Source organism: Limanda limanda, chromosome 3, assembly GCF_963576545.1.
Source record: "Limanda limanda chromosome 3, fLimLim1.1, whole genome shotgun sequence".
NCBI lineage: Eukaryota > Metazoa > Chordata > Actinopteri > Pleuronectiformes > Pleuronectidae > Limanda > Limanda limanda.
The window spans coordinates 13,550,953-13,695,131 of record NC_083638.1 but is presented as its reverse complement, the minus strand read 5'-3'; the positions used below and the strand labels follow the sequence as shown (position 1 = coordinate 13,695,131).

Below are 144,179 nucleotides of genomic sequence, written 5' to 3'. Positions count from 1 at the left end.
GATAAAGACTGACCTTTGTGGAAATGTGTCACCTCTTGGGCTCTTTGGTTTTATTTTTGGTGCCTTTATGGGTTAAATAAATCATTTTATTGGGTCCCGTGTAGCAGCTGGTGTTCTCACATGTTAGCTCTGCTGTTGGTAATAATAGAAATAGTCTTGTTGCGTGTTGTCTGCTTCTGGGAAACATCCTGGACACTGGTTGTGGGGCCCACCGCTGCACACACACCCAGGCATGTTTGTTGTTAACAGAACCATAGCTGTGTATTTCCATGTCCTGGTTCCGAGAAACAAAATCCAATGTGGGTGTGGGTGATGTTGCCACTGTTTCAGCCACCCACACAGCTGTGGACAGCTGCTAGGACACGGTGTCCCTCCGTCTCCAACCAGAGGCCACGCACCGGCTTTTTCCACGACTCCCAAGTGTTGTATTGAGGCTTTATAGCTCTACATTCACATACATGCGAGTGTAAGCTTTACCATGCCATAACAATCTGCCCTCTTTGTACTCTGTCAGCAGCTCAGACTGTACTTTTTTTTTCTCTCTCTCTCTCTCTCTCTCCGAAGCTGCTTTTATTCACAGAGCACGTCTCCTGATTTCGCTGTGATCACCTGTGTTATAGTAATCGAGCACGGATCCTTTGATGCCCCCCCCCCCCCCCCCCCGAACCAACAGCTGAAATGATGATTATATACCATGTCTGCTCACAAAGAGACAGCGAGAAAGTTCACGTTTTGTTCGGAAAAGCTTCCCCTTTGATTTTTCCATTTCAAAGTCTGGTATCATACAAATATGCCGGGCAGAGATTATGCCCCCCCGCCCCCCCCCCAAACATGCTGCTCTCATCTCTGAGAATGGAGTGTATCCATAATAACTTGCACATGTCCCACTTTTGTCTTTGCGGTTTTCATTTGGCTATAAATTGAAGGTAGACACTTCTTTCGTCTGTGCCTCTTCGGGGTGATGTGTAAGACAGGTTTAAATGGATGTAATTTCACTTTGAAGTAATTGTGTGACTCATTAAATGGTGCCAGTTTGCATGTACGTTGTTGGTGGTTTCTGGAGCGGTGCGCTAGGGCCCTCGGAGTCACCGTGCTCCAGGTTCCTCGGCTTCATAAAAAGGAGAAGGACATCTGGCAGCCATTCTGGTGAGACAGCGAGTGCCAACATTAACACATTAGGCCAGGGACCAAATGCTCTCAACCCCTAGTCGAACACGGAGCGCATGACAACCAAAATCGAAACCTTTCGCTGAGCTTCACCATTTGCACTTCATTCTGCGTGGTGTTGCCGCGAAAGATTTCCCTTCCCCAACGCCAGCGCCCTCCGTAGTGAAACTGATCCTTATTGAATTATGAAGGAGACGTTGCACAACCGTGTAGCCCAGCCACTCTCCAATCCAATGTGGTCGGCACAAAGAGGATGGTTAATTTTGACATTAGAGAGACTCAGGATGATTTGGTGACTGGCATGTTGTCACTGCTCCCCAATTGACCCCGAAAGTCTCTGGTTCCTATTGGTACATCCCATCCCACCCCCCAACCCCCCACAGCTTCACTGACATCCCACAGCTTCCAGGAACAAAGTTCTTTCACAAAGCAGACACTTAATATTGATATTGCATAACATTTCCAACAGAAAGGTCACTGTTTGTTTACAATTCCTCATACCTTACAATAGTTGTTGTCAACTCTCTTCTGTTGGCTTGGCTTCTCATGGGAAAACAATGTAATAAGGGTTTGAGTTTCCACTTTTTCCATGGGTACATGCCGTCACTACCTCAATGGAATTGTTTGTGGTCGAATTTTGCAATGTATGTGAAGACTGTTTCTATAAAATATTATTGTCTCTTGTAAAAGCCGGCTCCAAAATATTTATGCATTTAGGTCCTTGACACTTTAAATGGATTTTAAAATAACACTATTAAAAATACTGGACTGTGTCACATTAACTTTTCTGAATGACCATATTTTTTTGCATCCATTTTCCTTCATCTCCACAGTTTTTTTTTTTAGGCAGTGTAAAAAGTTTTATTAAAGCTGTCTGTCAGCCAGGTTTGTGGTATTTGAATTGATATGTGGATTCCCTGCTCCCAGCAGATTTATGGTACATAATTTTAAACTGGTATGGTTTGCCAGTAATGGCCTGGAAAAGTGACCGTGCTGCTTTTCAGTTGTTTTTCAGAACTGTGAAAAAAAAAATACTCTTTGAAGCCTCGAAGTGATAAGTTGTAAATCAGTGAGATACCAGACCTGGGATTTATTGCATCTGAAAATAGGTTCACAGAAGGGAAATTTTATATATTTTAAATCAAAACTATGCGTTTAGGACATTTGAGAGTTCTGGTCCATATTTGTCCATTTAGTTTTGTAAGTTTTTCACTTCCCTCTTTGCTCAAACAGCAAATCAGCACTGAATGGTCACGGGCAATTGGGTTTCAGAGGAAGTAGACCATCGTCCATTAGGATTTTTGTAACTACACAAGTTTTTTGTTCTTATCAGGATAGTTTGCAGTAGACCTGCCTGCTGAGCTACGTAGCTATTATCAGCGTGCTAAGACCAAAGAGCAAATTAGCATTACTTGATCATCTTTACATGACTTCTATGAAGATTCACCACTTAGTTCTTATCTCTTGTGTCAACCTGCTGAAAGTGATATGACGTTTCCTTCTATTCATGATGTGTGATCGTCTTCTTCTTCTTCTTCTTCTTCTTCTTCTTCTTCTTCTTCTTCTTCTTCTTCTTCTTCTTCTTCTTCTTCTTCTTCTTCTTCTTCTTCTTCTTCTTCTTCTTCTTCTTCTTCTTCTTCTTCTTCTTCTTCTTCTTCTTCTTCTGTTTTATTTCCGGTGGAACATTATGGTTCATTTTAGGATGAGTCTGCCACATCTTGAGTCTGACTCTGTGTGTGTGGAAAACTGTGGAGCAGTGGTCCACATCGTGACCTTGGGGATATGTTAACTCTGCAGCTTTGCCTGAGATTTAACAGTTGTCATGAAAACATCCAAATTGAGACCGCCGCATCTGGCCGTCACACAGTCACGCCGGAACATCACAATGCTGCTTTTTTTCGGTGTCAAGGAGCAGTGACTCATTTTTGATAAACATCTGCATCATAAAAATACAAGCGTGGCCTTGCTTGCGTCTCAGTAATGGTACAGTGAATATCAGTAATGCGAGCAAGCATTTTTTTCCCCCTCCCAATGAATTATAGTTCATTCAAAGCATACAGCTGCATCTGATTACTACTAAATATTGAGGACAGGCGGAGTGAGCTCTGTCATGGTTTTCACATTTTACGAGGAAAGATTAGTGAATTATCAACAGAATTACAGTATTTATCTGTTACACAGAACCATAAACACTTTTATTGCCATATTGTAGATAACCAAGGAATATGTCCGGATTTTATGAAATGCTTATTTCTTCCAAACATCTGAGCAGCAGCTCTTCCTCCAAACCAATACGTTGTTAAAATTGATGAGCATCTGTCCTTATTCAATGCAGAACGCTTATAACATACTTGATATCTGTGTCTGTAAATGGTTTCATATATATTTTTTAAATGAAAAATACAATTACAGAAAGTCAGGTGTGAGGTTTAAAAGAAATATGTTTTGGCAGAAAGGGAAGATGCAATGGGCTAGTTGGATAGTAACAGAATTGCATTGAATTTCAATTATAAATGTATAGCGACTTTACACTGATGTTTATAAACTACCCGTCTTGTGCTGGAGTGAGATGCAGCAGAAAGTATCCTACTGTACTGACTTAAACCTTGGTTCAATATTCTTAATTCCGTATTACTAGAAACATCATACACATTTGATAATATTCTTTGGGTTTAGTTTCATTAAGTGGGTTGCAAAGTACAAATAAATCCCCATTTCACTTGATGTAAAAGGACAAAGATGGATTTCCCAGAGGAAATTAATGGGGCTTAGAGCATTAAAGGGACCTCTGGTGCTATTTTCCAAATCAATTCTGGCTCCCAAAAAAAAGTTAACTTAGATTGAGTGCATCTGCAGAAGTCAATACGATTGCTTAACCATTGCTTGCTAGATGAGCACTGAGCTGCAGGAGACACGAACTTAATCTCAAGTTGTCCCTCCTCACGCCAGCGTCTGTTCCGATAAGTGGTAAACACAATTTAAAAGAATCTCTGCAAGCCAAGTGATAATCAATAGCTTTCTCTCTCCCTCTTAATCATATGGTGATATTTTTTAATTTGTTTGTTTGTTTGTCGCTCAGATACGTCAGCTTTATCTGGAATATTTATTTGCCCCAGAGGTTTCTCGTGCTTTGGTTTGAGTCAGCACTTTGCAGTCCCAGAGGAATTCTCTAATGACAGTCCCCATTCGGATGTTAAACTCTGAACACAAAACACTCCTCTCTTTCAGCTGGCTGGTATGAAAATCTGCCCTCAATGGCTGGTCGAAGCCATTGTTTTACAAGTGGAAACCCCACCGACAATTATGCCTCGCTGGTTACGGTTTGGCCGCGTGAGATTGTAGAAGCCCCGTCCCCATGAATGTGACTTTTAACAGTTATGGCGAAGCAAACAGATGAGAACAAACAAACAATAGACGATAGAAACCAAAAGCTGAACAAACCAGAGGGGACAGTGTTGCTGAAGACACAACAACATGGCTGAGGGTTTCCAGAGCTGTCACTCCACTACGGACACAGTAATACACATAAACGTAGGATTAGTGGTCAACCTTAGAAACACATGTGCTGAAAGCAAAGGAAGTGGAGCTGAGAAGGAAGCCTGGCACGTGCAGCAGCTGTGCTGTTGTAGGCACGGCGGGACGCTTTGATCGTCTGGATTCAGGTGTGACAGGGCTTTGGCAGACGGCGAGCCCCGAGTCGGGCTGAGGCTGAAGCTGGATGGGCCCAGATGGTCTTGGGGAGAGCGTGAGAAAGGGCACCTGCCGTGGAGCAAAGAACACCTCAACAAAATGCTGAAACAATTCCCCAGAAACTTACAAGGGGGTAATGGTGCACAGACCCGGGTCAGCTCAGATCGGAAAATTAGTTTTTGAGCTTTGTTTGAAACTCTCTGCTGCTCCAGATGGTTTAAACTGATAGGACTGGACAGTGTGATTGTTTAATAAATACATTTAGGACATTGTATGATATTAACAACTCATATGACACTTTATCCAAACGATCTAGATGTGGTGTGCTGAAAACGAGGCTTGTCTCAGTTGATTAGATTCCCAGTAATCCTTTTGCACAGTCTGCTAGTATTGCTGTGTACATCTTTTATAAACCGATACCACTATAAAGGATGATTACCCTGGCATTAATGGTGCCGGGGCTGATTGCATCTCATATAGCAACTGTCATTGTGTTGACCCTTTCATCAGCAGTGATCAGCTAAGCTCCAGAGGAGCCTAATAGGCTGTGGTATAAAAAACATGGTGCCATCATCAACTCAGCATATTCACAGTTCGTCTGGTAACCCGTCTTAAGGTCTTTCAATAAATCAGTCCAAGCAAGGATTTATGAAAATGACTGAGTGAACCCAGAGGTCACAGGCGGTTTAATTTGATGCTTGGCAGTAAATCCTCTAATTGTTTTTCAATGTGCCTTTACAGTTGTACAATAATACCACAGGAATACAAGCTTGCATATCTGAATACATAAAAGGAAGCAAAATATAATTTTTTATGAGCTGTCTGCTGGGCACACCTATGTTTAATAAACTTTTGCATTTGATTTTGCTCTATAAACCTTGTCTGCAAAGTAGGAAATTAGCCTGTTACCCGGGTGCTTAATGAGACGCATGTTTTTTAGGAATCCAAGAGAACCACTGCTGCCTTTTTGTCATGATTTGGCGGGCTGAGTTTCAGTCCTGGGCTCAATTATTTCTTATAGGCTAATTAAGACATTAGCCATTATATAAATTCCTCCACACACTTTGTGGAATTAAACCGTCGTCTTTCTACTTGTTCCAAGTCCTTCTTTACTTGGGCAGAGGTTGTGTTTGAGGTTGTTTTTTTTTATTTCTGGAGCAGAGTTTGGAGTTATAGTGACCACTGTGACCCCACTGACCTCGTCAGCATCCATCCAACACTAGAACCCGAGGGTTCAGAGGGTTTCATCCTATTCTCAGCAGGAAGGCCCTCTCTCTCTCTTTCTGTTCCAGTTCTCTCTGCACCTGAACTGGAGTTTGTTAACTGTTTCATTTGCAGGAGGACTTTACAAAGGTCACTGTCTGTGTACTTTTCATTAACAACCAAGCGCTGTTCACTCCTCAGCTGGATAATGAGAACCATCGCCTCGGCAGATCGGGAGAAACATTCTTTTGGTGTCAGCAAATGTCGCAGCTTGATGGCATATAAATGTAATTTATCAGTGTGTTTATGTTGCTGGTTTAGTAGGACATTGTTATGCCCCACTAGAGCAGGGATGCTGTGTCAGTGCATAATGACAATGTCACTTGCAATAACAGACATATTTGGTATTTGTGGCGTCGTCTTATACAGCAGCTCTGCAGTTTGTGAAGTGTGAAAACTTTATGATTGTATTCTATCCTCTTAAGGATAACTTTTTCTAGATGAGCATTATACCTCATTGGATCTTAGAGGATCAAGTTGTTGTCCAAAATAGAATCAGTGCCGGATCTAGTATTTTTCAACATCAGTGGCCATAAAGGGTCGACAATTTACACAATGGGGCCAATTATAAATGTAAAACATCCACGTACAATTCCTGATTCATTAAGGGTCACATTTAAGTCATTCCTATTTATTCATAGCTCTATAGCTTTGATCAAAGCCACACATAATTTGCTTTCCTTTTTCAAGCACTTTGTGTACTTCAAAACGGCTTGGAAAACCAAATTCTCAACAAGTTGACATATTTAGTATGGTTAGTAATTAATTAGTTTATCAATACCCATTAAGACCGGATGCGTGAGAATGCTTTTAACACCGGAGAAGTAGTGTTTAGTGTAGTTGTTTGTTTGCTTTCTTAGACTGCGAAGAAGTATTTAAAGTCACGTTTCAGACAAGAGCTGATGATCAAGTGACTCGGGCGATTTTGAATCAGATTACAGCAGAGTTTCATCAACAAGAACAATGTTCCTGCTAAGCGGCTCTCCAGGGCTCAGTTGTTAAGGCACGTGTTTGAGGGAGGAGGAGGAACTCTAAAATAACATTTTGTTCTTTAATATATATTTACACTTTCCTCATGAGTTACTAAGTTACGAATTTCACAGGTTCAAATGTCATTGTCCATTTAAAAATCAGGGCTGTGTTGGTCCATGTGGATATTTGGTAAATGCACATACAGATGCTGTAATCTTGAAACAATACGAGGCAGTGGACTTCTCCAGCTCTCACATCATATCTGCGATGGAAAGGACACTTTTATGGCAGCACTAAAAGAAGCTGGCTGAACTTCCATGTTTGATCCTCCCAGGGAGTAGAAAAAACACTTTAATCAGTTCAATGCCTTTTTTTCGTTGCATGGACTCAACAGCACCGTCACAAAGCAATTGTCAGACAAATCTTTGCCTTTTAACCCAATTTCCCAACAGATTCGACATTTCCCAAAGCCTTGTCTTCATCACATTTCATTTGCTTGTCCCAGGTGTCGTGGGCCAAACTGTGTTGTCAATGACAATTATTCTGACTGATGACTACAAAGAAGGAGGAGGCCCCTTAAAAAACTTGTAAGCAAGTTGCAAAACGGAAAAGAATAGAAAAAGCTTTGGAAAGTTCTGCTAGACGGCCCAATACAGAATTGGTTATTGCTGATCAAAGCGTTTGTGCTATTGGATAATGGCTACGCCCGCAGTCCAGCCGTCGGCAAACCATCATGGGGAAGCTTGATAACAAAGCTCGTATGAATTTAGCCTGTCCAGCTGCAGAGGTTAAGCATGCCAGCTTGATCATGACGTGTGCATTCCCATTTCTGCTGTCATTGCTGCTGTGATGGATTTCATATGGACTGCCACATCATCAGAACCAGATACGGCAAACAATTATCACTTTTTCAAACTGATGGCTCATGCTTTCTCTCATAGGAAAGGAACCAAATACTTAAAAAGAGAGTGTGCAATGCTGGGCAGAAGTCTCATAACATTTTTCTTGGGTTTGAACCTAATCAACAAGCCTTTTCTTTCCGTTTACTTGCCATGGCCAGCTTTGATTGATGGGTCAGACATTTCTCATGGATCATTTCACTTCCAGTAAATATGTGCACAACTACGCTGCCTCTCTGAAATGAGAAAGAGAAACACAATTTCTCTTTGTTTTCAATCTTGTACAACCGCTACATTTGTATGTTGTCCAGTAATGACAATGTCAGACAGAACGAGCCCCGGAGGGCTTTTCTGGGCTGGAGTTCTGAAGGCCACAGGCTGACAGATACATGCAAGAGAACAAGGCAGAGAGGAAGCCTCATGGTGCATTTGTGCAACCTCCACCCCGGGCCCCTCAAAGCCAAGACTTCTTCAGCATAACCTCAAGTGGATGACATAGTCCGATGGCAGACGCTCACAGGAAAACATAGGTTTTGTACAAGGGTGTAACTGCTATTTTTTTAACACCAACAATACCACAGTTACTTCAATCAATCAGTATCTAAATCACTGCTGTGAGTTCAGACTGTTGAAGCGTGGTGAAATACATAACCACGCGCCTGCTGTTGGAATTGGGTTTAGGGATTACAGTTGACCGTTACATGGTCATTTGGGTCATGTTGCCATTACCTCAGCACAGATACAGAACATTTGGGGAACACAAGGTCCAACTCTATTTCTGTGTTCCAAAGGTAGTCTAACTTTAAGTAGTTCATATATTTACAACATAATAACTTAGTATCAATGTTAGTGGCTATTGACCGATGTTATTTTTTAAGACTTTGTCCTGATATGTACAGTGTGTAATAGTAGCCAATACAATGGAGCCCTTCAGTTTTAAAGGGTGATTCCATCAAGATGTTTGTAATGTCCTTGTTGTAGCACTTTGGCCCTGAAGATAAAAATGTCTATATCATGTTGGATAGACATTCATGGTCTTCGAGGAATGAGCTCCACTTGTTTTTTTCTTGAATTAACTACTAGATGGACTACTATGAAACTTGTACAGACATGCAGCTCCACCCAGGACACATTGCAATAGCAATAACAAAATTTGAACTTTTGATTTACGATCACTTATCTGCAGAACTAATTAATTCTCATCAACCTCAACTGTACTTTTGGGTTTGTACTCATCAGCAGGTATTTACCTGGGAGGGGCTACAGGCACTGAGCGCTTAGACGTTACTGACTGGCTTGGTGCAGTAAGCTTTGACTCCAGGAGACTGTAACATTTACACTGCATCACACACAACACAAACTCCAATCAACAACTTAGCATACACTTAATCTTATCGTATTTCTTTTTAGCCAGGCAGAAGGGTCCTCTAGAAAACTGAAACTCAAAAGATCTACTGTAATATACTGTTTTACGACTTTATTTTGTGCTCAATGTTCAAAGTGCCAATGAAAATAATACATTTGCAAGCATGCAATGGTCTATTTAAAAAGGGGCAACAACTTACATGGATGTATAGAGCCCCAAAATTCCCAAAAGACTTATTTTTGTTTTAGGTGCACAAGATAAAATATTATCACCTGACAGGACCATCAGGGCTCAAAACTGCAGCACAGCCACCTGGAGGCAATCGGGGCGATTGACTACACTTTAAGGTTACCCTCACGTTGTCCAGCTTCATGCAAAGTCTATGGTATATTAAAGGGATAGTTCACAGAAAAATATAAATTCACTCATTATCTACATCAGTGGTGTCAAACTTAATTACAGAGAGGGCCAAAAGTAAAAACTGGGACTACATCGAGGGCCAAACAGGGTCAACATTTATTAAACAGGATAGACAGGATATTGGATAAAGTTCAAAAACAAAACCTATTTATATTCTTCTTTTATGTACATGTGCCAGAGGCAGATGTTTGGCATCTTTTCTTGGCTCCCAGTTTATTAATGTTTGGGGTTAGGTTCTGTGGAAACCCTCTAGATGGAGTGAAGGTGTGAATAAGTGAGACGACTCCTGTGTGAGTTTTTGTTCATCTTCATCACAGAGAAAAGCGTGTGGGTAAACTTGACTGGTTTGAAGAAGTGGTCACCATCTACTTCAGTTGTATGGGATTTGGCTGCACCACTGTTTACCCCTGAAAATCCAAAAGTGTTTTGTGGACTCAAACACTTCACCCACCCCTCCATCCGCATAGTGGTGAGTAGATGATGAGTGACCCTTCATTATTCTGTGAACTATCCCTTTAAAGTTAAAGAGAATAATGTTTCCTTGGGATACATACAAAATGGAATATTAAATCTGTTAGTATTTGCTTGAATTAAACTATCTGAGAACCCACAAGAACTGTCTAAGCTTCCTCTGAGACTTTGAGAAAACACAACCACACAAACACACAAACACACAAACACACAGACACACACGTTCACTCCGGCCCACTGCGGATTATACCTGTGTCAAAATGCTCAACACATCTTCACAAGTCCTTCGCAAGAGCAACTTCTGTAAAACAGTGAGATTTCAAAGAGTTACACCACGAGCTGTGATAGTACACACAACTGCGTGTGTAAGTGATGAATCTTCACAAAGAGGCCTTCAGCGTCCCAGGAGATGTCCTCGTCTTCTCAGAGAAAAGGTAACACAGAGGACAAACCATAGCGGATACTGCAGCTCCCTCTTTCTCTCTCTCTAATGTATATTTATAGCTCTCCACTCGCATTTAAAAAGTTTAAAAACCTATCTAAGAATGCTAAATAACTTTGATCTCTCTCTGAGCATTATGCAAACGGATAATTATGTTTACTTTTTTCTTCCTATTGATACGTACACAGTTCTCCTTATGAATATAACAGACGGTATCAAAGATAAACCTGTTCCTACAAAGAAGCTTTGTGACTGCTCTCTAGTCAGCAATTTGTCAGCCTGATATTTATATTCACTTTCATATCTCCACTGGCACTAATGGCTTGTGGCCTGATAAACAAAGGAAACACAGGGAGAAAACTGTGATAGGAATTAATCTGCTGGCTTTGCTATTAGTTTCTATTCTGTTGGTATTTTATGTTTCTTCTACAGTAATGGTCTCACAGTTGGAGGTGGTCGACAGGTGGGTTCACCTCGAGGTCAGGTTATTGAACTTGAGGCTGTGAGTGATTGATCCTTTAACTCTTCAAACACTAAGCTCTCAGTCAGTCCGTCTCCTCCGTTTGAAGATAAAAATCAACTTGCATTTACTTCAAATGCATTCTCTGCCACGATCCATTTTACACAGGCATTGAAGATTTGACAAAGAAAAGCAAGCAAAGAGGTTAAAGTCATAACAGCCATTAAAATATAATAGAGGCGTGTATATGGACTTGCTTTTCCTCTGACAGCTGATCAGTCGCGCTGCTTCTCCAGAGTTGGATCGGCTCTTGGCTCCATGCTAGTCAATCATCAGGAACAATAAACCAAATAGCTGCAGGCGTGACGGCGTGGAGAGTGGAGAGAGGAGCATGGTGGCTATTCGTCAGACTAATTAACCATACAGACAGGGCCCGGCACCATAACCCAAGACAATTCCAATCTTAGGGGCTGTAATTGAAGTGACAAGTTAATTACAGGCTGATATTATCGTGCGTTCCTTGTAACACCCCCCTCCAACCCCCTCCCCACTTATCCCTTTCCTCCTGTCTCCGTCGCTTTCCTGTTCACTCGAACCTGCTTTACCTCCCATCCTCGGATGTGTTAATTAACAACAGTAGCCCAACAGGTTTTGAGCTTGGGCAGAAGCCCTTCTAGACCCTTGACCTTTTCACCCGCGCTGGATGTATAATTAAACGGAAATAACTCCACTTTGTCTCATTTTCATTTACAACATTTATGAGCTGCACTTTGTAGACTCGGAAAAAAATCCCAGAAGCTCTGGTGGCGGTGCTGGCGCCAGAGGCCCCACTGCTCAGCCCTCTCTACCCGATCCCACCCAACACCTCTGCGCACCTCTGTAATTAGCGTTAGCATCTTCTTTAAACAAGCTACATAAAGTTTAGTGGCAGGATTAAATCAGATCATTACCATAATATGGCTGTGCAATTTGCCCCTATCTCTCTGCTTTTCCGCCACATCAAAGCCCGGCGGAGCACTGGTGTAATTGGGCCATGCCGCCTTGTCAAGATGATTCAGCCTGATGGCTGCTCCTCTCCCTGAAAAACCTCCTGGGCATGATAATTAATGGAGAAGAAAGTCAAGTCAACATGAAGAGAAGAAGAAGGAGGAGAGAAAGGGAATAAAAAACAACTTTGGACAGCTCCACATGAATATTTCACACCTTTGACTTATTCAAAATTAACATTATCAACTTGATGTATAATGGATATTAACTTTGTCAACGCTGTTTTCTTTTAATCCAGCTATGATTTTCATCATGTTCCTGGATCTGATTCCTTGTGCTGTGACCTTATGAGTGGTTCTAATGATGTAAGTGAAGGGAAATCAAAGTTTGTTTGGCTCATTGTATCCCTCTTAGATCAACGTTGTCATTTGTGATGAGGTGCAGACATGAGGACAGCTGCCATTCAATGAGTTCACATCCAGATGATTTTGAAGCTGATTTCCCTTTGGAGTTAAGGCAACAAACGGAGCCCCGTGTATCTATTAAAATTTCCTTTTCAAATCGTCTCGTGAGACCCACGCCAATGGCATTACAACAACCTCTGCGTCTTACACAAAATCAGTTTTCTTTGATAATTTACATCATTATGTCACCTTGTGGGAAGAATGCAAATTATAGGCCCGCTGCGCCTTTCTCGACACTCTTTGCTAACACAGTTTGGTAATGAATAAGGCAAGGCTTCAAACACAGACAGGTGCTGGGCGTCTAGTAACTCTCACTATGAATATCTGGAGTAGCAAGCCAGCCTGGGTCACTGTTGATTTGTTGCAAATTAGCACCATATGTTCTATCTCTGCGTTTACATATGAATGACTCAAAACACAGAGAGGGAGGCTGGAGGTGGGCGAGGGGATGAATATCGATGATCCCGGTGTATGAGAGGGGGGGTGCTGGCAGAATGGTGCCTGCCATTCAAATGTCCATCATCTGTTTAGCCAGTGCAGGAAGAGAGACAATGCTGGTGACAGTTGGTGACAGAGACAGCTGGTTGTCCAGATCGCCCCTGCCTGTGATCGACTGTGAGGTGACGCCTCGTCCAAAATGAGAAAAAGAAAAGTGGAGAGAAAACATCTTTGACTGGTCAAAACTGCGGGACAGACGTCCTGCCTGTATGAGCCAACAGGAGACCAGTGCCACAAGGACGTCCGGCTGGCACGTCAGACAATAGAGCGTTCCTCAAGCCTTCACCCACCAGTGTTGGGGCACTGGGGGTTGTCAGCTAAACCAAGTAACCTTTCCGCTCTTTCATTTCTTCCAGCCCAAATTTAAATATGAAAAGGGACTCTCCCTTACCCAGTCAAAAACCATCACTTTAATGACATTTGGCAGTCATTTGATTTATTAGGTTTTAGAGGGAGGGAAGAAGAAATCCACTAAATATTTCATATGCCATGCTAATCCTTGTAATATTGCCAGCTGAAGCCATGTACCTGCACCGCTAAGACATGAGGCACACGGATTTCTCGCAGTCAGATGGCTGGAAATGCCTGTGAGTCTGCTGAATAATAAAATAGCTGTATTGAAATATTTAGACTTTGATTCCCATTAAAGGCATCTTTAAAACATGAGATTTACGTTGCAGGAAGAAAAGAATAGTGATAGTAGAGACAGCAATCACAACACACTCACATGGAAAAAACCTCAGCCGGTCTGAATAACAGTGTCTCCCGCTGTAATCCCTCTAAAAAGTAGATTTGGGGAGAAACAGACAACACAGGTTCAAACAAAGAGCACGCTACTGCAGCAGAACAAATGGCTCACAAGGAGCCGTTTGCGTGATAGCGTGTGTTGTGTTTCCCCGGTTGATGTCTGGGCGGAAAGCACAAGTGACGAGAGATAGGGTCTCCACATATATAAAACATTCTGTGACAAAAGTAGCGTCAGAACTGGGAATGAAAGGAAATGAGGTGTCAGCAGTTTCATCCCACTCGCAACACCTCTCTCATCTCAGCCCTGTTTGACATTTCCACAGCTGCTCCGAGCAGTAAGCGTCGTTCTGAGAATACCGGTGCTCCCTTTGTTCACGGAGCACTTTGTCCATTTGACTGCGCTCCAGATAGACTAAGCGAGGAGACAAAGAGTGACAGAGACGTAAACAGAAGCATGTGGTCGACTATCCGCGTCTCCGAACCTCGTGGCCTGCAGTCGGCTCACAGGGTACAGGCCTGATGTGCAGGCGTGTAGGCAAATGTGCCGCATGGTGCCTCCTTGCCTCCGATCTCAGGATACTTCTATTTAAATTTGTCTCTCCCCGCAAGTCCTTGGCAGCCGCTTCGCCCTCTTTTCATATTTGACGTTGACCTTGCTGTGACATCACCCCCTCTGGGCACTGTGGAATCACTGAGAGATATGATGAAAGCACCCAACGGCAGGCCACCATAACTACACACTAAACAGACACAGCTTTGAACTCTCTGCCTCCTTTTGTTTTTCGCTGCAGTTTAAGAGCAGGGGTGGTCAGGGGCCAGCGCAGCTCGTCGTAATGTGCCGCTCACATGTGGCCAGGGCTTGGGTAATGCTGTTTCTTTGGTTGGGCCATGTCGAGAGACACGCCGCAAATATCCACAGACTGAAATAACAACAACTGAATGACAGTAAACGCTATGGATCTAACATTTCATTTTTAACCAACTAAAACCGACGTGCTTTCCTATTCTGCTCCACACAACTGCACTGCTGTTGGCTATTTACAATATGCAATACCCAAAGGCTTTGGAGCTGGTTAGATGAGAATTCACTCTGTTCACTGGGGAGGAATCTGTGATGTCGCTGCTCCCAGCAGATTCTTTTACTTTGGGAATACATGTCATAGTGCCATGTGTCACATATTAGTATTGTTTATAAATATGATGTGCTCACCCGCAATGCCTTCAACAAGAGACGCCTCAGATGTAATGCAAAGTATATACATGTAGTTTACTGTATATCTTATCACTTATTAGATTATCACCTCTCTCAGTTTATTGTTAAGCAGCGTAAAGGCAAGTCTGAAGCTTACAGCAGATGGAAACCCAGCGGAGACAATGGTCTGCATCAGTGAGGGGGATTGTGTGTAATGAAGAAAATGTGGCTAGGCTTTTGTGCATTGTATAAAAGTGTGCATTGGTACTCATGCTGGAGAGTCTAGTTTTACATGCTGATCAAAACTACCTGGTGTGTAATTGGACAAAACAGGCATCACTCGGGCAGGAAAGGGAAGTGTGGCTCCTTAAAGGCCCGGGCTAGCTAATTTGCACCAGGTGATATTCCCACATTGACAACTGGAGGCAAATAAATGAGCTGGGGAAAGGCAGCCAGACGATGTGCCACTGTGCACCCGCTGCTTGATTTGCCACCAGGGCTTCGGCACCCAGGTAGCACAATTACTGCCCATCCTTTCTCCCTAAATTGTGAAGCGGAAGAGAAGTGACACCCATAAGGCGTGCATCACTGTAATCGAATCTAAATGAAGGCTGTGCATAACCAGAGCTCCCACCTGAGACAGTGGGAGAGATGTGACCGCGCCAGCCTGTCAACACCGTGTCAACACACCCGTTCACAGCCCCGTCCGCATGCATAATCACACCAGTCATTACAGTGTCAATGACGATAATGTAAATATAAAGAGTGGAGGAAGGAGAGGAGAAGAAAAGAAGGAGAGCAGGGAAAGACAAGCGAAAGCTAGAGAGTAGATATAGGGATTGTGAGCAAAAAAAAACATTTTTCAATTAGATTTTGATCAGTTGAACTGAGGATAGTTTACAATTGGAATGAATAGCACACATCACACTTATGCCAGAGTGATGTTACATAACATTTTATGTGAGGTGCATCTTTTCGCAAACATGTCCAGCATTAGATGATGGATGCAGTTGGTTAAGTAACAGAAATACGGTTCATTGTCTTTTCTCCATCGACAGTTCAAAATATCATCCTTAATGAATGAAACACTGTTATGCTAATATTAGCCTAACAGTACAAGACAATGTCCAGTAATTGACATAAAAGTAGCTTAATAAGTCAAAATACATTCACAGCATATTGATGTGCATTGTGACAGCCTAATGTTGAGATGTAATTGGGACTTTCTCCTTTCTTTTTTTAAACACCATTGAATTGTATGTTACAATGTGAAATAATGAGCCATGTGCATTAACTATGTCTGCCTCCTGGTTTGACATCCTTAGACTGTGACATGTGTAGCACAGGTCATCGCACATGGTTGTATCTAAAAGCTGGTTAGCAAGGTAGCTTGTTAGCTAAAGAAAATGCTTGGCAAAATTGAGCAGTGCTGTCACTTAAGCCAATTACTCCTATTGAAATCCATCCAAGAGCCATCACATTCGAGTCTCCGATATCTTGGGTGGCGAGTTGAAGTATCTCAGAGCTAGCTAGCTTAGCATATGGCGAAGAATTATGAGGAGGAGTTGGACTGCAGAAGCGTACAATTTGAGGGTGTCAAACCGTTGAACACAAAGCTTAAAAAATAATGTATGAAAGAGCATATGCATTACTAAAACAGGGGTTTTCGGCTCGGTCGCTATATATAATTCTGTCTTATAGCTTTTTGAAACATGTGAATGTTTGGTCATGAAGTGATAGTAGAAGTTTAGAACTATGCCATATCCTTAGAGGACAATACAATCTCTAGAGGACAATAAAAGGCTCAATTGTACCCTTTGTATTTGTGTTAGCCTTTTTTCCCTTCTATGTGTTCATGTTGAAGTGTATAGTCCCTCTGCATTCATATGTTGTTGTTTTTTTACATAAAGTCAAGAAACCAGTGTTTGACACGTGGTTCACAGTTGGAATGAGAATGTAGCACGTTGTATGGTGTGTGTGTGTGTGTGTGTGTGTGTGTGTGTGTGTGTGTGTGTGTGTGTGTGGTTGTGTATGTTTTGCAGCGGTGTCACAGGTTTCTGTGCATGGTTTCTTCATGAGGTTTTGACATGTTTTTTGGTTTTACCATAATGTATACAGTTGAAACCTAGTGTATTGGTTTGACCAGGCTTATCTATTGATTTTGCTATCGTGGCATTAAAAAAAACTGAGACGACAGCAGGTTATTTGAGGTGTCTCCCTATGTGTGTGTGTATATATATATATATATGAATTTGCCCACCATTGCAGGAGTTTAAATCATTGCTGATGTCAGAAGGGACACGCTCTGTGCCACCCGGCATCATTATCAGCACTTCCTGGTGCCAAAGGGGAAGCATTAAATCCTCTCAACCACACCAGCGATTGAGACTGTCATTGTCATTAACCTGAGGTGACGTCGGTGCAGGCCACTCAGCCTGTTAGCCTCGATCCCCATTGACATCTACACACTGCAAACCTGCCAGCAACAGAGACATATGTCTGTATAATGCCTGAGCCCGAAACCAGCCTGTTTCTATCACTGCTGCCTCTCAAATAAAAGCGTACACAGTTCCTTCGGGGAAACCAGTATGAGCCAAACAGTATAGTTAGGAGTTATTAGCGATGATCTCTGTGACTAAGGTGAAGTTGCAGGTGGTGTAAATGAGTGAATACAATTTGAATACAATTTAAACAACTTCAGTTTCAGAGTGACTTGATTCTTGAATTATAAAAATTCGTCCTTTTTGGGGGAAAATACAGGTTTATGTTAATATTTCAAAGAATCTCACTGTAACAATTTCGAAAAAATGAAATCTCTCATCTTCTAGTGTTTTCCTTGACATCACCGCAGTACCCTAGCAGAAAAAGTGCAGCATTTCTTTTCAATCTTATCATAGTATAATCCCATCAATCCTGTGGTGTTTTAGTCATCCCACCGGCCTCAGCCGTGTCCTCACTGAGCGATTTCCCTTCCTGTCACGAACGCCAGCAGCGGAAGAAAAAAGAATTGGACAGCAAGGCTCTGGTCAAAGCGAGGATGGCGACACCCTGTTTAACGACGGCATGTACTTTGTGCTGTAAGCATAACACGTGATTTACAGTACAGTGGATTTTATTTTAAGGAATTCTTGGGTGATGATGAAGTGGCAGCACTTGGATATAGGAAGTCGGCCAGTCTCTGGAGGCTTTGACCAGACATGTTTTTCTCTTTCTTTAGCCCACAATTAGAAGCGATAGTCTCCCACTCCTACGATGGCTCCCTCTCCTGAGCAGAGATATATTTATCTGAGGATAATTGGCCATTAAATCCTCACTTGACAACTGTGAAAATGCCACCCCAAGAGTAATCTGGCTGCCAGAAAATGACAACGGTTGGCAGCGCTGTCGACTGCTGGGAGCCACATCAGGAATGGATGGATCTATTCCACGCTCTCATATCCGTGCATAGTGCGCACAGACACATAGAACAGAGCCGGCCGTCCTAATCAAATTCTGTCCTGTTTGCAGGCTTGTGATTTTGAAAAAGGAACTCCCTCGTTCCGATCCTTATTAAAAGACAGGTCTCAGCGCTAAGCACAAAACAGCATCCTGTTAAACTCTTCTGTCGCCATTGACAAATGTAATGTTTTAGCTTTATTTATTTTCATTATCTTTGCAAGCTCCGTGCTTTGATCACTTTATCAGGGTACTCTATATTCAATTACGGTTGTCGCACTTCTTTTGAGAGCCCTCGTGTAAAATTGGATTCCTCTCAGCCTAGCACATGTCTGACTTGAGTTGATCCTTATCGTACGGTTCAAAGTGTCGGAGCTTACCAGCGTTTTGAAGCTGTCAAAAGCCTGGCCAAGGCAAATGAAAAGACAACCACGCACTATAAATTTCTGTCCTTTTCGTCCAAGCGCCTTGGCCGTCCCTCAAGCTGCTAACACGAATCAGGCCGAGCAGCAGATACAGTAAGTGTAATTATTCTCAAGGGATGAAGTGAGACCAGGTCTTTGATATTGTATCAAATTCTGGCCATAGTTAGCCCCCGGGTGAACATTTTCCTACATCCATGTTTTCTTTCTCTCGCTAATCAAAACCAGACTTTTTCCATTTTTTGAGGTTTCAACATTAATTAAGTTGTGTTTACATAAAGGGAGTCGTTAATGAGAAATGCACAGAAAAGGTGGTAACAAGATGGATTGATCAGTGAGGTGAGATTTGTACTAAGGGAGAAGGCGGTTGATTTTTCTTTCTTTTTTGTTTTATTGACATTTTGGATCACTATACAGCATTTGTGTGTGTGTGTTTTTGTATTGCAAGAAGCCACTGACCATGGCAGAGCGATTGCCATAGGAATCTGCACATTATCTCTCACAGAGGACGTTGAGGGGGTCTTTGTCTTTATCTAGTAAACATGCAATAGAAGGCTGATAGAAGGCAGTGTGTTTGTTGGAGAAGGTTATGGCAGAAGGACAAGGAACTTATAAATCTGCCATAAATTCGTGGCCGGCTAAAGAGCCTGTTCTGTCTGTGTCCAGAGCGGTAAAAGAGTTCTCAGCGAATGCAGTGTATCCACTCTGATCCTGATCTAGGCCAGAGCTCAGACACAGCACAGCACCTATATACACAGATGTCACAGGCTTTCAAACAAAGGTAGCAGAGAGAACAGGGGAACCGTGCTCTGAGTGTAGCCTGTCTTTTCCGATTTCATTTGTGTTGTGCATTCAGCAGCAACTCAAATCACAGCAGTCTGCCAGAGCATGTTTCAGGAAACACCCATCCCCGAGTCCCGTCCAGGAAGCTGAGAGCTTTCTCTAATATTACTCAGATGGTACCGGACAACAGGCAGAAGATGAAAAAGTAATATGGCTAATAATACGGTAAGAGGAAGGAAAAGGGTGGATTCCGCTCAAAGAGCTCCAGACTCTGTTGTTTATTAATTCAAAACAGTGTTTCAGTTTCACAATCCATGTTATCAAAAATTCCAACATTGTCTTGAGTGCAATCTCATGTTGGAGTGATAATGGGACGGAAAGTACAGGAGAGGTGAATAGAAGGTACAGAGCATAAACTATTCACCAGAGAACACGAGCTGGGGAGGAGAGGGAGTGAGAGAAAGCAGTGTTTCTGCATTTCCATACCTCTACCCACCAGTGACAACACCCAAAACAGACACACTCTACGTTTTAACAGTTTGTCGAAGAAGCTTTTGTTTGTTCCATTGTGTTCTTTTTCCCCTCTGTTGTTTTTTTACACCCCTCCTTTCACATCAAGTCCTTTTCTCTGGAGGCTGGCTTGCCGCTCACAAACAACAGCATTCTCCCAGTCAGCTCTGTTTGATGACCTACATTACATTCTCTTTGCATGGAGATACAGCGGGGCCCGCATGTTGTGCACGCATAAACTGCGGTGTAAATGACTCGAACAAAAGGGAGGAGCAGCCGCACGGGGATGGAAATGAAAGTGCGCCCCATTGGAGGGGACACGTTGCATCAAGAGAGCTCGGTGTAGTCTAAACAGCGCCACTGAGGGTTTGTGTCACAGATGACGGCTCGTGCTGCCTAGATGTGTCTGTGTGAATATAAGTGTGAATATATACATAGAGCAAAAGCTGCGTGTGCTCATCATGAGTTCGTCCCTCACACATGAAACACAAGCAACGCTCCTCCGGGACCCAAGTGGCAACCACTTCCTTCCTTGGGTTTGACAAGTCGTATGTAAAGACAATCCACAGCGGTGCATTCACTACCTTTGGGGACGGGTGCCGGGAGTCTGAAACCAATGTGTATCTCTAGATCTCTATTCCGAAAATCAGTCCAAATGAGTTTCATCTGGATGGATGGTGAGCACATTGGGACGTGCTTTGATCGTAAAGAGAGACCCAGCAGCGTGCAGCCCCCCCCCAGCGCCCCCCACATCATGCTAAAGTCATGTTCTCGAACCTCTATTGTATGTACAGTGATTGTGCTCAACAAGCCAGCGTGCCTCTTCTTGCAAAACCACACATGTTCAGCATGTATGAAAAAGTCAACTCCATGATGTTCTTTCAACAACAGCCCCTTTGATTACCCCCTTCTCAAGAATGGGCAATTTCCCCATCTGAAACCCCACATCTCGTCAGTGTCTCTCCTCCACACAAACGCAGAGTACATCCACGGCACTGTTGCAACTTGTGTAATGTGTCATGTGAACGTCTGTTCTCTTGGAAGCAAAATCTCACTTCTGAAAGAGCCGTCACACAAATTAAGCTCCTTCGTCTTCCCATCTCCAAAAACTAAAAGTTTCGCTGTTATCCCTGAGAGCAGCACTAAAGCAAAAAGCCAGTTAAGCCCCATTAGGAGCCTGCGCGCTGTGACGATCTCATTGGAAATGCTGGATGAAAATTGCCGGGATTAATGTGTTAATCCACCTCTTTAAAATGCTAATGTCCATTTTATGCCCATTAAATCTCAGTGTGCTTTTTCTTTGATGCGTGCATTTTCTATCAATTAAACACAGAGGAGTGAAACAGGCAGGAGGGAGATTAGTTCCCTTGCTTCAAGCATGAATTTCTCCTTTTGGTTTCATATTTATCTTGAATGGTGATGGAGGGGGGTTGTTTGGAGTGGGTTTGTGAAATACAGAAGGAGCAATGTGGAGATATGAGGAATTCTGGAAGCCCTGCGTGCCTTTCACAGAGCTTATGACAAACACACACCACTGCAACATCCACCAGCAAGAGGGAAATAATATGTAAACATATTCCTCAAGTGATTTATTCCAAGACTTTATCTATTAAAATACCTTGACATTTGAAACCTCTAGTCATTTCATTCTGTTCTCTTAACTTACCCTTCACTCTGCAACAATTTATTGCTTTTTTGCTCTTAGTTTAAGGGGAAAAGTTACTGTAATTTATAATTTAAGCAATTTATGTTGCCTGAAGCTCCTGTACCGTCAACTAAATACCACAATTGCTTGCCTGATTTCATACATAATGCATTTTAGAGTGATAAATAATTGTTAATAGCTTCCTCTTATAGTACTATGCGATGTCTGGTGTTTTACATATGCTCCTACCCAATGTCAATCCACATTTATTTCCAATAAACTTCACTGTAATGTCTGAATATTGCTAATATAGATTTTAGAAAGACTATAAGATGATAATGGTTTGAGCTGTAGATCCCAGACAATATTTCTAAATAAACATAGTTTGTTATAGCTGCTAAAAAATTGTACACACTACACAATGATCAAAAGTCATGTGAAATTTCAAAGGTGTTGCTTGTGGTGAAGCACCCAGAGAATATCACAGTTTCCCTGTAGTACTTACTATGAAGCATTATAGCATCTTTCAGCTCTTTCTTTTGATTTTCTGGCCTTCACTACAATCATCAACCTTGTTTCTGGATGTAGCTTGAGGTGAATTTCAGCAAAAAAATAAAAATAATAATGAACCCACCGGCTGTCCTGCAACACTGAGCAGATGAACAAAGTTAGCCACTAGTAGGTGAACACAAAAAGGAGAGAGACATTTATTTCCCTCCGGAATTGGAGGAGACCGAAATAGGGAAAAAGGGAGTGTGAATATTAGACTACTTATCAAGTAACCAAAAATACGACAGCGGATAAATACATATATGGCCACATGCTACTATGGAATACAATATCAACTTTATGAGGTTCAAACCGACGAATCAAAACTATTACTGCAAGTTAGATAGAAGTACTGAGAAAGAAAATCAAGTCTGAAGATTTTTAGAGAGTAACAAGTACGAAGTGATTGTAACGATGTGAAAGATGCCTGCAGTGAAATGATGGACAATAAAAAAAGACACATGGGAAAGGATTGAAACATTAGTAGAATGAGCCAAAAGGTAGAAGCCAAAATAGTGGTCAAATCAAAATCTGTCCAGGAGATGGTAGATGATGTGACTGGGAAATTTCCAATGAGCTAAGGGAATGTGTAACTTATGCCAGAAAAGTATCTACTGTGTAACGTCCAAGTCATTTCCGACAGCAAAATTATGAAATTCACAGGCTGTACTTCCCTGGGTGTCTGACTCACATTTATAGTCACACATTAAACCATTAGTGGTGTATTCAAAGCTATCTTTCTCCAACACTGATAAATCCATTTCCAGATTTATAAGTGTGAAGCTCCAGAAAGCCATGGGTATTGATCATGGACCACAATCACAAATTACCAAGATGAATCGTGTGTCTGCGAACGCCTGAAGATAGAATAAGCAGTTTGGATAGAAATGAACTGTGTGGTGAATCCTGTGGAATTTGTTCATCCCACAAATGGCAGGATGACTCGCGTATGCCCTTGCTGTTGTGCAAAGCCTTTTAAGACCAGGAGTGACATGGCTTGTCCAATCACAGAGGCCTCTGTGGCTGACCATAAAATGCTTCCAGATTTGTCACACACAGACACACACACACACACACACAAACATATACACACACAGACTCATTGTTCAGAGTTAAAATGCTTCCAGTAAACTCGCATTTATCATATGAGCACTATTTTTGAGGTAGAACGCAAGGAATGATTTATGGAGGCATTTCGCCTTCTTTCGCGCTCACCCTCCATCATGAGCAAAATGTGCTGCCATAAAAGTAAAATACACCCTGTGCTACATGGTGAAAATGTACTAACTCATATTTTATTTACTCAGGCATTGTGTGACAAGTTTCAGTGTGCCAAAGGAAGGACGAGTGGCTTTTTGGGAGGTCCAGGCATGAATATAGATTATTTAGATGTGGAGGTAGCAGACTGTAGAGTCCATTAGGATGACTGAAGATAAAACCAAAGCTTTAATTGCTCCAGGTTTACAAGGACTCCAAAGTCACTAGGCAACTAGAAAGTGCTGACATCCTTTATTTGGGAGGGGGCCCCCTCTATCCAACTCATCCCCCCTCACTCACATCCTAATACACGTATTTAAACAACTAGTCCTCCCACCGGGAAAACAGCCCCTCCTCCACCAAAGCATATGCGGACTATTCAGTGGGATGGGTAATTTATTAAAATCGACCTAATTTTCCGTGATATATTAAATCCCTGGCCCAGTAATCAGGAGCCCCATTTCATTGAGCGTATTAGGTGCCCAGTGCTCTGTGCGATCAGAGGCCCGGAAAATGAGGGCCAGACTGGTATTAGAGAGTGTTCACAGCCCGCTAATGGTCAGGGGATGAAATAGATTACCTCAGCATTCATTACTGTTCAGCGACAAAGTTGAGTAGCCACATATCAGCACTCAGTCAGCAACATCATTACAGAGGCCTGTTTAAACATGAGGCATTTAAAGAAGATATGTGGTACAGAAGTCCTGATGTGGTGGGAAAAGGAGATATTTGCACACTTGTATTGTTGCCATATCAGAAACTATTCAGACCTCATGCATTTTAGACATTAAGTTTAGCCTCTCTTGGGTTGATTCATAAAAATATGATTAATTATATTCAGCAATTTGGCCTAATGGTAATTTACAGGAATATGCCAATATTGTTAGATATAAAGATGGCTAAAAATGTTGAATTCCCAATCACATATTTCTTTCATTACTCCGCAAATCTCCATCAAAGGTTGTCAAAACCATTTGGCATCTCCAAAAAAAGGCAAAACAATTTCTTTTTACATTTACATAATTAATTTTTGGGCAGTTGCTTGTATCCTGAGCGACATATAACTGAGGGAAAACAATAAACCTTTAGTACAGTGGGAGACATTGTTGAAATTGTTAAGTTCTGCAAAATGGAACAAAGTGAAGGAGATTATAGGGAAAGAATTGCACTGCAAGTACAAAGTAAATACAAGCTAGACAAGTTAGGCTGAGAGGTTTTCTTGGAGATGGAGTGAGATGCCCCTGTATTCACAGAATTTGGTAGTTTTGACTACTATCAGGAAACGACAAATGAGAACTGTGATGGCCTTGTGTGCAGGGATAGCAACGCCAGATGACGTATCTCGGCTATGGGGCATAATGAGCGTAAGCCCATATGATTGAGTTCAAGTAGGTGGGTGCCGCTCCACAAGTCACTATGAAGGCAAGCACTAGTGACTTCAATTTGATCCAGGTTAATATTTCCTGGCAACAGATCAGATGGGGCAGGAGGTCATACTGGTAAAAAATAATTTGTGTGTTCCCAACGCCCTGCCAGGACTTTTCTGCTGGACAAACAATATTTGGACACATGCCCTGACAGATACTTATTATAGAGGTTTGAATGAAAGTGTTCCTTCATCCATGCAGACTAGCTGAGATGGACTGAAATAGTGGCCAGTTAGATAGAATTCAAAACAAGTCAGAACTTTTCCAATGTTGTCCATATTGGAGAGTAGTTTACGATGAGTAGACGAAGGTGAAAATCAAAAGTACATTTACGAGCACCTCTTAGGCATAGTCATTACCATCTTCGAATGCCAAATTCTTTTTAGGCTACTCATTCAATCATTTTGCCTAACACCAGACTACCCGGAAACATAAAAACTAATATATAAAAACTAATATTTAATCCAACAGGCCCTCGATGTTAGAATTTAAGAAACTGAATTTCAAGATATCACCAGCTCAGTATCGGGGCAAGAGTGTTTCATTTGATATAGCTGGATGGAAGACAGCTGGGAACATCACTCACACAGCATTTCTTCTTGTCTTAATCTATTACAGAGAATGACAGTAATCCCAGGTCCTGATCAGCGTTATACCGTAAACACTGCAATCCAGTTGGTTGTGAGGTTCCTCACACACTCCATGACACCAAAACCACGAGTACACTGTCCTCAGCTACATAACGTAAATGCAATAATGTAGAATAAAATGTGCATCTCTCAGTCATGTTGAATGCAATTACTCTGAAAACTGTTCAAAGCCCAGCAGAAAGTGGATAAGTACAAGTATAGCTCTCTTCACATCGAGCCAAACCTCAGAGGCCATTTTTGCGTTGAAACAGACAAAGCCTGGTCATTGTCATGTTGTTCTGCTTGTTTTGGGGTTGAGACCAAATTAGTTGCAACTGAGCTTGAGGTCCCAAGACAGCATGCTCCCAAGATGTTTGGGCCACCATTTGTCATTATACAATTTGTCGGTACTGTTTTCAGCAAACAGGAAGTCCCTTAAAACTAGCAGAGGGTCTGGCAAGGCCGTGTCTCCTCCGACAGGCTCAGAGAAGAGGGCTGATGGGATTGGACAGATTCAAGATGGTGCGGTTATATCTGATGGCTGGGACTTTTTCCTCCCAGTTTTTCTAAGGAATGAGCCAGTACACTTGGACAGCCTGCCAGCCTTTAAAGCGCGTGAGAGATCTATCCCACAAAAAAATATTGTCATTCTTGTACTCTTTATGCCTCTGGTTTTTCTCCTGACACACAAGCACCCATGCGTTCCAATAACTGAAACAGCATTTCGGTTTGCACTCCAAGATTTCCATTACTTCCCCTCCCTGTCTTCCAGTGGTTCCAGCTGGTGTTGTTGGATTGCACATTGCAGCCTGATCCTTAGGGAAGGCATTGTTATGGAAGTTGGGTCTACTGCACAAGAATCTATTCTAACTCCATTCAACAGCCTCCCTGTCTTAACACCACAGCTGTCAGCATTGTCACTACATGATGAGCCGTGACACTGCCGAATCTAGCAACGCTTTGTCACCCTGATACACTTAAGCATTGGTTACAGAGCTCCAGCTCGGAAAAGACACGCTGTCAAGTAAGGAAAGACCATTATCTGCAATAGACACAAAAGTACAGGGGATCCCTGCAGACACAGAGATGATTAAGGGCTAAGTGTCATTCTTCCTGTCTTGGCGTAGTTTTTTTTGAAAGAGCTCTATCTCTTATTGTCCTGTTTTACCATGCACCTCAGACTTAGTCCTATCCATCTCCACTGAAGGGACAGACCCTGACGACCAGGGGGTACAATCCTAAAGTATCGTCCCTGGTCAAACACCACTCCTTCAAAACAACTGTAGAGCTACAAAATATGAGAGTAAATCAATGTGAGGATTTAAATACATGTGGAAGGCTATCAGGGATGAGCACAGGGACAGCTAAGTGTGAGCAAAATTTGCTGTGATGGGAAAGTATTTAAGGAATGCACACACAAGAATCAGAGTCCCGGTTCTGTGGGACAAAATAATGGAGCTAAGCCTCGCTGACATGTGTCTGGCTGTTGGTGTCTGATTTCCCAATGACTACACCGCTAGCATGCCACTAAAACTGCGAGATTTATGTGTGATTCCCACTGGGGCCACTCACACTCAACACTCATGCACTCGAGGTATTGTAGGGCATTTTACATAAAGGTTTTTAAACAAGGAAGGACTGGATATACAGTTTCAGCAATCCCACAACACAGTCCAACATTAATTCAAAAATCAGTTCCTTGCTTGAGGGACCTTTTGTGACAGTTAAAGTTAAAGCAATAATGATGTTGTTTGGGAAATAGGCCTATCTCTCACTTTCATATCTACCAGGTAAAAATGAAGCTACAGCTAGCAGCGAGTATAGTTTAGCTTAACACAAAGACTGGAAACAGAGGGGAACAACTAACTAGCTAACTAGTAAGGCAACACTTTTTCATGCTATAATTAATTCGGATTGTTTAAATCATTGAATAAACAACACCAATTTGCTGGTAGCAGTAACTTCCTGGAGTTACAGCAAAAGTTGCAGAGCAACCATGGTGCCCTGTCAAATGGTGAGTTTTTGGTTTTAAACTTAAACTACTGCAGACTAAACTATGTTATGTAGTAATTATACTATATTTTCTTAATGTAACCAAACAACTTACATTAAGTTAAATTAAGAGAGAGCCAGGCTAGCTGCCTCCCCTTGTTTCCACTCTTTGTGCTAAGCTAAGCTGACTGGTTGCTCGCGGTAGCCTTTATCCTAAGAGTGGTATACTCAGCATTTGTCAATAAATCAATCAAAGTTCAAATATTCACCCTAATTTGCACCACTGCGCCTCTTTCAACCTACACTGTGAGTATGAATTGTGCACAGAATAATGAAAAGCAATTATGTTTCTAAATAAAGCCGTGGTGGTAATAGGCTTTTGTTTTATTTTTATCCACAAATTGAAAATAGATTCTGCGGCTGTTAGTGGTTTTCTTTTTTGAGATCCTGTGGGTTACACTCAGGACACAATCCTCCTCACACCAGTCTGCCTACAGCGCTATTGTGATGCAGGTTCCAATCCAGATGAATTAGACGGCAAGTGAGTATGAATGCGGGGGACAGCGGCAGACAATCTGGCTGAAGCGAGGAGGAAACAGAAGTCGGCTGCTTAGACTGTGTCTCAATTAATTATTGAAAGACCAGACTCTCTATCCAATGACCCCGTTAAAGAAGCACAAATTATTTAGCAAGCTGCCACATCAGTGCTTGGTGTGAGGACATGAAGCATGAGCTCTCACTGAGGTATCATAGGAAGCATGTGAACCTCGGTTGAGGCTGCTTGCTGCCTGACACACAGCCTCATGGGTATTGATGGCTGTATCAGGGTACACGAGTAGGGTTTCTCTCACCGGTCACCAATCCAGCCTGTTTGTATAGGCCGGGTTTAATAAGGAGGGTGAACTGGGAACCATTGTTACCAACAGTGAATGCTTAAGATGCAACAAAATGAAGAGTGTCCTTCTAAAATCATATTCCTATGTTTGAAAACGAGAAAACAACTCCTTCAGAACATCTGATTGCACAGGGTTGAAATACATTTTAGTACTTGTCACAAGACATGGAGAAGTCCATGGTGGGCAGTGTGGTAACATTTTTGCAGATCAGATTCTCCAGATTGAAAGGACAGGGAACATAAATCAATTTTGAGAACTTCTTCTTTAGCAAGTGTGGCAAAAACTGAGCCTGGCTCACTTTTACTCTCTTTTTTTGGTATAAGTACATACAGTATGTTTTATGTATATCACTGGAACATATTGACGCATTATGCCGCAGTGTCCCCAAGACAAAGTCTTGCACTCAGTGACATACAGTGAAATGAAACAGCCTTGTCTGACAGCGCGACAGTCACTGTGTTATTTTTGTTGCTCTTAAAAAAGCTATATACTTTCCACAGCCACTCAAAATGTGTTATAATTTCCGTGCAGGCCAGAGTGCGTGTGTGTATGAGAGAGGGAGAAAGGTTGGATGAAAAGAGAGGGGACAGAGTATTTGCACACACACATGCAGGTGTATGTGTGTGTGTCTATACTGTGTATGTGATAGGGAGTTAGCCTTGATCTTGTTAGTGGTGACTGGGGGCTCTGTGGGACCTCACACACTGGGTTGTGGGTGTAATTGCCCCTGGCAGGCTGGCCTGTAACCACGTGGAGAGTTAGGGGGAAAGGAATGGGGAGAAGAGTACGGGGCTTTTGTTTGTGGCAGCCGCCACATGTCTGCCTGTGTGGCAGTGCTGAGCTCCCGGGTGTGGAGGCTTGGCTTCAGGGAGATGATTGTTATAGCACTGGTGTTGGCTTTAAAAATGACTTTTTAATGGGAATGCATTTCACAGGCAAGAGCACCGAGATCTGGGAAGCCAACATCACAGCGACCGGGGTACAGAAGTTCAGCATGTGCTGGTGTCTGGAGACGGTTCATCAGTGGAAACAGCCTGCCATCTGCTGCTCAACACAAGAATGACAGGCAGGCTCTTTGAAATCTCTACAGACTTTGCTCTCCTGAGACAAAATATTCTTAAAACAGACATGTGAAATTGATATTGTGTTAAATATTAAAAACAATTCGTAAATAACAGCATGTAAAATGTCCAAAAACCAAATGCACATTATCACACACAGTAACATATTCGTATACCTTATCTCTATTGTTTTGGAGGTGATAATATTATATTTCAAATAACTGGGTCAAATAAATTTCACCTATTCTTTTATGCTTGTTCCTTTTCCATTCTGATTTTGCATGTAAACAAACACGATGCATATGTCATCATTCGTGTAACTGTGGTTGTAAAGTAGCTTAATTAAAGATCCATTCAATACATGACCTTTTCCACTTACCTCAAGCACTTTCAATGCTTTTCCTTAATGAACAAATGAATTATGCAGTAACCTAGACTCAGCCAACAAAAGTCATTTGCTGTCTAATGTGTTTGCCTAAATAGCAGTGATGAGCAGGCCTACCTTTTAAGTGGATAAGGTACCTCTGCTCAGCTTGCGGTAAGTGTCTAGCTTAATTTAATTCAATAATCCCGATAAATGAAATAAATCCCTTTTGGGACATCCATTTCTTGAGTAGTGAGATAATATAAAATGAGGTTCACAGAGAAAAAATTAGGACATTATGGTTGATTGAGCTTTTACAAAAAGCAGAAATATTAATACAGAGATATTCTTTATGTTTATAATTTTGCAATAATGAATGAAGGCATCCATGCGGAAAACAATCAGAGCTCAAAATGGATGACAGTGATTGTGAGGCTTAGTGAAAGAATGCATTAGCATTTTCACACACTCCCAATGCAAATTGTTTCACTTAAACTTTTTAAATACCATTTTGTGTTCCGACTTAATTTTAATAAGTTTGCAGATAAGGAAGCATAAGCACGGACTTCAAAGGCAGATCGTGAGTCTCTGCAACACATTTATTCACCATTTGAATCATGAGAGGAAATAGGCAAATTGAAAAGAATGAAAGATCTCTGAGAAATAATACATTTTGTGCTGAATCGGGATTATTTAAATATAATAAAAAATATCCATATCAAACATTAATTTGAATTCAATATAGATTCTTGTATAATTGAATGCACTACTTTGCACAAATTAAAACAGGCCTCTCTGGAAGCTGGCACTGCCTATATTGAAAGTGTTTGCCTTATACCCATGCAATTGAGTCTGGGCTGAAACCTATTTATGTGTATGGTTTGCATTGTAAATATATTTGTCATATTAAATGATACACAAAGTTTGTATATGACCCAGCTAAATGATTTTTATCTTAGACCTTGTCACTTGTATATGATATCATTTGTTTACTTAATAAAACAATGCCCTTGATTTGTATAGAACAAATGCAGGAGTTATAGTTATAACTTTAACAAGCTCAAGTTAACGATTAAATGGCTTAAAGCTGCCAATAGTTAAAACAGCACCACCAAATCTTATGATCATCTTGTAAACGTCAGGAGAACTTCAATTCATTAACTGTGTGTTTTAATCGTTGGAAAGCAGTCAATGATCTCACTCTAAATAATGGACCTACTGTAAGTCTAATTCTGCTGTACCTGTGTATTACCAGACTGAACTGCTTTTATTCAACCCCCCTCCTCCCCCGCTCCTCCACAGACTTATCACTTGTTTCCTGCAACTGCAGCCTCTTGTAAGTCAAATTGATTGAGTCGTCCTTGAACATCTGTTGTTCAGCCAAGCCTCAAAGGTAATCCTGCTAATGGTCCTCTAAGCTATCCACATAAACACACACATAAATAAAAATGTTTCCAAAGAGATTTGGTCATTGACTCGCTGCTAATCAATTCTGCAGCCGCATCTGTTGATGAAGGTTTGGGAAGTACAGAGCAAGATATATGTAGCGATCAATGCCTGGCACTGGACTGGCTGGGCAGTGAGTGACAGTCACGGCTCCGCCGGGAGTCAACATTTACACACAGATGGACCGGGTCTGTCGAGCGTCTTGGCAAAAGGCTGCTGTACCCACACACACATGCACACACACATACACTAAACAGTGAAACACTGACCGACAGAATGTTGTCCATCAACGACACAAGAGGGAAAATTATGGTCTTGTGTGAAGCGGAGTCAATAAAGTGAAGACGTGGCATTCCATAATTTGAGCTGCGAGGCTCTGGCGCAGACTGATATGACGACTGTTGGACGAACGCCTCTTCAGAGAGCCAGTGTTTTAGGATTTTGGGGAAAAAAGGAAAGAAAGGCTTTTCAAGATGCTGGCCATGTCAATTCTACCTTCATTTTAACAAGAAGGAAAAAATGCTAATTTCCAAATCTGAGCAGCATTGTGCTTGGTGCTAAAGAAAGGCTGAATTGACACGTGCAGTATAACAACAGCATCAAAAAGTTGAACTGTCAATTATCACAGCTCCATCCTGCATTTGACACATTATCTGTGTGATGTGTTGTCACATGGGAGAATAATAATCACATCACTGCTGTTTTATTTTATCAAAACACTTGTCCACTTAGACTGAAGTATCCACCAGCACGGCTTTCTATTTCTGAAGACAAACAGACGAAAAAGAAAAAAAAAGGAGGAACACGATACTCATGGGAGGACGACTGGAAAATTCTCCCAACACCTGAGATTACATCCAGAGAAGGATCTGCATATGACAGACCAAGCTCGGCTTTTTTGGATCACACCCACTGCCGAGCAATATTCATAAATTTAATTTTCAATCCGCTTTCCTTTTATTAGTTTGTGTGTTATTAAATGAGATTGCTTCATCTTAATATAATATATTTCTAGGCCCCATGAATGTGGCTAGGAGCTGATATTCAAATTCAATAACATGGCCTGTACTTAGTGCATAGCACTAATAAATGCCAACGTATGATGCATATGAAGACGGGGCTCAGCGCGGAAGTCGTGCCGTGCAATAATAAAACTGCGAATGTCCTTCAGAGGTGAGTCTCTACACCCTGGTGCTCCGCTGCTCATATGCCTGAAAAAGCCCAGGTGACCTACATACACAGACAGGTAGGATGGAAGTGCTGTAGAAATGAGAAGCAGACGTTCATATTTCCCTGTATTTTATTATTTTATTGACTGCACAAGACAAATCCCTGAAGAATGTTTACACTGGCTTTGATACTGTAAGTCAGAGAGTAGACTGTGTATTATGTGACTGACCTTTGACCTGTCTGCTGGACGCTGGAGGAGGCTCCATCTTTGAACAGACGTTTTGGTGTAGGGATAGAAGAACGAATGACCAATGAGATATAGTACACAGCAGCAGCTTGGTTGCAGTGTCTCACCTCTTGGCCTACGCAGGGTTAAAACTTGATGCCTCTACCTTTTTTTCCTATTTTTATGCTGGAACCTGACAACTGCTCCTCCAAAGGTTGCAGCTTAGGAAGCTTAGCTGCAGCAGCGAGTGACCTTTACTTTTATTATGAATATTTCTATTTCATCATTATTATAAAGTGAAATCTATGCATATGATCAGCACAATGGATTTCTTTTTCATTAGTTGTGTAAAATGCCAGTCAGTGAATAGAGGGGCGGACGGGGCTGCTTGACAGATTACCCTCCCAACTCCCCCACTGGAGGGATCTGACAATTGGAATTAATATGCGCAGAGTTTTCCCTTCCCTCCATTTGCTGGCTGAGGTTTTCCAGGCAACTTTATCAGGGGTAACATTATCGGGAGCTTTGCAGAGAGCTTCTTCATCATGCTCACGTCTGAGCCGGCCCAACACTTGTCACTGTCAATCACAAGGTGATAATACACAGATGATTCTCTCATTTGGTTTAATAAAATCTCCAAGCTTATTTGAACTGCAGTCATTACAGCAAATAATTGCTGCATTGAGGTTTTGTCCAGGCCATAGCCTCGGGGATAAGGAAATACTATTGCTATATTAAGGATTTGGCTGATGTTTTTTTAACCTTTACTCCCCAGTTGTTCATATTTCTTTAAATAAATATTACATTTGAATCTAGATTTGGCTCTCTTTATTCAAACTAACATTGTTATTACAGATTATTTGGACACGGAGTCATCCGTTTTCACTTTTTTATGACCGCGCTGTCAAGACAGGTTTCACCTGGGACTTCCAATTGTAATTTTGAACTGTCATTTAAACCAGATTGTAGATCTGAATGTGCACGCCTAAAATTCTCTGAAGGAATGGACTGACAGAAGGAACATATTTCATATTAAATTTGAATTCTGGCACTAGCTGAACTGTAAAATGCTGCTGAAAACAGAACACACGCTATGAATCTTTCGTAGACAAACAGCCAGATGATGAAATATCCTATTTCATTTTTGATCCTCCCAAAAAATCAGAATCTATGTTTCGATTCTGTTGGTATAAATTTAAAAATTTGAAAACAAAGGCTTCCTTTTACAATTTTACAAGTATAAAAGAAAATCCAGCTACAATGGGTCACATATTCAATTAGTTAATCCAATCTCCCCACTTTAATTGCATCCATTAATATATTTGTCTGACCAAACAAGGTCACAATAGCTGATTAAATAAAGGATCAATGTCAAAGACAAAAAACTAATTACAAAAGCAATGGTGTGGATATTTGTACCTTTGTTTGTGTCACACTTTATCTCAATGTCGATGAAGGTAAAGCCGGCATCAACTTATTTGTTTTGAGGTGGATTTTGATTTGCACGTGCCAAAAGAATGATGGTGACCTTGTGTCGTCGGCCGTGCCGACAAAGAGGCAGGTCACAAATTATCTTTGTCAGTGAAGTGTACTTGGGACCATATACAATCAGATAACAATAATGGAGTCAATAATTTGTATTTACTCTGAAACTTGGACAAAGTCATTTCTCCCAATTAATGCAATCACCCATGCATTAAATTGTTTTTTTTTCTTACCCTGAAAAATAATTAGGTGTAATTGTTAGGAAATCAATCAATCAACAGAATGAACTGCCAATGAAGCGTGGTCAAAACTAAAGAAATGTGTGACACAGATGGCTTGGATACGCCTTACCCTCAAGGGAGTTCTACTGAGGAGTACACTGTTACATTAAAATGAAGGCGACAGAGAAGTGCGTGTTTGTTTATGTCTGTCAAAGTGCCTCTAAACACTTTTAGGGGGCGTCTTAGTCAATTTCTGTAAAAATCTGAAGAGAACATACAGTATGTTTTTTGATATTTTAAACAGAGGACAACATAGAGGAGCAGATAATATAACTTTGATTGATGTGGATCATGGGGGCCAAACAATATTAGGGAGTAAAACATTTGGGATACCGCTAGATCTATTCAAAAATAATTTCGAAATGATTACTAAGATGTTCTTATTGAACCTTCATTACAAAGAAACGTCACTAAGGTTCGATACAAACAAACATAAACAGTGATAACATATGTCTGTGAAAGGCTTATATAGGCGAATTTCATCGGCCAACCTATAACTTGTTTGGTCTCCAACTATAGGAAAGCTTTTTTTAACCTTTAGAAAATGTGAATTTCTAAATCCACATCTGCTATTTTAACGGTAGAAATTTTCACAAAGATAGTTTCTGTAATTTTAAGTAGCTCTTATCACACAGATGTATGTCCAAGTGATTCTTTTTTATGGTATTTGTGGTTTAAATTAGTTATTCGATGCTATGAAAACACGGGGAAATGTCATGATTGACAGCTGAGACTGCCTCACGATTGGTCAAGCACGTGTGTAAGACCTTTACCGTGGCACCTTCCCCCAATCACAACTGGGCAGGCTTCAGAAGCCCAAGATGGCCGGGTGCATATCTGGGGTACTTTGACCTCATGTCTGGATAGTGGGAGGAAGTGGACACGCATTGTCCATGTTTTTATACAGTCTATGATATAAACACACAGTTCAATGCTGATTCATAACCAGACTTTGTGAAGCTGCTGGAGCCGTAATCAGTACAGTAGCAGGGGGTTGGAGCCGCAGTTGAGTTGCTCTGTCTATACACATGTAGTCCACCAATGGCAATTCACTTTCAACTGTCAGTCATGATGTTTCACACCATTTTTACAACATTAAATAAATTACAGGGAAAAATGAACACTTCAACACATATCAGTGTGATAGATCAGTGTGACGGATCAGTGTGAACTTAGTTAAAAATGACAGAAACCTTCTTTGAGAAACATGCATTAGAAACATATATTTAACGTCTATTTTTTAGTTTGGTCCCCGTCCCATCCACTTACATGAATGAAGCGGGAATTTTACCTATACTGCAGCCAGCCAGAAGGGGGTTCACTTCAGTTAGAGGAGCTGCCATGTCATCTGTAGACTATACAGAATCTGTATAGTCTTCGGGCCACACAGTAATAATCAGAAACCCTTGATGACAGACAGCAGACATGTCAACATGTCCTAGTAGAAAACCCACAGTTACAATTATTGTAACAGTAAAAATAACTTCATACAATTTAAATTGTCAGTGTTGGGAGAAGTTTGACCGTGGGTATTATTTTCAAGAAATCCTGACTTGTAGGCTTTCTTGCTTCAGCCTTCAGCCACTGTCCTGTGAGGTTTAGGTAACAAAACTACTTAGGTTGGGTTTAGCAAAACATAATGGTTTGCGTTAAAATGGACTATTTCATAATAATAACCATAAAAAAGTATTCTTTCTGACAGAAAACCTTTCAGGGAAACCAAATTGCTAACTAAACACAGGTTGGCTCACTTCTTTAGTGTGTCCTTAAATGACTTCATGTAACTGAGCCATGTCTTGTCATATAACAAGACACGACTCTGTTAATTACAATGTTATTATTTTCCCAAACAGAGATTTAAATGTTGAACTTATCTCTCACTGAAAACAGCCACGGATCCATCAGCCACTTTTTCTCACATTGTGGTAAAGTAACACTTTTCGTTTTTAAGTGACGGATCCGCCAGCAAAGCAGCTGCGAGGACGCTCATCCCGTTGACCAATGACATTCCGTACTCACACAACGAAACGCCCCCCTCGTTATGTTAGATTGAACTCCGGTTTCTGTGCCTGTCAAATGATTTGGCTAGCTTCCGTTAGCTTGTTAGCCGGGATGACACCCACAGGAATGTCGAGCAGCTGAAAGGAGTTAGTTAGACAATTAAATGTGGACACGCGTTAACACCTCCGCTAAAGAAACAAGTAGAGAACCAAGCAAATACGGTGAGTCACACCACTCCGCTTGCTTCCGTGTACAGGCTCAAATTAAAGGGGTAGTTAAGTTGGTAGCAACACCAGAGTTAGCTTATTTGGCTAACGCTGTAGATTTCATGACGTGGGTCAAGGAAACAGGCGAGACAGCGCCGGGGAGTGAACCTTGATGCTAGTCACGTAGAGAGAATAGGTCATATTAATAACTGTCAGCTAAAGTCCGGTCCTTTGCATGCACCTAGCGTAAGTCAGTCGTGTTTGCTAACTTAGCATTAGCAGTAGCACCAGGCTGGGGCGAATAACACGACAACTCGGTGTCCTGCCAGAAATGCCACGACAGTAGCTGCTTATTTGACTCAAACTATAACACAGGTCTTTGCTACAATCTCCAAACATTCAACATTAGCTACGCGACAGACTTCGACTATTGACTGTCAATAACAACATAGCCGCTAACGCTAGCATACTTCATCGAACAGCTAAGTTAGCACGAATCTGCTCTGTCCCAAACAATCCTTCATGTTATATAATTCCGCAGCGATCTTTCTTTTGGTTTTCCTCCTTGCACACTGTCAGCACTTTTATATTCTAATGAAGACCACCAGGCTGCAGTGTTATGTGGAGAACAGTAGATCTGCATCATGTGCGTGATTGTTTGGAAGTTGTCACTGTGTGTGAACAGTCAGTTGTGTCCTGTGTGTTGTTTTCCATCAGAGCAGCGGATGGCCTCGGCAGTACGTGTGGTGGGACCTACATAAAGAGAGGAACACCCTTCCGAACCTCTGAATGAGTAATGAATTTGAACCCCTTCTGGAGCATGTCTGCCAACACAAGTCGCAAGGTAAAGCTACACGTGTTGAATAAATGGTCTGCAACAACGCATCTGAATAACTTGTCAGTTTGGAAAGCATATGAATGATCATATACAAAGTTGTCAATGGCTCAAAGCATTCATCAGATGATTTAGTTCAAATTCATAAGTCTTTCCGAGTCTTTCTCTGAAATCTAGCACACATTGCAGATACCTGTGCTTTATATCTCTGACCAAGAGACAATTTTTAGACCTTTTCAAGTCGTTACTGTTCATAACTTGCTCAAGACATTCAGTTCCGGCTTTTGAGAACATGTCAAGGCCCATCATAATCTTTTGGCATTGTTTCAAGTTACCTCACAGTCAAGGTAATATTTAATTTCCTGAAAACTCACCAAAGAATCAGATAATCTGTTAAAGTTTATGTGCCTGTACTCTTCACTCAAGTTTGTATTCATTCATTTTCTTAGGCATATTGCCAAACTGAAACTGTTTATAGTATAACTACAACATTATCCCAAAGTCGAGGGTGTTGATTTCCAATCAGGTATATACATATGGCTGAAAACTGTGAAAGTTGATGGTAAGAATCCCTTGAAGCATTAGTTGTGTCAGAGTTTAGTACAGTTTATTTGTAATAGATAAACTTTTTGACAACAAAAGGGAGGGGTTGGGGACATTTTAGCACACTGTTGCAACCCTGATGAGGTAGGAAGGAGGCAAACAATCTACCTTGCATGTGGGTGTGAGTTTCATTTTGTCCTGCCTAGTCAGAGGAACAATACAGAGACATTCTCTAGTCAAGTCAGTCTTCAATAAATACTTACTGTTCATACTAGGATGGTTGAATAACGCACTATTCACGTCAGGCATTTCTGGCATACTTGCAGTCATCATCAGAGGCATTCACTGTGGCTTCTTGATACATATCTGGCATTGTGCTGACTGTATACAGTGACATTATATCCCTCTTATCATCCTTAGCAGCATCAGCAAGCTACAATCATCTTGTACTTCAGAGTGCATGGTTTTGTCTAGACAGTGTTTCCCGATGGCTGTAAACCAGACGGGGCGTGTAACCTGAGAGTTTTGTCACAGTGTGCTACTCTTGAGTTTGCAAAATGGCACATAAACAGTTGCCTTTTCTAATATGGCTGCCAAGACCTTCCTACTTGTCAGACAGCTAGAGATTTATACACATGATGTGTTGAGATTCCTTTTATGTTTCTCAATGAAAACAGCAGAGACCCGACAATGAGGAACAAAGCGGTCACGGGGAGCAGAGAGCCAGCCCAGCCCGGCTGTCCTTGGGCAAAAAGCAGCTTCCACCCATTCCAAAGAATGCCACCCCCATTACCAAGCCTGCTTCATCGGGCACTCCAGCACAGTCAGCCAATGGAACACATGCCTCCTACGGCCCCTTTTATCTGGAGTACTCTCTCCTGGCTGAGTTGTAAGTACTGGTCCAATAAAAGGATACAAATTCATTTTTTAAATTTGTTTTTATTATTCCTTTGGCATTTGTCATGTTGTGTTCTATGTTTGTACATGGTGTTATTTGAAAAAAAAAGTGTTGGTATCGAAGCATGCCATCTATTTTCATTAACCCAAGCGTAAAATGTGTTGCATGCATATGTTATCTTCCCTCTTGATTTGATCTAACTTCTTCCCATGTGACCTGCAGCACACTCGTGATCAAGCAGAAACTCCCTGGAATTTATGTTCAACCATCCTACAAGTCCGCTCTAAGTAAGGACCCTCTCTTTGATGCTCCTGTAGTTGGTAATGTTTCATATTTGTCATATTAATCAAATGCCCACATTTTCTAAATTGCCATATGAGACATTTGTAAACAATGTCAAAATGTGCCAATAAACTATATTCTACAGAATATATTACTTTTATTATAAACTCTGCTGAAACTGGTAACATACTTCTTGAAGTTAACATGAGTCCTTTTGGTGTTCTTAAAAGTAACGATTCTAAAATACTTTGTGTTTCTCTCTCTAGTGTGGTTTGGGGTCATATTCATCAGACATGGCTTGTACCAGGATGGAGTCTTCAAATTCACTGTGTATATTCCAGATAACTATCCAGATGGAGAGTGTCCCGTGAGTAGTGTAGTTTTGACTAAATGATTTTTGGACTGTTGACACAAAAGATAAACTTAAAAGACATAAATCATTTTAACGCGTTATGTTCCAGGTCTGCAAAAGCAGACAGCCGGCTGCAAATATTCTACTCTGTCACACAACAGTTTCATAATGAACCAAAAAAATGACTCTTAAAAATATAAGAGATCTCTAAATTTGTGATTTTGTTCGGTTGATTCCTTGTAGAGCTCATGCTGGCTTGGTCTCACCTCTCACATGCTTGCGTGTGTGTGTTCAGTCATATTTGAAACTTTCTCAAAATCAGTGTGCTGTTGATAACATTCTAGATGTGTAATGAATTATGAATTGAACAGTGATAATGGAAAGTAAGCTATGTGTTATAGAGCAGACATAAAATATTGTCAATGAAAAAAAGTTTGGAGAAAATTCTGGACCATTTTCTTTTGCTTCCTTTCAGAAATTAGTATTTGACATCCCAGTCTTCCACCCTCTTGTGGACCCCGTGTCTGGAGAGCTTGATGTCAGAAGAGCTTTCACCAAATGGAGGTTTGTTTTCTGCTTGTGCAAGTAGCTTTCACCTTCTTTTCAAATGTGTTTTTTAGTAGCAAAAAAATCCAAACTTAATTGAACACTACACTTATTTATTTTTTTAGCCCAAGCAAGTCCTGCTTGGGCTGTGCTTCACGTTGGATTCTTACTGGATTGCTAATTTTGGAGTAAACAGAAATAGTCTGAGAGAATGTTTTTAAAATGAAATGGAGAGAAAATGTATTCAGCATGGTGCTTTAATTCAGAGTCAGAGAATATTTTAAGCTGTGAAGGCGGGAAAGGAACACACCGTATTCCCAGAATGGTTTAATAATATATCCAACCTCTTATGTTGTGTTCTTGTAGACGAAATCACAACCACATCTGGCAAGTCCTGATGTACGCACGTACAATTTTCTACAAGATCAATACCACGGAACCACTCAACCCAGAGGCTGCTGTGCTGTAAGTGTCTTCATGTTCTTTAACCTGTTTTTATCCGAAATAATAGATTCAAATTATGAAAAAGTAATGTACTTCCTAATGGGCTGTAATATTGCCAAAGAATCAATTTGACATTTTAAAAATTTCTGAAAACTTTTTGTTTGCTTTTTTGTTTCAGTCAGTGTCAAAAGTATATCAGTATATAACTCTGTATTTGGTTGGACGGGGCTAAAGGTTGGAAAAGCTTTGTGGAAATTATTGTTTGTTCATTGATTTAACACCAAAACATAAATACTTTTGTCCTGTCAGATATGAAAAGGATGTGCAGTTGTTCAAAAGCAAAGTGGTGGATAGTGTGAAACTATGCAACAGTCATCTTTTTGACCACCCCAAGATAGATGATCCCTACGCAATAAGGTTGGTAAACTGTCCACATTCTTTCTATACCACAAAAAACACACTTAGTTCTGTGTGTATGTGGATCAGTGCCATGAGATGCTGAAAGGTTAAGTGTCTGACAAACTCTTCTATTGGTTACAGTTTTTCTCCATGGAACCCAGCAGTTCATGAGGAAGCAAAAGAGCGCATGTTCACATGCAAAGTAAGTTTCATGAAAAACATATGTTTACAATCTCAAAGTGTAAATGAGCAGGAGAGTAGTCTCCTTTAAGGGTTTGCTCTAGTGTGCTTTCCCTGTTATGTAACTGCAAATTTGCCTTGTTGCCCTAGAGACGGCCTGAGGATCACCACAAGGGAATGCAGGTGTCAGGGCTGTCTTGGGTGAAGCCTGGATCGACGCAGCCATTCAGCAAAGACGACAGTCCCCCCCAGAGCTGAACCTGCACTGTCGCTTCAGTGGCCACTAGAGGGAAGCACAAGCACCGGATGCCGTGCCACTGGCTTTCCTCAGCTGTCTTGTGTGAACTGGATCCTCGGAACCGTTGGGAGAACTTCATATAAAATCTCCATGTTATTGCTCAGCTTTAAGCTTTGTAGGCATCTCCTCAAACAGCTTTAGAATAAGGAAACAAAGTTTGTATCATATGTAAATCGACAAAGACAAATGGATGTCTCGGCAACATCATGTAGGCTGTGATGCAATCAAAGAGCTTTTCTCATTTCGACTTTGGGATCCATGCACAGGTTGGGCTTGGTGATATCATGCTGTCCCAAAAGGAGTTGACAAGTATGAGCAAAGTGATTTGCCTTCATACAGTGAGTAATAGTGGACTATGATCTTGTTCCGCTTGTTGAAACTGGCTCAGGACTGTTTTATTATGTCAGACTTGGAATGTTTGTTGTCACAGGTGGTGAGAGAAACTTCCTGATTACCACCTCTCCCAATACCCAATTAGGTTGATATGTTTTATATTTGTTTCTTATTGGATGATTTCTTTTAAATTCTACTGTCTGTCTTCTATTGTCTTACATAGTTCCTAATATATATAAGAAGCAGAACAGGCAAATATGGTTTCAAAATGAGATACTAAATGAATAAGTTTGTATTTTATTTTGTCTGATTCAAATCATTTTGAATGTTTTATGTACCTTTGGCTCTTGGTTATTAAAGGTTTGATGTGTAAATACTGGATGCTGTGCTAAGGTTTGACTTTAAGAGGCATGTCTGCATCAAGGCTTTGGTTTTATTATTTTTATTAGAATATATTTTGGGTAAATATTTTCCAAATGTTAATTGAGCACCCTTTCAGATCTGTACTTAAAGTCAATATGGTTTCTGCAGGAAACCAACACACTAGGTGTAAAGGATTCATATATATTTTGATAATATTGTGTTATTAGCAGCACAGATGAAGATAAATTCTTCAAGGATAACCCCCCGGTTTGCCAGACTAAAGTCACTTTGTGTGACATCTCCTGAAGTGGCTAATATTGTTACACTTACTATACTGGGGGGGCATTTTAAGATTATTGGGAACCCCCTCTTATAAAATACTCTATTAGAATAGCAGACATGGAATGCTGAAACCTGTTGGATTTATTTTTAGCTGCTGTGAAAGGAACATATGTAACAGAATCTCAGTGTGCTTCACACGTGGCCACACTGGCTGTAGGAATCCTCAGACGAGTTCTAATGTGGTCTGTATGGGACGGTTCCTCCACCGGTTTGTGAAAGATATTGCTGCATAGATGACATTAGATTGAAATGCTTTTCTCTGAAGTCAATAAAAATGATCAAAAAAAGTCCAGTCAGTTTGTCTTTGCCATAAAGGGGTTTTAGTTATTTAAAACACTAGCAAAGCCTGAAGTAAAGCACTGATTATAGAAAGACATTAAAGATATAGAATAAATTTAATGTAAGTGTTTAAACCTTGTTTTTGAAAACCGGTTTTATGATTACTCTGTCACCAAAAGTCCCAAGTCAGCTGTTGCATACTTAAAGAGTCTGGGCAATTCCTTGAAATAAGCATTGATTACTGTTGAGTAATCTAATAAGTAGATGTAGGTTATAATAAAATATAAATATTGAAAAATCTGAAGTGTCTGGTTATGTTCACCTGGATCCATATTATCCTACACAGATGTAAAAAGGATACAACATCTCAGGCCCTGGTTTATTTTCTATTAAAGCAGTTTCAATTGTACGTGAAGGTTGAATCTAGGAACAGACACTGAAGAACCAACACTGTCTACCTGCGGTCAATAATTGGTTAAGATTGTGTTTACATTACATTACATCGAATAACCACAATCTTGAAACCTACCCTTTTTAGCTTAACGTTCTCTTCATCAATTATATTTGAACCTACCTGCTTTATTTGATTTAGATGTTCATTTCATTACTGTATAGTTCATTCTATTGTTGTATTTAGACAATCGTTAAGCACCTTGTATTAAAACTTTGTACAAAAGGCAATATATAATTGTACAGAATATACACATTAAAATGTATACAAAATATACACAATATACGCAATATAAACGCTATGAAATGTAAAGATATGAATAGAGTAATATATACAATCTTAACATAATAAATACAGTGTAAACAGATCATATCGAGTGTAAACAGAATATAGAGTGTAAACAGAATATATACAGTGTAAACAGGATTCTACAAGCCACTGAATTGCAGATAGGAATGAGCGCCGTGTCGCATTCAGCCACCAGAGGTCGCTGTGTACCCGCGGAGGAAAGCGGCGCTCGTCCAGTTTGAGCTGAGCAGCGAGTCCGCTCCATGTGCGAAAGTAAACCCTCTCCTGATTGGCTGAGGCCCGGACGCGGCCATCTTATGCTCGCCTGTCAACACGGCCGCTTTACAACCGAGACCCGGACCCGAGCCGCCGCTCTCCGGCGCTGACCCGGGCCGGCACCGCACCGGCACCACACCGGCACCGGGCCGGCAGCAGCAGCAGCTCCCCCGCCTCGCTCCCCGGGACTCCCTCTCACACCCACAGGCGCCATGGTGGTGAACCGCCTCCGGTCCAATCACAGACGAGCTCACTGATATGCAAATGCGCTGTTATCGCGGTCACGTCAGCAGCAGCAGCCGCTGCGCAGCGGTCTCACCAGCGGGAGAACAAGTCACAACACCCGGACAACTTCCCCGGTGGCAGCACGTCGCTGGGTCGCTGCCCGGAGCTTCACCTTCCGCCTCCATTCAGGTGAGACACCACACTCCGGCTGGTGGAGAAGTGACGAGCGGAGAGTTTCATTCAGGCGGAGAGCTGTCACCTTCCTGACAGTCCGGAGCGGGGCTCAGCTGTGTGATGACACCGTCCTGCTCCGTGTGCGTGTGACCGTGTGTGAGTGTGTGAGTCAGGCAGAGAGAGTGTGTTCTCTCCCCGGTAGAAACCTCGAACCCTCACTAACTTGTCCGTGTTTGAAAGTAGCGCTTGCGGCGGAGGGAGCTTCCTCACTTTCTCGCAGTTTCGCCGGTGAAAGAGGAGACGCGCTCGGCTCTGAAAGTAGTCCTCCTCGGTCATGGTGGTCCTGAACTGACAGCGACCAGCCGGTCCGCTCGGCACGGCCCGGCACGGCCCGGTGGGAACTTTAATGTGGACGCGTGGGACTGTTCGCCAACACTTCACACTTAAGACTGAAAACAAAAAAAGTCGGCAGACAAACTAGTCCGTGATCACCACGGACACCACCGCGGGCGACCTCTCCATCCATCCCCGGCCTCCTCCTCCTCCTCCTCCTCTTCGCGGAGGAAGCGTCACGACACCTCTCCGGATCCCGGGGCTTCTCAAGTGGTGGGTGTCTGATTTACAGGAGCACATGTGACTCATATCTTTCTTTAATGTCGCACCCGATGTGACTTTATTCTGGGCTCCAAGCGGCTCAACACACCGCCGGGTCGTCGGGCACCGTGCGAGCCGGGGCTGAAGCCACCCACGGGGGGATGCTGACCTCAGTGGGGAGCACTGGGAGCACTGGGAGAAATGAATCTGGAAACACGACGGACATCTCGCTGAGTTTGGAGCACTAACAACGCTTTGTTTCCAAAGCAACTTCACTTTTCATCCCTTTGCATCTTCCTCACCACGTATGAACCCCTCTTCTTCACCCCGGTTGGTTTGATGCTGTTGATTTAGGCCTTATGTGACACCGGGTCCAGGTTATGGCTGCCTCGGGTCCGTTGTGTACACAGCTCTTGTTGATGTTATAGTCCCTGAGCTACACGTGTTCGGGTGATGCTTCACCGGATCCACAATAATGGAGGAAACAGCTGGGAGTCGAAAGAGGCTGCCAGGACCTGGTGTGGTCCTCTGGACGACCTGGGGGTGGTTATAGGTTAGCAGGGGCTCGGCTTTGGCTAGCAGGCTCTGTAATAGGCTGCAGTGAATCAGGGCACATGGCAGATATGTTGATATGATCATGTATAATTGATCAAACACAGTTGATCAGGTTTAATTTGTTATACCTTCAATTTACTATTGGCATTCCAACTGGAGTGGACTTTCAGGGTTCAACATCCGGGCTTCAGACTTAATTTTGAATGTGACCAACAAGACCCAAGCTGCAAACAGTTGTTGGAAACCATTACATCTGCCAAGGAGGTAATGTTTTCATCAGCGTTGGTTTGTAACGCAAAACCTACAGAATTTCTATGAAACTTGGTGGAAGGATGTGGTTCGGTTCTGGAAAGAATCCATTCAATCTTGGCGCTGATTCAGATCAGGGGTGGATCCAGGGTTTTCCCCACTTTTTATTTTTGTCATTAATTTTCCAGAGTATCATTCATGGATCTTGGTGGAAACGGTGTTTTGGGGTCCTATTTTCAAATAAGACAAATGAGATGAATACGTTGAAGACATTGTGTTCATTAGATGTTGATGATCCAAGCATCAAATATGGTGTCAATGTTTGGCACATATCCCAAAAATGATTAGCCAAAATAAGTGCACGTCAGTGTAATTATCCTGAGAACAAAGGGAGAACAGTGTATTACACAACCACATTAACAAAATTTAAGATGGTGTAATTATCTCTTGAGTCTGACTTGGAAAGTTGTAATTTTCTTTTGTTCTTAAATTGTTCAGATGTGGCCATTAAACACACTTTATTTGAGACACTTGATTTCAGCAGCCTCCCATTTCAATTGTTGAGAGTAGGTTAGATAAATCGTCATTATGTTGCCTAAACAGATGAGTGGGACAGTCACACGTTTCCTTAATATACAGGACAATTAACAAAGCACTGGAGTGGACATGAAGCTGAAAGCACAGACTGAAAGCAAAGAAAATACTAATATAAGGAAAAAGTTAATTCTCAGCAGCTTAGCCTATGTTCTAAACACATGTGCTCGTTGACGTATTTGTGATTTGTGATTGTGATAACAAACTGAAATGTGTGAGACAAAAAATATAGACTTCATGACACTACTCTCAAGCTGTGAATTAGCTGCAGTACAACTTGTGTGAAAGTAGAAGAGCCTGACCAATATGAATTTCCTAGGGCGATACTGATATTGTGGAGTACAATATTCTGATACCTCTGTATTGGCTGATTAAAAGAAAATTGCAATAATTGCTTAGGTTTCGTTATCAAACCCATATGACTAAGAAATGTTGTTTAGGATTGATATTTTACAGTTTAACTTTAAACTTACTTAAGTAACTATAAATAAAAAACAAAACAACAAAATATATTGAAATATAGAAAAAAGAATATAAACTACTTTATGTAAAAAGTAAACACAATGCCCACATTTTTATATTTTTTATTCTTTAAAATAAAAGTTCTCATATCAACTTAATCGCAGATATCTGTAAAATGCTTGTGTTGGTCGATGTGTATTTGCCAACCGATAAATCGGTCAGGCTTCAGAAAGTAGGACAGCTCGCTTACCGTTAGGTTCAGGCTTCTCACTGTGGACTTGCAATGTTCTCCCTTTAGCTTTGTGGTGCAGGTGCTTTGGTTTTCTCTGACAGGCCAAATACATGTTAGGTTAACTGCCAACTAGACTTGCCTGTGGTCGAGAGCGTGAATGGTTGTCTGTTATGTCAGACATGTGATTGATTGGCAACCTGTCCAGGGGGTGTTCCACCGCTCCTCAGAACATGTGAGCTGGGATACATTTCAGCCCACCACCACCTGACCAAGATAAAAGGTTTTGCAGGTTTCACAGTGAAGCATGGTAAAGTTCCCAACCATTGATACTACTCTTTCAAATTAAAAACTTTGTTAGAATGGAACAAATGACTATGAATACTGTCCAAGAGTATTGAAATTAACAAAGTCTCTTAGAAGAAGGCGTGATGGGGCAGTATTAATTGTGGGTTTGTGTTGCAACTGTTAAAATTATCAATGATTTTTTCAGCCTTCCATGAAGACTAAAACCTATACGTGCCAATGTCGTTTCGGCTGGTCACGCACCTCTTTACTTTGTAAGTTGGCTAGTCCATACATATCATGAATGTGATCATTGAAGGGTGATTACAGAGACTGTTGCTAAAGATGAGGTATTCTGAGGGAAACTATGGAAAAAACTGTTGGAGGATACAAGCTGGTGTTGAAACTGTTATGTTTAAGTACAGTCATCTTTGAACTTTTTCAGTTGTGTTGTTTGGTGTTGGTTATATTTTGGCGTTATGGGAGGGCTTAAGGAAACTGTTCACGGTCTGCAGAACATGCAAAAAAGAAATCCCTGCTAAAGAAGACAACACCTAAAATTCCCGGGGGGGTGGGGATTAAAAGGCATAAAAAATGTTTTAATAAAGATTAGAACAATACAGACAATAACACCAACATCACTGTTTATGTCCAGTAGCTGGTCAACCATTCTCACCTTCAATCTTGTACTTTTAGTTAAACATAACAGTTTTCAGTCACCAACAATAACTTTATTCTGTTAAATTTATAAACTGTCTATTAACATTCCAGATGGGCTGCACTGATAACTTTTGCTGCCCAGCTCCCACATTAACGTTAGTTGTTTTATTATTAACCATATCCGCTAGCTTAATGATAACTTAACTGACGGCTATTGTGGCTATCAGCTAATTGCTAATAGTTAAATTGCTAACGATAAAGTGTGCCGCTGGCCAGGTTAACATTTATGATAACTGTTGAATACTTCAATCTTGTTGAAAAGGGAGCTTTACAGACCTCTCAAAATTCACCAGGGTTATTTTCCTACCCAACTTAGTCGGCACCACTTTTTGACGCATTGTTTGCTTATCAACATCCTTAGTCTGTCCCTGGTTGTTTGCCTCATACTGCACTGTTTGTATTGGTTCTGTTACAAATGAGTATCTAATCCTATACAAATCTTTTGTATCGCATAGTATGAGTATCGGGTTTTTGACAACCCTAGTCATAGGTTCAGGTTTATTTGGCCTATAATTCGAAATGACACAAGGTTATGTAGACTGCCATACTTTTAGAGTGATCCTCTACGATTGTATTTTGGAGAATGGTACGTGAAGGGAATAAAACACTTACCTGTACGTTAAACCACACATCAGCCCTAATACCAATAGGTAAATTGAAATGTATATTGACCAATAAAAACAATCCATTGATAGTTTATAGTTAGACTAAGAAACTAAAAAACAATTCTCTGCTTATTTTTGCTTGTGTGTCTGTGTGAATAGCAAGTCAGCATATAATGACTGACCTGGGTAAGCTTCTGTCACCCACCGCCGGTCAGTGGTTGCAGAACACACCCACCCACAGACACATAGACACGTACACAAACACACTGGCGCACACACTTAAAGGGCCTCATCTGCCTCTGTCCCTAGCTGTTGAAATTGTATCAGCTGTCTGCACTTCTCACAATTTCTGCAGCAGCAGTGTAGGCCACTTCATTGGTGGTGGGGGTGGAGGGATTGAGGTACTATTGTGTGAATGTGTGTGTTAAAGGGGAGGGGTACAGGAAGAGGCACCTGCGGGTGGCTGGCGGTTGCTTTGCACCAGCTGCTTTGCTACACACATGAAAGGCAGTGCTGACGGATAATTGACAGCACCAAATTTTCTTCTGACCTAGTCATTACCTGCCTTTTGTGAGCTTTAATAACGTCCGATGGGAATTCATGCCATTCTACTGACCTACTGAGTATGTGTCACTGATTTAAAAGGATGATTAAAATAGATGGTGGGAAAAAATATTGTATTGTCATCACAGACTGTAACTGTTGTGTTTACTAGATTATTTTGTTTACAAACCTAATGTGATCCTTTTCTAGACTATACATTATGTAGTGTTCCTCTTCTGATGTTAATTTTTAAATTTTTATATTTTTGTTTTTGGACAGGAACACAAAATAATGAAAATGCTGTAGAAAGTGAAGCTCATTGGGACCAGCTTGGATCCAGTGGAGTTCCAAAGGTTCCAGTCACCCTATCATGGAATTCTTTGACGATCCCGGCCTCTTTGTTGGAGGTTTGGAAGGGCTGGACGAGGATGAGTTTCCCTCAGCACCCTCACTTGTGGATGAGCTGAACCTCAGTGCTGATTTTGAGCCCCTCCACCGAGTGGAGCCTCTGGGCCCAGGAAAGCCGGCAGACATAATGCCCCCGATTTCTGCCCAACAAGTGATGCCTGCTTATGTTCAACCGATGGATCACTATATTGGCATTAAGGGACAGAATACTACAGGGCAAACATTTTCTGGCCATAGAGGCACAGGTGCTGGAGGTGGCAGCATAATGCCAGAGCAACATGGCCAGTACCACAATGCCTCCATGAGCCAAGTGCCTCAGTCAAATGGGCTCTTTTGTAACAGTAGCAGTCCAATGTGGGGCAACCAAGACCAGAATGGGAATATGTTCCACCCTGTATCTCAACCACAGCAACATCCGCAACAGCAGCGTTGTCATCAGCAGCAGCAACTGCACAACCAGCAACTTAATGTCAGACAACATATACAAGAGCAACAACGACAACCCTGCCATGATCCACAACAGGAGCAGCAGCACAGAATGAGGCAGCAGCTGCAACAACAGCAAAGTCATCAGCAACAGCTGTTAAACCAGTGCCAGTCCCAACAAATTAGCACACAGACTATGCCCCTGCAGCAACAGCAGCATCACAATTTCTCCTTTCACCAGGGAATTCAGCCAGTTCACCATAGTCAGCAGCGGGCTCAGCACCAACTATCTGTAGGAGGACAGAGATTCCAATCAAGGGCTCTGCCAAACAAGTCTTATTTGGATGGTCAGAATGCTTCTCTGAGTGGGACATGCTTACCGCAACATCAGCAGCAACATGGTTCCTACCGTTTGACCTCAGCAGGCCAAGCCTTCTCTGGATCAGGACTGGAAGACCCAAACCGGCCCTTCCCCATGCATTCATCATCTATGGTTCTCTCCCTGCCCACATGCTCAGTCAGTTCTGCCCCTGCTTACCAACTGGCTCAGTACCCTGCTTACCCTGGAGAGCCTGAAGTATCCACTCTCAATCAGCAGTCTTTGTCCACAGCCTCAGTGGCAGGTCCCACACTCACCAACAATGTATCTCTCACTTCCACAGTGTCTGAGCTCTCAGGGACAGTATGTCAGTTTCCATCCACAGGAGTTATGAATCAGCAGCACACTAAGACCTCAGGTAGCCAAGAAGATGAATGTCCTTTCCGGGCCCTACATTGTTCTGGCGAACCCCAAGGAAGCAGTGTGTCATCTGAGATGTTTGGGGAATCCATGAGCTGCTACCCAACCATGGCCAGTCAGCTGCCATCTGAACAGCCTCAGAGCTGCGGGGCCATCAACACTAATGGATACCAGGCTTTGGGAGATGGTCTCCTCACATCAGAGGCTCAGGATGGAGACTTGGAGGGACTGGAGCCTCCTGACCTATTGCCTGACCTACTGCCCCAGCTGGACGTTGCTCTCAGCCAGCAGGACGAATCCAACTGTTCCTGGGCCAGTTCCAGTTTCAGTTCCAGTTTGGAGAGGGGACATGAGCACAGGAAACCACCACCTGTTGAGTACAAGGAAGAGAAGGTAATACAAAGTCTTTATATATTTTTTGATCCTTCAAAACTGCAATGCATTGCCAATACATGGCTGGATATTTTAGCAGAGAACCCCATAAAGTACCATTCTCTCTACTGTAATTTATATAAACACAGTCAATGCACGTTGTCCTTAACCTTTTCTAGTTCTCAGGTCAGATTATAGAGAAGTGAGGGGAGAGAAGGTTAATGATTTGACATTTATTGAAGAAGTTTGATGTAATAAGGGCTTCATGTTGGCTCTACTAAGGAGAACATTTCCTTGCTGACATAAAGAAATTGTAAATGTTTTTCCCAGCATACTGTACCCGAGAATCCAGTCATTCATGTAATGTTTAACCAACTATCCCAGATAGAACATGTGCCTGTCTAGTAGGAAACCTGCAATCAGTGGTGGAGTGGGGGGAGGTGGAGAGGCAGTACCATGGGCCATCTGAAAGCCCTCTGAAAATGATAATGGTCGGTCCAGCCTGTCCTGCTCAGCTCGCCGACAGCAGGTCAGGCCTGATTAGGCTAAGAGTGGCAGGAGTGTCTTCAGGACTTAGCTGTAAGCATACTTAGGGCTATATCAAGATGTGGGTCAGGGCAAGCCAGAGGCACTTGCACACTGCCTCGCTGGAGTGTGGGGGAGGTTGCACGCTGTTGTGGTAGCTGCCACAGTCTCTGTGTGTATGCGTGCACGTGTGAGAGAGCAGGAAAATAGCATGGTGAAGGAGAGTGGTTAGCACTTGAGGGAGGGGGGAGGGGGTCTGGGGGATGGAGAGAGCAGTAGTTCATGGAAAAAAGGAGCGCTTAGGCAAGAAAGGGAGGGAAAGAGACAGCGAGGAAGAGCAGTGAGAGGGAGAAAAGAAGGGGGAGGTTGAGCGAATGCATTAGCTGGCTGTAACAGGCTTCAGGCAGTTCCTGGACCTCAGTTGGCTGGTAACTTAGCAGCATCCACACAGCCTCCTGGCCCGCTAGTGACGCATGGCCAGCAGCGAAAGCAGCAGACGTTTCATCATGGTGTGCACATTTAACATAAAAAGGACGTGAATTTCAGCACATCCATGGGTTTCTTTTGATATGATTCAAGCAATGTTAATGCAAGATTAACACGTTTAACTACAATTGAACATGTTGACCTAAAGGCAGTGGAAACTGATAGATTATCTCTAATTTAAAATAGACAAATGCACACTCATTCACACATTTATATCAGAAGAACACTTGTGTTTTTTATGGCCCACTACAGAAAGTAATTATTTCTCAACATACTCACAACAAAATTGAAGTGTAGTTTGACATTATTTTATCAATATCACCTGTTCTGTATCAGTACCTACCCAAGAGTGGCAAACAGGAGAGACACTCATATTAACTGTGTGAGTCACTAATTTAGATCTCTCTAAACTGTGCTCTCTGAGTGGCAACGGACCCATTATGTCCCTCTACTTCTGAACACAAACCTATGTCTAAGAGCCAAAACACAACCTGTGTGTTGAGCACTGCTCCAAACATCACCTAACCGGCTGTAGGCCACAACAAAACTGGCGGCCTGCCTAAACCAGAGTTCATCCACACAGCCTATTTGCCCATCTGTAAAGGTCCTTGATTGAATTGGTCCGTGAACCACAGCCATACGAACGAGCCTCTCCCTGTCTGTGTCAACATCCAGCACTGTGTTGATGCTTACAGGCTGACTGTGCTATTCATGTGCACTGATGTGTGAAGAGCCTGCTGATAGTGTGTTTGCTGAACAGGCAAGGCATCAGGAGATAGTTGCCCACTCTTCACTCCCCCGCAGTGAATGTGGCTAATTAGGATTGCCAATGGTTGTAATGGTCAGCTGCTGCTGTGATGAGCACCCAGGGTTCAAGATATAATAGTTGTCCCAGGTTACTGTGTTCAGAGCTTAAATTGAGTAAAAATAATGCCCTGGGCTACGATGCGATGGATCTAAATTTAAATCAACAGATGTGGGTAGAACTCTGGTCTGTCCGGTGAAGTCATTTAAACAATATGTATGAGATGTATTCTCATTGCTTACGTGTACTGAAGTGAGTCAGCAGCCACTCTTTAAACTGTGACTAGTCAGGAAGTGAAGAATGAGATGTTTGAGCATGTTTAAGTTAACAGATGTTTCCTTGTTGTGATTTTATTTGTATAGTTTGTAAGTAATTTCTAAAATGGATCTCCCAAAAATGTACTATATCATAGTACAGTATTACATGAATATTGTCCATGAAGTAACATTATCAGGAGACACTGGACAATGTTGGTATTAAGAAGTGTTGAGGCTGATTTTGTTGTTTGGCTGCACACTTTTCAAGTTTAGTTTCAATGGAAGTGAAGTGGTATTTTGATCTTAACATGTCTGTATTTGGATTTCATAGACCTATATATGGGTGCAAATTAAACTATGCCCCAAAGGCAAAAAATAAACTGGTTGTGGAGATTTATGGAGCAACGACAGCTCATTCAATATACCCCTTCTCTATGCACTCAAACCGAAAGAGGATGTTTGCCACACAGGTTTCAGTCCCACCCTTTTAGTACCTAAGAAACCATCAACCATTCAACACTGACATGGTTCATCACCTTTCAGAGCATACACCATACCGAGTTAGTGGGAGAAATTAAGAAACAAGAAACCTTGTTTAAATTAATTGGAAAGGGTGGTTACTCTAAAGTCTATATAGCTGCTGTCGTAATTGGCTATCTTAAGTGTATTTTTGTATGATTTTATCAAATTCATACATGTAAAGGGAGTAATTGAGCCTCTGAAAGGGAAAAGTATCCCTATCCCAACCGCTATCTTGCAATATTACGAGAATAAAGTTGCAAATAAATTAAAATGTTATTGTAATATTACGCGGATTAACTTGTAATATGTTATATTAGAGGTGGTTTATCAGAAGATAAGCCACTCATCTGTGGTAAAATAAGGACTGTGGAACATCTTGTTTAGTTATACTTTAGTATAGCTTTCAGAAATAACGAAATGCTTCATCTTTTGGCTCATAATTATCAGAGGTATCAGGACTTTGAAAGTCTATTCTTGAGAAAGAAACACATAGACTTGGAGGAAATTGCCTGTTTTGTCGAGAAGTAAATGTTTGATAGTGGTCAACTGTGAGGCTTTTGTTGGTTGGTAGATCTGTGTGAGATTGGAAATCAAGATTTTGGATCTAGAAGTGGAACAGGTTCCCCATGCTGCTTGTAATATCCTCTGTTTTTCATTGTTAAATTATACTTAATTCTCATGATTAAAATAAATATTCTCATTAAATTGTGATGAAGTTGCAGGTGGGCTTTCTTTCTCTCCTATGTGACATCATATCAGCCTAAGTGTATTTTGATCTACTGTATACTGGTAGATCCTTACTTTCACTTTAAAAACGTAATGCTGGGCGTTGCCGTTTTTTGTCCTATTGGTACACTATGCTGTCAAACCAAAGGCTTCAAGTATGAGGGTGCAGATCCTGAACAGGTTGGAAACAGAGATTGAAGTGGAGACTGATGGATCCTGATGGCCTGGGCTGCTCCAGCCACTTCAGGCCCTCAGGCAGTGACATTGACCAGGTGCTTCCTCCCCGGCTACCTGTGTGTCTGATTTGTTATCTGTGTGGGTATCTAGGTATCAACCCTCCCTGCCCTGCCATGGCTCCAGAGCATGTGTGTGTGTGTGTGTGTGTGTGTGTGTGTGTGTGTGTGTGTGTGTGTGTGTGTGTGTGTGTGTGTGTGTGTGTGTGTGTGTGTGTGTGTGTGTGTGTGTGTGTGTGTGTGTGTGTGTGTGTGTGTGTGTGTGTGTGTGTGTGTGTGTGTGTGTGTGTGTGTGTGTGTGTGTCTAAAAGATATGGTGGCTTTGTTGCTTCCTGACCTCTGTTGAGGTTTATATAACTCCAAGCCAACCAGCTGACCAGACCGGGCAGGCAATGCCATAATCAGCCCTGAAACATGACACCATGCATCACCCCAGCCCTCACCCTACCACCCACATGCAATGCACATGTAGCACACACCCGCGCACAAACCCCTGTGAAACCTGCTGTTTCTGTAGTCACATGGGGATAGGCTGTCTCACTCGTACACTTTCTCTGATTACCCTCCCGCCCCTCAACCGCCACCCCCCCTTCTCTCTCTCCATACCCACCCATTCGTGCTCACTCTCTGTCAAGTGTTCTGTGTGCATGCATCCGGCCTCACCGGCTTGTCTGTTTTGGAGGCCTGCCAGATAAGGGCGGGGGCGGAGGATAACTAAGGGTCAGAGGTAAACAGGAAGTCAGGCGGTCTTTGCTGTGGGCTGAATGGGAGGGTTCAGTAAGAGGAGGCGGGGGAGGACATAGGAGAGGAGAGGGAGGAGGGAGTTGTACTCGGATTGACTGTGTCAGGAGCATGTGGGAACGCTGCCAGCCCAAACTGCACAGTAGGTCTGAATTTAAAGTGTGTTCTTTTATTCTGCTTTTCTCTACTTCCTTCTCTCTTCTGCTTAATGCCATAGGGATTAAATGACTTTGAATATTTTTTGAGGGGTGACGGGTGTGTGTGTTTTTATTCAGTGGCCAAATGTTCAGAGTTTGCGTAGCGTGTGTGTGTTGTGACAGGAATGTGAGGCTTCTTGGTTGAGAAGTGAGTTAGCTTCCTTGAACTCATACCAACCTTTGATTGGTGGATAATGGAGAGCTGGGAGGTTAGACTGCTGCAGTGTGTCTGGCCATGGAAAGACATTGTTTTGAGGAAGAATCAAAACAATATTTATTGCCCTCAGTGAAAAAGAGGCAATTAGAAAAGGTGTGAAGGGGTAATGACCTATTTGCCCTTGTGTTTACAAATGACACATGGGCTGTTGTCTCATGGCAGGAGGAAGCGAGTGTGAACATGTTGGAATGAAACATCTTAAGATCAAATAAAGCTTGAATAAAACAGGCTAGGTTAAGGTTAGTTGAAGTTATTAGGAGTCCATTGAGTCTGTCCTTCTGTTCCAGTCAATACATGGTTGTCTGTGCCACAGTTTGACTTTGACAAAACGTAGTGTCGGTCACGCTCTCCACACGGACGACGGTTGGCTGACTGGTTACTGATTGCAAGTTCAGCAAACAGGTTTGTGCCATTAGGAAGTCATTAGCTTGTTGCCATGGACTCCAGTGCTGCAAGGCAATACTGTGTTTATTGAGGTGTCATGTGTGTATTTTACAACATTCAATTTCTGTGGACGGTACAATTGACTCACTCGGTTAAATGTTTACTTTTAAGAAGTAAGGTCTCTGTCAAAACTGGCACCTCAATCTGTCGTTACTTGAGTGTATTGAGTCGCGCTGTCATCGTCACACAGGCTCACAAAGAGGTCACTTTAAACAAACATGGATGATGTTATGAATAATGTACAATGATTGGTTGTGTTTTTCACAGAATTTGATTATAGCTTTGGCAGTTTCTACTATTTTCTTTGTTCATGCAAAGATAAGATTAGATTTCATCTTAAAAAAAAACGTACTCAAGCAACTACTGTGCCTTGTACAGTATGTTTTGGGTCAGAAGGTGTAATTAGGCCACACGAAGGGGAACAAAATAGGAGATTTCAAAAATAAAGTTTGAATATTATGAAAATATAGTTCTAATATTTAAAACATTAAGTCCTAATATAACCAGAATAAAGTCAAAATATCATCATAATAAAGTTGTAATCTTACAGGGGTTATATCAGAAGATAAGTCTGTTAAATGAGGAACATCTTGTTAATTTTCTCAAGAAACAATCAGATTGACTTCAACATTTGAGTTCCAGAACTCTGGCGAGCACAGGTTCTCCATGCTGTTTGTTTCCTGCATTGTTTTTCCTTTTTCTTGACAAACTATTTATTTTTTCCTCATTAAATTACAACTTTATTCTTGTTTATATTACAACCCTATTCTCGATATCACATAAGGTTGTTTTCTTCAATTCGCCCCCAACACACAGCCTTCATCCTTTTATTTTCATCCACTGATGTTTTTTTTCTTGTCATGATTCTACGTACTCTCGAACATTAACTTTCCTTCATTTTTAATTAAGATGCTGCTTTGTCATCACTTGCTGCTCTGTCTTCTCTGTTTCACAGCTCAGCAGTCACTCCGATTGTCACCATATGTGGCTCCCTACTAACTTATGAGTATTTGGAGTTACTGAAAAAGTCCAGCCTTCATCTGACTTGTTCTCAAATATTGTAGGCTACAGTGGCTTTATATGCTTGTATTAAAAAAAAAGAATAAACCCAGACAGATTTCGTGATAATATGATTTAAGGCCTTTGCACAATGAGGTCATATTTATCATATGTTTTCTTTTTAATCCTTCATCCAATAATATTCATCATACACAGAAACCTTGCACACAGAGTCCAATGCGTTTTATCATTTGTTCTTAGAAGGACATACAATGGTGTTGAGCCGTGAGGATTGTTTTTTTTTTGAGAAGCTGTGAGTAACGAGAAGAATTTCAGACCACTCAGGTTCAAATGTTTATTGCAACAGGTTAGTGTTTGGCATCTAGGCTCCGACTTAATTACTCCCCTGATATGATTACATAGATGTGATGGAAGTGATGAGCAAATACTTGTAACCCACCCCCCATCGGAGCCTACAGGTGGATGCTGGGGTGGTGGAGAGGCTGAAGCAACTGACAGCAATACTGTATCAGCAGTGGGGCAAGCCAGGGGGTGATAGGAAATGTCCTCTGCTTAAATAGTGTGGGTGTGTACTATAAATGATTGTGGAGAGTGAGGTATGTCACATGATGTATGTCACATGATTGGAGCAGCACAGCTGCTCCAATCATGTGCCTGAACTAGCTCCCAGGCATCACTTCATTTCTGTGATCCAATTGATCTTGAAGAGCTCAAACAACTCCAGAACACCTTTTGTCAAATAGCAAAGATAGCAAATCTATCCTGTGCTTGAAACCTTAATGATGGACAAGTTCCGGAATCGGTGTGGAAACATTGTTGACACAACATGAGGTTAGAGTTTCAGTTAAAAAAATATGGTCCTGGTTTGTTAAGACCTTATGCTACAGGGTGTGGTGGTCAAAGATCAAATTGGGCTTTTTTGTTACACATCTCAACTTTAGTGGAATGTGTTCCTATACTTTTTTAAAGCTACATTTTTACATGAACCATGATATTTCTAATATTTTCTTCATATAATTGGGGTACATGTGATCCTGTTAGTTATCTTCTCTGTGTTGAGCATGTGCCAGGCCTCTACTATTCCACTGGAGATTGACTCCACCGACACCTGCCTCGAACTGAGCAGGAGGTAGAGGGGAAAAGAAAATCCTCACTTCATCAGTTCCTGAAGGCTGCAGGTCGACTACACACCCGCTCTGTCTTGCTTGTGCGCAGATGTTCGTAGCTGCCTTTGTGTGTGTGTGTTCCTCTTTGCACAGGCAGTGGCCTGCTCTCTCTTTGCACTGCTTCAATAATGAAGGAGTTGTAAAGGTCTGGCAGCAAGCCCCTCGCTGAATTCCCCTCCACCTCATCCCTTCCTCACTCTCTCCCTCTCTGTCTTTCACATCCTTAGGGACCTCCTCTCAGCTTCACTCTTCGGTTTGCACCGATGTTCCATTTAATGAATGGCATCATCCGGCTTGCTTGTTTTGCACAATTCACTCTCACTTCACAGCCTGGTGTCTGACCTACTGTGCCATCTCTGATTCAGAGAGCATCATGCCATTACCCAGAACAACTACTGTTAAAAACAAGTCTTTAAAGAAGAGGCTGTACAGTTTAGTTTGAGCTGTGTAAAAACACATGGAAAACCGAGTCCAGTTCAGTATGTAAAACAGATTTCATTCTACTTCATTCTACTTCTCAGAGAATAATTCGTGAATCTTTGTGAAAACAAATCAGGTGTGTTTAAGGGGTTGCTATGTATGAGTGTGGGAAATTTGGTGAAGAAATCCAAAATGAAATCTGGAATGTGGTTCTATAAGGGAACAGTTGTTCAGAATGTTCTCTATATTTACAGGCTTACAGCAGGGATCTTATTGCAGTAGGTTTTATCATGAATTATAGTTTAGTGTGGTATATGAGCGCTGGGAACCAGGTAACAGGTTTGTGATAAAACCAAAAAGTAAACAAATAGCATTAATCACAATTGAGTAGATCCTAATATTTGAATCTGATCCCAAGGAGACCTGCTTTCAGAGTGTCGAGATGTGTCTGAATAGGAAGGGATCCACAATGACACAGTTGGAATAAAAACTGCGGGAGTTGGCTGGTAATTGTGGAGGGTGTTTCGCTGTGGATGGATGGTCTCTTGCCCTTGCTCACTTTGACTCACACAGTGCAAGCCCTTAAAAGATCATCTTAAATCTCACTGAGCGACCGTCTTCTGAGCTGACACTTGAAGATGCCTCAAAAAAGCCAGATGCCTTTGTTAGAATCACTGCCTGCTATCCCCAGTCATTGGGGCCTGATTGATATAGAGCCAGGCTCGAGTTGTGCTCAAACCCCAGACCTAGCTGTGTTTGCAGGGGTCAGTGTGAAATAAGCACCATGTGAAAGCCACAGTAACATAGAGACACGAAGAGGCTGTTTGAACAATCTTTTTTCAGTGTAAGTGCTTTGACTGAATGGGATTCGCTAATCAAGTTAATGTCTCTTTCTTTTTAATGCTGTCCTCCACATAGATCATTTGTTAAATATATGAATACTGCACCTGATTTCAGTGATTTTACTGAGGTGCAGTACATAGATTTTAGCATTTGAAATAGTCGAGGATGATCAGCAGAAACGCTGCTTCTTTTTGTTCACTGAGGATAGGAAATCATATGTCAAATCGTAACTTATTACACCCTAGTTCTCAGGTTGAGTAACTTTGATACCACTACAGGCTTTGCACTGTAATTGGAAGTATGCGAAATAAGCATGAGACAGACCCTATTGCTGGTTAGTATTAATACCACTGCTTGTCACCTAATCATGAGTTGCTCTTACTTCCTTTTTGTATTTACCCAATTAAATTAAAAATTATGGGGGGGAAAAGTCCTGATATTGTTATTAAGGAGCCTCTTCAGATGATGGCAGACCATTTTATCCTTTATCATGCTCACTGTCCTCACAGTCACCCCCTAGTGTTCATTTCTATCCAAACCAGATTGGAACTAAGTCCAAGTTAGTTTAGCAGTTCTCATGAACCTGTCTGCACTCAAAACTCTTATCAGCAACAGGATTGTTTGTTTGTGCTGAACTTGATTAAATAAGGGAGTCAATTAGCTGCCTGCATAATACCAAGCTAATTGGCCGTCTTTGTTAAAGCCTGTTGGAGGAGATGCTTGAGAGAGCAGCAGGGGTACAGCAGTGAGACTGTAGCTGGACCAGTGAGTTAATTGTATCAAGTGCCCTAATCGCTATGTTGGCACAGAATTAACCTGGTGTAAAGCTGTGTGTGCGTATGTGAAAGGAAGGAAATCGTGTTTGCATTTGTTCTTGTTATTTTTCTCAGTGAGTATATGTGTGTGTTTGGGTATGCGAGTGACACACACAAAGATTTGGTAGTGCCACTACACTGAACAGATTTTTTTAAAACTCCTATTTTTTTATTTGAAATTAAATATAAAATGGTCTGACATAGAACTCCCAATATGATTAATAAGACAAGGGGTGGCAACTGGGCAGAACACGCAGGAGGCAGGACATTACGTATTAATTCTGCTGCAGAGATCATGTGTTTTTCTTTACAGCACATCAATCACAGCGTCGGCCTTCATCACCAAGTGCTCTTGAATATCGTTATTTTTCCATTTTAATATCTTCGTCTGCATTGTCTTCGTTTATGGCTCCTGTCTTTCAGCCTGAGATTAGGGATGTTCCGATATGAACTTTTGGTGCCATGATTATTGTCAGAGGAAATATCATATTTTTTCTTGGTGAGCTTGTGCTGTCCCGTTACCCCCCTGGTTCTTCATCTCGCTGAGTGAGGCCGTGGGGTCATAGTGGAGTGGGTCAGACGCTGGTAATAAGGCTTTGTTAGACTGTCAGCAGCTCCTCTAGAGGGCACCATGCTCAGCCCGGCTACTGTTACTCTTGGCCCTGATAAAGGATCATTAATGCATGGTGCTGTACTTAATTAGTTGAGGAAGAATCGCTGTGTATCATGTCTCCTTTCATTCGTCAGCCTCACTCCAGTGTGGCTGCAGCTGGCCTGTAGCTGGAGGTCTTATTAGTAAAAACCTTATCCCTTTCTTTTTTATTGCATCTAAACCTAATGATGAACTAATGAAGCCATAGGTAGGAGTTCGTTGATGGGGCATCTTTGCTGTTTTTATTGCAGTGAGAAACATTGTCAGCCAAACACATTTTCAGTGATAACAACCAGGTTAATTTGTGAATAATCATCCACCTTTCACACATCTTATTGCCGGCATGGTTGGGCCGACACAGTTGTCCCTCATCACGTAATCTAAGAGCCCATTGGCAATAGCCTAACAACGAATTATCCTCTAGGAGCAACCGCCAATATTTTGGGCCCTTCTGTGTAGAATAGAGAAAAAGTAAAAGGGTGATGCATTTCAGTCAATATGTTGCTCTCCACATGGACCTGCAGGCAACCGAAGCCTGGTCAAACGTGATTGACCAAAATAGAGACGAAAACCAGACAGTTTCTGCCCCCAAAGTGTTGTCCCTCTCTGTCAGATTCTGCAAATTCTCATGCACACAGTTTATAGACATGTCTCCTCATGCCTCTGATTTCAGAACACCATCCTGCTAATAAGATCACATAAGGTCGCAACACTAGCAGGTTTGTTTAGTTCAGTGTAAACGGCAAAGGGCGACATAATGACGAGTTGTCTTACCAGCAACATAGAAGTATCACTGTATAAAAGGAGCCACTGTGTCCACTCCGTGTTGGAAGTCGAATTGTTGCAGATCAATCCTGAACCTGAGGGAAAATCTGTCCGTCCTGTGTTGGACATTCACTCATTTCAAGAGGTAGGATGTAGTTTATTAAATCCGCTGCAGCACATAAACACTGGAGGTGGCCCTTTTCACCAAAAGCTGCTTTCACATCTGAGTCTGTTTTCTTGTAGTCTTTTTTCATCTGGAGATGTTTGTATTATTTTGGATCTGTCGCAAAAACTGGACTTGAACTTGGGTCCTGGCTGTAGACCCCTGAACAACTGTGGTGAACCCCTTTATCACCCCCTTAAAGTATTAAAGTGCAAATAACTAATAACCCGACCTGTGCATTGTCCACAGCAGTGTTCACTAATACTAGTTAGAAAACTTCATTTTTGTCAGCCTGTGCACCGTGGATAATGTTACCATAAACACCGGGTGACATTCAATTCCAATTAGCTATTGGTTCCATCTCTGTGAGAGAAACAGCTTGCTGTAGACTCAGAAGTACCGGTGGGTGCTATAGCCATCTTGTCATTTTCAGTCAGTGCACTGCGAGCTCTCAGCTCTCATTTCCCTAATGGTGAGTTAGTGGAGACTCTCACGGTGGTGCAGGCAAGAAATGAGAGCGGTGGCGCACTAATACAGGCTCTTTGATGAGGAAGTAATGGAGTGTTCAGAGACAGACACCTGTGCCTCTGCAGCCACCCTACCTCTCTGCACACACACACACACACACACACACACCCACCCCCCCCACCCTTCCTTTCAGCAGCTCTGCTACTTCCCTCCCCTTCCTCTACTCCCCTCCCCGCCTCTTCCAATCCCCTCCCTCGTCCGTCCTCATAGGAAGCCACTCCTCCTCACATAGAGCTGCCTGGCTTGTTTGCATATTAACCATTGACTTGCCAAGGAGCTGTGGCTTCATGCCATGTGACTGTTAAAGCCAGTGTATTGACCGATGTTCTCTTTTCTTTTTTCAATTTTCTTTCTTGCTCTCATTTTGACACAAACACACCTCTCCGTTGGAGAAAGATCATTTCTTAGTTTTATCAGCCATCTTTGGTTATAAAATCTACTGTAAAATATTTTTCAGACTTGTCACCTCCTTCATGTTTCACCCAAAAAACAGTTTGACTTATTTGAATTATAGTTGGTAACTTGTTCCTGATACTTTATTAAGCATTGTATATATTTCCACCTTAACAGCCAAATGTTCTTTTTGGGCTGTAAGTGTTAATCATTATACTAACAGCACACGCTGCAGGTAAGGCCATCATTTTGACAGTGGGTGACCAGTTGTAACTATGTGGAGACTCTTTTTTATGTTGTTAATTTACACACACACATAAATATACTCACCCATTGCTCTGTTGCTGTTTGTGTTGTCAAGTCTCACCCCCAAGCTGCTGTGCCCTGGCAGAGGCATTATCTGACAGTGCATTTGTTTAGCTTGGGGAGGACGCTGTTGCTCAGCTCCCAGTAAGCATGTGGTCTGCTTCAAAGTCCAAACTCCAAGGCCTTTACTGGCAGGTGGATCTGATGCCAGCTGCTGCACACACTTGGAAAGGAAAGCCATTGTTTATGGCAGTCATCTCTGTTTTTGCAGATGTAAAGCTGTAGAAAGTAAAATTACACCGACCACAGAGATATAGTGGAGAGGGTATTCAGTGCCACTGTTGTACATGTGTTCAAGCAGAAACTCTCTGATTTTATAACCCAACTCCTATCTCACACATACTCTCACACACGCACACTCAGAATAAGGCTTTCCACACCATTAGTTTGTCAGTTTATTTAGGTCATCTGTACAACTTGCAATGTAAAACCATATTGTCTTGTAGACTTTACCCACGTTTCACACCACACTTGTATAAGGCCTTTAATGTCCTGTCTGGATGTTTTTCATTAAGGATGTAAAGATCATTACAATAACAGGATTACTTGGAGATCTTTGTTCTTTATGATTTTTTTGATTTATATTGTGTTAGATCCTAGGTGATTCTGTTTGTGTTGTGTTGTATATATACTCTTTAACTAAACAGCTATATTCAGCTTTGCCCGTCAGAGGAGACATATTGGTGTTAATCTTTTGAATCAGTGGTGGTTAACACCCAACACTACACAAATAATGCATAAATTAACACAGCAGATGTGGTGAAATCAATGTTTAATGCTTTTTCCAGCATCTGATTTGTTATATGTGTTTGCTCCGGCCATCAATGCCTGTTTTTCCACATGGTGTAGAAAAGGGTATGTGGGTGGCAGGTTGAACAGGAGCGGCACACCTAAAAAGCCTGTGTGTTTGTGTGTGTGTAAATGTATGAAAAGTGAACATGTGTGTTGGCAGTGAATGAAGCCTGTTTAGCTGATTTTCACAGTTTATATAAAGCTGACGGGGTATCTGTCCGTAACTCAGCCCCTGGCCCAGTAGTGCTGTGCACTGTACCGGGCTCCAGGCCAGCTGCGTGTCTCCACATAATTCCCAATACCATGTGCCAGCCGGTGCACATGGCCTCTGTATCATGCTGACAGGAGTCCCCTGAAAGGCCGGCTCATTCCTCCCGAGGTTTCTTCTGGTGCACAGGAAGACGTGCATGTACTGGACACGTCCCAGTTTCCCCTCCTTGGAATTTGTTATGCAAAAGTCAAAGCTGGGTGACCTGGACTTGACCTTAGAGGGGATTGCCTTCACAGTAGACTCAGTGCATTGAAGGCTGCTTGTCAATGGTATGGTTAGGGAAGTAGACAATCAGTTATATTCACCTGTGTTGTTTTTTTTTGTTTTGATTACGTCCGAAATTGTGTGCGCTGTAACGTATTTTTAGCGTTTGGCATTTTGCGGTTTGTTCATCTCTCATGGACGATGGTTGGACGTTCCAGATATAATTCAGCATGTCACTTTCACAAGGACAAAAAAAAGCTATGCTGTTGACAGTTTTTGGTGTGGGAGAATTCCAGTGCTTTGGGGGTTAAGTTGTGAAAGTTAATTTAATAACTGCTAGCACCATCTGCTGGCCTACTTCCTTACAAAGAGAGAGAGAGTGCAAGAGCGCGAGTGAGTGAGCGAGGGAGAGCGAGAGAGAAAAAAAGAGTCTGGGTTTTAACGACATCTCTAATATTCATGCTGATGCATTTTGCTGCTTTGTGCTTTCATTTTCCACCGCTCTGCCTGCCAGAACCTCGAGCTCGCCACACACGCCCGAGCCAGGCAGAGGGGAGGGCAGCGAAGGAGAAGGAGGAAAAAGACAAGTGAAAAAAGGAGGAAAAAGCAACCGACCAAACAAGCAAGCAAGGTTATTGAAAAGCCTTTTTTTCGTGTGTAATTAAAGGAGTAACCTACCTTATCCTGGCTGATGAAGAAGACGAGGAGAGGCGCAAAAAATAGGGAAACGGCAAGAACGGCGAGAGAAGGAAAGAACCAGAAATAAGAGGGGAAAGGCAGCTCAGAAAGTCATAGAGAGCGCACACGAAAGGCAGGCGGAAAGAGGAATCAATGAGAGGGGAGGAGGTAGGGGAAGGCAACTCTGACACACACACACACAGAGTGAGGGAGACTTTGGTGAAGCCGGACTACGGCGAAGGCAGCACGCAGCGGCAGAATGAGAGCTTCCTGGACTGCCACGCACCTCCTCTACCGCCCACAGCGCTGCTCCCTCATCACCCTGTGAAGGGACAAACGAGGGTGAGAGAGAGAGCGAGAGAGAGAGCTCCCATGCGCTCCTCTTGAGCCCTGCCCGCTGGGGGAGGGAGAGACGGTGGAACCGCTCCGGCGCTCTCGCACTTGCCCGAGGACAAGAGTTGACCGGGGAGGAGGAGAGAGGGAGGGGAGGGGGGGGGACACACGACCCAAGGAAGAGTGAGAGAAAACGAGTTGGAAAAAGGCAAAAGAGTGAGTGTGTTTTTCGAGAGAAGAAGCGTGAGCAAGCAACCGGAGAGAGAGACAAAAACCCCGGGAAAGGGCAAGGCTTTTGTTAGCCGGTTGAAGAGGGGGAGGAAAGAGGAAGAAGAAGAAAAAAGAAAAAAAAACACCATGTCTACAGTGAAGAGGCCAAGAGGAAGGGTAAGTGAGCTGCTCCGAGTGCTGGCTGGGAGGGAGGAGGTCCGAGGGGGGAGGAAGAGGAGGAGGAGGAGGAGGGGCCGGCAGGAACTGAGCAACCTCTCTTGCTACTGGCTCATGCTGCACTGCCGCCATCTTGAACTCATTGCTGCTTTTTTTTTCTTCTTCTTCCCTCCTCTTCATACTCATTTGCTTTTTCTGTGCTCGACCTTATCAAGCCGCACTTGATTTACAGTGTTTTCTTTTACCCCACCCCCCACGGCCTGATCATTCAATACATCACGTCTTTCCTCATCCTCCTGTGCAGCTCTCTCCAAGCTGCCCCTGCTCTGTAGTTTAGGTACAGTGTATGATATGTGTGTGTGTGTGTGTGTGTGTGTGTGTCCTCCACGAGTTGAGCCTGTCACTCACCAGAGCGCTCACTACATGTGGAAACGAGGGGGAGTGAGAGAGAGCGAGGGAAAAGCTGTCCGGCCCAAATGGAGCTTACTCTACCTTTTCATGGGCCATAATGGTCCCCGGCGTGTTTTCATGGGACTACGTGCTGCTCGAGAGATTGAAATCACTGCAGTGCTGGCAGGCTGTAATTTCAGTTATTTATAGACGTATTACACAGCTGCAGTGCTCTCACTTTTGCTGCATTTTATTTTTTCCTCTCTCTCCCTCCCGCTATCTGATATACGCCTGTTTTGATATTTTGATTCTTCCCCTCTTGCTATCTCTTCCATGTGCCCCTCATGTTGTTCTCCTCTTCAGCATTACTTTCAACCCCCTCCCCCTTGTTTCTTTTTGCCATTAAAATGAATGAGAACATTCCAGCGTGATCCAGTAAATTTCCTCCCTAATAGCCTCAGCGGCGTTGCACACGTGAAAATCATAATGCAGCTCTTGTGTGTGTAGTTTTGTGTGTGTGTGTGTGTGTGTGTGTGTGTGTTTTCTCCCCTTCCTTCCGCTAATTATTCAAGTCCCTGCCCCCACTTTGTTGGTGAGGTTCAAGCTAATTCTCTTTATTTAGCTAGCAGTGTGGAAAAAGAGAAAGAAAAAAGAAGCAACCGTCCAAGCCTGGGCCATGTAGGCATACGCAACACAATTTTAGATTAGGTCATCCATTTATGGGTTCCCTCTCCGCTGGGCTCCGGGCCCACCACAAGCGCTTGTGTTGGCATAACTGCAGTCACGCCATCTATTATTCACATATTATCATGTATCAGGCAGACTGGATTATTTATGTCCGCGAGGCTGACTGAAACCTGCGACAGAGAGCCAGTGTTTACCCCTGTCTTTGAATCGCCTGCTCCACCTAAAAGAATTCCTTTTGTGTCAGACTCAGGTCAGAGTATTCATGTCACATGGTCTCAGAGATTTTCGACTCCACTCCACCTGATCTAAAGGAATTCTTGGAGGAAGTACTGACCCCTCTAAAGCTGATGGTCTTACGTAGGACGCAGAGAGTTGAAGAGAGCATCACGCCGAGAAGAGGTCCACTCCCCACACTGTGGCATCTGATTTCAACTAGTTCTGCTGTTGTAGTGGTTCACACAGCCTCCACAAGGTTGTGTTTTTTTATGAATGAGTCGGGGATAGTTGCAGTGGTCACATCGCAGTATCATAGTGGGTTTTTTTTTTGCTGGGGGGGAGCTGCAGTATTTTTCTTCTTTTAAACCCATGCATCATATTATATTGTTATATTGAACCTTGCTTATAGTATCTCAATTTGCTATAAATAACAATCACATTATTTATAGCCTTTAGTGTATTATCTCTACTCGTTGTATGTTGCAAAACATGACAAAGGAAATCTTAATCTTCGAGGCTGCTACCTCTGCATGTGGAGAAATGCATATTGTGAGGTGGCCGGAGACTGGCTGTGCATATAGCACTTAATCTTTAGTGAAATAAATGATGTGCTTAAATAGACTAGTTCCGTCTGATCTTTTTGTTTTGTTTGTCATTTTTCTGTGAGAGGATCTTTTTAAGCTTGTCTTTGTACACCAGCTCTCCTTGAAAGGTCAACTTTTTATAGGCTATGTGCTAGATCCTTCTTAAGCACACCATCTGAGTATGCGTTTGTGTCATTGGCAGTCAATGACATCATGTCTGAAATATTTATGAGATATTGGCCCTAAAAAGAAGGTGTACATTCGAAATACTAATTATTATTTCTGTACTTTTCTCACTCTCTCCATAGCCACGGAAGAATGCTAATGGTCCTGGCAGCCAGGTACGGGTCCTCAGCCCCCCAGTGAAGAGCAGCTCGTCGTCCTCCTCATCTTCCTCCTCATCTTCATCCTCATCAAGCTCCTCGTCAGAGAAAAGAACATCGTGCATGACGCATCATCAGATGGAGACATCTCCACTGGACAAGCAGGAGAAGGCCAATAGGATAATATCAGAGGCTATCGCAAAGGCCCGGCAGCGCGGGGAGAAGAACATCCCCCGGGTCATGAGCCCCGAGAGCTTCCCCAGCTCTTCCTCACAGTACAAGTCCCGCCGCGACCGCAAGCACAAAGGAAACGGCAAGGCACGGCAGAAAGTGAAGGCATGTAGAAAGGCATGCATTGTCCCCTCCTCCAAGCCCAAGCAGAAGGCCAAGATTGGGTATGTAATCACAACCGTTATTACTATTTGTCAGCACTGGGAGAAATAATAATGGTTTTGTCCTTTGCGTCTTTAATGCCTCTTCACTTCACCCATAACCTTTTTTCTACTTGATGTGGACATCATACGTTTTACTTGCTGCGGTCTAGGGGAAAAACTATTTACAAATAAAAGGAAAGAATATCCCATCAAGTCTGAGGGATTTTAAAGGCAAATTGAGATTAATAAGATGTTTTGAAGTTTGTTTAAATGTTTATTTAAAGAGGTCCCATTTGTTGTTGTTAATCTATGTCTGTCAAGCTGCCAAATGGTTAGCGTATCTCTCTTCACATTACCTAATGATCGCACTATAATTAAAATTCATTGCATAAATCAGTCACTGTAAGAGTTCAACATTTTTAAATTGGGTTGGAGGTTAGGCTTAGCTCAATAACTTGGTAGTTAAGATAATATCGTTTGGCAGATGCTTATATTAAACAGTGAATACATTTTTGTTTGTGTAGATTACCATTACCTGATCTCTATGCTTGCCTTGGACTTGCCTTCAAATAGTACATGGGCGTTTCTCTAGTAATATACAATGTTTCATATTCTCAAAGTAATATAGAAGCAATGGTGTATTTTACTGGTAGATTTTTGCTGTTGCAGTTTTCTGTGTGCATTTTCTGCCTCTGGTTGCTGAGATGAAAGCTCAAAGTTCAATACAATTTACTGCATGCCATAACAATAAACCAGGCTCAGTCATCAGCATAGACATAGGAGGAGAAAACAAAGGCTGCATTTACGTGTGACAGTACTGCCTAGTATATTCAGGCACGTAGTGCTGATGTATAGATACTGTAATCCGCCTCCCATCCCCCTGTTTAACTGCTATACGCACTGTGTGCTTTAAGCCACACCCAGCACAAGCTATTGAAATATCAGCTGGTGTTAATGTGGGGACCAAGGCATGGAGAAAAGGGGAATGGTAGATTGTGCTACTGGGAAAAACAGACAACAAAACATCACTGAGAAGGCCTGTATTATTTAGACCTAGCACGAGAGACTGACAATGGTCAACAATAATATCTGGCTGGCAGCTGCGTTGATTAATAATTAGATGAGATAGACCGAGGGAGAAAAGCTGTTGTAGATAATGGATTTTGCTTGTTGTGCGTCTGTGTGATTGAGTGATTATGAGAAAGTTGTGGCAGTGCTGATGTTCTGGAGAATAGTGAGATGCTGGAGATTTCAGTCATGGTGATATGGTCTCAGTAGCATTTCAGCTCAAGTTAGATGTACTTGCCAGGTGATACTGGTGCAGGTTGGGCCTCTCACTGTTTGGTCAGCGAAATGATTGTTTATGTGGTGGTATCAGTGGTTAAGCTCAGTTTTGATCACGAAATTGCATTTCCAATTGATAATCTTTTTTAATATAGTCATACCCATAGCAAATGTATAGATACATAGATACCCACAGTACAGTAAGTGGCATTGAACAGTGACAGGGGCACAAACCAAAGAAATAAACAATAATAAAAATTGTATCGTGTGTGGTGGCAATTTTACCATTTTGGCATTGATTGATGGAAGGAACCACTTTAATGTATAGAAAGATGAGCAAATTGATTCCCTAACATATCAGGGTGTTGCTCAAGCAACTGATGTTATATGACTTTGTCACTCACAGGGTCACCTAACAATAGAGTCACATGACAGGGGATGTGAGTGGGTTGTAAAACATGATAAGAGATCTTTGAATACAGATGTTTCACTCAAGGGGCCTGAGACAGAGCAGAAGACATGATACTGTCCCCTTTTTCTAATGATCATAGAGGTTAATCGATAACATGTGTTCCTCTCAAGGAGGAGCTTGGAAATGTATAAAAGTGCTGTGTGTCCTGTATGTCATTGCTCATTGTATGAAGTCTTTGCCATGGTCATGTACGGTGATGCCCATCTGCAGAAGTAGAATTAAACTTCCAGAAAGAACAATTGTTATGACTTGTGCTTGACTATTGAGAAATTTCCCTGACACGTGCTCTGCACATGCCCACCCACGTTCCATAACATCAAGATAAAGCATAAATGGATTTAGAGTGACATGACAAGACCAAGCAGATGGACGGATGATGGACAAATGGAATTACATGACAAGAAAAATAAAATAGGCAAATATACTGACTAGATGGAATAATCAACAGAAGCATATACATTTCCTCTTTCGGATTTGATAGTTAATTGGACAAACATTGATAACACAGACTTTGATTCAGAGTCAATGGAGAATAGTGGGGGGCTATATTTGTGCCTCAATATTGAAATTGAGGTCAAATAAGATGTTATAATATGTGTGTGTATAATATCTAGGAATGGGGATCGCTCACAGACGGGGTTAGAAAGGAAATAAAGGGTTTCTAGATATAAATATATAAAATATGCGTTCTGTAATTAATTGAGTCCGAGTACTAAATGTGTGTCTAGTTCTCCAATTAATAAGAATGCTTTTAATATGAAACTAAATTTGAGTAATGGTTTTGTAGGTACAAATTGCTAGATCTCCCAGTAAGCAGATCTTTGGTGATGGTAGAATTGCACAATCCAGACCAGAAATTATGATGTGAGTAATGGTCTCCCAGAAGTGACAAACGAGGGGACAATACCATCTGACATAAAGGTGTCTGTTGTATTATGAGGCAATAAGACCATTGCTCATAGTAGGGCTGTAACGATTCTCGAACCAAAACCCTGTATAAATTGTATATAGGAACGCTGTTGTTATTAAAGTGACACAGACGCTTTCTCTTACTGTTTACTTTCCTAAATTGTTAGCTTACGAAGATCCGCGGAAAAACCAGGAACAGCTTATTTCTGTTGCATCTGTTTTTCGCTGTTTGAACTGAACTATGTTGGGTTTGTGGGGGAGACTGAAACAGACTTTGTAAATATACGGGTTGAACTCTGGATCCTGAGACTGTGGGAAACACAGGCACACACCATCACCTCTTTCTGTTGGTGTTTTAATAAAACCCAGAAATGTCCCCACCGCACTACAACCGGGATGTTTATATTTTCACTTACGAAGGGTACGTCTTTAATGCTGATATCTCTACATTCAGGTTGTTCTGTATCAAAACATGTGTTTTGATGTTAGTTTTTGCAGATCCATTTTATAATGTATTGGGATTGGTTTGCTTAAAGGTAATGGGTGGGAATAATCACAAAAAGATCATTAATTTTGGGGAGAATATTAAAATTTTTACTGTGAAGATGCTTGCCTTAAGGTAAAGAGGGAGGTTCCTTCTGAGTTTTCTTATATTGTTTTAATAGTGAAATGAAATTGATCTGAAACAGCTCTGGCAGCCTAAGGGGGAGATATTAATTCCAAAGCACCGGATGTTGCCAGTGGTGAGGAGTTGTGGGATTTGGCTGTGGACCACGTTATTCCACATAGCTAAATGGAAGGGAAGAATAATTGATTTTGTCCAGCTAATTGTGTCATCTAAAATGTCAAATGAACTGATGAGTTTGAAGCTTGTTGGAATGATTTTGATTGTTTTTTTTGTACATAGTAACATATCATCTGCATAGAGACAGATTTTATGGCTTGAGTTCAAGGTTGAAATTCCACTGATGCTGTCATTCTGTTGGATAGCAGTAGCTAGTAGCTCCATGAAGATTGCAAAGCCAGAGGGAGAGAGTAGGCATGCTTCTCTGGCCCCCCGTTGTAGTGTTAAGCGTTGAGCAGTGATACTGTTATAACTGTAGCCATAGGTGATTTGTTCAGTGTTTTTATCCCGCGAATGAATGATTCTCCCAAGCCCACTTTTTGTCATTATGGTGAATAAAATGTCCATTTTCTTTTGTCGAATGTTTTTCTGCATCTAGAGAGGGGACTTCCATTTGATGTTATTTTGTTGTTGTTGGGCAATATGCATCAGGTTGAACAAGCTTCCTGTGTTAGTCCATTATGGCATGCCTTTAATGAAGCCTGTTTGATCTGGGTGGATTTGGGTTTTAATGACACCTACAATCCTTGCAGTTAGTGTTTTGCTGATGGTTTTTCCTGTCCATGTTAATGAGTGGATTTTCATGTCTGTGTTAATGAGTGATATGGGGTTATCTAGCACAGAGGGTGGGGTCTTTGTTGGGTTTAGGTAGTCTTGAGATCAAAGATGTATTCATGTGGGGAGGTATATCAATGCACACATTTTTCCTCCTAACCACCTTACATCTGTGATGACAGGGTGGATAAAACCATTAGCCTTAAATTAAATGCAGTGTAAGACTTGTTAGACAGAAGGGGCAGTTGCCAAGTTGTCTGCAGTCTTTCATTCAAAAGTGTCACTGACAACAGTCCTTGATATTATGAGGTAATGAGTTTGGTAACCCATTTTTTTCAGTGTAACCATGCTTGGCCTACATCCAGAAAAAGCAACGGATCAGAATGTATGCAGACTAGCCCGCTTACTTAGCCTGATACACTGTTTTATAGCTCTCATTACAGTATGCATTCCAGCCATTGTAGAAAATCAAACTATTTAATACTGGTCATTTGACAAAATGTCACAACTTTACAGAAAATTCTATTAAGCTGTTGTCTTTTTTCATTTCTATCTTGTTTTCAAGCACTTCACCCACCTTTCCATTGGCACAGTGGTGAGAAGATAATAGGTGAATTTTCCTTTTTTGGTTAAGACCTTAATTACTAACTTCTATTTTCAATAACGAGCAATGCTTTAGTGTACTGCCTTGCACAAAACAGGGAATGCCCCCATAGATGGTCTTTGCACATTATCTTGATTGAGCCTCAGTCCAAATTGTGTCAATCACAACACATATGCAGGATTTTGTAAAAAGTAATCAGGACTAATAAGATTTACCCACACCTTGCCTGAATGGTGCAATGCTGCTTACATCTGTGCCATGCATAGTCTTTGAGGATGTGGTCATAGTCATCCTTGTTGTAGCTCATTCTCAATGTTCATCCTTCATTTTAATTGAGAAAAGAAGTTCAGATACACAGGCCTTCTGCACAAATTCGGCATTGACTTAGAGTTCTGTCTCTATATGACAAGAGGCTTGTGGGAGTGTGTGAATATTTCACCGAGGTGTGAAGTTTCGTAGCTGCTCACGTTAATCAAGTTTTTGCCTTTCTGAACAAAAAGAGAGGAGACAGGGATTTTTCTGAAGAGCTTTACTTGTTGATGAAGCTTTAGTTCTGAATAATCAGCATACATTTTATTCTTGATGATTGTGATGAAGTGGGAAAAATATTGTTCCAGGACTTGAATGACCATTCCCTTTTTATGAAGTTGTGCTGTAAATCACAAGTGATAATAAATAACAGTAATACAACCACTTAACTATTGTGTTCCTTGAAGGACAGTGACAAATGTTCTCCTGGGCAGTCAGGCAGGTGTTGCCTGTGACTCATGAGGAGTCAGAACATGATCAGTCACAGGCTCACGGCACTGTAATGTAAACAGAAAGACATAAATATGAACACCACCTTATCGGCATTATCACAAGGTGACCTATTTCTTCTAACACTGTTAAAAGTGTTGTTGTGTTTAAAATAAAAAATACAATTCAACCATAAAAGTATTTGTCTTGATTGGACACTGAAGGACGTATACACAGTTTATCAGTATGACAGTTTTATCTGGGACTGAAAACGTGTGGACACACGACAGACAGGGTGACGCACGCAGGCCTTGCAGAACAAACGTAGCTGCACACTGACTTGGTTGTAAAAGGTGTAATATGGTGACAAGTCACACAGCAGCTTGCTCCAAAAAGACAGTAGCTGCTGTTGTGAATTTGTACTAGTTGTATGCAGTCCAAATAGATTTGAGCCAGTGTACTTGCATCAAAGTTGTGAACCTATGGCCGTGTTTTCTGTTTCAAACTTTTGTAATACACCGCCACGTTCCCTTAAACCGTTTAGGTCCTCTTGTGATTAACTTCAGGACTGGGTGTAGTCTGGGAGTGGAGACAATCAGGCTACATCCATGCTACTACGTTGTATTTAGAAAACGGGTGTTTCAAACTAAAACGAGCTCTATCCACACAAGAGCCTGAAAACATGCCTGAAAACGTGTATCACAAGACAACTCAAGTACACTGGGCATTTGCTGGAATTTTGCAGATTACTGTAATATAGCTTGTCTCCAATGTAGGTAAGCAGTTGTATCATTGGCAAATGCAGCATTTAACTGCACAACAGCTGTTGGAAAAGGCAGCAGGGTCAGTATTGCTTGTAATTGATCATCCATGTTGTGTTCTAGTTAATGATAACACTGGATGTTTTCTTCCAGAAGGGGGTCAAAGTGATTACGGTCTGATGAATCAATAAATGCTACGTTATGACCAAAAAGACCCAATCAGCAAAGAGTTGTGCAAGTCCACGTCATCATCTCCAAACATCTTTGTTTCTGTCTGTCCAGACTTAAACGCTGCCGTAGAGTTTTAAAAATAAAACCAGCAGCATTTATAAACTTTTTTTGCGTCTCTAAAACCCCGGGTAGTGTGGACACCAGGCGAATCCATAGCAGAGTTGATGTGTTTTCAAGTGTGGATGTAGCATCAGTGAGTGCTGGGAATTCGACTGGGGTCTGCTTTCCTCTACTGTACCCGGCTTGATCCACCAAATGCAGTGAGTCCTGTTCTTTGCTCAGCTGCTTTTATGTAGCAGGAATGTGTGTCTGCACACACTGAGCTACCGTGAGGGATAGTTGTTCTGTTGCTTATGTGGGGTAATGGAGATGGCCTGCGTACATAATGACAAGACGCTCTAGTGAGGGATGCATACGTGAGGAGAGTCCTGTTCATATGCTTGCACCACCCAGGATCTCCCCATAAAATATTAATGTATCTCAGCTGCAAAGGTACTAATCTTCCACTAAAGTCATTACTCCAGCCTCCGCTCTGTATAGGGGGTGTTTGGGCGAGGTTGTGTGTGGATTCAGTGTTTATGTTCACACTCTCATTGCATCTAACCGCTTTTGAGCAGAAAATGGGGCCTGAGATAAAACATATTTTTGGGATTGCCTGTACTTAAGGCTCAGTTTCTCTGTGACTACTACTGCCTTCTGGATTGCATTGCTAGGTTACTCTACCAGCTGCTCACCGAGTAAGTAAGGGATCATATCATCATATGAGAAATCTGTTGAACTGATGAGGAACATAAATGAAGACAGCTGATTAAAATCTGGATACACCAGGCACAGGGACAGGTGCACTAACAGGATAAATATCAAAAAATATATTTTCTTGGCAATAAATGTGCTTTGATATCAAGCAATCTTGGTGCTTTTTAGGGAAATTCAACAACGCAAAGCATGGCCCTTTTTTATAAAATTTTACCATTGTAGAATTATGGAAAACTCTTTGAATTAGGGTTGATAACATCTGCTGTCATTACATTATTAAATTGTTAATAAAAAGTAAATTTCTGCTAAGAATTACCAAAGCTTTTACATAATGAACTAACAGATCTAATACACTTTAGACAAATAACACGTGGGAGCTCCTGCTCATTGCTGCTTGAAGGGCAAATAGCCCTGGGAATCATCTGGTGAAAAATTACTCACATATGTGTCATATACAAAACTCATCATTTTGCATATTATTATATTACCCTTTGAATGAGATCTGTGTGATTTTTGCTATATCCCAGGCCTTTGAACGGACTATATTAGGAAACAAAGATATAAGTTATGTGAATACAAATGTTAAGCAACACAATCCGTCCCTTGCTGAGACGAGGGTTATTTAGGCCAGGCTTGCTCTATCGCACCTCTCTCCAGGCTGGAATTTGCTTTTTTTAGACACCCTACCTGATGAAAAATAACCTCATATAATCACTAGATGAAAGCACCCAGCCGCTCATTCTGTTTTTTTTGTCTCTCCATCCCCCCTCCTCCTTTTTATTTTTTTCTCCTAATATGAATTTGGGTCCTGCAGCTTGCTCATAGCTGTGCATCTGATGTTTCCTGCGATGAGGCATGTTCTAAATATGCTGATAGTACAAAACAGCAGGGTAGCTGCAAAATATCAAACAAAATGGTGCTCGTGAGATCAATTACATGATAGAAAATGGAGGTTTTGGTCTCGCGTATATGCTGCAGCATATAGCTGTTCATATTTCACTGCTTGCCTGGTAGCAGTCTAATCTCTTCTCCCCCACTTTTTCATTAGGAAAAGCTAAAGCTGTTTTTAAGTGAATGTTTTGCTAGTTAATCCCTTGCAGGGTGTGTATGTGTGCATGTTCTAATGTGTGACTGTGTGATGCAGTGTATAAACATGTTGTGTTGTATGCCTTTGTGTTGAAAGTCATGCAAGTTATCCTGTATGTGTAACGCATTTTTTAAAATCTTTGCTGAATAAAGCAGAAATCCCAGTGTGCCCATGTGTACACTGCTGCACATGTCTTTGAGAGGGGCCTTGATGGTGCTGTTACTCCAGTTGTGTGCTGTGTGGCAGAGATTATAGCCTTCCATTCATAAGAATGGGTATTTCCTGACGAGGACCAGCTCTGCTGTTTGAATAATCCCCTCAGGATGAGAAATACACCGGTTTTGAGTGACTCAGTCACACACCATCATTATTACTGAGGTAGACCAACTTAAATTTGATGAAGGCCTCTCTGAAATGCCGAAGCATAACATTTCCTTCTTGGCCTGGAAAGCACCTTCATATCTTTATTCTATTATAATCAAACCCTCACACATTGTCTCCAAGTGGTGGCATGCCAAGTAGGGCAGGACAACACTTGGGGGACAAGGCATGGAGGTTATTTGGCAAAATAGGAGAATGGAAGCTAAGTCAGCCTCCAACAGCAACTAGCCTGTCACTCTGAGGAAAGAGCTTGTGGTATCCTATCATTAGAGATCAATCTGTTGTGTCAGATCAGGGGCAGCTGTAGTCTAATTAGACATGCAAGATTATGCCGAAAGAATAGCCACTTTAAATCATGGTAGTAAGAAAAATAATCACTTTGCCCTCCATCAGTAGCAAACGTTAAGTGTGGCACATATGGTCAAGATGATGTACAAATATGAAACTGTGCATTATAAGATTATGCATTTATTAAATTAGAGAAGATCATTTTCTCGTGGGATAAAGGTATCTGGGGGAGTCATTGCTGAAAGATCATATTTACTGTGATATAGAATGGAAATTATATTGATACAGTAATTTGGTCTGTATCAACATCATTGAGCAAATACTTTAAATGTGGTATGTAATAAATAAACAGAAAATTATATATATTAAACCTACAGATAAAGTTTGCCATTTCTCTTAAAATAACTGGCCTGTTGTGAAGGATCCAAATGGAACAGAATGAGACATTCAGTGAGGTAAAATAACATTAAACCTGCATTTATTTGTCAACATTTTTGAGCCCTGAAAATGTTGCAACTTAACTGTTTTTATATTGACTCTTCTTGAGTCATGTTTCATATGTTACTTTGACAAGCAGTTTGTTCTAAATACACGGTGAAGGTGTGATGTTATGATTGAAGTGGACTGTGTAGAAATAAATGAAACAGACTTCTTGAAATCAAACTTAATTTCATTTTCAATTCATCATACAGTATACAGCCGTCTTCTTGTGAAGCAAATGCTTTTGCCAGTTTTTCTGTATTAGATTTAGGGTTAATCAGCTTGACCAGACTGTTTGTCACTTATAAAGGCCAGTGGTCAGTGGATATGATTTCTATGGCATTCACTACCTGTGCAAAATCTCTCCTCTGTGCTCTTTACGTACATTGGGGAGTCTTAACTTTGACCCTGAAACCTGAAAGCCGACTACTTTCATACCTTTCCTTCTCAGTGAGAAGTTGATTTGAAAGTCTGCATTTGCTCCCTGTCATTTAACTTCATATATTTGAGCTTGTGGGGAGGCTATCCATTCACAGGAAGTGTGTGTGTTAGCGTTGGTGTTTGCAAACCCCTGGGTGGTCCTGCGTGTACCGGCTACAGCAGGGTGGAACAGGCTGTAACCGTCACTAAAATGTGGCTCAGGCTTTGTGTATTTTGCTTTGAGTGTGTGCGTGCATGTGGAAGATATACCTATCTTCATATTAAGCTTTAACTAGACCACATTGTTGTAAATGCCTTCTTATGTGCAGTGCCAAGGAGCCATCTCACCATCAATATTCTCTGTCTGTTCTGGCTCAACTGATTATTTCATAGCCCACAAGTATCTTGTTTCACAGTTCAGGTTTTCCCATATGGGGATCAGAGAGATGCTTCATCCCTGTTACTTTGTGTTAGCTGCCGAGCTGCTGCCTGGTGATGTGACACTGTTGTTCAGCAAGGCCCGAATTCTCAGCCAGCTTTTTATTTAGTCCAGGAAGAACGTTGTGTTCTGTCCCATTAAGCTGCTTTATCTCTCTTTTTCTCTCTGTCTAATCTTCAGGGTGTCATAGCTTGTTATTTTTTTTTCACCTTCACTATGTCACCCTGACTTGGCATATTTCTCAGCCATTCATCGTGCCAGCGGACACGCACCAGGGTAGTTTTTCACAGGAAGTGATGTCACCATGAACATCACCGCCCACATTGTCAAATGCCTTCCCCAGGGCAGGTTGCGTGGCAACCGTAAAGTGTCATTGTTAAGAGGATTTGTGAAATGTAATATCATCCAGAGGGGAAAGGGACAGCCAACAGCACAGTGCTGCTGGAGGAACCTGCTGTTTCCTACTTTCTACAGTCGGATAATACAATAGACATGTGTGTGTCTTAAAACCAGATTAGTCTGTATGAGCTTTTCCCTTTGGCCTTTTTGTTTAGGGAAACTACATTGTTGTGAGTGATCCATTGAAATCTTCGTTTTCATGGTGCTGTTGCTAATGTGACAACTGGTCAGGTTAGTTAGACACGCTTATCTTGTTTAAAGAATGTCAAACCCAAAGGTCTAAACATTTTAAGGGAATTCAGCTAACATAAATCTGTCTTTGTGTTTAAACTACTGAAACCTTTAGTTAATTATTTTTATTTTCGTCCTATGCATCAGTCATATTCTGTTGATTACCTCAGCCAAGGATCTAATATTTTTTGTAGTGGTTTGGACACAGAGAATCTCTATAGTTAATAGAAGAGCTTTTCAACACCAAAATGAACTGAGCTGACAAGAATAGAAGCGAGGTCTTAAAGTTCGACCAAAGCTGAAGTGAATATTTTCACAGTTTGTTGTGTAGATAAAATAGTGCTTTATCACCCAAAACACAATGAATGTTTTGTTGTTGTGGTTATTTCTCTTATCTCCACATTGTATGACGATTATTAATATATAGACAGGATAAAAATCGAAAGACATCTCCGACATTTTAACCTGTGACAGGAAAAGTCAGGGGTTCCTGATACTATTATTGACTGCTCTGTTCTTTTCCCTCTTATTGTCTGTGTTAATGCTTTCTTTTTCTTTCTAAAAAATGTGAACTGCAACATGAACAAACGTCAGTTACAGACTTCTTGACGACAGTAACCTTCTTCATACCCACAGGGTTATAAGAAAGTAATGGTGATGTGAATCATAATCACATTACACTTTGTGATATGTACAAATTAATGGAACATTTGATCACTAACTCGTGTTAACATCTTCATTGAAATATTGTCTGTCAGAGTAATGTCAGTCAGAATATTGTTGTCTGCGTCTTGCAGATACTTCAGCTGGTTGTCGTCTTGTCTGGTGGACCCACTCGGTCTGTCTAGCAAATGATTGGTTGACTTACATGAGAATGTGTTGCTAGTATGGGAATCTTTGTTCACATGTTCGGTATGCGTCATTGTAATCTCATATGAACAAGCCCTCAGGGAAATCCTCCTACTCAACAGACATGTACCTGCGCATGCACCTGTGTGTCTGAGTGCGTGTGTATGTGTGAGGGTAGCTGCATTATAGAAGCGCGTTGGAAAGAGAGAGAGGGGGGAGATGTTGTTTTGAGTCCGTATGTTATCACCACTAGTGTTTTTATTTTTTCCCATTAACATCTGATCAAGCCAGAGATCTGGCGCCTGTGGCTTCCAAGAGATAATACATGTGGAGAGGCGCAAGATAGGAAGTGTGTGCATATGTTGTGAGAGAACATATGGGGAAAGGTCACATAACTAGCATGTGACTGTGTTAAAGAGAGAACAGAGAGGAAGAGTATGAAGCCCTGGTGAAAAGAAGCTTTCATCTGTTCATTGTGCAGTTTGCTACTGTCTGCGCTCCTAATAACATTATCCCTGCAGTCTGTCTTGATACTGCAATTCTATATTAGGTTACAGGGAGAATTTCAACACTCAAACTCGCAATGGTAGTTTAAAGAGAAAAAAACTATTTACCTAATTATCACTGAATCAATGTTGATCTGAATCTTCAGGGTAGCTGGGAGCTTCAGCAAGGCACTGCATTATAAAGTAAATGCAAGCAGCTCCTATTGTAAGCAAGCTTCTTCTTGTGAGGATAACCCACAATCCTGCTGTTGTACATGTGTTGAGGTTAAAAAACACAGAGGTAAACCTACTCAACTTGTTCCGCTTTTGCAAACTGGTGCAACCTACAGTTTATAAGTGCAATCAACAGTCAAATGAACAAATGCTGTTGGAAGTTTATTCTTTCTGCAAGACGTCCGTGATGACATGGTGATTGTCAGTCGTCTGCTACGATCCTTTGATATAGGAAAATATATTTAAGACAGTATTCTACCCAAGCAGTTCTTAGTCCAACCAGGAAAAGCAGAAATGAAAGATTACTTCACAGGATCTGTTCAGCCAGAATTGCTTTGTCTTGCTCATAATAATGACAGTCAAAATAGCTGTCCAATATTTTGTGGGCCTTGCAGGAGTTTATTGTTTTGAAAATCCTGTATTATTTATAATGCTTTAATAATTTGAAGATGTGTGGAATTCATAAACACTTAAACATACCTTGATTTTGAAAGAAGCAGTCAATTCATTTCACAACGTTCCTAAAGACTGTCTTTGCAGGTGTATAATGGGTATTTCTGAGTTTTATAGTTAAGGAACTTGTCTTATTCTCTCCTTCAGGAAAATTGTCATCAAGATTGGAAAGAAGAAAAAGCGAAAGCCAGAGTCTTCAGAGGGGGAGTCTGACGATGATCCTCCAACTCGACACGTCTCTAAAGATGATTCTGTAAGATCCAGTATACACTCTGCACACATTCACTCTCAAACATAGAACCACACAGTACAAGTGACCATTACTGTTAATGCGACTGTAATTCTTAAAAGGGTATATCATCTTATTTTAACAAACAAAATATTTAGAACCTAGATCGTGAGGCAATTTTATTTGGGAATTTTTATCCTTTAACCTCGCACATCATTGTTATCACTTCGTGCCAAATATCTGCTGAAAAGAAAAGGTCGGTACTGTCTCTGTAACACTGGTACGAGGCAGTGAGTGAAGTGGTGTCCTCGGCCTGACTGTTCCAGCCTGGAGGAAGGCTGCACAGCTTTAGTTTGAGCCTGGGAGGATAGACTGTGGTTCATCTGCGGTTCATACAGAGGTCACGCAGTGGTGGGCTATCTCAAGCACAATTTTGTATCTGAGCTGCCACCAATTGACAGCAGAGCAGCATTCATCTGCATCTGCAAACACCTAAATATAACTTTATATATATAAACAATTGATGTGGTATTTTTATTTGAGTAAAATGTTTGAGTACTTCATCCACAACTGCCTACATTATATGTTCATCATTAACAAATCCATTTGATAGGGAACATTATTCCCGCTGGGTTTTTTGTTTTTGATAACATAAGATTAAATTAAATGATCATATTATTTTATCAAATCCAGAGCAATGATTTGACTTTGTCCCAACACGTCTCTCTCCTTTCTGCGTCCTATCCGGACCGCTGCCTATGATATAATTACCCTCTGTAAATGGCGCCCCTGGCCTTAATTAAAACAGGCTGTTGATGACTCATTTAGGATGATACCGTGGAAGAAGTCAAAGTAGTATGGCCGACAGCTAGAAGAGAAGAAAGGCCTCCTCGGGGGGTTCAGGCCTATTGTTGTGGTGCATGGCAGGTTCGACTTTCCAGCTGCTGGTCAACCTAGGTTTAGGGAGGAGAGGGTGTATCTCCATGGGGATATTATACTCCACACCTAATTAACTTTGGCTCAGTGGCATTTATTCCTAATTAACTACATATTATCATTAGGAGGGGCTCATGTATTGATGCCGGATACAGCGGCCTACGCATATGATAATTACAAAGGCTTGATAGGGAGGAACAGGAAGAAGCAGGATTTTAAAACGCACGATTTTCTGACTTTCTTACTTGGTATTTTGAAATGTAACCAGGTCATGCATGGGTTATTCATAACATAGTATAATTTTCAACATGGAATCGTGTGACTCCTAAATATTTATCATTTAGGTTTTTCATCCTTTACAAAAAAAAATTTGGAGTGAGTATGTGAAGAGTGAAACTAGAGTGTCTACTGTTTGGTTTATACAGAGAAAGTCGTGACTTTTATGAAGACAGTACTGGTTAATAAGCACACTGAGGGAGACAGTTATCTGCACTGTACTAATTTAGGCACTAAAATTAAAAATCAGATGCTGCAAAAAATAATCCCATGAATATTTTTTGCATCAATTGAAAAATTAATTAGGTGCAGTAAACAGTAAAAGCTTAAATCTGCCTTTAAAACCGCACCAATCATTCAAGTACACGTTGGGGCCAGAGTGCAGCTCGGGCCGCCTTTTCGGTTTGAACCTCTGCGAGCCCGAGTGAAAGTAAGTTAAACAAAGATAATGTAAACTGCACTGAGTTTGTGTTACACTGCCCCCGGCATGCATGTTTATGCTTTTTTTCCATGATTGCAAACACGTAGACATTTGCAGTGTAGATAGGCTCGCCCGGTCAATGTGACTGTAACTGATCCACACCTGAATATCATTTAAAAATCTTTGTTCAAACCAAGCCTTGTTTTGAGTATCCACAGTATATTCTGACCTGATTTGCAATTTACCTGGCAGGTAGTTCGTAACAAGCATCTTGGAGAGTCTGCCCCAGTTTTTGTGTTGATTTAGTTTCAGTTTCTTAATGTGATCCCTGACTGACCCTGTTATGTTGAGACACTGGGATTGAGACCATCTGGACTCTGGTCAGGTTTCCAGTTGGTTGTTCACGACTCTGAGTGTATGTTTGAGGTGTTGTCCTGCTGCAGAATGATCAGACACATCGCTGATGGTATTGAGCATGTAAAAATCTAAACATGTTTAGATTTTTACATGCTCACTGCGTGCAGTGATTTTTACATGCTCACTGCGTGCAGTACTGTATATAGTGCTACATAAATAGTAGTCACTGATGTTTACTGTAGAAAATGGTCATTGGTCATTCATTAGTCGCTGCAGTCTCCACATCTCTCCCAGGCTACCTGTTGCAACCTCAGCAGGGCCGTTGTCTGGTTTGGAAATAAACATTTTTTTCCATGACCACCAAGGTTTGGTAAGCAATTAAATCACAGTTGTTATTTTTCACTCATGAAACAGTGAAACTTTTCCCTCCTTGTTTGTTTTCTAGAAGAGGAGATCTAATCGCCAGGTGAAAAGGAAGAAGTACGCTGAGGAGCTGGAGGCCAGGTTGTCCGATGAGGAAGTCAAGGTTATAGTCAAGGCCAAGAAAAGCAATGCTGCAGCTTCCAAGGAGCACGCACTTCAACTCTTTGTAGTAAGAAAACCTGCCTACAACTTCCGCATAGCTCTAAGTTGAGTTTTATTTGACAAAAACTGCAGAGTGCAGCCAAATTAATTTCACTGATGATTCAGTCAAAATAATTTAATTTAATTTAATTTATTTTGTTGGTAGCAATGATGTGCATAAACATTAAAAAGAAGAGCAGGATTACAGTGAAGTGCAGCACGGCCCGTTCTTTTTACTACCGAATTGTCACATATAAACCAGGACTACTGCAGTATTGAAGAGAGAAGATGCATATTCAGTGCCCATTTTTAATTATTTACATGCAACAGCATTGGAATTAGCAGAAGACTATTATTAAGAAAAGCTATGGCCAAAACCTTTTTCTAGAATAATGCAGTTTCACCCTGGTTACTGTTTTATAAATCAACCATAGGTTTTACACCACCTGTTATATTTGTATTTTCCAAAACCACAAATTGACCAAACATTTCATGTTGACTAGGATGAAAAAACTGTATAAGCCACAGGTAAATAACAATCATGTGCACACTGTTCAGTTTTTATTATGCATATTATTCATACCTTGCACTTTAGTATAGAGTATTTGCATTTAGTGTGCTTCTAATGTTTGCTCTGAGAGACATACATTACATTAAAGGTTTCATGTTTATTGCATCTGTAGGAGAATCCCAGTGAAGAAGATGCTGCTGTTGTAGACAAAATAATGTCTTCTCGTGTCCTTAAGAAGGAGGTAAAAATGTTTTGTTGCTAATTTTCCGTGATTTTAAGTGATTGTAAGAGATACAGTAAATTGCTGCACAATTATGATAAAGGTTACTATTACAATTACTTTGCAAGATAGGGAGATTTGAATTATTTATTATAAGTAACCCTGTCAGCATTATTTTACTGTTTTATGTTTAAAGATTTATCTTTAAATTAAATAACTTTCTATAGTGTAAATCAGTAAAAAAAAGAAAAGCAATGTTTTAAGTTTGTCTCTAATTCAGTGTTTTTCTGTTATAACTAAATCTCTCTGTAGGTCTCTCCAGGAGTTGTCATCGAAGTGGAGGAGTTTTTTGTAAAATATAAAAACTAGTAAGTTAATTGTTCTGTCGTAGACTCTGTTGTTCATTTTCAAGTGAGCACTGTTTTTATGAATTTTTATGAGCATAATAAAAAAATATGATTAAACTACTACAAAAAAATATTATCTTCCTGGTTTAGTGATGATTGTTTGATAATCTTTGAATAGTGATAGATTGAATGAAACTATATTGATTAAAAAAATATCTCTTATTATATATTTTTTATTTCTGTTGTAAAACATCCCAAGTTGTAACAAAAAATCTTAAAAACTAGACACCTTCAGAAGATCAGGCATGTTGAAAGGATTCTGAATAAGGACTATACTATATGAATACACAAACACACAAGGCATCCTTGAAAAATATTTTGCAACAGTGATTTAATTTCTTGATTACGTACTCAGGGATATTATTAAAAAAAATCTAGCTGCTCCCCACAGCAAATTATCAGTCTGAGAGTTTTGGAAATTAGGATTTATGAACCGTAGTTTTACTTCCTCAGCCTTGCAGAGAAATAATTTATTTTCACGTGACAGATAATCTGTCATCAGCAAGATTGCGTTCATACATTTTCAGCTTAATGATAAAAAGGATGGAGATATGAATTTCACATTTAAAATGTTATAAAATACATGTGATCGAAGAGTCATGTGTCTGAAATCTGTAAAAGACAACGTGACATCTGTGTTTTCCCCAAATACTGGTAAATGTAATTGTTTTTCATTGTAGTCTAATTGTGTGTGTGTGTGTGTGTGTTTGTGTGTGTGTGTGTGTTTGTGTGTAGCTCCTACCTACACTGTGAGTGGGCCACAGAGCAGCAGCTGGTGAAGGACAAGAGGATTCAGCAGAAGATCAAACGCTTCAAGATGAAACAAGCACAGAGGGCACTCTTCTTCGCAAATGTAAGGCTGTGTGTTTGTTTGTAGACATAAATTGTATGCACATATTGGGCAAAAGGTATGAAGCAGGTGTGGTTCCACAATATCATGTCTTCTAGGATGTGTGTGTTTAGTGTACATGGATATAAATATTGTGTATGTGGATGTTTAATATATTTTTTTAAGTAGGTTTGTGTGGGCAGGCACATCTGTGTGCATATATTTGAATCTCTTTACTCACTCAGTTGATACAGCGCTGATGCTCGTCCCAGATGGTGAGTGGGCACTTAGGTTTATTCTCTCTTCCCCTCGTCTTTCTTTCTGTCTCTCAGATGGAGGAGGACCCCTATAACCCCGACTATGTAGAGGTAGACAGAGTGCTGGAGGTGTCATATTGTGAGGACAAAGACACAGGAGAGGTAAAGCGAGTCCTCTTTCATTTGCTAATCATATCTGAGTGGCGTGCATGTGGTTATTGTGTCTACATGCCCGAACACGTTTGACATTTTTTGCAGCATTTTTTTCTCCTTTCAATATATCCTCGACACTACTGATATCTTTGTATCTCACAAGTGCCCAAGGCCATCCTAATGGGCTTCCCTGCAGCCTTTGTTAATATTATAAAAGCAGAGCGTGGCCTCGCTCTAGTCTTTTCCAGTGTTAAATCTTCTCTGCCTCCTGCAGGAGGTGGTGTACTACCTGGTGAAGTGGTGCTCTCTGCCTTATGAGGACAGCACCTGGGAGCTAAAGGACGACGTGGATCAGGGCAAGATTGAAGAGTTTGAGCAGCTGCAGGCAGCCAAGCCAGACTCACGCAGGATGGTAGGTCTTACCCACACATCCCCTATCACTGTAATTTATTTTTCTGTGATTGCTATTTTACTGTATACACATATACACATATTGTTGCTGCCATTTTTATGTGCCAGTAAGTGTGCTGCCCTTTAAATAAAACCTGCTCTTGTATAATTATACATATTTCCTGTAGGTTAGAATGTGTGAGCATCTCATGCACCCACATAAGCTTGGTGAAATTATAGGCATCATTAGCCAAACATTAAAACACATTCATACTCTCAAGTGTACAAACTGAATTCCAAAGATTTCCCTGAGATTATCCTGATGGCCTGTATATGAGAACGCAAATGTTAAAGTCAGTTATTTCAGAGAATCTCCAGAGTTTCTCCTGCGAGCCCACTCTGAATCATGTTCTATTGAGGCCATGTGAGAATACAGCAGGAGATTCTCCGGAGGATTCACAGCAAGCTTTTGGTTGGTCTGACCGGATCTGACCGGAGAATGTACTGCTGCATTCTTCATATTTGAAAGGCAAACTCTGGAGTAAAGTCTGGACCCCGTTGTGCATCTGTCTGAAAATGTCTGAAAACGGCTTTTGAAAACATGCAAACATCAGCTGTCAATCACTACATGCGCATCATGTATCCACGTGTCTCGAAATAGCTTGAACCTATTCAGTGCAAAGTTGAAATTGAATGGAGGTGGGCCTAGGAGGTCCTTGAATTAAGAAGGTGTGGGATTCCCTGGGAATGTTACTGCTCTATCATTATGTACGGAGTAGAGTATTTTGAGGTCTTATGTGGTCATCCAAAATATAAATGTATATTAATCATCCAATCTGCCATTAAACTCTTCCTTAAAACTTGTCACTTAGGATCGGCCCCCGGCCAATCTGTGGAAGAAGAGGGAGCACTCCAGGGAATACAATAGCGGCAACAGCCTCAGGGACTACCAGCTCGAGGGAGTCAACTGGCTCCTCTTCAATTGGTACAACAGGTTAGTTATAAGTACGGTATATACATACCTTCACACACATAAAGCCCTCCACACCTACTGGGGGCCACAGGGCAAAATCTCTATGTTTGTTATATAAGCAGTATCTACAAACGGGATCTTGACCAGGACATGATGCAGTAACTTTATAGTCATAAGACCTGTGTCTGAACCAGACATATTACACAATAAATTTGTTTGTGGTTAGCTATTGACCAATGCTGTTTTAATACAAATGTTCTGCCAATACAGCCTTACATGATCTACAGATTGCAGAGAACAGGTAGACATGCGAAATATATGTGCATCACACAGATAAGATGCTTTGTTGCTGTATTGCTTTATATCGACTTGAATCACAGAGCTTTCAATTTGAAAAGTAGCTTAACAGACCTCTGAAATGGTTGACCCACATTTGAACTGAAATAAGGCTAATTCAGTTTCGTTTTATGAAAAGCATTGAATATTACATCTATATTGCATATAAACTAGGTAGGATGAACACACATTTTCATACAGAAATCTAGTGGATTTATACACTTTAACACCTCATGCAAAATCTTAAGTATCTCTATACATGTTTTTTTAAGCTTCAGTGATCCCATGCTTATAGCATATAACAGTGTATTTATTGATTCAGAGATTTTGCATGGGCACATTGCATTATAAGAGGTATCTTCTTTGTGCACCGGAACGGCAGATGAATAATGAATCACTTTTCCTGCAGTATGTGTGCGTGGATCATGCTGCGATTTGGCCGTATTCCCATTATTTGCTTGGGCCTGCGAGGAGAGTCAAATTTCCTGTCACCGTGCACACTGCTGCAGCAACAATTGCTTTCCCCCCACCCACGAACACAAAAGAAACACTGCACCGTACATCTGGAGTACAAGGTGTCAGTGTGCTTGCATTAACCCTGGGAATTGGCTTTGTTATGTGTGAGCATGCAGGAGTTTTGTGTATGCCTACGCAGAAAGATTCGTCAAAAGTAGAGAGCTGCTTAAGAGGCCAGTGGGAATATCTGCACGTTGCAATTAGCATCAAGACATAATACCCCCACCCACTGGACAGCTGAATAAATGGTTTGCCGGCACGCACCACGCAGCAGAGGCAGTTGCATTTGCCATTATGTTGTATATCATCTCTTTATGCTCTGTTATTATCGGTGATGATGATGTTTTCTCCTCTGTTGTTCTTTTAGTATCATGGGGATTTTGTGCATTTTCCTTGTTTCCCCTCACTTTCTTCTCCCTCCATTTCTTCATCTTCACCACCTCTCTTTTATCCCAACACACATTTTCCTGTGCACTGTGAACCATGACTTTGGTGTATGAAACAGAATTTCTTTTAATAAATAGATATAGTGCCTCATACTGCAGCTCTACACCAGGGATATAATCTTTAGATTTTTACTCCGATGTCATTGATTTTGTATATGGCTGATCACCTTTACATAAATTTCTAACCTCAGCTATTTTATGCTGTATTCAACTCGTTTTTTCTTCTAAACCTCTGTTTTCTCCTCCCATCAGACGAAACTGCATCCTGGCAGATGAGATGGGTCTAGGAAAGACTATCCAGTCCATCACGTTCCTAGAGGAGATCTATCGTGTGGGCATCAAGACGCCTTTCCTCATTATTGCCCCGCTCTCCACCATCGCCAACTGGGAGCGTGAATTCCGCACTTGGACCAACCTCAATGTGATCGTCTACCATGGAAGCATGGTCAGCAGACAGATGCTGCAGCAGTACGAGATGTATTTCAGGGACACACAGGTAAATGGGCATTAAGGACATTTTACATTTTGTCTGTAACTTTCTTAGAGTCACACAAAAGTCAGTTTCTGGCATTATGTGCACAATGAAAATTACTATCAAGCACCAAAAGTAAGTTTCTGTTCTTTGTTATACTGGTCGGGTTTCATCTCAAGGCTGAGCTGTGTTATGTCCTCATATTTTGTTTACAATTAAGAACTCTTTTATGAAAAATTATTATAGATGTATGTATATAATATATTATATCATATATGATATTATGTTTTATATTGGTTTAAACATTTGTTTCCCCCGTTATACACCATCATTTTTTGACTAATATAATGTATACAATTTTATTTGTTGATCCATATCAGTATGAAAATGAATTAGAGTAAATAATTACAAAATACAGCACAAAAATATGGTATAACTTTCACACTTTACAAGTACAAAGGGATTAATTCAAATACCTACACACTTTTCTTCCAGTGCTATCAAAAACAAGAACTTGATTTGGTTAACAGCCTTTTATGATACGCTATTTTGAGTCAGACAATCTTTACATAAAATAATACAAAAATATCCCCGGCAGAGCATAATGACTTGCACTTGTCCATTTTGGAAGCTTGAGCGGATTTCTAAATGCATCATAATCTGCCACTTGAAGCTTTCCTGGTTTTGCATGACTATAGCTGCACCACGAGTGTGCTGTGTAAAGTGGAGAACAGTAGGCTCTCGAAAGTGCTTTTGTAACAGCATCTGCACACAAAAAATGTTTGCTTGTGCATACAGTTTACTGCACTGACGCTGCACATCGGCACCATCTCATAATATTGTTTACTTCTACGTTTTATTCACTGTAGACTCAGAGATGAAGTGATGGCAGTGCAGCTATTATTGCTGCACGTTTCAATAGAAAGCACTGCTGTATGTATTCTATGTGTTTCATCTCCTCCAGTAGTTGTTTTGGTCTGAGAGAAGCTTGAAGAAGAAAGAAGCAAGCAGCTGTTGTGAATACGCAGCTGAGTGTACAGTGCACGTCACATATCTAATGCACATTGAATCAAGAGCGTAGGGAGGCCTTCTAGGTCATCCTGACACACCTGATCGTTGCCTTTCTACAGCAAAGCAGAGAGCAACAGCCCTGTTTTTAACAGATTAAAACTCAGTGATTCACTTCGCTCGTCCTGTGAGTAATCTAATGATATATTTCAAAACAGGATGCCCGCACACAAGAATGACTTTTCAATATCGAAACCTATGCAGAAACGTAATTATGATGTGCAATACAAAGTCCACTCAGACGTTGTAACCTGTTTAACAGAGTAGGTAAGTGATCAGCAGCTGAAAGATGGTGAGAACAGTGAGATGACCAGCCTATTTTTTTTCTCCAGACAAAAGATCTCCAGTGTAGTTTGTAGGATTAATATACTGTAGCATATAGCAAGATGCAGAGCAGCACACATGCCAAACAATAAGTAGACCAGTAGGTAACTAGTGAGCCATGAGAGGAGACTTACAGTGCTTGGCTGGCCACGTGATGTGTCACAACAGGCACTTAAAGCTCTTAACATTCAAACGAACCGTAGGAGGAATTAAGACGAGTGGGAGCAGAACAGAGCCGACCTGCCACCAGGCTGTCTCCCAGGCAGCCTGTGATGTCACAGCAGCCCCCAAGGGGAGCTCTCTGTCAATGTTGCTCAGGCATATCGAGAGAGGCAGGCATCTCTACAGCAGTCTGCTGGCTGGCTGGCAGTGGGAGGGTGTTACTGGATAACTGAGTATCCCTTGAGGGATGTTGTCAAGGCAATAGATACAAATGGAGAGGCGTGGTAGAGAAAAAGCCTCCCCAGACAGAAAAAAAACTAACAAATAAACAAACAGTACAAAAAAATCACTAGCGGCGGTGCACGTCCTGGTTGTGCAGCAGATTGCTTCTCAGTCCAGAGGTGTGTTGTAGATTTGCTGTCCAATCTAAAAAAAAATCTAATGAAGCAGGACGTGTGTTTGAAAGCATTAGCTGTAAAGTCATATACTCCTCATGTCAACATATAATCAATATGTCATAGTTTCTAATGTCGACAGGTCAGAAGATCGACTCCAATGTATGTCCAGACTCTACGTTTTCAATTTGAAATGGCGTTAACACTGGGCATGCCGGTTTTAACAGGAAGCAGGTTTATCTTCTCTAAGAGGTTGCTTATTTCCTGAAAATTTACGAGGGAAGGCAAAGGCGAAATGTGACGGGGGGGATTTACTTGCTTGGAAAGAAAACGAAGAACAAACAGTTACTGCCAGACAGCACGGATTAGCAATGCTTGTTATTTGTTATCCACTATTTGTTATCCACTGGTATGATTTATGACTGAAATTTTTTGCCTGTCCACACTAAAACCGACACAACCCAGTGTCTCCATTTAAAGGGGTTTGGATCCTCTGGATTAATGTGGACTCCAGGGGTAAATGTAGCAGAACTGATTTGGATGTAGCCTAAGGGTGTGCAGGAGAACTGTATGAATACTGCATGTGTTCACAGCTTTTTTTCTCTGCATTTCCCTTTGTAACAACTACACAATCTGTTATATGCTACATACCAAATTCCTTTTGTGTGTGAACACACTGATTGTGCACATCTACAGATACAATTCATGAGCATAGCATATTACTGAAAAAAGTGAACAGTAGTTTCAGGGATCTGTTAGAAACTAATTTTCCAATGCCTATTTCTCTTTCCTCTTTTCTCTTAAGGGTCGTGTTATAAGGGGCGCCTACAAGTTCCAGGCTCTGATCACGACATTTGAGATGATCCTGGGAGGCTGTCCCGAGCTCAACGCCATAGAGTGGCGCTGTGTTATCATCGACGAGGCCCACCGCCTCAAGAACAAGAACTGCAAGCTGCTGGAGGGCTTCAAGCTCATGAATCTGGTACATTAAACATCAACTTAGGGGAACAAGTTTATGTCCCATTTCAACAGTTTAGAAATTAATTCAACCTATTTTGACTTGAAATCACTTCTCTACTGTTCATGGTTTGGTCAAATCAGACTGATTGTAAAAACTGTACTATCGTCCTCTCATGCATCTTGTCCTCTTTCAGGAGCACAAGGTCCTGCTGACAGGGACTCCTCTCCAGAACACTGTGGAGGAACTCTTCAGTCTGCTCCACTTCCTGGAACCTGGACGTTTTCCCTCTGAGACCACCTTCATGCAAGAGTTTGGAGACCTCAAAACGGAAGCGCAGGTGACTGAGCTGATGTAGATAGTATAACATTTCCATCTTGTGGAAATATTGGTACAGTTACAGTAGAGTTATTGGTAAAAATAAGATTTCAGAGTGAACCTACACTGCACTTTGAGGAACACATGTTCAAACACTAAAGGTTTACAATCAGGAAAAGCACATCATATTTAGCACTTGTAAATCATTTGACAGGACAGTGATATTATTTCTGCTTAGAGACAACAGCAGACGTTGTTGTTGTTCCAATTTTGAGGTCTTATTGGTACAGATGGAGCCCTTGAAGTGAGGCTTTATCTAACTAGGCCACAGTGACATTTTATACAACACACACACACGCTTGCCTAACATATGGTGGATAATGCTTGTCATTGTTGGACAATGTACTGTAGAACTGAACAGAACAAAAAAAGCTTTTAACATTCCTGCTACACGTTGTAGTTTGACATTTCATATTTAGCCCACAGCACCTGAGAGATGGTCAGAGAAAAACCTTGAAAGCTTTGATTTGAAGTTGTTTTATTTTTTTTAATATTCAAAACTGAGTTCTCAAGTAGAAGCTCTTAGTTTAAGTGCAACTGTGAATGTTTAATCCTTTTATTAGTTATAGTTGGTGCTTCTGTTTCAGAGGTACTTCATCGTTACATTACGAGGACCTGTAAGTGTAGTAAAAAACGCTGGTTGGGGACAGTTGACCCATTGCTGTTGGTCTAATAATAACTGAGCTATAACCAAGACTTTAAAGGAAGTGTTGGTATCGTATTTGTTGAAATCCTCCTCACGTTCCAACAGCATCAATATGATAACGATTATCTGAGAAAAAAAGAAGCAGGACTGTACTAAAAACATGCCCGATCATTTCATTTGGACTAAATTAAGTGATAAGCCTGCGTACCTGTCTGTCACTAACCAACCTGCCTGCCCTTTCTCGTAAGTGAGCGAGTCACAGAAAGTTTTCAGGCAGTGCATGCATGTGTTTTTTGAGGGTGTAGCTTTGACAAAAGGGCTTGTTGGAGGGGGTGTGGGATAGGTTGCATTTTTAAAGTCTAGCCTGCTCTGTTAGCTGTTCCAGGATTACCTACCCTGGCTTTAATTCTATTGAACATAAACAGGGAAATGTGGTTCTGCACCAAAAACCAAATAAGGTGAATACCGAAAACATCAATAATCTAGATATTAACTCTACAGCCAGCCATCGATCATAAATATAACAGGGTGTTAACAATATTTTTGTCAACGCCCTGTTATTTATAGTAAGTGTAAATTATTGGGTTTCATTAAAGCATTTTTTAATATTTTAAATACAAATTAAAAATGTTTTGCAGGCAACTACCGTTTAGCTAAACTTGGCACAAGCTAACATTCGCATATTATTTGCATCATGAATGGTGTGTGCATTCTTACATATTTCCATATATGATGAAACACGATCAAGGATTAAGGAAATCTTTATTGTCCCTGTTGGGCAATTTGCAATAAAGACAGCAGTATCAACATAGACTTCTATCTCAACTTAAGAGATGAACAACTACCATATATAAGACGTAGAAAAACATGAAAATACAAAGAACTTCAGGGTCTCAATAAAATCAAATCACAAACGATTTAATAAATGATACATTTCTGTAATGTCTTGTCCTGCATATAGGTGAAGTGAATCTGAGGACTGATGGAAAAAGCTTAAACCTACTAAACAAGGGATGTCTATAGGGTCTGCCAGAATTGGACCGGAAATGCAAAGAAAAATTAAGTGAATACTGTCAATGAATACAATAAATTATTCTCCACTTTGGGATAGATATAAAAAAAACATGTAATGACACCTATAAGACTGCTGTTTTAGTTTCAGTCAGAGCGCAACATGTGTAACTCAACGCCTGTGCAGTGTTCCAACAGCATTTACTCAGAGTCATGACTGTATTTCTCCTCCTCTTCCTCGTCCACAGGTCCAGAAGCTTCAGGGAATCCTGAAGCCCATGATGCTGCGGCGGTTGAAGGAGGATGTGGAGAAGAAGTTGGCTCCGAAAGAGGAAACCATCATCGAGGTTGAGCTCACCAATATTCAGAAGAAATACTACCGTGCCATCCTGGAGAAAAACTTCTCGTTCCTGGCTAAAGGCGCTGGCCAGTCAAACGTCCCGAATCTGGTCAACACTATGATGGAGCTGAGAAAGTGCTGCAACCACCCCTACCTCATCAAAGGTATGATGGTACCTTTTAAAGGTTAAATACAGGTTCATGTAGTTAAATATAGCTGAAATGTATAGTTGTCATCTGGGTAGACAGCAGAAAGTCTGCAATTTACCCAGTTTCCTGTTTAGTCTTGTTAAGGTGATGTGGGCTCAGTTATCAGAATCAGGTGCACACTATAATTTGATACCTCAAGAGATTGTTACAACAGACTTGGCACACTGATAACATTCTTAGATTTTTTTGTTCCCCTTTTAATTAAACACTAGTGTCACCAGAACCAAACGCATGTTTGCTTTTGACAGGGGAATTATATGCCAAGCTATATATGTTACACACATATCTATAGTTAAAAGTTAAAACTCTGACTACATCCTCACTAACACTTTAAAACAGTGTTATAAAAAGGAAATTTAAAGTAAATTGATTCCAGATGACAGTTTATTCATAAATAATCTCCTTACCGAATAACACACTTCCAAACACGTATCAACATGAATGTACAATGCAATAGTGTGTTCATGTGTAAACAGAAAGTAGATTGTCTACTCTGCTGTTGGTTTCTTAGTCACATAAAAGGAGACAGTAAGAGCAGGGATTAACTTTCTTTGTCTGGGGAAAAAGGTGGAACTGTAACTGACAGTAAGTGTTTGCAACACTTGTAGTTCATCATCCTTGATGCGTTCGCCTTGGGTAGTCGAGGCTTCGTTTTTTTTATTTCTAGGAAAAGGGACATGTATGGGAGCTTGACTAATCATTAAAGGATATGTTGTTTACTTTCAGATTTATATTTCTCTGTTTTATGGGTGCCAGCCAGGTCTTACTCCTGGCATGTTAAATTTGTCGGTCTCAGCCCAGACAAAGGATACACACATGAGATATATACCCTTCACATTTCACAATAAAGGGATAGTTCATCCCAAAATGAATTAATTATCAACTCACCCCTATGTCGATGAGGGGCTGGTGAAGTTTCTGAGTCCACAAAACACTTCTGGAGTCTCAGGGGGTAAACTTTGTTGGAGCAGAATCCAATACAATTGAAGTAAATGGTGAGTGCTTCATTAGACCTTATAAAACAACAGAAAAACTGTAGCTGATTAGTGACCTATCTTCAGATGTAATAAAACTACATTCATATTCGACTCGAAACGGCGGGTTTATTGTGCTAATGTATGCCGATATCTTCTGACGAGGTGCATTCAGGGACCGATGGAAATGCTAAAGTCCGCTAGCTTAGTCACTTCTGGTGGACTTTTAGACTTGGTGTAAATTTAGTTTCTAGGCGAAATTCTTCTGAGAAGTTCTGCAGAGAAAACCTCAGTTTTCAAATTTAATCATGCCTCAATAACTCCAAAGTAGTGCAGGCGCCAAGTGTAAATTAAGTAAAAGTGATGCATTTTAAAACTATCACTACAACATTTGTGTTCTCAGAAACAGGATAATCATTTGTCTTCGTTCTTTTTTGTGCACCTGCACAGTGAATTTTTGCTGCTTGAGTGCACCTGTAAAGCTCTGATTATCATGAATTAAAATGAAGGCAAATTAAATAAAATCTTGTTCTTGTGAAGAAAAACTCAAGTAGCATTAAAACACATTATTCCCTGTGTATCCATGTTTGTTTTGTCAGGGGCAGAAGAGAAGATCATGGAGGATTTCAGGGAAGTTTACAGCCCCACTGCCATCGACTTTCACCTGCAGGCCATGGTGCAGTCTGCCGGGAAGCTGGTCCTCATTGACAAACTGCTGCCAAAGATGAAGGCAGGAGGGCACAAGGTGCTCATCTTCTCCCAGATGGTGCGCTGCCTGGACATCTTGGAAGACTACCTCATTCAGAGAAGGTAACAGATGATGAAGAATTTGTTATTTGCTGCCCAATCTTAAGAATTACAGCAAAGATCTGGAAATATGAGGATAAGGATATCAACTGCTTCCGTGCTCTCAGATGGAAAATGATTTGGGTCACGTAATGGCCATAAAGCTTCTGTGTGCGATCGCTTGCTCTGAGCCTTGAGAATCAAGTTATGAGCTCTCACCCTGCTTCAGTCAGTGTGTCTTGCTTTGCAAATCACACAGTGTCAGCAGCATCTTGGATAAAGTCTAAAACACCAAATAAAAACTTCAATGGGAGTGATCAGGAACATTCAGACATTCACGGAGAAGTTTTATTTTGAATTGTTAATACTACAGGAGTGTTGGTTTCTGGTTATCATCTTTGTCTTTATTTTTAGTCTCAAGTCTCCTGAGTTCTTATTTTTTTGGATCTTTGTCTATGAAGGTCCTTTTGTTGCTCTCATGTCTCTCTCTGTTTCTATCTCTCTGTCTCTGTCTCTCTCTCTCTCTCTCTCTCTCTCTCTCTCTCTCTCTCTCTTTCTCTCCTGGCTTCCCACTAGCATCAGGAGCCAACTGTAAACTATTGTAAACATGTGAGATGCTGCACAGCGCAGACCTCAGTCAGGGTTCAGCAGCAGGGTTCAGAAGCCCTCAGGGCTTCACCGCAGTAGACAGGAGAGTGTTTCTGTAAGGTTTCTTCTGAGTTGAAGTGGAATACCCTGGGGAGGGCAGGAAGGGTCACATTGTGGGAGTGGAAAGTGGACACAACGATAAAAAGGCATAACCGCTACTTATAGGAACAGGTTTATCCTTCAGGATGTCGTTTCCCAGGTGTTGATGGGAGTCCATAAGTGCCATGGCTGTAATGGTGGGATCATGGGTCATCTCTGTCTTGTAGGTACCTATATGAGCGGATAGATGGACGTGTGCGTGGGAATCTGCGGCAGGCTGCCATCGACCGCTTCAGTAAGCCCGACTCGGACCGCTTCGTTTTCTTACTGTGTACACGGGCTGGTGGCTTGGGAATCAACCTCACGGCAGCAGACACCTGTATCATTTTTGACTCTGACTGGAACCCACAGAACGACCTGCAGGTACGAGAGAGACACATGACACTCACTTAACAGTAGTATTATTACCTGGCAGCAAGACTTGTACCTACAGAAAGTGAAAGATACTGTGTCTGACATACTACTCATTCAATAGCATTTACAATTAACTTTCAATCCCCCACAGGCCCAGGCTCGCTGCCACCGAATTGGTCAGAACAAGGCGGTGAAGGTGTATCGCCTGATCACCAGGAACTCATACGAGCGGGAAATGTTTGATCGTGCCAGCCTCAAACTTGGCTTGGACAAAGCAGTGCTGCAGAGCATGAGTGGTCGAGACAACAGCCTTGGAGGAGGAGGTGCTGGGGGAGGGGTAAGTCATTTTTTAGGCTTCCACAAATGATTTGAAACGGAGCATTTAAATTAAGCTCATCTAATTTCGTTATTCGCAAAAGTGGTCTTGTACTGAAATAGTTTGTTATCAAACTATTCCACGAACTGGTGCTGCACTGGGATAATCATTTACACATTTTTTTATTGAGACAAAACTTAACACTCATTTTACTATCCATGTTTTTTACTTGGTGTACCTGGACTCCTGGATTGGATTTAACAGTCATCACACAATTACTAGTAAAATCAAAGAAGTAAATCTCTAATACTAAAATTCAATGAATCTAAATTGAATTAAATTTGTGAAAATGATGAACAAAACATTGAGTTTTTTTTCCGTCCATTTGTCTTTTCAACAAAATAAAAGTCGACTGTTTCTTTTGATGACATCGGAGCGTCACTGTAACAGATGGCAGATAAAAACAGGACGCCAAGCAAAGACACAGCTGATAAAACCCCCAAAAACTTGGAGCTCAATTTAGACAATTTTCACTTGAAATGCACCCAATCCGATTAGTCTCATCTCTTTTTTTGAGGGAGTGTGTAAAGTGTGTAGGGGGCTACTTAGCTGCGTCTGATCCCTTCTGAGAATTATCTGAACTATAAGGCGGTTGAGCTGTTAGCAGGTTTGCCCATCTGGTCTGACTGAACATCATTGCATACTAAAAAGCTGCTTAGTTTTTATACGTGGCTGCTTATACAATTTTTATAATCCAGTGTGTCTGTGTACATTAAACAGGCTTTGTTTCACAGGAGTGTGTAGTATTATGATCCACGCTGTTCTATTTCTATCAATATTTTTCTCCAGTATCGTTTATTTTTATTTATTGGATATGGTTTCTTGATCCTAACTGTTCGTCCTCGCTCCTTTGTCTCCCAGGCAGTGCAGCAGCAGCTGTCTAAGAAGGAGATCGAGGATCTCTTGCGACGTGGTGCTTACGGGGCCATCATGGATGACGAGGATGAAGGGGCCAAATTCTGCGAGGAGGACATCGACCAGATCCTCCAACGCAGGACAAAGACCATCACCATAGAGTCTGAAGGACGAGGCTCCACCTTTGCTAAGGTGAATGAAATGGTTAAATAATACTATATTAAGACAAGGCATGTAAATTTGAGCTTAATTTGATGTGTAATTTACAAATTTCAAGCTGTTTAATATTTTAGACATGAAACAAATAAACGAGAATCTGAAAATCTGATGATTGATCTGATTATGATGTTTGCTTTCAGGCCAGTTTTGTGGCATCTGGAAACCGCACAGACATTTCTCTGGATGACCCCAACTTCTGGGACAAGTGGGCCCAAAAGGCCGACCTCGATATGGACATGGTCAATGGCAGGGTAAGGACCATCAACACAAATGATACAGTCTACAGAATATTATAGAAAGGATAATTAAGACTATGCACAAAAAGATGTTGCATCTTGCAAAGAAATACCTCATCCAAATCATCTTTGCTGAAATCCTGTTTACCCTCCCATTTCTATCTCTACAGAATAGTTTGGTGATCGATACTCCTCGGGTCAGAAAACAGACGAGGCCTTTCAGCGCCACCAAGGATGAGTTGGCGGAGCTTTCAGAGGGCGAGAGCGACAGTGACGAAACCAAACCGAAGCTCCGGCGAAACCATGACCGACTCAACAGCTACGGGCGCACAGAGTGTTTCAGAGTAGAGAAGAACCTGCTTGTATACGGGTAAGAAGATTTGAATAAGTAGAAGGTGTGGTGATGATAAACAAAGTGAATGTTAAATAATACAGGAAATAAATATTCCACTTTGTATGTCCCTAAAATCCAATTCAACCAAAAGCAAAGGTTTTGGAAAAGAATACCAGAAACAAAATATAGACACTGCGCTGACAAACATCCAATACAACAATGACAACTAACACTATAAAACACAGTAAAAGGCTGTTCATTTGTGCTCAGCTAAAAGGGAAAAAAATATTGAAAGAAATAATAAAGAAAGAAAACAATGAAAAAGATCACATCGCAGTGACCTTTAAGTTTTCAGTTATTGTTTTATTTTTATTCATGTGCCAAGATGCATTGAATTGAATAGAATTTCACAATGAAAGCTCTTAGTGTACTCAAACAAGTGTTACTTCGTCTAAATTTTGCATTTTGTTTCAAGGTGGGGTCGATGGAAGGACATTCTTAACCATGGGCGTTTTAAGAAGCAGTTAACAGACCGGGATGTAGAGTCGATCTGCAGGGCTCTACTGGCATACTGCCTGGTCCATTACCGTGGAGATGACAAAATCAAAAGCTTCATGTGGGACCTGATTGCTCCGACTGAGGATGGACAAACCAAGGAGCTGCAGAATCACCTCGGTGAGTCTTGGGACTTAAACCTATCAGTTAACTGTCTTTATAGTTATAGACTGAACCAAATAGGGATTAGGATGTTACGACAATTTCTATAGTGCACCTTTGACTTTCTACCTCTTCTTCTTCCACTAGGTTTATCTGCCCCAGTCCCCCGGGGCAGAAAGGGAAAGAAGATGAAGACACAGTCAAGTGCTTTTGACATCCACAAAGCAGAGTGGCTCAGGAAACACAACCCGGAGCACATGCTGCAGGACGATGGCTACAAGAAACACCTCAAACACCACTGCAACAAGTAAGTGTTTCCTGATGCCTCTTTGTTACCTCCGCTAAGGGGCTATGTTTTCACCACTGTTCCCACCAACTGGAGAGACCACCACAAATCTGAGAGATGGATGTGGTATGGGTCAGGAAAGAACCCATAAAATGCTGGTGTGGATCCGAAACGGGGTGTGACTTTTTTTTCTTCACTTTTACATGATGATATAGGGTGTCTTCCAACATCTTCAGTGTTTTCTCTTTAGTACGTGGCATTTGGTGCAGCTTGATTGAATTTAAAGGGACTGTTGGGCCTTTGCTGAGGTACTTGCTGTACTGAGTGCTACTCTAGATCATGCTGCACACACAATGTGACACCTTTCATCATTCACACCATGTGTAGCACTTTTTATAGACATTTCTACAAATTATAAGTAACAACTCTTTATACAACTCTCAACCATCCTCAGTAGTGTTATCAGATTAAAGTGGCAGTTGTTTTTTTTATTCTTTAACTTGCTTACAGCTCACATGGTGCTCTGCTGTTGGGTTGTTGTATCTCGTGCGGTTGAGGCCGTGTGTGTTCTTGCGCCAGTGTGTGAACATTCAGGCTGTTACAGCGAAGGGCAGGTGCTTATTATTCTCTCATGGCACATATTGTATCTCTTTGTTTTTAATAGAATGAAGCCTAAGTGTATGAAAATACAATTTGCACATGGCTCAAATTTAAAACTGCGGCACCTCCAAGCCACAGTAATTAGGAGGTACTAAATCGTCTATTGGAGGCGACAGTTTACTGATTCATTACCGGACGTGCATCACATCTTGACCAGCTGACTGATACAAATCTTAATGAGACTTCAGCCCGGCTAATGGCCATCATAGATCTCTCTTATTTACAGACAGAGGAGAAAAAAAGATAACTGCTATCAAAACATGGGCTGTTGAGAAATACAGCTTAATAGATGGCTTCTTTCCTTTTTTTTAAGGGTGGGGGTTGTGTCCATAAGGCTTTTGGCCACAGAGTGCTGCAGCTTCCATAGAAAGTTCCCCATTGTGTTATGGTGCAGTTGTGCTGAATCCAGGGATTGTCCAATATGTGACAAGCTGGGCAGACAGGGACACGCAGTCAGTGCTGTTTGCTGACCTCTGCATTTTCACTTGGAGGACCTGGAATGTGACTGGTTGGGTGGGCCGTGTGCGATGGGGCATTCACTAGCTTCCTTATCATGCAATCAATGCAGGAATGAGGGTCTCACGCAGGAGTGGAAACCATAGGAAGTATTGCGGAAATATCCTGATAGTGTCCAGATGTGTGAAAGAATAAAACTAAAAGGTTGAAAACTCTGATTTTCATGAGTCTTCTTAGTTTACAAGCACTTTGCCTGTGCTTTTTAAATACAAATATCAGCGTCTAGTACACTACAAAGATATACGACTGATGATTTTATCAGACAAGATAGAGCTTTGAGAAAGTACTCAAAATGTTTATGCATTCTAAATGAGAATTAGGTATTTGGCTCAGTATCTCCCTGCTTCATTGGTTGTCTTCTGTGAACAGGCCACGATGGATTTTCTGCATGCCGCTCATATCATGCATACTTGCCGTGTTTGCAGCTAAAAGATTGTGTGTGACTGTTCTGGGATCCTCCACAGGCTCTCTCTCTCTTTTTAAGTGAACTACATCACACTCCCACAGACACTGACAAACAAAAGGCACGGAGAGAGTGATGATGAAGTGCCGTGCTGACAGGCGGGAGGAAGCGGCAGCTGCTCCTGGGCGGGTCCGGGCCCACAGGAGGATGAAGGGGTGTAGAAGGGAGAGGGAGGAAGTTCGACACTTTGATTTACCAATGCTGCTAGTCCAGACCGGTCACCACAGACATCCATCACTCCGACAGACAGACAGACCTCAGAGCCTTGCATTGTTTTTTCCTGGTCCTGTCAGAGAATCAGGGAAGGATGTGGAGATCATTTATAACAATATTCAGCTGAGTTACACCAGAAGAAAGATGGGGCGCCTGCTTCTCTATATTTAAGTGTAGCAGTACGTTTTTTTTTTTTTCAGTGCTCTTGAAAGAAGAGCTGCATTGTAGAGAAGCCTTGGCAGGAGAGTTCTCAGGTCCACGTGCAATGATGGATGAATATGGTAGCCTTAAAAATTATTTATTTTGAAGTAGAGCAAATACAAAGAGGTTCAAAGTATCAGAGTTTACAGAGAGAGGTGATTATTCAGCCTTCTGGTTTTTATTCTATTCAATGTAACATGAAAGTTTCAGGCATCAGTAGTCAGGCAGCATGTACTGGACAAATGTGTTCCACAAACGTCTGTCTTTCTATGGAGCGCATACATCGTGAATTCATCTTATCAGGTTTGCACTTACCATGTGTATTGTCATTAGTCCAGTGAAGAGCTGTGTCAAATTTAGTGTGATTTGGACACAGGGTACGTTCAATATTAATAAAATCTGAATAAACAGGTGACTGGTGTCTTGCAGCCAGTGGGGACGGGCAGCATGCCCTCAGTCTGTGGATCCGGTTGAACATGCCTTCTTCTACATTCTCTGATAAACTACAGCAGCAGTTGGCAGCTAGGTCAAACTACGGGTCAAAATCACAGGCAGAACTTTTTTTTTACCATATTGGACTTACCCGGATATTCATGAGTGTTGCAGGTGCTGATCTCCCTCATAGCAGCAACAATTATAGAATCACTTCCTGTTTCTGGACACACTAATGATTTGGAATAATTCTGGAGTGGTTCCGGAGCTTTAACACGGGACAAGTAAACAGTCCATTCCAAACAGGCAGGCTTAGTCAAGAAACATCAGTAATAATAAGAATGGGAATGTATTTGACAAATTATTATTTTGTATGTGTAATATGCATTGACTTGTTAAAAAATGTCATGTTTTAATCTGATAGCTTTATTATTATGTTCCTGTCTGAATCTTTCCTTAATCCCCTTGCTCATCTGACAATGTCACACATCCTCTGAGATGCAGCCATTCTATAAAGTCTTCTGTAATTGTAGGACAATTAATAGCCCCATAGCAATAAGAACACTCTGCAGGAAATTTACTGTTTTTATGCCAGAAATCCGTAAAGCTCTGCGCCACGTTTTTTTTTCCCAACGGCAGACATTACACCATGGAATTTAAAAATCGTTTTGTGTTCATACAAAATGATTACACAGAACGCTTTCAACATTAAGCGAAATCTCGAGGCATGTCAGACGTTATAGCCTGGAACATCATCGCAGGGAGGTTGCCACCACTTTGCTGCGTCTGTGCTCAAAACCTACTGGCTGGGATGTGTGATCATGCATCACAGAGCTAATGTCTCCCTGGTGAGTCACCCTCCCTCTACCTTGTCAGCCTCGACTTCCCAGCCTTCATCTACTGCCAGAGCACAGACATATGACGAGTGGAGAAAGACTCGTGTGCATGTGTGAGTGTGTGTGTTCGCCCTAAGAGCCATGGCTGGGGAGCTGCTTGTGACTCACTGTGACGTCACCATACAATGATGTCGATACAATAAGTCACCAAGGTAATTGATTGTATACTTGTCAATCAGCCCGAGTTAGGCAGTGTGTGTCCTGCTTTGTGGGCTGCACAACTAATGATATATATATAGCTGTTCTCTGCTCTGCGTCATTCTCTGTACTATTTGAATATATGATATATATGTTATGATATAAATATATTCAAAAGAGTGTGTGTCATTGCTGTAGTGTACAGGAGTGAAATGACAGATTTATACAGTAAGATTTTAGAATTTCAGCTGGATTATACCACATTTCACTCATTTGGATTGTGTTCAACAGGTTGTGTGTGAGCTCTGTGTGTGTTTTGTTTGAGGGTTCTGCTCACTCAGCGTTTGTTGTTGGCTTTGTTGTGACCGCTGGGTTTTGTCTGTGCAGGGTGCTGCTCAGGGTCAGAATGCTCTACTACCTGAAACAAGAGGTGATAGGAAGCCAGGCCCAGAATGTGCTGGACGGCGTGGACTCCAGGTGAGCTCAACTTTGACCTTATTCACATTGACTTACTTACTTTACATGTTCATCCTCTTTTTATACTTTTATACAACTTTCAAGCCTCAGGGATCTTAAATTCTAAATTATTTAATTGAACAAATATAACAATTACCAGAGCATGGTACACGATACCTAACACTCTGCAAAGTACGGTTATGGAAATGCTCAGATACAAGAAAAGCAGATTCATAAAAGTCAGGGAGGACAGATGGATTTAGCAGCTTTAATAATTTTATAAACACAAAGAGTTGAGTTTCCATATCGAGGTGAACTAATTGTCTTACTATGTTTTTCTGGAGTTAAAATTGCCGTCATTAGCATATGGTATCAACCTGTTGAAGGAAGAAACAGCAGAGCAGCTAAATGAATAAGAAGGTCCTAGGGCTCCACCTGCTGGTGGAAGATGGAATTTATTTTCTGTCTTCTGTAGTACAACACTTTCGATTTGTCAAAACTACTGATTAAGAGGAAAACACTATCTAGATCAGTTTTTATAAATTGGTTTACAGTTCTCAGTTTGTTGTTTCACAATGAAAATAAAAATCCTTTAAAATAGGAACGGACATATATGGTATTACATGTAAAGACCTTTTTACAATATTTACCCATTCGAAGTCAAAGCGAAATAAACTCTGCAGAGCTTTGGGTCCTGAGATCAGTTGCTTCCTGCCACAGTTCAATTGCAGAGAGACAGGAACTATGCCAGGTTGTTGGATATCAGTAAATGAATAAAATCAATTAAAATGATCCCACATAACATCTGTCCAACTCTCCTCCTCAGTGAGATAAAGATTTGGGTGCCAGAGCCCGACCATTCAGATCTGCCAGCCCTGTGGTGGGATGCCATCTCCGACAAATGTCTACTCCTGGGTATACATAAGCATGGTGAGAAACTTCAGCTCCTGCTGTGACTTGTTTTTAGAAATTTGGTTATTTGAATACAACTCACCTTGTTTCTACTCTACTTTCAAAGTGTTGTACAGATATGGAAGAGTCTGCATTTGACACTAATCATTAACAAGCCTGTGTGACAGTCCCAGTATTTATGGTTAATGACTAATTATTTAAATTGTTGCCACTTACTGCTGTGTTTTAGTGTTTTCTATTGATACCAAATGATTGTGTGGGAAATCAACCAGCTTTTGTATGTTGTCTGGTGTTTATCTGTCTTTATCTAAGAGTTTCCGTGTATTATCTTTTGCTTATGTCACTGTTTGCTTTTCCTCCTGTGTGCTCTCAGGTTATGAGAAGTACAACACTATTCGTGCAGACCCTACACTGTGCTTTCTAGACCGTGCGGGGCGACCGGATGAGAAGGCCATCGCTGCCGAACAGAGAGGCAATGATTTTATGGATGGGTGGGTACATAACACCAGGCCCACAAAAACATTAAATGGATCTTTTTTTTTAACATGTTTAGCTTAAAGATATATTATTTAAATTGTTTCAGTGAAGATTGTCTGCTGCGGAAATGATAAAAACCTTACCTGTTCTTGTTTAGGGATGTGGATGATCCAGAATACAAGCCTGCTCCTGCTCTACTGAAGGACGATATGGAGGTAAGACCACAAGAAGTGAAGGAGCATGTTCAAGAAGAAAGAACTATTGAGTTGAGGAAGATATTCCCTGTAAAATTGATCGTTTGTGATTAACCATCACATTTCTTATACTTATTTAAATATGATGTTCTGGAACTGTCCTTCTCTAAAATGAACTGTCTTCTCATGCAGGATGACGCCTCTTCTCCTGGAGACTTGGTTGTCACTGACAATCCCGGAGGTGAGTATTAGATATTAGACACGCCAGAGAAATATTTATAAAATTTGAAGTATGTGTAATTAAATGGTGATTAACCAGCAGAAATTCAACACGATATATTTACTGAAACCTGGCAATACTCCATACTGTGAGTTTATCTGTATTTGAATGTGTATTGTATATTACCCAGATCCAGATGCAGTTCCAGTGAGAGAAGGTGAAACCGGCTACTGGCCCTCGTCCTCGGTGTTGACAGCCAGGCTGAGGCGTCTGATCACAGCCTCCCAGCGATACACCAAAAGTCGGCAAATCCTCCACATCCACCAGTCTCAGTCTCAATCCCAGCAGCCCATGATGCTGTCTGCTCCGCTCTGCCCGCTGCCCCCCACACTCAACGACACCCTCAACCCCAAGATGGCTGCTAAGATAGAACGCCAACAAAGGTAAAACCTTCAGATCAGATCAACAATAAGCTGAGCAATAAAATGTAACTCTTGCCGTTTTGACTAGAAATTTTGTAGTGTGTTTGACTTTCTGTGTGAAACGTTTTTACAATGTAAATTGTCCTTATTTCTCAGGTGGACCAGGCGAGAAGAAGCTGACTTCTACAGAGTAGTTTCCACTTTCGGTGTTGTTTTCGATCCAACCCTCGGCTGCTTCGACTGGACCAAGTTCAGGGCCATGGCTCGGCTGCACAAGAAGACTGACGAGAGCCTGCAGAAATACCTGTGTGCTTTCACCGCCATGAGCCGACGGGTGTGCCGCCTGCCACCCAAGGAAGGAGGTCAGTGGACCTTTTGCTTACACACACATTAACTGAAATCCTCAGTTTTTATTTCTTTACATCAAATTAATAATTATGGACTCTCAGAAGACCATTATACTTTTGACATTTTGATGATTACAAAAATTATGCCTGTCCAACTCCCTTTTTGACAAAGAAATAAATGTGGATGTTAGCCAATTTATATTAAGGGATGGTATCATTAAGATTTTAACTATACTACTACTCTTACCGATGCTGCTTATCCATCTGGAACGTTAAACAATATTCTTATCACATCAAGAAATTAAAGAAAAGGACACATTCATTTGTAGTAAGAAATTATCAATAGTAAGCACAAAAATCCCCAGTACCAATTACAGAACCGATAACTTAATTATTTTGCCCAAGGGCTTGTTTGATAGCAAGTCTCTGTTTCAATACCTACTGTATTTATAGCATTGTGTATTATGCGTTGCCTGAAGTCAATGAAACACTTTACTCAAGAAGTGGTCTGTTAACATTGCTTCAGGAAGTCTTGTACTACATGTGCTCTTGGTTGTAGATAGTTTAGAGAGGTCAGTAGCTCCCTGGTAAACAAGCTGGCTCAGCAGTGCTGAGGTAGAGGGGTTGATAAGGTTAATCATTAGTGGAAAGACAAACAGTGTGATGTTTAAACTCCTGTCAAAAACAGGTCTGTGAGTTGTGCCTGTAAAGCTGTCTTCATTTCTTCTCACACACCGACTCTTACCGCTGCGTCTCCCTCCTTGTTTTAGACTCTGCGGTTGACCCGTCTCTCAACATCCAGCCCATCACAGAGGAGCGAGCGTCTCGCACCCTGTACAGAGTAGAGCTGCTTCGCCAGGTGAGGGAACAAGTCCTTCGACATACATTACTTTTTGAGCGCCTCTTGCTGTGCCAGATGAGCTCTGACTTACCCGTCTGGTGGGAAGCTGGTACCCATGACCGTGATCTGCTTATTGGGGCGGCCAAGCACGGCGTGAGTCGCACAGACTACCACATTCTGAGAGACCCTGAGCTCAGCTTCATGGCTGCCCAACGCAACTACAGCCAAACTAAAACTGCACAGCAGCAATCACACACATCCACACCACTCCTCCACACTCAGCACCAGGCCCCCAGCTCGGCGTTGACAGGCTCTCCGCTGCCTCTGGTGGCCCAGAGAGACACAGAGTCCTGTGGGCTTGTGCCCAAATTGGAACCCACCTCAGAGGGGGAGGAGAGCAGGCAGAAACCGGCCGAGAGCTGGAGCCCTCGTCAAGCACCACCTACTCCCACAGGTCTCGAAGAGAAGCCTGTTCTAGAGACGAGGGACAAGGAGACGACGCAGATGGTGGCAGCACGAACCAAACCTCTCACACCCAACTCCTCAGAGAGGAAACCCAAGAAGGCCAGCAAGAGAAGCCGTCGGGAGACCAGGCGTGGCTCAGAGTCGAACTCAGATGGCTCCTCTTCAAACTCTTCATCCCGCTCCTCCTCTTCATCATCTTCCTCTTCTTCCTCGTCACATTCCGGTTCCAGCTCCTCCTCTTCTTCATCTTGCTCCTCTGGCTCTTCATCAACGTCCTCCTCCTCATCATCATCTTCTGATGACAGCGAAAGTGAAGGAGAGGAAGGAAAGAAGAAGGGTGAGTACTCGAAGGGATAGTTCACCCAAAAATTTAAATTAATTATCTACTCCCCAATTTGCCGATGGAGGGGTGGGTGAAGTGTTGGAGTCCACAAAACACTTAAGGAGTTTCAGGGGTGATCAGTGTTGCAGCCAAATCCAATACAATTGAAGAAGAATTTTTATTCAGGTTTTTTACATTTGAAGAATTGGTCAACATATACTTCAATTGTATTGGATTTTGTAATTATTATTAAGTAATTATTCAAATTGAATTATTATACAATAATATCATACAGTATTAGATATAAATTTCTGTCTCTCTCTCTTGTCACGTTGTCAGTGCCTGTACCAACAAGTGTAAAGGGCTTTGATGAGGACAGCGTGGCATCACTGAGCACAACCCAGGATGAAACACAGGACATTCATGTGGCTGAGAATGGAATCAACCACAACGCCTCGCATCCTTTCCAGGGAGGAGGATACATGCTCGCTGCATCCTACTGGCCAAAGGTAATGAACTCAACATGTGATATATGAAGACAGTGACTGACTTGTAAAGAATCTAAACTCAAAGACCATTTTAAACATTACTGAACAGAATCAGTGTGGTCAACAGCACTGCACCTGTGGATCTTCATAGTCGTTATTCACCTGATCATCAGATACAACGTGATTCGTGTTTTCATGATTTAAATTAAGAAAATAAGCTGAAGACTGACTTGCACCTCAGTACATATAGGATATTTTAACACCATATGTGCCCGATTAACCTGAGGTCCTCAGTGAAGGCCCAACTCACCATTCCACAGGTGACTTTTTTTTTTTCAAGGCTTTTTGTTTAAATCAACCTGATGAGATCTGTCTGGCAAACTCCTCATCCTCTTTTAAACATCTCCTTAAGACACATTTTTGTAGGTGTGCAGTCCCCTAGTTCTGATCTTACCGTCTTTTTTAATAATTATATTATGTGTTATTTTATCTTGTTTATTTTGCCTTCAGTTTTAAAATTCTATCCGGTAAAGCACCCTTCTATATATATTATATTATCAGTGTTATTATTAATATAGGATGTGGGCAATGGGGAAATCAGTGTTTGAATTTGTGGGTCATCTGTGCTGTCATTACTTTTTTTTATTTATTAAAATGTTTAATGTTTTTAGGATCGTGTGATTATCAACCGCCTAGACAGCATCTGCCAGGCAGTGCTGAAGGGCAAGTGGCCGGGTACACGGCGGGTATATGAGCCTGGAGGCGCCGTGGCCTCCTTCTACACCACCAAGCTGCTGGACAACGCCAACAGCCTGTGCGAGGACCCCTCTGCCTCACCACAGGGGTCAAAGGTGACCAAGCATGTTGCAGAAAACAAGGAGTTCTCAGTAAAACTCAACGATGTATGTTGATTTCTCCACTTCCTTCCCTCCTCCCTCCGCTTCGCCCTAATCGTAGGACCCTACCACTTCTGCTGCCATGGCTGGTGTTAGCTGCCGCGTTCAGCATGTTGCTCTGGTTCTCTTCTTCCGTCTTTCCTTTGGGTATGATTAGTGGTTTCAGCTGCCGGGCAGGAGAAGAGATTAATTTAATAGCAGCCTCCATCTCTTTTCCCACACACTCGATATGAATTGGGCTCGGAAGCTATGATTACATCAGGACAAATCACTCAGTCGGGAGAATATAATAAGGTGCAGTTTGACGCCTCTCTAGGCTAAAGGGGTATTGCTTATGATGTAACTGAAACATAAACCTTCGCTGTGTGTGTCTTCTAATATGCTGCAACGTGGCAATTAACTCGGCGGGCTCGCTTTAATTTATTCCTCCGCTTAAATGTTGTTTTTTCGATAATGATATTTTCTTAAATTGTATGTTTTCTACCACCATAGATCCTCAAACACCTGCTGCTTGTTTCCTTTACAATCTGGACTGTATATGCAAACAGCATCTTTCTCTCTGGCATGGCTTCCCAGTACAAATTACGAACAGACTCACCCACCGCCCTGCTAGCCACTACCCACTGTGTGTTTATTTGTCCCAATACTACTAACAAGAAAATGCATGAACAATATTTGCTGTAAATATAAACAAATTTCTTACAAATGTACATGATCATTTTTTTCTAAATTGAAGTAACTTGATGATAATTAGTGGATAAACAAACAGGCAGAGCGAGCTTCATCGTGTAATAAACAGTCTGACAAAGATTAAAATGAATAAGGGTAACGTTTTACCTCTTTATAAACCTTTTTCTTTCCTTCACCGTTTTTTCCTACCCTAGTCTCACACTTTTTTTTTGTCTGTCCACAGCAGGAGGGAGGTCTGAAGTTGACCTTCCAGAAACAGGGTCTACCTCTCAAGAGGCCCCTGGAGTCCGAGGATGGCCCTCAGGCCCAGCAGCAGTACCTGGCTCGCCTTCATGACCTGCAGAGCGCCTCGGACACAGGGCTGGCTGATATCACCAAGCCTCAGTGCAGCTTCCAGACTGGTGCGTCCATTCGAAATACAGATACTACCCCAAAACCCATGCATATGCCTTGCTTTGAGATCTCCCCTGTACTTTACCACCACTAGATGACAGCAACATGTAATTTTTGGTGACTTAAAGGGATAGTCAACAAACAATTTTCCAAACAATTTGGAAAAAAGCGTAACATGCCTCCGAGGCGGATATCAAAGGACATTTAGGCTTACAACACGGTGTAAATGATGCCACTTCTTTCAATTGGATGACACAACACAAGCAGAATGGAGGCATGCTGTTGTTTTTTTCTGTTGTTTTATTTTCCAAAAGTGTTTTTTGGACTCTGCTTAGTGGTGAGTGGATAAGGAGAGTTTCCATTTTTTTCTAGTAACCAGAGGTAAACAAATCTGGTTGTGATGTAACAGATGCTTCTCCAATTTTTTTTTCATTTAAAGTTTACTTGTTTGACACAGTAGTTCATAGCTAACGGACTGGTTCTCTTGCAGCACCTCCAGCTCTTACTGGTCAGATGAGGCTGAACGGAGGACTGGACGGCCAACCCGTGGTCAAGAAGCGAAGGGGAAGGAGGAAGAACGTAGAGGGCATGGACCTGCTCTTCATGAACAGGAGCAAAGTTCCCTCTGTTCCTGATCAGGTAAAGAGTTTTTGCAGAAAGACGAGCACAGTTGTGTAATGCTGGTATATTGTCACAAGAAAGCTGCGCAAATATTTAGCTTGCTCTGTCTATAATGTTTGATCTGTAGTAAAAGTATTCTAAATGTAAAACACTGTGTCCATCTATCTCCAGGTACCTCCAGGTTGGGGTGGTATCGGCCAGCTTGGCACTGGGACGACTAGTGCACCAAGCTACAGCCAGAGCTCCAGTCAGGTCCCTGCAGACACAGAGAGCAGGGTCCCAGTCATCAACCTCAAAGATGGCACCCGCCTTGCTGGGGACGACGCCCCCAGGAGGAAAGATCTTGAACAGTGGATGCAAGAGCACCCAGGCTTTGTAGCAGATACCGGAGCTTATATTCCTGTGAGTATTTTTTTCTGTCCTCTCAATCAATATGTATTGTACTAACATATTGTTCTTAAAGATGGAGGTATAGAAAAATGTCAGAGGAAGACTATTAAACTAATACTTATTTTATGTAGAAACAACCTACGACTAGACATTTACATTTTTTAACTCTTCTATATCCAGGGGGTTAATAAGATGCAAATGCAGTTCCACTTCCAGGACGGTCGGCCCAAGCAGAAGAGGCACCGCTGTAGGAATCCAAACAAGATCGACGTCAACAGCCTAACAGGAGAGGAACGAGTCCAAATCATCAACAGGAGAAATGCTCGCAAGGTGGGTTTGTGTGTGGATTTGATTGGGTTTTTAAATATTATCTTTAAAAAAGTGAATTACAATGATTTATGTTGAGGAGAGGCTGTAATAATCCCTTGTTATTTTACCGGAATTTAAAAATCATAACAAATCTGAATCATCCTTTCAAAAGCTGATTTATGACTAATGACTTATGACTAGACATTACATGCTCTCTTACAAATGTACAAATGAAGGACAGTTCCTTCTATAATATCAATCAGATACTTGGCAGATATATGTCTGCAGTCCTTACCATAGTCTAATCATCCATAAAAAGGACAGTTTACAAACAAGAACACAAGGGAAGTAACATTTGATTTGTTAACCAAACTGAATAATAAGAGAAAAGAGTACTCTATGCATCTGATACAACTGTGTACTTCATAAATCTGTGTATCATGCAGTTTGTATCATGCAGCTCAATTCGTCTTCCCTGTAGGTTGGTGGAGCCTTTGCTCCTCCTCTGAAGGATCTGTGCAGGTTCCTTCAGGAGAACCCAGAGTACGGAGTTCCACCTGAATGGGGAGATGTGGTCAAACAGTCGGTGAGTCAAACAGCAGCACGTCCACCATATAGAAACTGAAGCTGTGTTAGCAAGGATGGCCATTTTGAAAGGAGTCAATAATACACTCAGTTGAATACAGCAGTAAATCATACTTAATGGATTCATAATTCTGTTTTTAGAGAGGTGTTGATTTAACATCATGATCATTTTGAAGGCAGTAGATTAGTAATTGTATAATATGCTGAGAGGTTAATAAATGGGTGAAGAATTAGTGTAAAGTGCGAGTGCACTAGCTTTATAGTAGATTAGGTTTCAGCGACGCCTACAGTGTCCATGCTGCTCATTATAATTTGGCTCATCAGTCTATGTTTACCCCTTCTGTTTTTACATGAACTGTGAAGTGTTGAAGAATCATTTTTTGCTCTGCTGTGAAACTGCTAAACAAGCATTTATTCAATGTTTCTTCCAGGGTTACCTCCCAGCGAGTATGTATGACAGGATTCTGACAGGACCCATTGTTCCTGAGGAGGTGAGTCGACGTGGACGTCGGCCCAAGAATCCTCTTGCGAAGGCGGCGGCGGCGGCAGGAGGACCCCCCTCAGCAGCCTCCTCCCTCGGCCTGAATCCGCTGCTGGCCAATGGCCTCCTCTCCGGAATGGACCTCACCAGCCTGCAGGCCTTCCAGCAAAACCTCCAGAGTTTACAATCCCTGCAGCTGACCGCAGGCCTGATGGGGCTGCCATCCGACGCAAGCAACCTGGCCGCGAGTAACCTTGCCGCCATGTTTCCAATGATGCTATCTGGTATGGCCGGACTGCCAAACCTGCTTGGCATGAGCGGCATGCTTGGGAAGCCTGCTCAGGAGGGCGCAGGAGGCTCAGAGGAGAAGACAAAGGGAACCACCAGTGGAGCAGCGGGAGAGCCGTCTGCCTCTAAAGCCCCTTCTCACACCTCAGACACCAAAGGAGAAAGGACAGAGAGATTGAGCACGACTCCTTCCTCAGCGTCCAACTCCTCTTCCTCGGCCACTGCCCCACAAAGTGCTTCAGCTGCCTCCGCAGCCTCCAGTCACCCACTGTCTCTTAACCCCTTGTTACTCTCCAGTATGCTTTACCCAGGGATGCTTCTCACTCCAGGCCTTAACCTTCCTGTGTCTGCAACACAGTCACAGAGCTCTAACACTGACCCCACCCTTCCTCCTGCTCCTTTTCCTCCTCCGCCAAAAACCTCCAAGTCATCGATGCGGGAGACAGTACGGCCAGCAGGAGCAGAAAAGGACGGGAACGAGGCGTTGGATGATGATGACGACGACGACGAAGAGGAGGAGGATGAGGAGGAGGAGGAGGCAGAACAGAAAGAAAACAGTGGTCCCGGAGGTTTGGGTAAAGCCGAGACATCTTCATCAGAGTCTGGGAGCTCCTCCTCATCCTCGGATGATTCAGACTCCAGTGATGTGGACTGAATCTATGAGTATATAATTACAAATTTATTTATGTATCGCCTAGAAATGTATACATACAGTATATTCACATATATATGGATTTTCCAGCACTTGTTGTGATTTCTTTACGTGTAAATACAAGAACTAACTAAAAATGTTGTGTAATAAAGACAAAAACCTAAAAAAATTTAGAAAAAAAACTGACTTAAAAGGAACTGAAATTAAATTTCAGTGTTTGTTAACAAGGTACAGTCTTGTTTTGAGACATTTTGCATGTCAGGACTTTAGCAGATTTCTGAACTCTGTGAACTTGTACCACACGATTATTATGTACAATTGCAACAAAAAAGGCATTATTGTAATTATGTCAGGATTTAATTTTATTAAAAAAGTGAAACTACATCAACACGCTCGTTTGAGCTGTGCTATTAATATATTTTGATTGTTGGGGGGTGGGTTTGGGGGAGAAGCGACACTTGACAAACACTTTTGGTTTCTCTTGTAAATAATATTTCAGTACTTGGACAGGTTCATTGACACTTATGCTTTGCAGATCATACGTTGGATATGTCAGCAATAACTTGGGCAGCTAATGAATGTCACTGAAGCTGTAGATGATCTTGTCTGCCATGTTCCCACCCCAGTGCACAAAGTCGCGCAGCCTCTCCTGTCACGTGGCTCCGCGTCACGCTGAAGACGCCATTTCTACATTTCTTCTCAGTGATTATGGAAAAAAATTACCCTTAGCTGACGCCCCTTCTTTAATATCTCTTTGAGGGGGAAGTATTATTCTTAATTTTTCAGTGAAGAACATGAGTTTGAATCGTTCAAGACGGTTCATTATTCACATGGATTTGTGATCTTAGAAACATCATTGTCACCATTACCTTACAAACATGTTCCAACATGTCCAAGCCGCACCTTAGCTACTACCCACAGTAGACGTCGTGCACGTTCACGTGCACATCTGTTGATTTATTATTTTTACAGTGTCAGAAACTCTCGGAGCTGTGGGGAAAGAAAACAACCTTTATACTGTGTGCCAAAAAAACTGCCCTTTGACCCCCTGAGGTCCTGACAAAGTGTTCTGCTCTCTGTGTATTGGACTCGTTATGACACGGATGATATTACTGCAGCCCCGGCGTATTGACTGCATCTTATACCTCAACTGTGCTCAATGGATTGGCTTCACTGTGCAAAATATACATGTGCATGCGTGTGTGTTTTCCCACCGTGTCCTTGTCTCTGCTGGAGGGTGTGTGTGTGTGGTTGTGTGTGTGTCAGAGCCCGTTTCTCTTTCCTTTTTCTTTTCCTTTATTTTTCTTGAGCTTCCATTACGTCCTTTAGTTTGGCTGGACCTCTCACCTGGTGACTACTGCTTCCATAACTTTCCAGTCTGAATGTTGTGCATCAAGGAAGGGCGGCTTGTAAGCTGTAAGACTCGTGGAACCACATCACCAGTGTTCTTGACCTTTTTAAAACACAACTCTTCTCACGACAAATTCGGACGAAACATTTTGTGTTGCATGACCACCTGTCTGCCATGGAAGATGCATGGCACAAGCACTGAATAGTTCAAACACCTACCTGAGATTGTACTAAACTGTCATCGTCTCTTGAAATTGAACACAGTGCCAGATGGGCTGATTTCAGGAAGGGCTCAATAATAGCAGCTTATGTTGCAGAAAGTTTGCAGCATTGTTGTCATTGTGTTTTTCACTTTGTCCTTTACTCCGCTCTGCTGATGACTGGAGTTTCAGCTAGCTGTAGAAGTGCCCTTATCCTGTACCTCTCTCTCTCTCGCTCTCCCTCTCCCTCTCATCCATCGTCTGTCTGTCCAAGCAAGCTGTGCTGCACGCTTCACCATCATCTGTGCACGCGCTCATTTAAGCTGTAACACTGGAGTTCACTCAAGCCGAAGTACCTTTTTGTAATTTTCTCTAGGACTGCTGTTACTCAGTGACTGTTAATAAGTTGCATGTGTTTTCTGGGATGAGGTCTCTAATCGGACAGGAGGGGGCGACAGAGCGCTCCTCCTGTGCTACAGAAAGCCACTGTTTAACACAGTCTGGTTAGTATTGCTGTAGCATTGTTCTCTATTAGTGGGTTAAACCATGAACGTACCGAGAGACTGAAGACAAGCCTGAGTTCTGATGTTGCTTTAAAGCGTTTCTCTTGTACGCCTCTTAAATAGCGAGCTCATCATGGGTTTGCTCGCAATGTAATTGCATCTTTTGTTGTATTAATACTAACAGTACGGTATTTTTCTAAATGTGGAAGCAAAGACCTTCTACATGCCACTGTCATTTTGTATATCTGCACCTCTGCTCTCTTAAAACTCGTAGTGCCCTTAAGCAAACACCCAGCCATTGCTTCTTCTGCTTTAGGTGACTTTTAATGTTTTGCTGCCCACAGTGATGGGTTGATGGATTGACGACTGTGCTGAGCCTCTTTAGGACACAAATGGCACAAAAACAAAAGTAGACATAAGATTGGACTTCACTTTTCTGTTGCTCGTTTCATTTCCTTTTGTTTTCTATGTGTCCCAAAGCACTGCTAGTGCTAGAGAAGCAGTGTTAAACCTACGTCAAAAACCAGTTTAAGTAAACAATGACCAATATGCAAGAGGAATGATGAAACACATTACTGCTGTACAGGGACGTCTGTGTTCAGATTTCATACATGTAATCACTGAGATGACGAGCATCATGGGATTTGTATTTTTTATTTCAAGCTTGATAATAGCCTAAATGTCATCCTGGTCAGTTTTTTGTCTTGGTTATTATTTTAATTTTTTTTCATTGGACAGTTGTAATATTTGCAAGTTGTGGTCTGTGTAGTCGAAATAATTCTTTATGTAGTGCAGGAAAACACGTCTTAAAAGTCATTTGTAATTTATTGGATTACTTTCTATGAAGTTCTATAGAGGAAATTGAGGTTTAATTATTTTTATTAAACATATTCTTCTGACTATCATAAAGTGTGCTCTTTGCCTGTTGCTTTGTCTTGTGGGGCCTTGATCTAGAAATCACTGATACCATATGAAAACTTGTCCTCCTCATATCTTTAGACTAGTGTGTCCAGGTCAGTGAATCAGATTCTCTGAGCAATACTACTCTTCATTCTTTTCAACCCTTATTTAACCAATCAAACCCTTCACTTCTACTTCATCCTTACATTCCTAAGTTAAGTTTGTCCTTTTTTATCAAGTTGAAAAGATAACAAACCAAAGAAGGAAATGTCGTTTGTTTTGTAACTTTAACACTTTGAAAACAATATTAATATTAATATATAGAGTGAGTGTAAAAAGTGCAAATTATAAACCTGGTAATGACACAATATGTTATTTTTCTTTACAGATAAACTATATTCAAGATAAACTAAATCTTAAATGACTGTAGAGTCACATCAGTGGTTAATTAACTCTGCCAAAGAGGTTATGTTTCTTCTGTGTGTTTGTTTGTGAGCAGGATTGTGCATGAAATTTTGTCTAAGGAATTTTCTTTCACTTTCTTTAATATTGTGAGTGTTTTTCATTTATTTAATTTATTTTCTAGATAATAATGCATGAGTCATGATGAAAAAGTCAGACGTGTAGGGGACTGATATATGTGAGTCTGTGTAATTTGGTGCAGATCCAAATGAATTTGAATGTGGTTTATTCAGGGGTCTGTTGGGCCTTGGCAGGAGTTGTTTGTTGGTTTACATGTTGTTACACAAAAACTACAGAACCAATTTTCTCCTAACTTGATGGAGGGATGTGGTCCGGGCCTGGGAGGAGCTCCTCACACTTCAGTTCAGATTTGGATTAAAGTGCAGTTCCAAGATTTTTTTTAACTTTTCAGGGAATAATACACAGATCTTGATTTTCTACCGTTTAGGACTATGTTCTGTTACAAATCCCATACATGGTTATCAAAACACTTGTTTTCCTTTATATTTCTACTATAAGAATAGGATTGAGTGGGAAGGTTCAAGCAAAGGGTTAATAAGTTTTCCTCCACACCTCCTCTTGGTGTCGCTAAGGGACCAGGAGAGCTGCCCAGTGCTGATCATAGCAACCACACAGATGACATGTTTGGACTTGTCTGCTGACAGAGGCCAGTGGGCTGAACTTCCTCAGCCTGCAGAGCAGAGCAGGTTGTCTTCTCTGAACCATGCTTCACTCTCCACTGACTGCTCCCAGCCGGACACACACACAGAGAAGACCCTCATTCTGACTCCTGGACCCTCAGCGTGACCTGGTAAGTCAGCTGTTGATCAAATGATGAATGCCAGACAGATGATGTGAAATGTCAGCTGACAGTTTGAAACCAAACACTGACGAGGAGTCACTCTGTATGAGGTGTAACTTTAAAAACTGCAGGACACACTTTCAATAACTGAATCTCTGCTGTAACCCGCCACTGATACACTTCTATTGATGATCAGGAACAAAATGAGCCTCATGGATGTTTACCACGTGTGGAAAAGTGAAAGCAAAGCCAGAGTTAAATGTACCATGTGTCAGTGAAGGCAATGGGAGGAAACAGGAACTGGTTGTGACCCAAATAAACAGGCCACAGATTATACATTATTCATTACGTCTCATGATCCGTCATTGTTTACCAAGTTTGCAGCTGAACAAAAACACCAAACAAATACGTAAAGTTGGATGATAAAATAAGATTCACTTTTATTGCACCACCGTAGAGGAAGTTCAAAGTTCACCCAGCAGCACAAGGAAGTAGCAGGGGATACATTTTGGAAATAAGAACAGAAACCGATTGAATGAGAGAAAAGTCTGTTTTTCTAATTGTGCAATAGAAAGATACAAGTTGTAATTATGAGGTTTGTCCCAATTCGTTGTAATATACAACATGAGCAACAGTTTTTCTTGGATTATGGATTTTATTGTTAGACGGTGGGCGCTGGGAGGGCACAGAGCTGTGTCCTTCCATATAATGCATTGTGGATTTGTGTTACCTATGACATTAAAGACAATAATAAGTTGGGAAATAGCCTAGTTCAGTGGTTCTTAACCTTATTGGAGGTACTGAACCCTGCAAGCTTCATCAGTGCATTCACCGAACCTTTCGTAATTGGAAAAATAAAATATGATTTCTTCAAAACATAGGTATATAATTTGTTAGTGCACAAAATGAACCATGCATCAGTTGCTCACAAAATCAATGTGTTCAAAGAACAAAACCAACCATAAAAAACAACAAAAACATAACTCAATGACTATTTACTTGGCAAGTGCCACTCTCATATCATTTTCGCAACAAAGTCTGTTCCTTTTCTTAATTTTCATGTCTACTATCGAAAAGGATTTCTCGCACAAATACGTTGTAACAAACAGTGTGAGTATCTCAAGGGCAATAAGGGGGTGTGGTACGATTTGGTGACACCAAAACGTTGAGAGCGTTGTTGTTCTGAAGAGTTGCTGTTGAAGCTGGCTCTGCTGAATGACGTACAATCACAACAGCCACAAGTCGACTACTGAGCGTACCAAGCAACACAGATATCAAAGATAAGCAATGTAGCAAACAGCTTTATCACTGCGGAGTGTGACGTCACGAATAATACGAGTAGCCTGAATTTCTTTTGTGTAACACATTTTTACTAAGCAACAAAATGTTTGCAATCTGACACGGCGAAAAAAAAATGTGTGTTACCAAATTGTGGGCAGCCAATTTTTTGACGGCCGACAAAAACGGCCAGACATTGCTAGTATGAACCGGGCTATACTGTGTGTGTTTGACCCCTGCCGAACCCCTGAGAGTGACTCACCGAACCCCTGGGCTTCGATCGAACCAAGGTTAAGAACCACTGGCCTAGTTTATTTCCTTCACTGTTTTCTACATTATTGATCTGATGTGAAGGGAGGATACAAATTCTGGGTATTTTTTAGTGAATCAGCAGGGCCTGGAGCTTCACGCTCAACACAACAGGCCACAGTGATGATTCATTTGTATGAGGAGCGGTGTGTAACCTGATACTTCCATATGCACTTCCTGTTCTACAGCTGTAGGCAACCACACAGTGAAATGTCTCGTCTCACACCTGCAGCTGGAAATATGTCAGAAAATGGGCTTTAAGATCAGATAAGATAAATTAGACTTTATTAATCCCGAAGGAAATTCTTGTGCCAGCTTGCTCAACGATCACAGTAACTCAATTTACAATAGTGGATTAAGTTAAAAAATAAGTGAAAATTTAAATTATATGAACTGTATTATTCAAGTTTCTAAATGTGCCAGTTTGTCTTCTTATTTTAGAAGCTTGTTAAATCTGTCTGTAAAAGCTCATCTCAGCCCATAATTATGAGATGTAATGGGGAGATGAAGGGAGTAAATAAATGAGCTGCAGTAATTATCAATAAATATCGTCATCTAAATCAATACTAGATGAAAAAGAACCTTATCTTGAGGCTTCAGGATACACGTTGGATTAAACTTCCATTTTGCCTGAGCAAATAGAAACAAATGTCAGAACTGAAACGCCAGATATGATTCCACCAATCAGTTGATGAACCAAAACAAATTGATAACTGCTTTGATGACTGCTGAATCGTTTGAGACAGAAAAAATATTGAACAGTTCCTAGTACTTGTTTGTCTGTGAGGATTTTAACTTGAGCAAACAACCATTCACATTCATTACATTACATTACATTACATTTCATTTAGCTGACGCTTTTATCCAAAGCGACTTACAATAAGTGCATTCAACCCTGAGGGTACAAACCAAGAACAACAAGAATCAAGACAGTAAAATTTCTTCGAAATAAAGCAAAACTACAGAGTGCTATAAGTAAGTGCCATTTTAGTGCTACCAAAGTGTTAGTTTTCAAAAGTGGTTAGTTTTAGTTTTTTTTTTATTCAAGGTACAGTCGGAAGAGGTGTGTTTTTAGTTTTCGGCGAAAGATGTGTAAACTTTCAGATGTCCGGATGTCGAGTGGGAGCTCATTCCACCATTTAGGAGCTAGGACAGCAAACAGTCGTGATTTTGATGAGTGTTTAGCTCGCAGTGAAGGAGGAACGAGTCGTTTAGCTGAAGCAGAGCGGAGTGAACGTGCTGGTGTGTAGTGTTTGACCATGTCCTGGATGTAAACTGGACCTGATCTGTTTACAGCATGGTATGCGAGTACTAGTGTTTTGAACCGGATGCGGGCAGCCACTGGTAGCCAGTGTAGGGAGCGGAGGAGCGGAGTAGTGCGAGTGAATTTAGGTTGGTTAAAAACCAGTCGAGCTGCTGCATTCTGGATGAGCTGCAAAGGTCGGATGGCAGTAGTAGGTAGACCTGCCAGGAGGGAGTTACAGTAGTCGAGGCGTGAGATGACCAGGGCCTGGACCAGAACCTGCACCGCCTTCTGAGTGAGAAGGGGGCGTATTCTCCGGATGTTGTAAAGCATGAATCTACAGGACCGCGTTGTTGCAGTAATGTTGGCAGAAAGGGAGAGTTGGCAGTCGAGTGTCACACCCAGGTTCCTAGCAGTCTGAGTGGGGGTCAGCACGGAGTTGTCAAAGTTAATAGTCAGGTCATGGGTGGGAGAGTTTGTCCCTGGAAGGAAAAGTATTTCAGTCTTGTCAAGATTAATCTTCAGGTGGTGAGCGGTCATCCACTGAGAGATGTCAGTCAGACAGGCAGAGATTCGTGCTGCTACCTGTGTTTCTGATCGGGGAAAAGACAGGATTAGTTGGGTGTCATCAGCATAGCTATGGTAGGAAAAGCCATGTGAGTGAATGACAGAGCCGAGAGTGTTGGTGTACAAAGAAAAGAGGAGAGGACCCAGGACCGAACCTTGAGGGACCCCAGTAGTGAGAGGACAAGGTTCAGAAACAGATCCTCTCCAAGTTACCCGATAAGTGCGTTCGTTGAGGTAGGAAGAGAGCAGGGAGAGAGCAGAGCCTGAGATACCCAGGTCCTGAAGGGATGAGATCAGGATCTGGTGGTTCACTGTGTCAAATGCAGCAGAGAGGTCTAGAAGGATAAGGACAGAGGAGAGAGAATCTGCTCTAGCAGTGTGAAGCTGCTCAGAGACAGCAAGGAGGGCAGTCTCAGTTGAGTGACCTGCCTTGAAACCAGACTGGCGAGGGTCAAGAAGATTATTGTGGTTCAGATAGGAGGAGAGTTGATTAAAGATTGCACGCTCGAGAGTTTTGGAAACAAAGGGAAGAAGAGAGACAGGTCTGTAGTTATTTACTGCAGACGGGTCGAGGGTGGGTTTCTTCAGGAGAGGATTTACTCTTGCCTCCTTCAGAGAATTAGGGAAACAGCCATTTGAGAGGGAAGTGTTGATAAGATGAGTAAGAAAAGGAAGAAGGTCAGGAGCAATAGACTGGAGAATGTGAGAAGGGATGGGGTCAAGGGGGCAGGTGGTCGGGCGGGCAGAGGTTACCAAGGTCAGAACTTGATTGGGAGACAGAGGGGTGAAAGAGGAGAGTGAAGGGGATGAAGATGAAGTTGATGGAAGTGTGGTTCTAGAAAGAGGATCAGAAAAAGAAGATCGTATGTCATCAATCTTTTTTGTAAAGTAGTTGACAAAGTGGCTTGGTAGAAGGGAGGAGGGAGGAGGGGGACTGGGGGGGTCGAGGAGGTTTGAAAAGATGGAGAAGAGTTTTTTGGGGTTAGAAAATGAGGATTGAATAGTAGTTTGGTAAAAAGTGCTTTTGGCTGTGGAGATAGAGGCAGAAAAAGAGGAGAGAAGAGACTGATAGGCGAGCAGGTCGTCCAGGTGTTTAGATTTCCGCCATTTCCTTTCTGATGCTCGCATAGTGGCTCTGTCGGCACGCACCGAGTCAGTCAACCACGGAGCTGGGGAGGACTGGCGGACCTGTCGTGACATAAGAGGGCAGAGAGAGTCAAGAGAGGAGGACAGAGTAGAAAGGAGAATGTCTGTGGCAGAGTTAGGATGCATGAGTGAGAAGGAGTCAGTGGAAGGGAGAGCTGACAAAACACAGGATGCTAGAGAGGCAGGAGAGAGGGAACGAATGTTGCGACGGACAGGTACAGACTCTGTTGATGTGGTAGGGTTGTTGTTTTGAGACAGTGGGAGAGAGTAGGAGATAAAGAAGTGGTCGGAGACATGAAGTGGAGTTACAGTGAGGTTAGATGTTGAGCATTTCCTGGTGAAAATATAGTCAAGGTGGTTACCGGCTTTGTGAGTAGGAGGGGAAGGACTGAGTGAGAGAGCAAAAGAAGACATTCACTAGAGTCAAATTAGTCTCCAACTAATCTGCATGTCATGCAAACAGGCAAGCTGCAAACACAGAGACCCCGGAACACTGTGGTTTGAACCGGCAACCTTCTTGCTATTTAGTTTTTCAGGTCATAGGTCAGAGAAAACCAGACATTTGAAGACGTCATCCTTGGGATTCAGACCAATTTTTAATTTATATTGACTAATTACTGACATATAAATCAAATGATTCATCAGTTAATAAAGAAAATAATCAGACCTCCACCAAGGCCCACAAGTCCTCTCCTGAAACCACATTTAAATTCACTACTTCAAGATATTATTTGGATCAGCAACGAATTTCACACACTCATAAATATCAGTCCCTGAAACATGTCTACATTTTCATTGAATTAATCTCCGGGAAACCCAGGAAAATGTTGAATATCACACAATGTTTAAGAAAGTGATTAAAAAACATTCCTGGATTTGATCCGGGTTCCTCCTTTTTCTTAACTCCTTTCCTTCTAATTAACCGAGAAACACACAATGCAGATGGATACATAACCTCCTCGTTAAACGTGAATATCTGTTTTTAACTCTTAGCGACTGATGGAGTCTGACTGTGTCCATGAAGAGAAATTACCAGATTGACACGATGTCGCTCTGTATCTCTGCAATGATTTGATTTTACAGATGTACAAACACCACATGATCAGGATCAGTGGCCTAATACGAAAATTAATGTAAACACACAATCAGTGTTCAGTCCTCCTCTCCCTCCTGTGTCATGCAGACACTGTGGACTGAGGTCTGTCTGACCCAGTGAGGACAGTTACACAGGATGATAAACTCCACATGTGAGAATGATTAGAGGAACAGAGTCTCCTTTCTCTGTAGGCAGGACACACACACACGCACTAACACTGATATAGTGTAGATTGAGAGTTAGAGAATGTGCTTCAGGCCTATGACGACCTACAAAGTGTTGGAGATGACCCATGACCTCTGTGTCTTTGAGATTAACCCTTAACATATGTAGTTAGGAAGAAAGCTTCTCAATTTTACAGTATCTGGGAGATTTTTTTGGACTTTGTTAAGAATGGTGACATCGAAGAGGCTTTGGAAATGTGTTCAAAGTTAATAGTCAGGTCATGGGTGGGAGAGTTTGTCCCTGGAAGGAAAAGTATTTCAGTCTTGTCAAGATTAATCTTCAGGTGGTGAGCGGTCATCCACTGAGAGATGTCAGTCAGACAGGCAGAGATTCGTGATGCTACCTGTGCTTCTGATCGGGGAAAAGACAGGATTAGTTGGGTGTCATCAGCATAGCTATGGTAGGAAAAGCCATGTGAGTGAATGACAGAGCCGAGAGTGTTGGTGTACAAAGAACACAAAGAAAAGTTCTTCCAGACGGCGGAGTCGACAGAACCAAAGTAATTTGTAGCCACTGCCAAGGTGAATTTTCTTACCACCAGAGTACTTCCAGTCTAAAATATCACCTAAATGCAAAACACACAGTTGATATCAGCAAATCACTCAACGAAACAGCAAACGGAGCGAGGCTTCGGCAGACTACGTTAGACGCAGGGAGGAGTATACATTTTTCATAATGAAGAGGATAATATTAATGCCTTTACAGTGGCATTGAGCTTTAATTTTGTATTCGCTTTGATAACATTGTTAAGTTGAGATTTACACTGAATATTTTATTTAACTGCTACTGTATTAAATGCTGATGTTAAAAGTGTTTGCAAAACAAATGTTATGGCACTTTCGTTCATATGGCAGAACATTGAAAATAAAATTGCGCTATACACTACTTTTTAATTCATTATTGGATTTTGCGTATACAAATGCGATTAATCGTAATTAATCAGGCAAATCATGCGATTAATTGCGATTAAAACTTTTAATCGTTGCCCAGCCCTAAAATGTATAAAACTGTATAAAACCAATAAATATATGTTAAAAAAAAAAAATAATAATAATAATTCCCTTAAAAGGAATTAAGAGCTCTCAACCTGAAATGATCGGGTTTGCCTTTTAATGCCGTTGGTTTGTCTTTACTGGAACGTGCACTGTGCACACAGGAGAGAGACCACACACAGTTATTCTAGTTGCTTGACAGACGTGCATGATAGTGTTGTGTTGCACATGTTCTTAAAAATGAGAGTCGTATCAATAAGAGTGTATTACCTTAAGTAATACAAAAATCAAATGATTTTTTATTTGAGGCTCTTTAGGAAACCAGGAGTAAAGTTACACAATCACCACGTTCATGATTTTTTACAGTCTGAGGGTTGGACACAGTTTTTACAAAGACACTCTTTCTTTATATAAATGCATATGTGACTGTTTTCATTAGGCCTAGTTTATTTTTATTAAGTTGTTTGAGACTGAATAAGAAAAGAAAATATAGCACTTCTTTTTACGTCTTATCTGTATATTTTCGCTTTTTCAAAAAGTCTGAAAAAAACAAATCTTTTTTCTTGTCACCTAATTGTCTCTCTGTGTTTTCTTCTGTGCAGCCGCTCCATCCGGCTCGGGCTGTCGCCGAGTGAGAGTGTGAGGGTCACCATGGCAACCGAGCCTCGGGGCAACCCACAATGGTTTGGCCCCAGTGATCACCTGATGTCTATGTTTAGGTTAGTGCTGCATCTCACTGTAAGACTCACACTGTGGACACTTTGTGTTTTTGTTGTCTTAGTGACTCACACATTCTCACATAGTTAGAGTACTGGGCACCAGTCACTTTGTCTTGAAGACACTGTCTCTGTTGTGTTAGTGTGAAATTACTCCACCTAACTCCTACATGTTTGCTGGGTTTGGACACATTATAGAAAATAACAACAGCTACCGAGTGTTACTGGTGCTTTACTGGTAACGGGTACAAAGACAGATGTCCGTTTCCCTACAGTCGTTTTCAGACATGAACTCTGGAAAAAGCCAGACAATTGGGTCCAGTCGGAGTTTGTCTTTCACTTATGAAGAATGCAGTGGGAGACTCTCCGGGCCAGATTTTTTACAACAGGAGCAGCATGCAGGAGGCAAGAAGTCAATTATGAATTCCAAGAAAAGCTCTCTAATCTTGTTTGTCCTTCCAAGTTGTCATCTTTGTTGCGACTTCTCTGTGTATAGCTCCTCTTTTTCAACCTGATATCTTATTATTATATTGGTGTATTATATCTGCCGTGAATAAGAAACACGATCAATGATTCCACTCACTCCAGACAATATCCTGCTGTATTCTCACATGGGCTCACTCTGACCTTATCCGGACATCTCACAAGGCAGAAAGACTTCCGGGAAAGGTCCGGAGAAACTGACTTGGATGTTTGCTTTGATAAAGATTTTAATAAAAAGGACGGATCAATCACACTCAGGTCTCTGGGGCTAAATAAATGTTTTTTTTGGTGCTGCCTTAAGGTGCTCTCAAAAAAACAAAACACTACACAGTTGACAACCAAGCCAAAGTCTCCTGGTGTTCACGGTTTGTTCATAACAAACCAGGTTGTTGAACTGTTTGTTTTACATATTTCAAATGAATTACTCATGTATCATTTAAAATAATCCTTCTGTTGTGTTTAATTGCAGTGTTGTCCGTACTCAGCTTCCTTACTGGAACTTATCACCTGTATGTGTGCTTCCACACGGGCATGAACAAGTCTTTATTATTATTATTATTATTATTATTATTATTATTATTATTATTATTATCATTATTATTATTATTATTATTATTATTATTATTATTATTATTATTATTATTATTATTGTTATTGTTATTGTTATTATTATTATAGCATGGCTTTGTTGAATTTCCTATTGTGACGCGTTCTTTAAAACTCACACACACACACACACACACACACACACACACACACACACACACACACACACACACACACACACACACTCTCAACACTGTGTGAAAAGCTGCCCACCCCAAATTTCTAATTGCCCCCAAAATCTGAGCAGTCTAGCTCCAGGCCTGGCTCAGTACATGAGGAGGTTTCTGTGCAGTCGTTTGGCTTTTTTTCTACTTCTTCTTCCTTTATTTACTTCTTCCGGACCTTCTATGATTCCTCTGATTCAGGACCTGCTCCAGAGATCCAGCCGAGGCTGTCCAAGCAAGACTGAGGCGCATGCTGCACATGTTTCTGCTCCAGCAGGGGGACCGTTCAGGTAATGAGAGGCCCAAAAGTATACTTACAGGACATATTCAGTTATTTAACAATGGGACCAGGGGATAGTAATTAAATGTTGGGGATGAATGCACGATGACGGATTGTGTTCAATATTACTTGAGGACAAAAACTCCAGATTTTTATGTTTTAAAAAAAAAAGAATTTATCATTATTATTCTTCAGAATATTAATTGGTTCTCTCAGAAGCAAAAGCATGTCTGCGAGCAACCTCTAACAGTTAATCCCTCCATGATGAGAGGGTTTTTTAATGATAGGTGTTACACTGTGGAATAAAGCTCTTGTTGCTGAAGCATGTCATATCTAATCCCTGTGATACTGTTGGCAGAGCTGGCAGCGAGGTGCTGCCACCAGGCAGAGTTCTGGTATTACAGGATCCTGGAGAACCTGGTCAGGCAGGAGAGGAGAAGACTGGGCGTCAGTGACTTGTCTGTGAGTTTACCCCCCTCCTGTGGCCACATGTGGAACTGCTGTTGAGTCTTTTTCAGGGTAGTTACCACGTTATGAACCGTGTGTGTGTCACATACAGAGAAATGCAGATATTCGTAACTTTTAAAAAGGAGTTAATAAGGACTGATTCAACCTCTTTACTCAAGAATGTGAGTGTAAGAAGGAACACACAATATTTTCATATTGTGTGAATATTCTTTTAATTATTTAATAAAAAAATGTTTTTATCTCATTGCCTTTATTATTTTTATTTTATTTTATCCTGTAGGATTTGGGATCAATGAAGTTTATCTTAACTTATATTAAAGTGCAGGCTCTGAAAATTACTCAAAGTATCAAAGTAAAACGTTCCCCTCTGAAGGTCGTTTCCGTCTTCTCCATCTGTGCAAAGCAAACTGAGACTAATGTCACATGAATATAGTTCAAAGACTAAGTCTTTTAAACCACTCTTAATTTAAATAACAGGTTAAAGCAAGAAAAGATTTGTGAGCATGAAAAAATGTCCTGGAGAAAATGTGAACATGTTTATGAAGTATTTTTCATTTGAATGAGTCCATGGACAGAGAATGTTTGTTTCTCTGCTTCATTGTCAATGATGTTGACTGATTTTTCACCTTCTTCCATCTTGTCACGGACATGTGTGCCGCACCTCTTCTTCACAGTTTATTCTCCCTTTAGTCTTGATAAACGTCTTTAACACTGTGTTATTAGGTTGTGCATGATATGCACTGATAGATATTCAACTAAGTCTCTTCTGTGTTATTGTTGCATTCATTTATGTTGAAAACTGTATCAATGTTGGTTAAGCGCAGCTCGATGATGCACAATTTAAAAAAAAAAACTAATTCCCCTGATATGCATTAAATGGAAGTGAAGGGTTAGGGTTAGGGTTAACCCTTTTCCACCTCTGGTCACATAACATATTCTCATCTTAAAATAAAAGTTTTGATCTGCATCATTATTCAGCTTTTGTTTTAAAAGCAAACACTGTGCATGTGTTGCAGGGCATCTTTGAGGCGGATCTTGTGCAGTGCTGCCTGGTGGCCTGTTGTCTGCAGATTTCCATTTGCTCAAACCGTCTACCATGTGATCCGCCCCAGCTCCTTCAGATCCTACAGATGAAGCCGCACCACTTCTGGAGGGTGGGTTTCCCAGCAGCTTATAACTTCACATATGTATTACATGTATTCAACCTTACCTCGCCAAGGAAGTGTGTGTTTGTTTGTCAGTTATAGCGATTCCACAAGATCTACTGGATGGATCCCCATGAAACTGGAAGCAAGTGGCATGTCTCAGGGGAGAGGCCATTTAATCTAGTGGCGATCTGGATTTCTTTTTTATCACTGTCTTTAATATTTTGAGATTTCAATTTTTTTTTTGTGAATTTCTCAATGAATAAATCAAACATGTTTAATTACATATAAAGAGATGTAGAATGATAAAATTTAAGATGTTAAGCAGATCTAATAATAACAGACATTTTGTGTTTTAAGGGGGGGAACTTGATGGAGTAAATTTAAGTCACAAATATTCCCTATATTGGAGAATGGATCTTATGTGAGATGATGCAGAACATTTGCGTGTATGTACATATATGTATCAGATGCAATACACGTGAATGCATTATAAAGTGGCCAATGATTAAAGTATTTACACAAAAGAAAATATCTGACAGAGATGGAGGTAGTGGCAATGACAATTAGAGGTATATATAATAATGGTAGAATATGTATGGAGGCATATTGTATAAATATGTAATCTCAAGAAGAAGAGGAGCATGTGTCATGTGTCGCCTGGTGATCTAGACCTATAGCAGCATGACTGAGAGCTGGTCCAAGACCTAAACCAGCTCTAAATATAAACTTTATCAAAAAAGAAGCCAACATTTAAACATAGAGCTGATGTCTGCCTCCCGGACTGAAACTGATGGATTTGAGTCAGTGACAAAAACAAGTGACGGCTCTGCCTCCTTCTCCTTTGACCACTGTGCCCCGGCCCGACAGGTGATCGAGCTGGTGCTGCGGGCGGAAGCAGGGCTGCCTCATGCTGTCGTCAGACACCTCTCCCAGGTGGAGGAGAACATTCTGGAGAGCTTGACCTGGACCAGGAACTCACCGCTGTGGGAAGAAATCCAAGCCAACGGGGGCCAGCTGCTTACCTTCCAACAGGTTGGCCATAAAAACACAAAACCTTTTCATAAGGCAGCATAGGGCTGTGTCACATTTCGTACTCAAGGTTCTCTCAAGGTGGTGTCGATTTCTGAGCAAGACTAAATTAGAAATATGATGGAACAGTACAGAATGAGTGTGTGATGAATCGTTAATGAAATCAGGAAAGGCCTTAATAATAGCTTTTTGTCATATCTAGGTGATGCATCCTGCACAGCTTGAAGACCCAAAGAGAACAGAGCTACAGCCTGACACAAAACCAGCAGGTATAAAAACTTTCATTATAATTCCATATTTCCTTATATTCTAAGGTAAGTTGTTTTTTGTTAAAATTCTCTTCACATCCCGATAGCCATCAACAAATAAAGTTGTCTGAAAAAAAATATAAAAAGTCTGCGTCTGTGGTTTTTTAATAAACCCGACCAATCATTTCATTTGGTCAGAATGGATAACCAGGATTACCAACCCCAGCTTTAAAACACAGCAATACATGTCTTGAAAAACACCTCATTATTAAGGATGACTGGTCAGTTGTGTTTTTGGACTTCAGTTGGTCAGTTGTGAGCTAACGTTTCTACCATCAGCTGTGACCAGGCCTCCGAGGAGCAGCCCCCTCCATCTGTTTGCTCGTAAGGTCAGCTGATCCACCACACTGCAGCCGTCTCCTAGTGGGCAAAATCCTATTCAGTGATTCAAATAGCAGTTTGCTTTGTATTGAGTGCAGTCCTGTTTCGGTCTCAGGTGTACACTTTGATGAGCAGGCGTCTGAGGGAACTGTGTTCCATCCTGGACGTTTCTGACGAGCTGCGGCTGAAGATCTGGACCTGCTTCGAGTACTCTCTGGTCCACTGCTCCCACCTCATGGTCGACGGTCACCTGGACCAATCGCTCATGTGTGCTATCTACATCATAGCTAAGGTGAGCTGGGACATATCTGAGAGAGTTTAAATGACCGTAACTATTTACTATCCCTTTAAGGATAAACTGATTAGATTCCACTAGATGTCGCCAGCGCATAAGATACGTAGCATGAAATAGAAAGTTACAGGCTACTTGTCCATCTTCAAGGTTCAACAATAAATTGACATTGATCGCGTCACGATATGATCTCAATAATTAAACCTGGTTAAATTAATTTGATGATTGCTCTTCTACTCTTTACTACCGAGCATCTTGAACGTCTAATAACTGATACAGACAGTTTGGTGTATCTCATTCCAGTCCCACCAGTATTATTACACACAGGTTTTTAAAGGTTGTTGTTCTCAAAGCACCACACAGCACTGTTGTTTTGATGATGTTACAACAACAGAAATAAATTATCATAACATAAAGTAAATATTCTTCATCAGCGATATGATGACAAAACGAAAACGAGTTTCATACACGGCTCAGGCGATGTTTCTCTCTCTCTCTCTCTCTCTCTCTCTCTCTCTCTCTTCTCTCTCTCTCTCTCCTCTCTGTAGTCAATTACTCTACACCTATCTGTGAAACCAGCCCTCAGAGTAAACTCACGCCTCTCACTTACCCGGTGTGAGAAAATGAGAGAATGATCATAAAATATACGATTGATTATAGCTAATATATGTCGTCTGTGTTTTGCTCAGCAGGCAAGTAATAATGAAAGCACAGCGCAGAGCGGCTGCATGATGAGAAGAGACCATCACATGGAGCGATGCATCTCCGTGTTTTAAAAATATTTCCATCCGATGTCCGGCTAAATAAAAATAAAATAGTCTGTATAAGTTTAAATAAATCACATTCTACCTCTATTATTTATTTAAATGTCTCTCTGTTGTTGAAAATGATTTTGTGAAATTGGGTTGAGGAGTGTTTATGTTATGTAATACATTTGATTCTACATTTTTTAATTGACAGTTCAGCTAAGTTGTCAGAACAAGCAGCACAGAGAAGGTTTTTTCAGCCCTTACAGGGTGAAAAAATGACTTTATATCATTAAACATTAACACTTTATCAGTGGGTGTTAAAAAGCATCTTTAAGAAATCACTCACAGACTCACTGGTCTGTTAACAATATAATGTATGGAAAGTTACCAAAAAAAAGACATAATCAGTGATCAACTTTTTAATTTGCATTGTCTTTACAGATAACCAAGGTGGAGATACCCTTCAAACACATAATGAGGTGCTACAAGTCGCAGCCAAACGCCAAGAAAAGTGTACGTCTTTTTTCTGGATCAGCTTTGAATGAATAACATATAAAATTGAATTGTTAATAAGTTTACAACTTTAACTACATTTACATCCTGAGCACATGGTGCAAGTTATGGTTTATGTCATGTTCAGATCGACTTTTTCTAGATTCATGGAAAAAGGCAAATGGTTTAGAGGGATTGTATTTAGTCGCAAAATTAACTGTGGTTGTATTTTGTACATTGCCTTTAAAGGTCAGGTGTACTTGCACATCGATGGATGCTTTTATAGTGGCAGATTTTCCAGGTAATCAGAGACAATGCAGGAAACACCTTCACTTTGCACATCTCAGTCTGTAACAAGCAGAGAAATACGCCCTCAGATGGACACAAGTGCATTAGCTGTTAAACAACCAACTTTATTTGTATCGCACATTTCATGCAAAGCAATTCAAAGTGCTTTACATGAGATATGAAAGGTATCATGACATCTTGTCAAAGCAACACAAATCAGAACCCAAAGACTTTGCAGTGGGTGTTACAGAAGGTCAATGATCTGTCAGGTGTATTTGAGGGATCTGCATTGTGTGTTCTGGCAACATTGGTTCAATATTCTTGAATAGGTGGTTTCTGTCCTCAGGTCTGTAGCCATGTGCTGATTTCAGGACGTAACATGGACAACCCTCCAAACAGTAAGAAACCATTGAGTAAATATAAATGCCACTCATCTGTATGAGGAAGTAACAGCGTGTCCTTCATTACACACATATAAATCTGCAAGGTGGACATGTGATAAACCACACAGTATGGTACAGTAATGTCAGACTTACAAATACACGTCAACATGCAGTATTTCGATTAAAGTACATAATATACAAACTATAAATATAATTGTGGTTTGTTTAGCATTTTACTCACTGAAGGATATTAAATTGATTTCAATATGCTATTATAATCAAATTGCGATCCTTTAAGATAAAAGGAGCACAGTCACTGCAGAGGAGCTGTTGCAGTGATATAAATATGATGTGTTGGTCCATATGAAGCACTTCCTCTTTCGCAGCCAAAGGAAAACAAGAGGATTATGACATAATGGTGACTCCTAACACGCCATCGACACATTATCCAGGAGCCTCTCAGGAGTGGAGGGGCAATCTTATCGACTTTTACAACCAGGTCTACAGGACCAACATGCAGCACTTTGCCGAGCAGTTTGCGCCGACCTCTGGGGTAAGTGGACCATTTCGAGTGTCTGCACTTTTGGAGGAGGTAAAAGAGTGAGGCGACAAAAAGCCAATTCATGGAGATGGTAAAATGTGGTAATATACTGTAATACCTCGTCTCTTACAAGACTGGATTTAACACATGCTGTGGAACTTTTATGCAGGGTGACACTCCTCCTCTGTCTCCATATCCTCACCCGTGGAAAGCATCTCCTCGCAGACACCAGGTGCTCAGCAGCCCCTCCGTCTACATCTCACCATACAACCCTGAGACCCCCTCCCATCGTGCAACCGGCCTGTGCTACTACTTCAACGCTAGTCCCCCCAAGGTCTGTTTAATTTGCTGTTTGTTGTTGTTATCAGTTGAACTGCATGTGTGCGATCTAAACTTCGGATGTCCTTCCTGTTTACAGTGTCTGCAGGAGATCAACAACATGATCAAGACGGGCAGGTCCCCCACCAGGCGGCGCTATCCGGTGACGCCTGGGGAGGAGGAGGAGGAAGGAGATCAGAGCCCTTTGGCAAAAAGGCTCCGTTTGGATGGTCAGTCGGCCTGGCAGAGGAGACTGAGGGGCGTGGTGAACGCTCGTGTCGCAAACCTGCACTAGAGGGAAGAGGAGCACAGCGCCACGCTCTCTGAAACTGTAACTACGATGTCAGGTGTCTGAGGGAAAGCACAGAGCAAATACTGTCTTCCGATCTGTTAAGAAAACCAATGTGCCAAGCTTGTCAGCTCATAGAGTTGGTTTCTCTGCACTATTTTTTTGATACCAATATTGCTGTCTATTGTTGCTTTCAGACATGCACTCAACTCCAGATAATCTCCTGAAATAATCCGGAGGGTCCGTATGTGAGAACGCAAATGTCCAAGTGTGAGGCTCCAGACTTTCTCTGCAAGTTCTCCTACTAGGCCACTAGTAAAAACTCAGGAGAATGTACGAGTGAGCCCATGTGAGGAAAAAATAGCAGGAGATCCTCTGGAGCAGTGGTTCCCAAACTTTTAACAGTCCCGAACTCTTTCAGACATTCAATCTCCAGCTACGTACCCCCCCGTTTTTTTTCATGTTTGTAATCGCCGCCGCCAGCGCCCCGCGCACATATACAGCCTATAACACTTCCTTGTTTCGCGTGGGAATTGTAGTTCCTTCTGCCGTGAAGCCAACTCTCTTTGCCGCATCTGGAAACTTCACCTCCCACGATGCCGCGCGGCTCTTCTTAAACCGCTAGCTGCTGCACGCCCACGCTAAATCAACCCGTCTCCTGTAATCCTCTGTGCACGCAGCTCGGCCCTCTGCGGGATTGACACTTTGTGCACATTCCCAGCGTACCCCCTGAACCACTTTGCGTACCCCAGTTTGGGAACCGATGCTCTGGAGTATTCTTCGTTGTGAGTGAGTTGCAGCGTTGATGATATTTCTAAAACGTGCTTGATCCAAAATCTGCCAAGAAACAAGGATAATGCAAAAATCTCAGGATCAAGGGTTGCCAAACACGTAGAAGACACTGATGAAGGTGTCGAGGTACTTTTGGTGATAAGAGCCAACACTGATGTGGATGTGCTGTAAACAAACACACATGATCTCCTGCCTCTGTTCCAACCCCATTGAGCAGCGGACATTCCCCGGAGTTCATGTCTGAAAACTACTTAAGTGTCCTTGACCAATGCCCTTAACGTGCTGTCATTGGCCAGTGGAGGAAGATGGTACAGATCAGCTCACTTTGTGTTGTGTGAGCTTGCAGATCAAGCAGCAGTTAGTGTGGGACAAGCTTGTCTGCCTCGCTTGTGTGAGCAGTGTCTGTGTCCTGCTTGAATATTAAAGGAAGACTACATGTTCAGTTTGACTAAAATCATTATTTCTGAAAATATAGTTTTTAAGTATATATCATTCCTCGAACTGTCACCTTAAGTCAACTACTTAACTTAGCTAGTTAGCTAGGTGTGTTTAAAGTCTAGTTACCTAGTTAAGTCTACTATACATATACCATGTATATCTACATATACCAGTCAACCCATCACCCAATCACAGTCTCAGATTCTTTGACCCACCCTCTCCATTCATTCTCGTTTCCATCATCGTTCTTCCCTTCATCCCTCTTCCATCTACCTACCGCCTCTCATCATCCTCCTTCCCTCATCATTTCATCCTCCTTCATTCATCCCCTTCATCCTCCTTCTCTCATTCCTTCATCCTCCTTCCCTCACCACTTCCCTAATCTCTTCATACCCACATCCGTTCATCCATACCCTCAAACCTCTATCTACCTCCCCTCATCCCTTCTTCCTCTCTCCCTCACCCCAGTCACCAGTGCACCCTCCCACACCAGCCAATCAGACAACTCTTCACCTCCATCCCTTCACTCAACATCCCCAAATTTCTCCTCAACATCCAACATATCAAATTTCCATTTAAACATTTTAATCACATATTGTTGGGGCGTGGTCCTCGACAGTGAAACTTAAGTTAAGTAATGGAAAAGTGATTATATAAACACATTTATTTGAGAAGATGTCTTGTCTTATTCTGTAAGAATTATGAAGTATTTTATCAAATTAAAATAAATGTACAAACGTTTCCAACAAAGGCTGTTTGGATTCTCTTCTATTTTTTTTATAACCCTAATATTACATCCAGTTCTCTGGGGAACTGGTTTAAACTCAGCCTCACTCTGCTGTCTTCTCTTTAAAAAAAAGCTAATGAGCTTCATATGAACTTCTTTGTTTATTACTTGGTAGAGCAGCAATACCTACGGGCTAATCAGCAAAGGACACAACATGGTTTATAGGTTTGACTGTAAATTTGTATATCAATATCATTTCTATGCTCTTGAACAGTTGTGACATATAGGCCTGTAAATCAGAACCTGCTCTGACTCGAGCTGCCTGAATAATAAATAAATTCATAAATTCCTAGGAGCAGAAACTCTGCTCGTCAAGTGTGAGAAACTTGGTAACCATGGCTTCCCTGTGATTGACACACAATCCCCTGCAGTGTTTATCAGTAACCATGTTGTGGCATTCTACTGAGTTAATTCTCAACCCCTGTTGCTTAGGAGGTAATCACACAAGGTGATGTGGCCGGGAGACAAAGGCTCGTAAAGTAAAACCAACAGGCAGCCAGGTGCCCAACCTCAAAAGGACGTCTCAAGGTTGCCATAGAGCACAAAGGCACCTGAGCCCACAACACTCGAACAGGGTTTGTAAGGTTTGGACCAGAGTTTTAATGCTTTAAACGCCTCCTGACTGCCATCAGCTGCACAGCTCATATAACTGAGGATTTACCTGATCATGGGTTGCAACACAAGCCGGGGGGGTGTGGTGGTGGATCCTGCTGAAACGCCAACGGAGAGGCCGAACACAGCTGCGTCCACCGAGGAGACGTCCACCGAGATGGCGACCACGGAGGAAACCAATGGAACAGCAGACAAAGACAAGGATGAAAAAACAGAGAGTTCCAGCCGAGGGTGAACAACATCTCATCCTAAACTCCAAGTAAGAAATGTAAATGTATATTAATCTGAAAGGGACAATGCACATTAATCAACATGTTTTCTGAGTCCAACACGTAAACGTTCCCAATTTAGCCACACAGGCTAGTTTTCATTTACAGCCCCTGGTGAGCTGATGGTAAAATATCATACAAATGCCACATAGAGATATGTAGAAGAATACACACGTACATGCACAGACACAAACACAGGCTTAATATAAAGATAGGAATATAAAGACAGGCATATCAAGCCAAATAAATGAGATTAAATAAAATCACAATTAGGCACGCAGTTATATTTCTTATATAGGTAGACTGAAGGTGCTGTAGAGGAACATTAAGGAAAGACAAAACCAAAACAAATCTATCAAAATCCCAAAAGCAATTTCAAGCAAAAAAATATACAAAAAGGTCTCTGTTTAAAGATCTTTGTAAAAATTAAAAAAAAATAAGTTGAAGGAGAAAAATAGTACAAATAACGAAAATTGAATTTAGCAAACCAACCGAAACAAAAATGGAATAAAATACAACGATGGGATGACGACGTGTTTAAGTCACTGATAAGTGTTTTATAGAATCGGAGGAGTAGTTTATAGCTGTGGTGTTCCAGGTATGTGCTGCTCGGTAAGAACACGCTGACTGGGCAAGGGTGATTTTTCTATATGAAAAATAACTTTGATAGTTTTCAAACTCCTGTCTGATGACTATGCTCCCCTCATTCTGTTTTCAGTTCCATCTATGAAACGAGGATACAGCACCTCCCCTGTAAAGTGTGCAATTTATGGCCATCGCATTGGGGTCACTTTGATACAATCACCTCTATAAGTTGACCGCTCCGTCTCTCTGAGGCTATCTGACATGACAAATGGGCTGCGTGGTGACTGAAATGGGCTGTGTGTGTCTGTGTTGCAGTGTGTACAGATTGGCCTGTCTGGGGTGAAGGAGGGCCTGTCAGCAGAAGGAGGAGGAGGAAGAGGAGGAGGAGGCGATGAAGAAGCTGCACCACTCTCCGTCCACCTCTGTGTCATCTGGGCCAGCTACACAAACAAAAACAAAAATGAAACTCTAGTGTTAATACTGTAGAAAATATTTTATGATAAATATACTATTTTAAACTGTGTCGTGCTCCTGTGTGAACCTGTGTCGCCTTCAGTTAGATCCTCTTGCAGCCCCCTGCGGCATCACTTCTGCATCACCTTTTGTTTGTTTCTCCCTGATCATTCTCCTCCTCCTCCTCTTCCTCTGAAGCGCTCACACCTCTGGTCAGGGCTGATAGTTACAACACACTCTTTCAAACGCTTCCAATTCTGCTGCAGGCTACAGCAGCGAGCCTTGAAGATAGTCAGCTTATGTTTTCAGCTGCGGGTACCTTTCAGCTCCCCGGCTGGATCGCATTGCTCTGCATATCACAAGACTGTTACTGATGTTCATTTGGACAGTCAGGGACAAGTGAGTGCTTTATACAGAAAAACCATGACATGCTGCCAGGGATTTAAAAAAAACTGTTCCAACACTTTCCAGTCTTCGCCACCAGGAGGCATTAGCAAACTGCATGCAGTCCCCTCTGCTGCCACCAGGGAGCAGAAGTGATCTATAGCACAATGCTAGGATACATCTGAGGACTCTGGCTCCATTTGCTGAAGACATTTAATCTGATATATAGGTTGTAAGTTTATTACCAGCCAATGAATGGAGCTGGAATGAAATAGCCATTTCACAAAGTATATCAAAAATACCCATCTCAGAGGCAGCGGGAAATTACATGAAAATATTACCATTATACAAATGGAAAGTGTGATTGAATAATGTGCTAGAGAAGATAAATGAAAAGCACTTTGTTGGAAAACGTGGCACTAAATAGGTTTTTAATTTCAGTAGCGGGATAAAAGAAGCACATTTTTAGCCCATTCCACTGCCAATTGATCAGTGGCTGCACACCTGCAGAGAAAGAGAGAGAGAACGAGAGAAAGAGGAGGAGGAGGCTTATCGTCTCATTATCATTTAATTAATATGCATGCACACATGCCGATTATCTTTCCTCTGCCATTTAGCAGAAATGAGACATTGATGTTTTAATGGTAGCCAAATGGATAACTCCTCTGTTGCTTTAAAGACAAGGCAACCACATTGATTGACACAGCTGCAAAATGTTAAGAGAGACAATTGAATTAAAGCAACATGAAACACTTGATTATTGTATTAATACTTGTCAGCAGCTCTGCCATTTTGCAGGGACTGTAATCATGTGATGTAGCAGATTTCTTTTTTTTCAACTCTCTAGTGCAGGACACAAAAAGGGCAAGGCTTATGGTGCGGTGTACACACACACACACACACACACACACACACACACACACACACACACACACACACACATATATATATATATATATATATATATATATATATATATATATATATATATATATACCAATGAGAATCCGTTATGGAAACATTTTATTTGAAGGACATGCAGAACAGCAAGCTATTAAATTTTTCCACTGTGCCATGACTATTAAAGGACCCAAGGCCACAGCAAGTGAAGCAAACCCAGGATGAAAGTTATATTAATCATAATTCAGTTTACTGTACCGTGTGTGTGTGCGTGTGCGTGTGTGCTTGTGTGCGTGTGCGTATGTATGCTGGATTTATGTTCATGAGGCACAGGCCAGTATTGTGTGCCAGTGAAATAGGTAATATTATGGAAGGAAGAACTATTGACATTTTTCATTTGTGCATAAACACTGCTTGTTGCAAGTTAAGCCCAAGGCTGAATCTTTTTTTTTTCTTCCAACCCAACACCACAGTGCAATAATATTGGACAGATTCGGTATGATCAAAAAAAAATGACTTTTCCAAACATAAAACATCACAGAGGACAAACTTGTGCCACTGGAGGCTGCAGCCGCTCTCCGGACTGTGCCACCGACAAAAAAGAAAAAAAGAGGGCAAACAGAAAATGAGAAGGGCAACTAAAATATCTCTCCGGGGGTGTAATCTCCTTACTCAGTAATGGACCATTTATATGACATGTATAATGGGGCTGCCACAAATATTCACAAGTAGTGGTCTTATTTTCTGCCAGCCTCCCTTTAAAGATGTGTTCTTCACAGGGTATCTTTTGTGAATATATGATCAGAGGCTCGACAGCCCCGCTCTTTAATCTTACACTGGCCTTGAAGAATGTCACTGATTCCAACCACCATACCCCCCCCCCCCTCTTCCTCCTCCTCCTCCTCTCTCCAACACAACTGCAGGCTACACAGACCGTCCTATTATTCACATTGCGGTACAGCAACACATCTCTGCTTGTTTTTGTTTTTTTCTATTTTTTGAGGGGTATGGGTTTTTTTATTCTGTGTAGAGCAACAAAAATCTGCAGATATTCACAAGAACTTGCCTCAACCTTGTGATCCTGAAGAATCATTAGTGAAGTCAGTGCCACAGGTACATCAAATTAAATGGTAATAATCACTACACTAACATCGCAGGTTAAAATTTTGACCTTCAGCCGCAAGTAAATGCTCAGACTCTGCTCGCTGTGTTCTTCAATTAGAATGTGTTGTGTGTTGGTTTACATGCTGCTGGTCACTTTGCACCTGTATATTACTACAAGTCTAAGCATGCACAAGGTGTGAGAAGAAAATGAGAGACTTTCTGACAAACATCGACTGCTCTTTATGAAACAGTTCTATATCTAGATCAGTTCTGCCACACTGCTTTGGGATAAAATGAGCATGTTACAGTGATGAGAGATCTGTTGACTGATCAGAATGGGAACATACAGCTCTGTGCAAACATTTAAGCTACTCCAAGTGTCATAGATTTTACTGATCAATTAATTGCATTCAAAGTGCACCAAGCAAGTACAGGCAGGTAGGTTGTTCCAAGCATCTTGGAAACAGTTATTCTGTAGATTCAGTCCGGCTCAGTAGACATGTTGACACCAATAATCAGATATTAACAGTCTGAATACAACACTTTCATGTAAACATCATTTTGTGAGTAACTAACCAAAATAAGAACATTCAGAATAAGCAATGACTGAAGACATGTGGAGAATTTTGACCTGAGTCTCTATAACGTGTATAATGTATTTTTCAGAATAAAGTCAAAAGTCGAAATATTGCTGTCAATGTCTTATGTCTCATTAAATCCCTGACTGACTCTATGATGCTGAGACCAGGACTCTGTGGAGGCTACATGATCAAATCAAAAAGGGGAAGGCTGCATTATGTTAAAACGATAGTCTCTCCAAGGGCCAGTGGCAAAACTCATATGCAAAACATCAGCTGGGCAGCAAGTGCAATTTGAATGAAGTTACTAATTAAATTTAGCTTCGGGAGCAGGACCACGCCTCAACCACTCCTCTAATCACCAATCAACCCTGCTTTTACCTGGTCAACCAAACCCGCCCAGTTAGCCTCAGATCTCTCGAAGACAGGCAGACCGAGCTTCACACTTAAAAGTCAAACAATTGTGATGGATCCCAGATTTCAGACCTGTTCAAAGCCCACATCCTCCAGCCATCCCTCAGTCAGGCAAACATCTCAGCCGAGCATATACAGATTTAAACAATACATAATCTTGGTGTGGTCCATGCTAGTGAATATACAATCAACTTCCCGGTTTTATCCTAAATGAGTTGGATTCTGTATTTCGTATTTTGTGTTTCTCACTTAAAGAGAAAAAGTCCAACAGGAAACACTGAAGGTGCTTCATCAGTTTGTTATATTGTCCAAAGTTACAGTTAAACAATAGTAAATGCAAAAAAAGCTGCTGGAGAGTATTTGTATGATGTGAGGAGCTGCCTAATGGAGCACACATCCAAAAAGGTAATCTCCTTGAACTATGGGGAAATGTCCCTGGAGCAAAGCTGCTCACAATCTGTCTCCCCACTGCCTCCAAAAAGATTCACTCCAAGTCGACCACAAATGAATACAGGGACTGAAATATCTTACCATTAAGTTTTTTTATCAAATGTCATAGCAATGAAAAGTCTGTAGGACACTGCAAATAGATTATGAATGAGTGGAAAACCCTATAAAGTCCTGAAGGCAAATAAGATTTAGCTGAAGATAAAGGTCAGGGCGCTGGAGGAGAGATACGGGGAGGCATGTGGACGAGGATGACTTGATTATCCTGGATGGGAGCACAAAGAGACATGTCCTTTTGCAACAGGGTTAGAAGAAATACCATCTTTTAATAACAGGAGCAAAAGTGCAGACTATAAATGTTCATCTCATATCAGTAAATTAATTCTTGAAGAATTCTGATGGTGTACACCAGATGTTATACTGCTGAAGTGAATATTTATCTTTTGAAATCCTACATATTATATAAGTGTGACAGAGCGATGACCAAAGACTTATAACAAAATCCTTCAGCCCTTTCCACAATTGAAATATGTCTATGTTTGTATTCTTTCTTACTGTGTTGTCATTTCCTTGAGTAGCTTTAAAAACTTAGATCTCTACAACTTTAAAGGTAATGTAAGTAATTATAATTTAAATACGACTGGACTTTTATTTCATATATTCTGTAATTACATGATGAAAATGTTTCTTACGATGTTCATACCCAAACCCAGAATTGCGTAATTTCAAGGTAATCGTGGATTTGTCCGTCTCTTCTGTGGCAAACATCGTAAGATGGAGATAAAACAAACTGCCAGTTAGCCAGTCAGCTGTTGTACCTTTCTACTCTTTGTGTTGGTCACTTGTTCACCTCACTTCATTACCTCATCTATGATCATGATTTGCACCTGATTCGCGTCAGGTAGATTCTCCCATGATCCCACGCTGCTTCATGACGTCAACAAACAAGGTCTTTTTGTTTTTGTTTTATTGAGAGTAGTAACATATTGTACATTTAACACAACATAAGATGATTGAATGATGTACTATTTACATTTTTGAGATACGCCCATTTTGCTCTGCTCAATGAGAGTGCACAATTTGATGTGGTAAAACTTTCTGCTGCAAAAAGAGCTTTCTCCAGATCAATTTAAACAGGATCACACAAACAACAATCGCCTGCAGGAAGATAAGGGAAATCACCTGACGCCACCTCATGTTGATACTACGTTTTGCATGGCATGTGACAAAGTGATGAGGCGACAGACTGAGGCTTCAGCTTTTCGGTTCATTATTGCATGATCTAGCTATTGTAGCTATTCTAGCTCTAGCTATTATATTCATAGGATGCAATTACAACCGTGTACTTCAATTGTGA

The 144,179-nt window shown here is 41.5% G+C and overlaps 3 protein-coding genes across 10 annotated transcripts; all 3 read left to right on the top strand.

The window, feature by feature from the left end:
• The first annotated feature begins 36,701 nt into the window (after window positions 1-36,701).
• On the top strand, window positions 36,702-42,930 carry aktip (akt interacting protein). 3 transcript variants are annotated; one of them, XM_061067711.1, is made up of 10 exons: window positions 36,702-36,838; window positions 37,546-37,667; window positions 38,879-39,090; window positions 39,322-39,386; window positions 39,648-39,748; window positions 40,209-40,297; window positions 40,646-40,744; window positions 41,033-41,140; window positions 41,264-41,324; window positions 41,453-42,930. In XM_061067711.1, the coding sequence occupies exons 2-10, from the start codon at window positions 37,620-37,622 to the stop codon at window positions 41,558-41,560; spliced, it is 891 nt and encodes a 296-aa protein (XP_060923694.1). In that variant the 5' UTR covers window positions 36,702-36,838; window positions 37,546-37,619; the 3' UTR covers window positions 41,561-42,930. The 3 variants fall into 3 exon arrangements, with proteins under 3 accessions (XP_060923694.1, XP_060923695.1, XP_060923693.1); XM_061067712.1 differs by having other exon boundaries at window positions 37,541-37,667; window positions 38,882-39,090; XM_061067710.1 differs by having other exon boundaries at window positions 37,541-37,667.
• Window positions 42,931-44,252: 1,322 nt separating this feature from the next.
• chd9 (chromodomain helicase DNA binding protein 9) lies at window positions 44,253-115,495 on the top strand. Of its 6 annotated transcripts, none has more exons than XM_061067969.1 (39): window positions 44,253-44,346; window positions 49,447-51,133; window positions 68,247-68,656; window positions 81,683-81,788; window positions 84,200-84,346; window positions 85,002-85,070; window positions 85,362-85,417; window positions 86,192-86,309; window positions 86,618-86,704; window positions 86,970-87,107; window positions 87,958-88,079; window positions 89,609-89,852; window positions 92,583-92,759; window positions 92,932-93,075; window positions 95,019-95,274; window positions 96,893-97,103; window positions 97,994-98,189; window positions 98,332-98,517; window positions 99,418-99,603; window positions 99,771-99,881; window positions 100,037-100,236; window positions 100,676-100,875; window positions 101,005-101,164; window positions 105,050-105,139; window positions 105,945-106,048; window positions 106,404-106,521; window positions 106,665-106,722; window positions 106,894-106,942; window positions 107,112-107,364; window positions 107,500-107,705; window positions 108,461-109,333; window positions 109,658-109,827; window positions 110,478-110,657; window positions 111,619-111,793; window positions 112,276-112,424; window positions 112,578-112,808; window positions 112,977-113,126; window positions 113,587-113,691; window positions 114,122-115,495. In XM_061067969.1, the coding sequence occupies exons 2-39, from the start codon at window positions 49,538-49,540 to the stop codon at window positions 115,112-115,114; spliced, it is 9,024 nt and encodes a 3,007-aa protein (XP_060923952.1). In that variant the 5' UTR covers window positions 44,253-44,346; window positions 49,447-49,537; the 3' UTR covers window positions 115,115-115,495. The 6 variants fall into 6 exon arrangements, with proteins under 6 accessions (XP_060923952.1, XP_060923951.1, XP_060923950.1 ...); XM_061067968.1 differs by having other exon boundaries at window positions 111,616-111,793; XM_061067967.1 differs by having other exon boundaries at window positions 110,478-110,708.
• A 3,744-nt stretch (window positions 115,496-119,239) lies between these two features.
• On the top strand, window positions 119,240-137,039 carry LOC132998961 (retinoblastoma-like protein 2). Its single transcript, XM_061068716.1, has 14 exons — window positions 119,240-119,337; window positions 126,787-126,903; window positions 128,355-128,443; window positions 128,792-128,895; window positions 129,918-130,055; window positions 130,917-131,081; window positions 131,281-131,347; window positions 131,666-131,715; window positions 131,823-131,999; window positions 133,190-133,261; window positions 133,875-133,926; window positions 134,298-134,464; window positions 134,622-134,786; window positions 134,871-137,039. The coding sequence occupies exons 2-14, from the start codon at window positions 126,836-126,838 to the stop codon at window positions 135,063-135,065; spliced, it is 1,509 nt and encodes a 502-aa protein (XP_060924699.1). The 5' UTR covers window positions 119,240-119,337; window positions 126,787-126,835; the 3' UTR covers window positions 135,066-137,039.
• Window positions 137,040-144,179: the final 7,140 nt, after the last annotated feature.

Excerpts from the sequence above, each read along its gene's own strand:
- aktip (XM_061067711.1), top strand. The coding sequence starts at position 37,620 with ATGAATTTGAACCCCTTCTGGAGCATGTCTGCCAACACAAGTCGCAAG. Across the intron at positions 39,387-39,647 it reads ATCCTACAAGTCCGCTCTAA|TGTGGTTTGGGGTCATATTC; the intron begins GTAAGGACCCTC and ends TTCTCTCTCTAG. Across the intron at positions 39,749-40,208 it reads ATCCAGATGGAGAGTGTCCC|AAATTAGTATTTGACATCCC; the intron begins GTGAGTAGTGTA and ends GCTTCCTTTCAG.
- chd9 (XM_061067966.1), top strand. The coding sequence starts at position 49,538 with ATGGAATTCTTTGACGATCCCGGCCTCTTTGTTGGAGGTTTGGAAGGG. Across the intron at positions 85,071-85,361 it reads CTCGTGTCCTTAAGAAGGAG|GTCTCTCCAGGAGTTGTCAT; the intron begins GTAAAAATGTTT and ends ATCTCTCTGTAG. Across the intron at positions 98,518-99,417 it reads GAGGAGGTGCTGGGGGAGGG|GCAGTGCAGCAGCAGCTGTC; the intron begins GTAAGTCATTTT and ends TTTGTCTCCCAG.
- LOC132998961 (XM_061068716.1), top strand. The coding sequence starts at position 126,836 with ATGGCAACCGAGCCTCGGGGCAACCCACAATGGTTTGGCCCCAGTGAT. Across the intron at positions 128,444-128,791 it reads CCAGCAGGGGGACCGTTCAG|AGCTGGCAGCGAGGTGCTGC; the intron begins GTAATGAGAGGC and ends TACTGTTGGCAG. Across the intron at positions 133,262-133,874 it reads AGCCAAACGCCAAGAAAAGT|GTCTGTAGCCATGTGCTGAT; the intron begins GTACGTCTTTTT and ends TTCTGTCCTCAG.